Raw genomic sequence first — 102,121 nt, forward strand, 5'->3', positions numbered from 1 at the left:
TGCACCTGGTTAAGCATGCATATGTACTATACACAAGGACCTGGCTTCAAGCCCCCACTCCCCAGTTGTAGAGGGAAGTTTCATAAGGAATGAAGCAGGTATCTGTCTAGCTCTCTCCCTCTCTAACTTGCCTTGCCCTCTCAATTTCTCTGTCCTATCAAATAAAATGAAAAAAAAATGGGAGGAGGTGGGAAATGGTCATTTGGAATGGCAAATTTGTAGTGTCAGCACTGAGTACCCAGCAATAACCCTGGAGGCAGGGGAAAAAAAGAGCAGCAGAGAATTTCCTCTTACCCTTATGTATAAAGAAGATAATATGTTACCTCTAGACTCCAAGTTCAAATGCAAGGCAGAAAGATAATTACATAATTTAAAATGTTGCCCACATCTATTCATGCCAAGGTGATAGTGCAACTTTTATTTTATTGCCACCAGGGTTATCACCTGTGTTAAGTGCCTACTGGAGGAATTCACCACTCCTGGTGGATATTTTTCCTTCTCTCCCCCTCCTTTTTTTCTTATAAGTGATTTAATAATGATCAACAAGATTATGGGATAAGAGGGGTACAATTCCATACAATTCCTGCCTCCAGAGTTCTGTATCCCATCTGCTGCATTGCAATGTTCTCTATTCTTTATCCCTCTGGGAATATGGATCCAGGATCACTGTGGGAAGTAGGAAGTGGATGGTCTGCTTCTATAATTGCTTCTCCACTGGGCATGGGCACTGGCAGATTGATCCATACTCCCAGACTGTTTCTATCTTTCCCTATTGGGGCAGAGTTCTGGGGAGGTGGGGTTCCAGGACATATTGGTGGGGTTGTCTGCCCAGGGAAGTCAGATTGGCATCATGGTAGCATCTGCAACTTGGTGGCTGAAAATCACTAAGCTATAAAGCAGAACAAATTGGGAATTGGGCGGTAGCACTGAGAGTTAAGCGCAGGTGGTGCAAAGCGCGAGGACCAGCTCAAGGATCCCAGTTCAATTCCCTGGATCCCCCCTGCAGGGGCTTCCTTTCACAGGCGTGAAGCAGATACGTAGGTGTCTATCTTTCTCTCCCACTCTCTGTCTTCCCCTCTTCTCTCAATTTCTCTCTGCCCTGTCCAACAAAGACGTCAATAATAAGAACAACAATGACAATAAACAACAAGGGCACCAAAGGGAAAAAAATAAATAAAGTCTTTAAAAGTCTTTAAAATATATATATTCTAGGGAGTCGGGTGGTAGTGCAGCAGGTTAAGCACATGTGGTGCAAAGTGCAAGGACTGCTGTGTTGTGCTAGTTTCGCCGGAGAGAGATGAGGAACTCATGGAGGCGTGGTAATACAATTCTTTATTGATGAAGACTCTCCAGAGTTGGGTGTGAGCACAGCGGGTTTAGGCCATGCAGAGCTGGCAAATGGCCACCTCCAGCTATACACCAGCACTACTCCAGGTCTTCTCCGGGTTGGGATGCAGAAGAGAAAAAAAGAGCGAAACCAGGAACAGCAGCTGGTTTTATCAGGTAAAAAACAGAAGTGGCAAGTCAGGAACAGGATTGGCTAGGAAAGGCGGTGGAGAGAGGCAAAAGGCATGCTGGGAAGGTGGAAGCATCCTTAGCAACTTTTGCGATGGTTTTAACTGAATTAGCAATACCCTGAGGGGATAACGTGGTGGGGATCTTTCAGGCAAAACAATGATTATGTAAATAGACCATAGTGTCAGCAATGGAGCAGAGCGGGGGGGGGGGGGGGGGCTGGCTTTAAGGCCCAACACCTCCATAAGGATCTGGGTTAGAGCCCTGGCTCCCCACCTGCAGGGGAGTCGCTTCACAGGCGGTGAAGCAGGTCTGCAGGTGTCTATCTTTCTCTCCCCCTCTCTGTCTTCCCCTCCTCTCTCCATTTCTCTCTGTCCTATCCAACAGCAATGACATCATTAACTACAATAATAATAACAACAACAACAACAATAAAAAAACAAAGGCAACAAAAGGGAAAATAAATGAATTTAAAAAACGAAAAAATATATATTCTAAGGGGTCCATGGCTTTACTAGTTTTTGCCTGAGTCTGACAGCTAACATGCAGGTGGACCCAAGGTATTGTCTAAAGAAATGATATCATATTTGGATAAAAGGACTAGAAAATTGCATCAGGGAAGAGAACAGCTCCCAAATATGGGAAAAGTTTATAAATAGTGTTAACTGTAAATGCCATCGATTTGATCTGGGGGCCATATTCAGCACAGGAGGCTATATAACCTCTGCATCCCTGTAGGCCTGAGCTCACATTCTGTGGTCATGGCTAGGAACATTCTGAGATGTACTAATTTCAGGACCCATCTTTCTCAAGTGGTAGAGTATGTTGCCCTTCAGAGAGTAGAACAGCCCCTACCATTGTTGATCCACATTGAGGGCAAGGTCCTATAGGGTCCCACAAAGGAGTCCATTATATTGTTCTTGATGGGAGATTATTAGTGACAGTGGAGAGAGAGAGATCTGATAGAGGTTTAGGCCCACCATGTCTGTGTAGGAATCCCAGGACTCCCTGACTAGGGCCCCAGGTGATGGGTGGCCTTGTAGTGACCAAAGAGTCATCATTAAAGTCTGCCAGTCTCTTGCCCTTATCCAGCTTTTGTAATCTTTACTTTGTCTGACATGGTTAGCTTTGGAGTGATTGAGGGAAGTGAAATAGGAAGTAGGTGAGGAGAGTATCTAGGTCTAAGTAGAAACTATTTGATTAGGTCCCTTATGGTATCTTTTTTAGGTCTTTCTACTTGCTTGCTGCATTTATTGACTCACTGAAGACTGTTGTGCACTTTTGCTTTCAGGTATATATTTTCCCCTAGCTTATGGACACATGTGTACATATGCCCTATCTCATGGGACCTGGTCTATATCTAGGTTTTGAAGCTTTGTTATAAAGTGCACCACCTTGCCATCCCAGCATGCTTCACTTCAGACTGTGTCCAGAGACTTCAGGTGTAGAATGATAACCCTTCAGCTTCATTACTAGGGTGAGACCTTTCCTTTCATAGGATTCTCTAGTTTCATTCCAGGTGGTTCACTTCCTAACAAAGTCCCAAAACATAGATATAGACCAGGTCCCATGAGATAGAGCATAGGTTCACACGTATCCATAAAATAGGGCAAAATATATACCTGAAAGCAGAAGTACACAATAGTCTGCAGTGAGTACCCCCCAACACTTCATCTGCACTATTCCAGCCTTCAGATCCATAATAGTTCAACAATTTGTTTGGCTTTGTATATTACTCTCTTTTCAGCCACCAGGTTCCAGATGCCAGCATAATGCCAACCAGACTTCCCTGGACAGACAACCCCACCAATACGTCTCCACTTCCCCAGAGCCCCGCCCCACTAGGGAAAGAGAAAGGCAGGCTGGGAGTATGGATCAACCAGTCAATGTCCATGTTCATCGGGGAAGCAATTACAGAAGCCAGACCTTCCACCTTCTGCATCCCACAATGACCTTGGGTCCATACTCCCAGAAGGTTAAAGAATAGGAAAGCTATCAGGGCTGGGATATAGAGATATGGTGGTGGGAATTGTGTGGAGTTGTACCCTGTTGGTATGCTTCTAATTCTGCTTCTAAAAGCCCCTTCTGTTTCATTGGTTTAATCCCCCCTGCTTAACACTGCATTCTATTTACATAACCACTGTTAATTTAGCACCGCCCTGCCTGCAGGGCACTGGTTTAATCCCCACTGGTTCATGATGTCTTTTTGCTCCGCCCCCTCTCCTTGTCACACCCTGATTTTCACCAATCTCTTTTCGCTCCACCCTCTCTACTTCACATCCTGTTTACACCCTACTTGGCAAGTATATATATAAGGACAGGATTGTGATTATAGTTAGTTTAGATGGCTTAGATTGTGCTGCGTTCCGCATGAATAAAGACTGATCTGCAGTACCACTCAGCCATGAGTCCCTGGTCGTCTGTCTCCCCCCTGCGAAGCTAGCCTGGCAGTACCCCTCCTATCCTACAGTTTTGTTAATATCTCCTTTTTTAAATACATAAATAAAATTAAATTTAAAAAAAAAAAGAGAGAAAAAAGAAAGTACACCACCCAAAATGGAATTAAGGAGTCCTGTGAGCTAGGAAAGATCTCACCAGAGTAATGAAGCTGAAGGGTTGACATTCCACGCCTGACATCTCTGGACACAGTCCAAAGTGAAATATGCTGAAGTGGTACTGGTTGCATTGATTAGGTTGGGATCAGCAGATGCAGTATCAATTGGTATGAATTGAAAGAAGCATGCAGGAAAGTGAGTTCCACCCCAGAGGTTCCAGGACTGAGAGAAATATAGGCTTTGTAGAGCATTGGGAAGGTTCCTGCTATCTTAGTGTTTAAAAAAGTAATAGACAGTTATTATTGTAACCATAACCAAGTAATTTGGGAATTTGGTTTACTTTGAAAATCCCATGGTTAGGATTTACTGTACCATACAAGACCTTACCATGATTTATATCACTTAACATTACTTACAAATAACCATATCTTACATACTGACAAGACCAGATGCTTCTGGTCTCGCTGGTCTAAGATTATAGATGATTTATTATTATTTTTAAATTCATTATTAGGAATGTATTAACAATTTTTTAGTATTTATTTTCAGGGGTTTTTTTTGTTGTTGTTGTTTTTGTTTTTGTATGAGAAAACTAGGAGGAGAGAGAAAGAGCCAGACATCACTCTGGCACATGTGCTACCAGGGATCGAACTCAGGACCTCATGCTTGAAAGTCAAAAACTTTACCACTGCGCCACCTCCCAGACCACATATATTAACAATTTAAGCCCATTTTTAAAAATTCAATCAGTTTGCTAATCTGAAATCTTAAATGCTTAGATTAAAGGAATATATATTCAGAACTGAAGTCTATGCGTTCAAAGCTCAAGATTCAATCTATTTTCCCCTCTCATACTGATTAAATAGTGATTTATAAGGCTATAAATTAATAGGAGTGTATATTAACAACATTCCAACTACCAAAGGTCGAGACCTCATGATTGAGAGTCCAAAGCTTTACCACTGCGCCACCTTCTGGACCACATAAGTCAATGGGGCTTTATAATTGACTCTCAATCCTGAGTTCAATCCCTGGCAGCACATGTGCCAGAGTGATGTCTGGCTCTTTCTCTCTCCTCCCATCTTTCTCATTAATAAAGAAAATCTTTAAAAAAAGAAAGAAAGAAAGAAAGAAAGAAAGAAAGAAAGAAAGAAAGAAAGAAAGAAAGAAAGAAAGAAAAGAAAAAGGAATGGCCAGAGATCTAGAAGAATCAGGAAGAAAGCAGTCTAGAAACCAAAGCAAAAGAAGGAGGTCTAGAGACAGGTGAAGCATGGTGGTTCTCACAGACACCACTGACCTCCTACCTGACCCCCACGTGTTGTTCAAGGACTGACGACCAACATCTGAGCAGCTTTCCTTCCAGAAAGTAGGTCAAGTTCTGGTTCTTCACTGACACAGTATTCCTCTTCAGAGAACATAAATATTAGAAGTCTTTCTGCCCTGTGCCTCTCTATGCTTCCTTTTTAGTCATTCTCCTTGTGCCAAGTCTCTGATTTTGAATTTCATTGCCACATTGAAGGTAATGAATCTGTGTCTTTCTTTTTAGCCCCTGACTGACTGCTGAGTCTTCTCACCTGGAATCTCGAAGGCCCCTTCAAGTTCAGTGTGCCTGAGATTAAACATGTCAGCTTCCAAGCATCACTTTCTTCGGCTGCTTTGACTGTTCATGCACCACCACCAAGCTTCCTTTCACATGGACTTGAGATCCTGTCGTCATCATTTGGGGCTGTTCCCTCTCCTTCCTGCCCCATAAGTGCAAATTCTATCAACTCTACACTCAGAATGTTTCATGAGCAAGCAACTCACCTCTTTCAGTCTCTCCTGCCACTTTCATTCCTTATCTTTCCCCAGCCTTACTGACTGAAACATGTCAGTCTGGAAACAGTGCACCCTGGGCCAGAACTTTCCCTCTTGGCTTGGTTTCCATGGAAATCTGTTGGGGTGAAGTGGCGGGGGCAGAGAAGAGAGATGTATTTGGTAAGGGAGAAGCACTACACTGCACTTCTCTGTTCCAGACTCTTGGAAACAGAGTTGGCAGTCAGCTGAGGTGAAGAACAAACACCTCATCACAGACCCCTGCAAGCATCAACCCGGCTTTGACCTAGCACGTTATGACTGGGCCCTCCTCAATCGCTATCGAACAGGCCATGGCCGGTGCGCCACTATGTTCCATCGCTGGGGACCCAGAGACGACCCGAACTGCCCCTGCGGCTCCAGACAGACTATGACCCACATAGTCAACGACTGCCACCTCTCCAGATTCAAAGGAGGGCTCGAAACTTGACATCAGGCTCAACCTGACGCTGTTGACTGGCTATGGAAGAAGGGCAAACGCTAGAAGAAGAAGGGAGAAGCACAAAAGTGGAGATGGAGGAAGGTACGTGGTCCTACGAAAAGCTAGTGCCTAGGGTGGGGGTAGATAGCATAATGGTTATGCAAAGAGACTCTCATGCCTGAGGCCTTGAATTCTCAGTTTCAATCCCGCGTACCACCATCAGCCAGAACTGAGAGCAGTGCCCGGGTAGAAAAGATAAGTCAGAAACAGAAGGATGAATATGGGATGATCTCACTCTCAGGCCGAAGTTGAAAAACAAGATCAGAAAAGAAAACACAAGTCGAACCTGAAATGGAATTGGAGTATTGCACCAAAGTAAAAGACTCGGGGGTGGGTGGGTGGGTGGGGAGAATCCAGGTCCATGAAAGATGATGAATGACATAGTGGGGGTTGTATTGTTAAATGGGAATCTGGGGAATGTTATGCAGGTACAAACTATTGTATTTACTGTTGAATGTAAAGCATTAATTCCCCAATAAAGACATAAATTATTAAAAAAAAAATAGGAGGAGGGGAAGAGAAGACCTGGGATAAAGCATTGACTTTATTATTGGTGCATTTTTGGTTTGTAGGAATACATGTGTCAGAATAGACCTAAAAAAAAAAAAAAAAAGAAAGAAAGAAAAAGAAAAACTAGTGCATTTCACTTCAGTTCTGCGTCTGCAGCATTTCTTTTGAAAGCCCACTCAAGACAGAAGAAGGCAGCACCAGAACATAGGACTTCCATGCACAAGGTTCCAGGTTCAATCCCTAGCACCAAGTATACTATAGTAATATCTCTCTCTCTCTCTCTCTCTCTCTCCCTCTCTCTTTCTTTCTCTCTCGTTTGTAAAGAATAAACACATGGGAGTTGAGCAGTAGCGCAGTGGGTTAAGTGCACATGGCGCAAAGTGCAAGGACCGGCATAAGATCCCAGTTGGAGTCCCCGGCTCCCCACCTGCAGGGGAGTCGCTTCACAAGCGGTGAAGCAGGTCGGCAGGTGTCTGTCTTTCTCTCCCCCTCTCTGTCTTCCCTTCCTCTTTCCATTTCTCTCTGTCCTATCCAACAAGGACTACAACAATAAAATAACAAGGGTAACAAAAGGGAATAAATAAATGAATATAAAAAAGAAAAGAAACATGTTTTCTTTTTTAATTTATTTATAAAATAAAAAATATCAACAAGACCATAGCATAAGAGGGGTACAATTCCACACAATTCCCACCACCAGAGTCCCGTATCCCATCCACTCCTTTGAAAGCTTTCCTATTCTTTATCCCTCTGGGAGTATGGACCCAGGATCATTATGGGGTGCAGAAGATGGAAAGTCAGGCTTCTGGAATTGCTTTTCCACTGAATATGGGTGTTGGCAGGTTGATCCATATTCCCAGTCTGTCTCTCTCTTTCCCTAGTGGAGCAGGTTCTGGGAAGGTGGGGCTCCAGAGTATGTGGGTGAGGTCATCTGCTCGGGGAAGTCAGGTTGGCACCATGGTAACATCTGCAACTTGGTGTCTGAAAAAGTATTTAGATATAAGGATGAATAATTACAAATTGTTTAATAATCAGGAACCTAAAGGCAAAAATATAACAGATGAAATTTGGGGTCTACATTATAGAAAAAGCTAGTAGGTTTATTTTAGGTATATTCCAAGGGGCCCATGACTTTACTAATTTTTGCCTGCACCTGACAGCTAACATGCAAATGGGCTAAAGGTATTGTCTGGGAAGATGGTGTCAGAGTTGGAAATGGGACTAGAAAGCTGTATCAGAGAAGAGAGTAGCTCCCAAATATGTATATAAATGTAAAAAAAAAGTATATAAATATTGTTAACTGTCAACCCCATCTGGGGCCTATATTCTGTGCAGGAGCCTGTGTAACCTCTGCATCCCTGTAGGTCTGAGCTCACATTCTGTGGTCATAGTGAGGAGCAGTCTAGGCCACACCCATTGCTGGACCCATCTTGCTTGAGTGGTAGAGTATGTGGGCCCAACCTCCCTTCAGGGAATGGGGCTGTTCCTACCACTACTGATCCACATTGAGGGCAAGGTCCTGTAGGGGCCCATAAAGGGATCCATTATGTTGTTCCTGATGGAGATGACCAGTGACCATGGAGAGAAGGATCTGTGAGAGGTCTAAGCCCAAAGACTTAGAAGAAGAGGAACAAAGGATCCCTAAAGCAACCAGAAGGACTGAAATCACTAAAATTAGGGCAGAAATAAACAACAATGAAAACAAGAGAACCTTTCAAAAGATCAATGAAGCCAAATGTTGGTTCTTTGAAAAAATTACACAAAATTCAAAAGCCCTTAGCCAGACTCACTGAAAAGAAAAGGAAGAAGACTCAAACAAATAAAATTGTAAATGACAGAGCAGATCTCACAACAGACACCACAGAAATCCAAAAAATCTTGTGAAGCTTCTATACACTAGCAAGCTAGAGAACCTGGAAGAAATGGACAAATTCCTGGAAACATCTATCCTTCCAGAACTGAACCAGGAAGAGCTACAAAGCCTAAATGGACCAATCACACACAAAGAAATATATATTTTAAAGATAGAAGCAGAGGCTAAATTTTAAATAAATAAATAAATGAAGCAGGGGCTGGATGGTAGTGAACCTCGAAACTACACCCAGAGTGTATTCACACCATAATCAGAGATCAGGGTTCAAGCCCCCACTTGCCAGCTACAAGGGTTTACAAGTAGTTAAGCAATGCCACAGTGCTGCAGATAGGTCTCTTTCTCTCCCTCTTTCTCCTCCCCTCCCCTCCCCTCTCAATTCCTTTCTGTCCTAGCAAACAGAAAGAATAAAAACTATATAATAAAATGAATAAATAAATAAGAAGACAGAAACTAATTAATGAGGTTGGGGCCAGGTGGTGGTGCAACTGATTGAATACACATATTACAATACGCAAGGACCCAGGTTCAAACCTCTAGTCATCTGGAAGCAATGCTGCCGGTCTCTGTCTCTCTCCCTTTGTCATCTTCCCCTTCCCTCCTGATTTTTCTGTGCCTCAATCAAATAAATACATATCTTAAAAAAAAAACAAAACCCGAATGGGATCACCTTGCCACACAGAATCGAGCACACCCGCTTCACAGGCTTCTCTCTCAGAACTTCACTAGTCCTGCAGAAAGCGACAGGGTGTCGTGAGAAGGCAGATGGAGGGGCAGAGGGGCTTTTCAGTGGACAGGAGTGAGCAATGGTCTGTCTCAAAGCCAACTGGCTAAGCGGCTATTAGAACTATTGAAGACTGAGAGATGCAATCCCTAGCCATGCCCACTAGGTGTCACAGAGGCTCTGTGCAAGGTGATTCCCTACGTTTATGTTGGGGGAGGTGGGGAAATAGTGCCTTATAGCTAACTACCCATTTTCACAAACACTAGGAGACTTTCAGAACCCCCAGACATGCTGGTCAATTAAGAAGAAAACTGGGGGCCAGGTGATGGCACACCAGGCTAAGCGCTCATAGTACAAAGTGCAAGGACCCAGTCAAGGATCCCAGTTTGAGTTCCCGGCTCCCCACCTGCAGGGGGAGTCGCTTCACAGGCGGTGAAGCAGGTCTGCAGGTGTCTGTTTTTTCTCTCCCCCCCCCCCCCCTCTATCTTCCCCTCTTCTCTCAATTTCTCTCTGTCCTATCCAGTCAACTGGGAAAAAATGGCCACCAGGAGCAGTGGATTCGTACGTAGTGTAGCCTCTGAGCCCCGTGGTAACCCTGGAGGCAAAAAAGGAGGAAGAAGAGGAGGAGGAGGAAGAGGAAGAGGAGAAGAAAGTGGAAAACTGCAGCACTGAGAACAGAATCCAAGAAAATAGATTTCCTCCTGCCCCAGTTGCAGGGGGAGGGTGGGAAGGGAGACCCAGACGTCTTCCCCACAGAATTTGTTCCTCATGGCTCATGTCCCACAAAGAATTGGAGAGACGCCTAACCAGGGGCATCACTGGCTGGCCCCAGTATAAACCATTGTTGGGTAGTTGCCATCTCCCCCTGGCTTCTGCTTAACCATATGCCTATATAGGGATTTTACTGATCCAAAGCTTTGGTCTATTTACATAAATCACTTTTACATAAAGCACTCCAGGGCATTGGTGGCTCTATGATAGGACTCTCTCCTGCTCCACCCCCTCCTTGTCACACACTGATCCCTTCTTTGTCACACTCTGATTTTCACCAGTCACTTTTCTCTCCACCCTCTCTATATCACATCCTGTTTCCACCCTACTTGGAGAGTATAAAAACAGCTGCTCTTCTGATTAAAGACACTTGGAAATTGCTTTCCAGCTCCAAGAGTTCCAGAGTGTATCTCCTGCGGAAGTTGGTGCAGCACAAGTTCCTGATCCCTCTCCCACACAGCAGCCTAGATCAGCTCCAGTTGAGTTCTCTCCAACCCAGAGAGCACTAGCTCGGGAAGAAGTACCCTCAGGCTATCCCGGCAAACCATCTTAATGCAGAAATACGCTTGATTCGTCTTCAGCCATCTTGTCCGACATTTTGCTCCTGGTACTTGCAGTGGATGGTCTTAGTCAGCATGGTTTCTAGAACCTGCCACTCAGGAACAGAAAGGTGAGAGGGAGCTCAGAGGCATAAAGTGTCATAAAGGGCAGGAAACCTCTCCCCCGGGCTTTCTATGACCATCTCTGGCCCAACACTCACTTCAATCTACCTCAGGGAATCAGGACTTTCATCCAGGCTGCATTCATCTGGGAGGGTGGCAGCAAGAGACCATATCACAAAAGACCCACCCAGCACGACCATCTGTGAGAGACCCATGAAGGGTCAGTCTTCCGCGTTCACTTGCATTGCTGAGCTCCTACTATGGCTCGGCTATGTAAAAAAAAAAAAAAAAAAAAGGGCCAGATATTAATCAAAATTCAATCACTGCCCCCAGGGACCTAGAATCTCATACCCTCTTTCTATTATTCTACTTCCTATAAGGAAACAGTATCTGGACATCAAAATGCCAGCCATTTCTTATCCTCTTAGAAAATAATTATAGGGGAAGTCAGGCAGTAGCGGAGCGGGTTAAGCACACATGGCGCAAAGCGCAAGGACTGGCTTAAGGATCCCGGTTCAAGCAACCGGCTCCCCACCAGCAAGGGAGTCACTTCACAGGCGGTGAAGCAGGTCTGCAGATGTCTTTCTCTCCCCCCTCTGTCTTCCCCTCCTCTCTCCATTTCTCTCTGTCCTATCCAACAACGATGACATCAATAACAACAACAATAACTACAACAGCAATGAAAAACAATAAGGGCAACAAAAGGGAAAATAAATAAATAAATATTTAAAAAAAGAAAAGAAAATGCTTACAGGGCCAGGTGGTGGCACATCTGGTTAAGCACACACATGACAGTGCACAGTGACCCAGGTTTAAGCCCCTTTGCAGGGGAAGAGCTTCACGAGTTAGAAGCAGGTCTACAGGTGTCTGTCTCTCTCACTCCCTCTCTATTTCCCCCACCCTTCTCAATTCCTTTCTATGTCCAATAATAAATTTAATCAGGGGGAGGGATGAAAATACAGGGAACACTACTACAAAGAGCAAAGTCGTACAGGGAATGGAATCTGACAGCTCCAGGTCCCCACGCAGGGTATTAAATGTGCAGAACTGTAATCAAAAGTCTGCTTGGGACCTGGTAGTGGTGTATCAGATAGAGCGCAGTGATACAATGCCCAAGGACCCCCGTTTAAGCCCCAGGTACCCCACCTGCAGGGGAGAAGCTTCATGAGCAGTGAAGCAGTGCTACAAGTCTCTTTCAGTCTCTGTCTCTATCTCTCATATATCTCCGTCTCCCCTCTCAATTTCTCTGTCTTTATTCAAAATAAACTAATAAATTTTTTAAGTCCAGGTTACCTACTCAAGAACAATCAAAAATACTTTTTAAAATATATAAAGAAAGCTTTTGTGATGGGAGGTGCCACCCCAGGGGGCAACAGAGATCACTTTCTGAAACTGTTACTCTTTTGAAGGAGAAGGGTGGGGATGAAGAGTTCCTGGCTCCTTTCTATCCAGTAATCTTACAAGTAATCTTCAGACTTGCTGGTCCTGGAGGCTTTTGTTGGAAATGGTGTTTATTTAACAACAAATGCTTATCTTTTAACTTTGGCTCTAGAATCACCCCCCAGAGGACAAGGGGGGGGTGTTTACTTGCAGCATAAAGCAGAACAAATTGTAGCTTTTAGTCCCCAGCAGGGAATCCGCATACCTAAGGGAGGAGGTCAGGATTCGCTGGAGAGGAAAGTAATTTTCTTTTGAACAGAACCAGAGGCATTTTAAAGACTCCCCTCCCCCCCCCCCCATGCCCAGGAAGACAGCCAGAGAGACAATGAAACAGATCACAGCACCTAGTTTCCTTCAGTGTGGTGGGCTCGAACCTGGTAGTCAGACAAATGATAAAGCAGTAGGTAGGAATGTTTCAGAGACAGTTGTGAAATGCATCTCCGGGGTACTCTTTGTATGACTGTCGTACTTACTAGGCTCTTCAAAGTGAATATTCATCCTTTACAGTGAAGTTTTTTTTTTAATTTTTATTCCCTTTTGTACCCTCGTTTTTTTATTGTTGTAGTTATTATTGTTGTTATTGATGTTGTTGTTGCTGTACAGGACAGAGAGAAATGGAGAGAGGAGGGGAAGACGGGGGAGAGAAAGATAGACACCCGCAGACCTGCTTCACCGCCTGTGAAGCGACTCCCCTGCAGGTGGGGAGCCGGGGGCTCGAGCCAATATCCTTACGCTGGTCCTTGGCTTTGCACCACGTGCACTTAACCCGCTGCGCTACCGCCGGACTCCCTACAGTGAAGATGTTTTTTAAAAAAAAAATAATAAAAATAAAAGCTATTTCTAATTTCAGTCCACAGTAGAGCTTAGAGAATTTCAGGCTCCTTTTGGAAGGGGATGAATGTTTAAAACGTGTTCCCAGTAGAAGACAAAGTACAGCCTTGAAGTTGTATTTACGCTATCGTCACTAGGTGGCAGTCAAGCGACTTCTGTGACCGCTGCTAGCTGGTTTTGGAAGGGAAGAGAGAAGAATGAAACATTTGCTTGGTGCAGACACTAGTGCTTCACCTCTTGGAATCCAATGTGTAAAGTCATGATAACCTCTATCTGTATTGCAAACAAGTCTCCCTAGCATAGAATACAGCATTATTAATCTATAAGCAGGAGAATTCGCTAGATCTCAGATGGAAAAGTAAAAATTGTTTCATTTTCAAAATAAATAAATTCAGGCAAGCTGCAGACAGTACTATAAGTCCATCCTGACTTCCCTGGGAAGACGACCTCAGCGCAGTGTGTCCTGAAGCCTCACCTCCTCAGAGCCCTGCCCCACGAGGGAAAGACAGAAACATGCTGGGCTATGGATCCACTTGCCAACACCCACGTCTAGCTAGAAGCAATTACAGAAGCTAGACCTCCCACCTTCTGCTCCCCATAAATAATTCTGGTCCATACTCCTGAGGGATAAAGAATAGGGAAGCTTCCAGTGGAGGGATGGGACACAGAACTCTGGTAGTGGAGCAGGTCTGCAGTTGTCTATCTTTCTCTCCCCCTCTCTGTCTTCCCCTCCTCTCTCCCTTTCTCTCTGTCCTATCCAGCAACGAAGACATCAATAACAACAATAATAATGACCACAACAATGGTAAAACAATCAAGGTAACAAAAGGCAAAAAATGGCCTCCAGGAGCAGTGGATTCATGGTACAGGCACTGAGCCCAGCAATAACCCTGGAGGCAAAGAAAAAAAAAGACCCGCCAAGCCTTCCCACGCCATGAAAAACATCTCTGGACCAGGACCCTATTACAAGGCCCACCAGCCTGTCCCAGGGCGGGCTTTTAGGCTCCTCCTGGCTGGGTTCTCACTGACCCCCCCCCCACACACACACACACACACAACATTCAGACTTTCCTTTGTCTTCACACCTGACTCTACTTGCCTCATTTGTGTCTAATATTTCTAACAGTCCTGCCTGCATGCCTGCTGATAGTCAGGTCGCCTTGTAAAATAAATCAGCTCAGCTGCTTATCTGAGACCCTCAACTACTAAAGAATCCTGCTGTGACTCCAACGGAATTTGTGGACAATTAGCACACGTATGACTGGCAGCACACTCACAAAGGAATGTGGGTGCGGGGACCCTATAAGCAAGGACTCACAGCCTTGACTGCTTTGCCCTCATCAGGGCACTCTCCTGTTGGTGTGGCTGCAGAAAGACTGTGACCTCTTCACGTGGTGGACCTGGGTAACTTAATTGCAGATTTTGGACTGTTGCCTATTTTCTTTAGCTGGACTTCTCCGCTCACATTCACAGTAATTTTTATGAGTAAACTTCTCTTTGGTTTAACCTTAAATGAAGCATGTGTGGTTTACAACAGAAGAAGGGCACATCAACAACACAGCACATGACCCAAAACAGACCTCTAGGCTAGAAAAGAGTTCTCCAGACACCCCCACCCTATGCAACACCCTGCCTCTCCTCTTTTTCTTTTTTTTTTTTTTTGCCTCCAGGGTTATTGCTGGGGCTCAGTGCCTGCACTATGAATCCACTGCTCCTGGAAGCCACTTTTCCCCCCTTTTGTTGCCCTTGTTGTGGTTATTATTGTTATTGTTGATGTTTGTTGTTGGATAGGACAGAGAGAAATGAAGAGAGGAGGGGAAGAGAAAGACAGACACCTGCAGACCTGCTTCACTGCCTGTGCCTCTTAGCCAATCCTGATAAGACCGTGGATCTGTGTAGCCAAAACAGGGCCACTTCAAACCAGCATTAGGGAATAAATACTTGGCTGTGGTCTCTAGCCAGTGTGCTCCAACATGGTGGACCCGAGTTGGGCCAGTGCCAGACTGAACACAATCGAATAAACTGTCTCACTTCCTGCCTTAATTTTATTATTATCATTATCTTTATTTATTTATGTATTGGATAGAGACAGCCAGAAATCGAGAGGGAAGGGGGAGGTGGAGACGGAGACAGACACCTACGGTCCTGTGAAGCTCTCCCCCTGCAGGTGGGGATGAGGAACTAGAACCCAGGTCCATTGTAACTGTGAAGGAATAAGTCCCCCAAGTTGATTCAATTAGGAATCCTTCATATAGAAAGCTAGTAGTGAATTTCTCCTTTGCACCCAAAACCAGAAAAGCAAGGTCTTATGGTAAAAGATATGTTGAAACTTCCTTTTGTTATCACTAACCCACATTCTCTCTCTGCTTCTGTAAAAAAAAGTTTTCTTCCTGACGTCATGTAACCCTAGCTCCCCGGCGCCACAAATGATTTCTGCAATGCTTACCTTAAAGATAGCTATAGAAATGTTACATAGCCCCCCTAGAAAACCTCCACTCCTACTCTTTAAAGGGAGACAAGTTCCAGACCTCGAGATCTCAGAGCTACGGAGCTATATTGGCACACCGGCCTGGGATCTCCTAGCTGGAATTCGTCTTTTGTCTTTGTCTGTGTAAGTCTGTGTACTGGCCTTATTCTCATTCTTTCAAACTTAAGAATAAATTCCTGATACTTTACTTACATACGGGCCTCGTGTCGGTTTGTGTAGTTTTGGATCAGAAGTGTGCCTTCAATGACTGACGTGTGCGCTCAACCAGGTGTGCTGCCAGCAGGCCCCTGTGGGCTGCCCTTTGCCACTCTCCCGAGTCCACTCTAGGAATGAACAGGTGAAATTCATCTCTGACATCAGGTGCACCTTTTCCCGTTTGTATAACAAGTCCTGGCATTCCGGCATGCATTTCTACCATTTGTCTGTTTTCAGAATGTGGTCTTGTAAAAAAAAAAAAAAAGCTATTTTCTTTTTTATTATTATTATTTTATTTATTTATTGGATACAGACAGCCAGAAATCGAGAGGGAAAGGGGTGATAGGGAGAGACACAGAGATACCTGCAACACCGCTTCACCTCTCGTGAAGCTTTCCTCCAGCAGGTGGGGGCCAGGGGCTTGAACCTGGGTCCTTGAGCATTGTAGCATGTGTGCTCAGCCAGGTGCGCCACCACACGGCCTGTGAATTACTATTTTCACAGTCCTTGTGTCCCAGGCACCCCTAGGCCTGGGCTAGGACTCACCAGTATTCGTTTTTCTCCACTCAGCCAAATATTGTCCTCCAGCTTCCTGACCTGTGTCTCAAAAAGTCTTTCTGAAAAAACAGTGACATAGAGAGAGGCAGACTGGGAGTATGGATCGACCTGTCCACACCCATGTTCAGCAGGGAAGCAATTACAGAAACCAGACCTTCCACCTTCTGCACCCCACAATGACCTTGCGTCCATACTCCCAGAGGGATAAAGAATAGGAAAGCTGGGAGTCGGGCTGTAGCGCAGCGGGTTAAGCACAGGTGGCGCAAAGCACAAGGACCGGCATAAGGATCCCGGTTCGAACCCCGGCTCCCCACCTGCAGGGGAGTCGCTTCACAGGCGGTGAAGCAGGTCTGCAGGTATCTATCTTTCTCTCCTCCTCTCTGTCTTCCCCTCCTCTCTCCATTTCTCTCTGTCCTATCCAACAACGACAACAACAATAATAACTACAACAATAAAACAACAAGGGCAACAAAAGGGAATGAATAAATAAGTAAAATAAATATAAAAATAAAAGAATAGGAAAGCTATCAGGGGAGGGGATGGGATATGGAGATCTGGTGGTGGGAAGTGTGTGGAGTTGTACCCCTCTTATCCTATGGTTTTGTCATTGTTTTATTCTTAGAAATAAAAGTAAATAAAAACAGTGACATAGCATTCTGTTGTTTGTGTCTGACGATGACTGAGTAACCCTCTGCTGGAATGCGATAGAGCTTGGGTCCTAGTTTGGGGTTAGATGACCAGAGTTCAATTAGTACAAACATTTAGCAATGTTGACAATGATCAGTGTTCCTCGACCCCCACTCCACACACCACCACCACCACCATCACACACACACACGCACGCGCGCGCACACACACACACACACACACACACACACACACACACACGTGTTGCTTGGGGCCACACCCCTAAGGGAGGCTCAGTCCTGCCAGCAGCTCCAGCACTGACTGCTGCTGAAATCGTTGCTTCCCTCAGCACCTCTCCATGAACTGAGATTTTGGTTGGCTTTCCTTTTATCAGAAAGGAAATAAATAGGAATTAAATGGTTATGACGAGACGCCAAGGCACAATCACAGATGGTATTAGCCAACTTTATAAAACTTCTAGAAAGTATCGTCTAGAGGCCAGGCAGTGGTGCATCTGGTTGAGCGAACTCATTACAGTGTGCAAGAATGCAGGTTCAAGCCCCCAGTCCCCACCTGCAGGGGGGAAGTTTCACGAGTGGTGAGGCAGGGCTGCAGGTGTCTCTCTTTCTCTCTCACTATCACCACTCCCCTTTTCAATTTCTCTTTGTCTCTATCCAATAACAAATAAATAAAACTTTAAAAAATGCAAATAAATAAATCCCCCTCCTTTTTATCATTCCACTTTTCCTCCATCTATCTCTCTTTTTAATTTTTATCATATATCTATTTATTTATTATTGGATAGAGACAGAGAGAAATTGAGAAGAGAGGATGAGGTAGAGAGAGAAAGACACAGAGAGACACCTGCAGCCCTGCTTCACCACTTGTGAAGCTTCCCCCTGCAGGTGAGGATCAAGTGCTTGAACCTGGCTAAAGATTGTCACGTGTATGCTTAACCAGGTGTACTACCACCTGGCCCCTGTATGTCTATCCCTGTCCCTGTCCCGTCCCTGTCTTTATCTCTACCCATATCTCTATCCCTAACTTATACTTTTTTACCAGAGTACTGCTCAGCTCTGGCTTATGATTTTTTTAAAATAGTTATTTATTCCCTTTTGTTGCCCTTGTTCTTCTGTTGTTGTAGTTATTATTGATGTCATCATTATTGGATAGGCCAGAAAGAAGTGAAGAGAGGATGGGAAGACAGAGGGGGGGAGAGAAAGATAGACACCTGCAGACCTGCTTCACCGCCTGTGAAGCGACTCCCCAGCAGGTGGGGAGCCGGCTCTAACCTGGATACTTAAGTCAGTCTGTGCGCTCTGCACTACCTGCACTTAACCCGCTGCGCTACCACCCAACTCCCAGCTCTGGCTTATGATGATGCTGGAGATTGAACCTGGGATCTTGCCCCGGCCTGCGGGATTATCGACGGAAACCTAGGGTAGGGGGCGAGAGAATGGAGGGGACAAGAGACACGAAGAACGAGAGCAAGACAGGAGGTCTGATCAAGCTCTGAAAATTTTATTTTACAGCCTCAATATAAACACAAACAAGGAGGAAGTTCTGCTAAGGTAGTGGGCGAGGGAGGTGGGTGAGCAACTTTCCAAACAGCTAGATGGTAATCTCAGTTCCAATGGTCGGAATGTCCGTTCTACCTATAAATGTTTTTACCAGCTGCTTTCAGGATGTTTTGTAACTTTCTGTATGAGAGATTTAGCTAAGGCCTTAGCTCCCGGCAGGATCTTGGAGCCTCAGGCTTAAGAGTCTGTTTGCATAACCATTATGTTGTCTCCCTATCCTGAGATTTGTTTATTTGTGAACAAGAAAGAGTGGGGGGTATATACATATTCTATGCTGGGGATCTAACTCAAGGCTTCATGCATGCAAGCTCATCTCTCTCCTCACTGCCCCACCTCCCTGCTCACTGGCATTCTTCCCGTCTTAAGGAGCACTTAAGGGGCAGGCATGCCTCTTGTCTTAACAATCTTGCAATGACATGGCCCTCCTTCCATTGTCACAGATGAATGAACTGCAATGGCAGATGCTAAGACTCTTAGAAAGAGGCTGCCTGGGGGTCGGGCGGTGGTGCAGCAGGTTAAGCGCACGTGGCACAAAGCGCAGGGACCCGCATAAGGATCCCAGTTCGAACCCCGGCTCCCCAACTGCAGGGGAGTCGCCTCACAGGCGGTAAAGCAGGTGTCTATCTTTCTCTCCCCCTCTCTGTCTTCCCCTCCTGTCTCCATTTCTCTGTCCTATCCAACAACGAACATCAACAATGGTAATAATAATAACCACAAGGAGGCTACAACAACAAGGGCAACAAAAGGGGGGGGGCGGAAATGGCCTCCAGGAGCGGTGGATTCATGGTGCAGGCACCAAGCCCAGCAATAACCCTGGAAGAAAAAAAAGAAAAAAGAAATAAAAAAAAGAAAGAGGCTGCCTTTTGTACACAAACACAGAACCGATCACTGAGAAGATAACCTGTTTTATAAATTGCCTTTATTTGCTATTATAATGCATGAGAGATTTATGCTGAAGAATAAGTCAGACCAGTTATAGGTTGGTTTTCCTTTTTACATCTATCCTTGATTTTTTTTTAATAGTGATTGTGACCTTGGAACCGTTTTCTCGATAAAACTAACTCATTATATGTGACACTTAGTCCAACAACCCTGTCTATCCATAACCAGTTAGCCTTGATCCAGAATGGCAAACAATTGGCTGAGTATGACAAAGTGGCAGCAAAGCCTGTAAGCAAAATTAGTTGCAATATTTTAGATGTGCACTGTTTAACTACTGAATTGGATTCTGCTGCTAATCATGTAGTTTTTAAATATTTCATTTATTCATTCATTTATTGGATAATGACAGAGAGAAACCAAGTGGAAGGGATGGGGAGAGAGAGAGCCACGGTATTTGCTTCACCAATTGTGAAGCTTCCCGACCACAGGTGGGAACTGGGGGCTTGAACTCAGGTCTTTGCTCTCTTTAACATGTGCTAAACAAGGTGCACCACCACCCTTCCCCCCTGCTAATAGTGTTTATTATACTGGCAAAATAAAAGAGTTCTAATATTTATTTATTTATGTATTCCTTTTTGTTGCCCTTGTTTCTTTTTATTGTTTTGTTACTGATGTTGTCATTGTTGGATAGGACAGAGAGAAATGGAGAGAGGAGGGGAAGACAGAGAGGGGGTGAGGAAGATAGATACCTATAAACCTGCTTCACCGCCTGTGAAGCGACGCCTTTGCAGGTGGGGAGCTGGGGACTCGAACCATGATCCTTCCGCCAGTCCTTGATCTTTGCGCCACCTGCATTTTACCCGCTGTGCTACCTTAGCCTGACTCCCAAAGAGTTCCTTTTAAAAAGGATTTTATTTATTTATTTATTTATGAGAGAGAGAGAGAGAGAGAGGAGGAGGAGGAGGAGGAGGAGGAGGAGGAGGAGGAGGAGGAGGAGGAGGAGGAAGAGGAGGAAAGTAGAGTGTCATTCCACACATAGAATGCCGGGAATCGAACTTGGGGCCTCAGGACTGGGAGTCCAGCACTTTATGTACTTTGCTGCATTCTAGGCCACAAAATCTCTTCTTATACCAATGAACTTACAAAAAAAAAAAAAACGCAAATCAAGCTGTTATCAGAGGGAAGAGGGGAGAGGAGCACAGGCATTGGTGGCAGGTGTGGTGAGCTCTTCGCATACCAGTGTGGGTGTGAAACTGGATTTCTGGATTCTTTTTTTTTTCCAACCAATGTTGAATCCATGAAACAAGAAAAAGAGTCAAAACTAGAGTCACTTGTGCTTTGTTTGCTAGTTTGGGGCTTGGAAGAGATTTGATTCTATTTTTACCACGATGTGCTTATTCAGTTTGCTTTAAGTAGTCTATTATAACAATAGGATTTTGTTTAGTTTTGTTGTTGTTGTTGTTGTTTGGTCCAGGATTATTGTTGGGGCTCAGTGTTTACACCATAAATCTACCATCAACCCTGGTGACATTTTCCCCCTCTTTTCTTTCTGGAAACAGAGAGAACTTGAGAGGGAGGGGAGAGATAGAGAGGGAGAATGACAGGAAGACACTTGCAGACCTGCTTCACCAGGTGAATCTTCCCCTGCAGGTGAGGACCAAGGACTTGAAGGTAAACACCGCTACCCAACCCACAATAAGGCTTTTAAAGTGACTTTTCCCTTTTTGTCTCTGGGTCTAATTAGAGGCATATAAATGAATGTGACTTCCAACAGTACTTGGGGACATTTGGGATGAGTTTAACGAACGTTACCAGCCTGCAGCTGTTCTGCTGTATTTTGTAGTGTTTTTCCTTTGTTATATTAATTCAATATCTGTGTTTCAAACAATAGTTCATTCATCCTTCCTCAAGAAAAATTCTCGGTTTATTCTTTTTGATAGAAACTCCTTTGAGCAATTCATCATCAAATCCTTGTTGCTCCAGTGTTGTATTTATTGTCCACAACTGCAGAACTGGCAAGAAACCAAGTATGTGTCTAAAAATGTGATGAAAAAGAAATCAAGTCTTTCCCCCAAAATCACAGACATCCAAGCCCACAGCAGCTGCCAAATGCACTGTAAGCGGAAACATGCGCTCATATTTCAAGTGAGCAAAATAGGATCTTTATGAGAGCTTTTTTAAAAAAAAATTTTTTATTACCTTTATTTATTTGTTGGATAGAGATAGCCAGAAACTGACAGAGAAGGGGTGATAGAGAAAGAGAGAGAAATATACACACCTGCAGGCCTGCTTCACCACTTGTGACGCTTTCCCCCTGCAGGTGGGGACCGGGGATTCAAACCTCAGTCCTTGCGCACTGTAACATGTGCACTCAACCAAGTGTGCCACCACCTGGCCCCTTTATAAAAGCTTTTAAAACTTTTCGCCCAGCTCCCTAATAAATTTTTTTTTTTTTAATTATCATAAGTACTAGCTTCCAGTCTCTGGATGGTCTCACAGGTAATCACCACAAAATAAAATGAGTTAAACTTAGTGAACAAATAGTACTTGGGTGCCCGCTATGGGCTAAGCACCTCTACTCTGCTCGGTTACCTCAAAACACAGTTCGAAGTCTCCGTACCTTTGAGAAACTTCTTCCTGTCGCTCTTGGGCACGTTGGGTAAGGGCCACAACCCCTCCGTCCCATCTCCCTCCTCCAGCTACAAGTCCCTGAAGGGCCGGGCACACCTCCATCCTGTGAAGTCTCAGTAAGGACCGCTCAAGAAACAGGTGCTAGGTGCCTGCAGAGTATCACAAGCGAGCACATGAAAGACTGTGTAGGGGACTCAGGCGGTAGCGCAGCGGGTTAAGCGCACGTGGCGCCAAGCTCAAGGAGCCGCAGGATCCCGGTTCAAGCCCCCAACTCCCCATCTGCAGGGGAGTCGCTTCACAGGCGGTGAAGCAGGTCTGCAGGTGTCTTTTTCTCTCCTCTCTGTCTTCCCCTCCTCTCTTCATTTCTCTCTGTCCTATCCAACAGTGACAACATCAATAACAACAACAGTAATAACTACAACAATAAAACAAGAAGGGCGGGAGTCGGGCGGTAGCGCAGCGGGTTAAGCGCACATGGCGCAAAGCGCAAAGACCAGCATCAGGATCCTGGTTCGAGCCCCCGGCTTCCCACCTGCAGGAGGTCGCTTCCCAGGCTATGAAGCAAGTCTACAGGTGTCTGTCTTTTCTCTCCTCCTCTCTGTCTTCCCCTCCTCTCTCCATTTCTCTCTGTCCTATCCAAGAACAGCAACAGCTATGACAACAATAACAACTACAACAAGCACAACAAGGTCAACAAAATGGGGAAAATGGCCTCCAGGAACAGTGGATTCGTGGTGCAGGCACTGAGCCCCAGCAATAACCCTGGAGGCTAAAGAAAAAAAAAAAAAGGGGGGGGGCAACAAAGGGAAAATAAATAAATAAATATTTTTAGAAAGAAAGAATGTGCAGTCAGCAAAGGTTTGAGTGATGGCAAGAACTCGGTCGTACAGGCCAACCTGGACTTCAGCAGGTCCACTGGGCTGTCACCAGCTTATACCTCTCCATCTTCAGAGTCCCTCCCACTTCATCCCTGCCTCCTCTCCTCACCACCTACCTGTTTTGTCTTCTGGCAAAAAGTGGGGAAGGTGGGGGGGGGAGGTGTCAGGCTGTAGAGCTCTGGTTTTAAGCGCACATAGTACCAAGCACAAGGACCTGCTCAAGGAGCCCAGTTCCAACCTCAGGCTCCCCACCTACAGGGGGTCGCCTCACAAGCAGGTCTGCAGGTGTCTATCTTTCTCACTCCCACTCTACCTTCCCCTCCCCTCTCAATTTTTCTCTGTCTTATCCAATAAAATGGAAAAAATGGCCTCCAGGAGCAGTGGATTTGTAGCGCAGGCACTGAGCCACAGCGATAATCCTGGAGTAAAAAAAAAAAAAAATGGTTTCTTAGTAAAAGTTTTAACTTTAAAAAAGAATAGCTTATTTATGTATTTTTAATGAAAGGGAGATACAGAGAGAGAGAGAGAGACCACAGCACCATGCAGCTCTGGTTTACAGTAGTGCTGGGGACTGAACCTGGGACCTCAGAGCCTCAGGCATGAAAGTCTTTTGTAGAACCTTCATACTGGATTCCCAGCCCAAAAGTTTAAAATTTTTTAAAGTTGGGCTTAGGACCCCTGACTTCCATCTCTGGAAAGGGGGGGGGGGAAGGAGGGAAAGGGAGACAGAGAGAGAGAACCAGGAGATGGCACAGTGGGTAAAGTGTTGGACTCTCCGGCTTGGGGTCCTGAGTTGGAGCCCCATGTCACATCAACTGTGCTGGAGTGATGCTCTGATTTCTCAGGGGGAGATAGCATAATGGTTATGCAAGAGATTCTCATGCCTGAGGCTCCAGAGTCGCAGGTTCAATCCCCCACAGGACAATAAACCAGAGCCGAGCAGTGCTCTGGTAAGCAATAATAATAACAACAACTAAGTTAATATTCAAAAGAAAGTATGTGGAGGCTTCTCTGGCAGATCAGAAAACTGCAGGAAGGTAAACACACATGTGGGAAACTTCTACGGAGTAAGCTTTTCTTAGCAGAGGGCTCGGGTCCTTCACACCGCAGGCAGACAGAAAATTGCGAATTTCTGCCTACCAAGCGACCGCCCTGCTGGGGCTAAGAGCGGCCGCCAGGGGGCAGTGGAGTCCGCCACGCAGAGCTCGGCGCGGGAGCGAGCGAGACGCGCGCGCACACAGCTCCCGGGCCAGGCCGCTCGCACCTGCCTTGCGGGGTTGCCAGAGAAGCTTGCAAACCTCTCTGCTGCCCGCACCAGCAAGACTCCGCCCCGCCACTTCCTGGCTCCAGGCTGGACTTAGGGATTCCAGCTAGGTGGCCCTGGGTCCCACCCTCGCCTTCCACCAACAACCACGATTGAAACTTTGGGGGCTACTTGAAATTTTTTGAGCCAACAGACTGCAAAAGCTTTTGTTAATGACACCGTGAAACTTGACCCACAGTGCGAGCGAGTGAGTAAAAATGGTAAGAGAGAGAATGATTTTCCTTTTCGTTTGCTTTACTTATTTATTTATTCATCCATTCATTCACTTTTTAAAAAATGTTTATTTATTAATTTTTAATGTTTTCCCCTTTTGTTGCCCTTGTTGTTTATATTCATTCATTTTTATTTATTTTATTTTATTTTTATTTTATTTTTATTTTATTTTACTTATTTATTCCCTTTTGTTGCCCTTGTTGATTCATTCATTTTTAACTAGAGCACTGCTCAACTTTGGGTTAGGGTGGTGTTGGGGACTGAACCTGGCTGGGACTTTGGAGCCTCAAACATGAGAGTCTCTTTGCATAACCATTAAACTATCGATTAAACACTTGCTTTTTTTTAAAAAAAGTAGTTTGGTGTTTGTTTTTTAATTTTTTAATATTTATTTATTATTGGATAGAGACAGAGAAGTTGAGAGAGGAGGGGAGGTAGAAAGGGAAAGAGACAGAGAGACACCTGCAACCTTGCTTCACCACTTGTGAAGCTTTCCCCCTGCAGGTGGGGACCGGGGGCTTGAAGCTGCGTCCTTGCGCACTGTAATGAGTGCTCTTAACCAGGTGCACCACCGCCTGGCCCCATCCTTGTTTGCTTTTATAAAGAAGCAAATCATGACATTGTGTGGAGCGGGGCACGGTTACCAAGTTGACGGGGCTTCTAGGTGGGAAGAATGAGGGAGAGGCACTCAGGGTGCGTGAGGACCCCTGTCCCGAGGCCCCATCCTCACCCACTGTCCCTGGGCAGATGCCCTTGGGCGGGGAGACAGCCTTGACTACCCCTCCCAGTCACTGCCCGCCACCTGTCGCCCCTTCCCGGGTCAGGTCCAGAGGGAGGTGGAAGGCACAGCTGGGGGAAGCTGTGGTGTGTGCAAAAAGATGACCCCAGAGCAGAGAAGCCCTGGTGACAAATAGCAAAAATATTACACTCTATCTATATGCCCACGGACACTGTAGTTCTGCTGGTGCACAAAGGCGTGATAATTAGGTGATATAATTCATGTTAAGTGCTTATTAGCAAATAACAAATTCTAGGTTGTTTCTCTCAGGGATCTTTAGGCGTTTGTATCCTGAAATCCCAATGCTAACTGATCATTAGAACAGATGAATGAGGCAGGCAGTGGTGCGGCTGGTTGAGTGCACACATTACCATGAACAAGGATGGAGGTTCAATCCCCCAGTCCCCACCTGCAGGATGAAACTTGACAAACGGTGAAGCAATGCTATAGGTGCCTCTCTGTCTCTCCCCTTCTCTACCTCCCCCTTCCTTCTCAATTTCTCTCTGTCTTTAATCAATCAGTAAATAATTAAAATCCTAAAAATAACATAAACATGGAGTCAGAAGTACGTTCACCTTGATATAAACACAGCACTAGTGCCATCTAGAGGCAAACATAAGCGTTGCAACCATAGCGTTGTTGCTATTATTTTTCATGTATAATAGTGAGGACACATTTTACAGATGTAATTAAACGAGCATATTTTAAATTATCGTATAATCACATAGTCTGAGTAAATGGGCCAGAACTTTCCGTCTTGGCTTGGTTTCCATGGAAATCTGTTGGGGTGAAGTGGGGGGGCGGAGAAGAGAGATGTATTTGGTAAGGGAGAAGCACAAAAGTGGAGATGGAGGAAGGTACATGGTCCTACGAAAAGCTAGTGCCTAGGGTGGGGGTAGATAGCATAATGGTTATGCAAAGAGACTCTCATGCCTGAGGCCTTGAATTCTCAGTTTCAATCCTGTGCACCACCATCAGTCAACCCGGCTTTGACCTAGCACGTTATGATCGGGCCCTCCTCAATCGCCATGGCCGGTGCGCCGCTATGTTCCATCGCTGGGGGGCCAGAGACGACCCGAACTGCCCCTGCGGCTCCAGACAGACTATGACCCACATAGTCAACGACTGCCACCTCTCCAGATTCAAAGGAGGTCTCGAAACTTTACATCAGGCTCAACCTGACGCTGTCGACTGGCTACGGAAGAAGGGCAAACGCTAGAAGAAGAAGTGACAAGAGAAATGGCAACATGAGGAGGGGGAGTCCCATAATCATGCTGATGATATGATACTTGACATTTTTATAGCTTTTTTTTTACGGCTTGTTCAAGTAGTTCAGAGCACTCTGTAAACGCTGAAAGAAATTATGTCAGCCTGTGTCTGGTGGGGGGGGTGGGGAGGATGGACAGGGGAGCACGGATTGGGGGTGTGGGATCAGGCAGGCTGTTATTCAATCTGGACAGAAGAGGGGCTTATTGAAGGGTGTTAGAAGTGAGCTGAGGGGCTGATGCAGTGGATAAGGCACTGGACTGACAAATATGAGGTCTCAAGTTCAACCCTCAGCTTCACATATGCCAGAAGTTGCTCTGATTCTCTCTCTCTCTCTCTCTCTCTCTCTCTCTCATAAATAAACCTTCAAAGAAGAAGAAAAGGAAGGAGAAGGCAGAGGAAAAGGAGAAGAAACAGAAGCAGCCACAGTCAGGTGGGAGACACAAGCTGTGGATCCACCTTCCAGAAACCAAGCCCCCTTCACCTACAGAGGGGAGGCTTGATGAGGCAAATCACATCCACAGCCAGGAAACCTGGATGTTCCCAGCACCCAGGATGCTGCCCCTACACGGGGATGCTCCCTCCTCCCACACCCATGGCACTCCCAGCATACAGTAGCCCAGAGAGCGGGGAAGCTTCCAGGACACAGCCTGCTGGGGCCAGGAGATAGCTCAGTGGGTTGAGTACGTGCCTTGTCACACACATGACCTAGGTTCAAGTCCTGGCACCACAGAGGCATGCCCAGCACTGGGGGAAGCTCTAGCACTACAGTCATACCTCTCTCTCTCCCTCTCTCTTATATTTTGTTTATTTATTCTTGGATAGAGACAGAGAAATGAAGAGGAGAGAGGGGGAGACAGCTGCAGGCCCGCTTCACCACTCGTAAAGCTTTCCCCCGAAGGTGGGGACTGGGGGCTTGAACCTGGGTCCTTGTGCACACAGGTATGCTCCTAGCATGTAGGATATTCCCAGGACATAGGACACTCCCACAACACAAATGCTCCCACTGTACAAAAAGGCAAACAGCACATGGGGCGTCTCAGGGCGCAAGGATGCTGCCAGCAGAGGGCTGTTCCCAGGCACAGGAACACTTTGGCGACACTGGGTGGGTGGCCCAGCACACAGGATGCCCCAGCAGGCAGCGGTACCCCAGCTGCTGCTATCCGAACGCACAACTGCCATCTTCACTGATGTCAGGGTCTCTGGCGGGGTGATCTCCAGGGGAAAGGTAATGGACCGGTTCTTTCTCGCTCATAACAGGGGACGACACGAAGTAAAAGACACCACAGAGACCTGCAGCATGCTCAGACCTCAGATCTCAAGTCTCAGGTCTCATTTACTAGCAGGTAGGCAAGGTTTAAGTAGAAAACCAAACAAAGAACATTATTCAAATTTGTCAGAAATTACAGGTTTCTTAAAGGTTGGCTTGCCCCTATGGTAGGGGGCTGGTATGACAAGAATTGATGCAGATACATAAAGGTTGAGATAATTAGTCTCCTGATGCTGGCATTTAATTACCCAAAGGGGTTTGAGGGGAGGAGAGGGGTTGAACCAGTTAAGGCAAGATAGAGAGAAGATAAGCAAGGTTTGATGCAAGTTGAGGACATCAAAGGCCACTGCTAGGAGGGTGTGATAAGGTGTGTTCTCCTCTGTGAACTTTGAGTAAGTGAATCTTAAGGTAGGCGGCCATGTGGCCTGCAGTTAATGGAGGGAAGTATTGGGTTTCTGTGGGCCTGAGAGTCAAGAAGGAAAGAACTAAGTCTGAGTTTCTCCCCTTTTGCTCACCTCGGTTGAGAGAGACTAACCAAGAGGGTATCTTCTCAGACCTCCATCCAAGGATGGGGAGTTCTCCCTAAGCTCTATCAAGCTTACACATAGTCCCAACACACTGACACCAGCCACATCCCAGAGGCTTCACCTTGTAGCCGATGTAGCCTTCGCCCACCCCACCCGCAAGCTGAGGGCCACACAGCTGCCCTCGCTAGCATAATCAGCCCCAAGGCCACCTCTTCACTTGGGGTGCTTTTAAAAAATTAATATTTATTTATTTATTTTACCAGCGCACTACTCAGCTCTGGCTAATGGTGGTGCAGGGGATTGAACCTAGGACTTTGGAGCCTAGAGAATGAATCTGTTTGCATAATCATTATGCTATCTACCCCCGCCCCTTGTTTATTATTATTGTAATCTTTATTTGCAGAGCTTTTGACAGCATTCGAGTCCCAACACCTCCAGCACCCTGGTTGCAAAGGAGATTTGGAAATCCTTTGAATAGGGGACATGGGGGTGAACCGGCTGTCCCTCCATGGTTATAGGTTCGTAGTACTTTAGCTCAACAAAGAATTGAGGTAAAAAGCATGATTTTCATGAATTTTAAACTTTTATTCAGGAAAGGTGAGAGCACACATACCGAAATGTGTGAACCAGAAGAGACAGAAGGATTTACACGGTGAACCACCACGAGCAGGCAAGGCCTTGCCCACAATGTCCACTTTTAAAACTTCTAAGGCCCCGCCTTCACTTCCTTCCTAAGCCACGCCCACACTCCTGAGCAGCGCTGACTTGGTGTCCTAGGACAGAGTGATGGGTGACCTCAGGATACAGACAGGCCTGCACCTCAGTGGGCACTGGGTGCACTGCAGTGCCGCCGCCCCCCCCCCCCCACGTCAAGTCAGACACTCGAGGTGCAGTTAGCTCAGCTGCAAATTAATGTGTTGTCAGAAAAGATGTGACATGTTTTTACATGGAAAAAAAAAAAAGAAGACTGGGGGTCCACCACTTGGCCCCTCTCTTCCCCTCTTTATCTCTCCCTTCTCTCTCAATTTCTCTCTGTCCTTTCAAATGAAAGAAATAAAGGAAGGAAGGAAGGCAGGAAGGGAAAACTAAATGGCCACCCAGGGTTCATCCTGCAGGCACCAAGCCCCAGCAATAATCCTGATGGCAGTAAAAATAGATAAATAAATAAATAAAACAGACCATGGCTTGTGGTAGGAGGCTGGGGTGGTAAGAGGGTGGGCATGAAACCAGGATGAGGGCATATCCGCACAACAGCAATCTCCTTTCTTTTCTGGGACAAGGATCCTGGCCTGAAAGTGGGAGGGTTGAACTCTCTTGGTTCAATCTGCTGTCGTGCCCAGAGGCAGCAGGGAAATTTTGGCTTCACAATTTTAATAAGGTTCAAAGCAACCACAGTTGGGGCTTCAGCAACGGGCAGGGAGAATTAATTCAGGAGAAAATGAATGGGAAGCCCAAGATTTGGGATGGTAATCTTTATTTCCTCCTTGCTGCCAGCTCTCTGGCCCCCAGGGCTTGTTAATGTGGAATTTGCTGCTTAAGGGACAAGCAACTCTCAACTTCATAAACATTTGTAAGAGCAAATTTAATAAATCTGGGAATCACACCATGTAGACATAATTCTTTCATTCTGCATTATAATTTCTTTTCTCTCCATTGCAGAGCATGTGCAATGCAAGGTGTTATTGTTACAGTAACAAAAGGAACCGGCTAAATGGTGAGTTACTGATTAGGCTTGCTGGGGGCGGGGGGTGGGGGGGGAGACAGAACCTGGAGGCAGAAAAAGCCGCAGCCTGGCTTTTCCTTTCTGTTTCCTTTCCCTTTTATTAGGAATGGCAGGCGGCACTGGCATTCTTGTCTCTACAGTCACTTGGATGTCATTGCTTTATTGAATGTGTTTTAATAGGACAGAAGCCATGGTTATGGAATTTGTGTGCAGTTTCCAGAAAACACAAATGCAATTGTATGTGTGTGGGGCAGAGGTAGTTAATCCCATAAAATTGCCCAACTGCTCTCGACCAACTGGGGGTGTTTTCTCTAACCTTTGTCCAAAGTCACTTTATTTATTTATTTATTCCCTTTTGTAGCCCTTGTTTTTTTATTGTTGTAGTTATTATTGTTGTCATTGTTGGATAGAACAAAGAGAAATGGAGGAGGGGAAGACAGAGAGGGGGAGAGAAAGACAGACACCTGCAGACCTGCTTCACCACTTGCTTGTGAAGCGACTCCCCTGCAGGTGGGGAGCCAGGGGGGGTAGGGGTCGAACCAGGATCCTTATGACAGTCCTTGTGCCTTGCGCCACTGCACTTAATCTGCTGTGCCACTGCCCTACTCCCACCAAAGTCACTTTTTAAAACTTCAGATTATCCTTTTTGCATGACAGACTGAGCCTACATTGATCACACACACAGACACACACACACACACACACACACACACACACACACACACACACAGACACATACAGACACACACACTCCACAAGAGAAAACGAGAAACAGGGCCACAGGACTCTGAAATGGACTAGGCCTGGGAATGGGTTGGTGTCAGGCATCTTCTGATTCCCTCATCTTGTTTTGAGGAGGGAGATATATTTGACCTAAGAGTAGGTTCTGTTTCTTATCCATCCAGACTCAAGATACGCACAAATCTTCCTCAACTGACAAGATGGTTATGTCCCAAGAAAGACCATCCTAACTTGACAACATTATTAAGTATTTATGTATTTGTACATGTAAATTTATCTTATGTGCTCAATACATCTAACCTACCAAGCATCCCAGCGTAGCCTTGCTAACCTTAAACATGTTCAGCAGACTAACACCAGCCTCTAGTTTGGGCAAAATCATCTACTGGATTTTTTTTTTTTTTGCTTCCAGGTTTATCACTGGGGCTTGGTGCCTGCACTTCTTCTTCGTCTAGCGTTTGCCCTTCTTCCGTAGCCAGTCGACAGCGTCAGGTTGAGCCTGATGTAAAGTTTCGAGACCTCCTTTGAATCTGGAGAGGTGGCAGTCGTTGACTATGTGGGTCATAGTCTGTCTGGAGCCGCAGGGGCAGTTCGGGTCGTCTCTGGCTCCCCAGCGATGGAACATAGCGGCACACCGGCCATGGCCTGTTCCATAGCGATTGAGGAGGGCCCAATCATAACGTGCCAGGTCAAAGCCGGGTTGACGCTCGCAGGGGTCTGTGATGGTGTTTGTTCTTGACCTTAGCTGACTGCCAACTCTGTTTCCAAGAGTCTGGGACAGAGAAGTTCAGTGTAGGCATAGGGGAACAGATTGGGTGACGAGACGTCAAGCGTTGGACAGGGTGGGTGAAGATATCCGCGTATATTGGCAGGTCCGGTCGAGCGTAGACGTGGGAAATGAACTTAGATGATGCCGCATCCCGACGAATATCTGGCGGGGCGATGTTGCTAAGAACTGGCAGCCATGGAACCGGGGTGGAACGGATGGTTCCAGAAATGATCCTCATGGAGGAATATAATTTGGAATCGACCAAGTGGACATGGGGGCTACGGAACCATACTGGGGCACAGTATTCTGCAGTGGAATAGCATAATGCCAGAGATGATGATCGCAGTGTGCAAGCGCTCGTGCCCCATGAGGAGCTGGCCAGTCTTGCAATGGTGTGATTCCTCGCGCCCACCTTTGCTGCACTTAGTGCCTGCACTAAGAATTCACTGCTCCGGGAGGCCATTCTTTCCATTTTATTGCCCTTATTGTTATTGTTGTTGTTGGATAGGACAGAGAGAAATGGATGGGGGGGGGGAGGAGAAAGACAGACACCTGCATATCTGCTTCACTGCTTGTGAAACGACTCCCCTGCAGGTGGGGAGCTGGGGGCTTGAACTGGGATCCTTAAGCTGATCCTTGTGCTTCATGCCATTTGTGCTTAACTCACTACTGCCTGCCCCCTGTTTTGTTTTGTTTTTTAATTTTTTTTTAAATATTTTTTTGTAATTTTATTTATCTTCCCTTTTGTTGCCCTTGTTGTCTTTTTATTGTTGTTGTAGTTACTGTTGTTGTAGTTGATGTCGTCGTTGTTGGATAGGACAGAGAGAAATGGAGAGAGGAGGGGAAGACAGAGAGGAGGAGAGAAAGATAGACACCTGCAGACCTGCTTCACCGCCTGTGAAGCGACTCCCCTGCAGGTGGGGAGCCGGGGGCTCGAACCAGGATCCTCATGCCGGTCCTTGCGCTCAGCGCCACCTGCGCTTAACCCGCTGCGCTACCGCCCGGCTCTTTGTTTTGTTTTTTTAAATAAAGCTGCCAACTTATAAAAGCCAGAACACCAAGTGCATAGTCTATGAGTTGCCACAGAATGTGAAGGGCTATCTTCCTCACTAAAGTTCACAGAGACAATGGCATTGAGCAGGAAATAACTTCCACCAGGAGTTGTGTGTGCTGGTCAGTGTTTAGAATCAGTGTGCAGATCTTGTGTTAAACTGTGTGGAAATACTGGTGCATTGTCTTGACGGGACCAGATATTAAGAGGAAGATAGACCATTCTCTGGGACCATTCTCCTGTTCCCTCCTAAAGTCAGGACAGAAGAGAAGTAGAAGCCAGGTGGGTGAGAGAGAGGTAAAGGCCCTGAGCTTCCTGGTCTTGGAAGCTTTCTAGTCCCCTCTGGGGAAGGGCAGGGCCCTCAGGGGGTGTTCTTCAGCCTTTGTCTTCAGGTGTTCACATCTGCCCCATCTGCATTTTATGGCCTTTGCAGCCCGGGAGGAAGGGGGCTGGGGCAGGATATGCAGACACACTGGGCTTCTGGCCCTGCCTCTGGGCCTTTTCCTGGTAGTGGTGTGTGTGTGGGGGGTGGGGGTATGCTGCTTTCTCTAAGCTGCTCTCCAACACAGGGAGCCAGCTTTGTCAGGGAAGCATCAGCTGCACAGGTTTCTCTTATCTGTCAGAGGACATTGGGGGGAGAGAAAAGGCACTCTCTAACAGGACCAGGCTAACAGCTCAGTGGTAGATTGTTCATTTGTTGAGCCTCAGGCCCCAGGATTAAATTCTGCCTCCCGTCTGTGATGTGACTCCAGTGGAGGTGGGAGTCACTAAGGACTCCAGTTCTTTGACATCTGCTTCACCCTAAGCCTAGATCTCTGTGTGAACACAGCATCTTTCACACACGAACCTTCCTCAGGTGAGGGGAGAGGAAAGGAGAGAGAGTTGATTGGCCTAGGTCCAGTTATTTCTAGAACCTTGAACTGAACTGGTGGTGGCCAGCAGGGAGTGATATGCCTGCCCACTGATCTCTGAACACACACACACACACACACACACACACACACACATTTCTCAGGACTGGGAAGAATTCTCCACCCCTCTCAGTTCTTCTCAGGCAGGATTAGTCATCGAGACAACATTACATGTGCTTAAAAGGAGAAAATGGACTTAGTGTGCATGGGAGCAGTACAGTGACCATGCAGGGCTCAAATTCTGCAAGAGAAACGGAGCATCAGTCCTTAGTTGGGGGGCCGGAAAAGCTGATGGGGCGCTTTTGCATGACAAAGAGAGGTGTTCTCCACACTGAGAGGTAGAGGGGGCTTAGCTACAGATAAATTTACCTGCTGGTAGCCTCCCAAAGGGCATTGTGGGTCATGATGGGGGGGCAGGGGCAGCATGATTTTTAAAAGATGTTTTTAGTCACTTCTTATTGGACAGAGACAGCGAGAATTGAGAGGGGAGGAGAGAGAGAGAAGGAGAGAGACACCTGTATCACTGATTTACCATTTGTGAAGCTTCCCCCTGCAGGTAGGTACCAGGGGCTTGAACCTGGGTCCTTGTGCACTGTAGTGTGTCTGCTTAACCAGATGTGCCACCATGACTTTGCCTTTACTCTGACAGAAAAAAGATGAATTTCTCAGTTAGAAGGGACACTTTTACAGATAAATTTATATCCAGGTCACACTTCCCAAACTACATTACTTCAGGTCATTAAAAAAAAAAAAAAGGCGGAAGGTAGATAGAATAATGGTTCTGCAAAGAGACTCTCATGTCTGAGTCTCAGGTTCAATCCCCCGCACCACCAGAAGCAGAACTGAACAGTGCACTTAAAAAAAAAAAAAAAAAAAAGGTGATATCCTCTTAGTTGAACTGAGATGGTCAAGAGTTTCCTTCCATTCAGTAAGACCTTGACTACTCCCATAGCAAAAAGCCTACATTCTCTAAATCGTGTTAACACTTTATACCCAGAGGAATGCTGGGACCCTGTAGAGCTTTAGTTAGTTGAGCACTTATGGGATGAGGCTGGCTCTGGGCAGATGGAGAAACTCCTGCCTGACTCTTTTGGGGAGAGTGGGATCTCCTCACATGCGAAGCAGTGAGGACTGGACAGAGGGACACTTGACAGGGGCCAGGCAGGATTCCCTGCTCCCCAGCCACTGGCCAGTGGACACAGAGGGGAAGCCCCAGGGCAGATGGGGAGAGCTCAGCAGAGGCTGAAGCCCTAGAACTGAAATGAGTGAGATGGGCTGGTGGCCATTTTGGGTGTGGGGGGTGGTGCTGGTGGCTGGTGTGTGTGTGTGTGTGTGTGTGTGTGTGTGTGTGTGTGTGTGTGTGTGGAAACACTTGGGTCATTCAGTACAGGAGGAGAGAAAGTGGGGTGGGAGTGATACCCCAAGAGAGTCAGAAGGTACCTGGGGTCAAAGTGAGGGGTTTTCCAACTCTGACACCATCTCCCCAGATAATACCTTGGGTCCACCTACATGTTAACTGTCAGGAGCAGGCAAAAATTAGTAAAGTCAGGGGCCCCTTGGACTATACCTAAAATAGACCTACAAGCTTTTTCTAAAAACGGAGACTCCAAATACTCCTTGGCAATATTCTTGCCTTTAGGTTCATAATTAGTCAACAATTTGTTCTGCATTTTATCTTAACTCTTTTTCAGCCACCAGGTTCCAGATGCTACCATGATGCCAACTTGATTTCCCTGGACAGACGACCCCACCAATGGTCCTGAAGCCCCACCTCCCCCAGATCCTTGCCCACTAGGGAAAGAGAGACAGGCTGGGAGTATGGATCAACCTGCCAAGGACCACGTTCAGCGGGGAAGCAATTACAGAAGCCAGACCTTCCCACCTTCTGCATCCCATAATGACCCTGGGTCCATAATCCCAGAATGATAAAGAATAGGAAAGTTTTCAAGGGAGGAGATGGGATATGGTGGTGGGAATTGTGTGGAAATGTACTGCTATTATCCTATAGTCTTGTCAATGTTGTAAATGACGTCCAATTAAAATTACTTATCAAGGCAAAAAATAAGGAGTTGAAGCAAGGCATTTATTCTTTTACAAAAGGGCGTGCTGCCAACAGTGGCCGTCAGGCAGCAGCGTGCCCCCCTCAGCTTTTTCCCATCTTTTATACCTGTCGCAGAACTGTCTTCTCCATCCCCGGGCTGGGCTTCAGAGCTCACAATCTCCCCGTTGCCTAAGTAAGGAAAGGAGGAAGAGTCTGAGGGTCTCTGCTGGAGGATTAGCAAGCACTGCAAGGAGCTGATCTAAAAAATAAAATAAGTAAAATAAAATAAAAAGTAAATTAAAGTAAGAAAGAAAGAATACAAAACTACTGAGCACAGGTAGTCATAGATAACAATTCATCGAAAGAATTTTTGTACTAAACAGTTGTTCTATTCATATTCTTTTGAAGACCTAACCATCTCTCACATCAATATTTCTATTTTTAAAAAATATTTTATATTTATTTATTCCCCTTATTATTTTATTATTGTAGCCATTGTTGGATAGGACAGAGAGAAATGGAGAACGGAGGGGAAGACAGAGAGGGGGAAAGATAGACACTTTCAGACCTGCTTCACCACCTGTGAAGTGACTCCCCTGCAGGTGGGGAGCTGGGGGCTCGAACTTGGATCCTTACGCCGATCCTTGCACTTTGCGCTACGTGCGCTTAACCCGCTGCGCTACCGCCCGACTCCCTAATATTTCCATTTTATAAGTAAGAATTATAAAGAAAAAAAATGTCAGAGGAGTCAGCTTTGCAAGCCACGCCCACAAGGCGGAGCCATCTCTTCTGGCTCCGCCCCCAGCCCCGCCCCCTGCGGGGACCCCGCCAGCCCCGGGTGTCCAGGCCTCCCGGCCACTCGCCTGGCGGCGGGGTGGGGGGTGGCGGCGGGGTGGGGGGTGGCGGCGGGGTGGGGGGGTGGCGGCGGGGTGGGGGGTGGGGGCGGGACTCCCCGGGAGCCATGTCCGGGGCGGGGCCAGGTGTGCGGTCTGCAGAGCTGTGCTCCCAGGAGGCGCCTGCGGGGGCTTCTCTAGGTGAGACCCCGGGTGGGCGCTAGGGAGTCCCGGTGGGCCGGCGGGGACGTCGCGGGCTCTGAAGGTGGGGACCCACTGCTCGGGTGGACACCGAGGCGGGGCTGGGGCGCCACGTGTGGGCGGAGGGACGCGCCCACCCAGGTCCCCGCGCCACCCTGGGGTCCCTTCCCCACCCACCTCCTTCTCCCCCCACGTCGCTCCCCTGTTTTAGGTAGGTCAGCTCAGCTCAGCCAGACTTGAGCTGTTTCCTCTCTCTCCCCTCATTCGGGGTCTCCCAGCCTCCTTGAGCACCTGACACAGAGGCCTCAGCTCGGGACTCCCCAGCCCTCCAGCCCCCATGCCCCCAACCTGGGAGATCAGGCGCCAGATGCCAAAACCCGGGCAGAGCAGGTGCTGGACGCCTCGGCTCTGGGGTCCCCGGGAGGTAACAGGCTCCAGCCCTGAGATCCTGCGGCTCGTCAGCCTCCGAAGTCGATCAGGAGGGCAGGGCGCCGGGCCGTTACACTTTTCTCAAACCCCCGGCCGGTGGGAAGAAATCCTTGGAGGCACCGTTTGCGCCCTGGCCCGAGGGGCGGGGATTCCCGCAGCTCTGGGAGGTGCATTACGGCTGAGCGCCCAGACCTCCAGGTCCAGCTGAATCCGGAAGAGAAGCCCCCGGGGGTTTTGCTGGGGGTGGGCCGATTCCCCAGATGTGTGCTGGAGGCCCTGTGGGTTCCGAGAGCCTGTGCTGTGCTTCCCTGTCTTCCCAGGCAGTGCTTTACCTGCCCAGCAAGTGGCCTCTGCTTGGCCTGTGTTGGCAGTTGTAGGATCTTGTTTGTGAGCCCTTCCTTGAATAGTAAAACTAACTTGTCCTCAGACTTGGGTGCGAGTGGCACAGTGGGGACACAGGACATCAACTTGAACCCAGTTAGTTTCCGTGGACAGACACCTTACTGCTCCCTGCCCACAGTGGTCCCAGATTCTGGCTTCCTTCTCTCTTAAAAAAATTTTTTTAAAAAATTATCTTCATTTATTGGTTGGATAGACAGTCAGACATTGAGAGGGAAAGGGGTGATACAGAGGGAGAGAGACAGAGAGACATCTGTAGCCCTGCTTCACCTCTTGCGAAGTTTCCCCCCTACAGGTGGGGACCCGGGACTCAAACCCTGGTCTTTGCACACTGTAATGTGTGCACTCAACCAGGTGTGCCGCCGCCCAGCCCCTCTCTTTCTTCCTTCCTTCCTTCCTTCCTTCCTTCCTCTCTACCTCCCTTCCTTCCTCTCCCTTCCTTTCCTTCTTTCCTCCTCCTCCTCTTGGGCCTCACACATGTATGATTTCACCATTCAGCCCCTTTTTTTTCTTTCATTCATATAGAGAAACAGAAAAAGACAAAGAGTGGTAGCCCCTTCCATGCAAAGCTGCAGGTGGATATGGAGTGCTTCCTAGAAGAGGTGATCATTCTTGAGCTGGAAGACAGATGGGACTTTGGCAGGGAAGGGGTGAGGTGGCCGAGGCTGGGTGGGTCAGGAATGCAGGGGGAGGATGTGGCAGCAGAGGTGGGCAGGGATTTACTTGGCTGATGGCATGGACATGGGGCCTCAGAAAGCTGTTTTTTTTTAAAAATTTTTTTATTTATAAAAAGGAAACATTGACAAAACCATAGGATAAGAGGAGTACAACTCCACACAATTCCCACCACCACATCTCCATATCCCATCCCCTACCCTGATAGCTTTCCTATTCTTAAAGTTTTTTTATTTATTTATTTTCCCTTTTGTTGCCCTTGTTGTCTTTTTTGTTGTTGTTGTTGTTATTGATGCGTTGTTGGATAGGACAGAGAGAAATGGAGAGAGGAAGGGAAGACAGAGGGGGAGAGAAAGATAGACACCTGCAGAGCTGCTTCACCACCTGTGAAGTGACTTCCCTGCAGGTGGGGAGCCAGGGGCTCTAACCCGGATCCTTAGGCGGGTCCTTGTGCTTCAAGCCTCGTGCACTTAACTCACTTAGCTACCGCCCGACTCCTAGCTTTCCTATTCTTTATCCCTCTGGGAGTATGGACCCAGGGTCATTGTGGGGTTCAGAAGGTGGAAGGTATGGTTTCTGTAATTGCTTCCCTGCTGAACATGGGTGTTGACAGGTTGGTCCATACTCCCAGCCTGTCTCTGTCTTTCCCTAGTGGGGTGGGGCTCTGAGGAAGCAGGGCTCCAAGACACATTGGTGGGGTCCTCTGTCTGGGGAAATCAGGTTGCCATCATGGTAGCATCTGGAACCTGGTGGCTGAAAAGAGAGTTAACATATAAAGCCAAATAAATTGTTGACCAATCATGGACCTAAGGGCTGGAGTAGTGCAAATGAAGAGTTGGGGGAGGGGGGGGGTCTCCATTCTGTAGATAGCTTGCAGGCATATTTTAGTTATATTCCAAAGGGCCTGTGGCTATATTAGTTTTTTCTTTTCCCTGAATCTGAAATCTGATATGCAGGTGGGTTCAAGTTATTGTCTGGGGAGATGATCTCATGGCTGGAAAAAGGACCAGAAAGCTACATCAGGGAAGAGAGTAGCTCCCAAATATGGGAAAGGTGTATAAATATTGTTGACTGTAAACCCCATTGATTTGATGTGATCAGGGCCCCATATTCAGCTTAGGAGCCTATGTGACCTCTGCATCCCTGTAGATCTGAGCTCACATTCTGTGGCCATAAGTAGGAATGTTCCAAGCTGCCCCAATATCAGGACCCATCTTCCTCAGGTGTAGCATAGAGTTTGTTGTCCAGCCTCCCTTCAGAGGATGGAACAGTCTCTACTGTTGTTGATCCAAGTTGAGGGCAAGGTCCTATAAGGCCTGAGAACTTAATAGACTAGTCTTCCCAGAACTGGTGGCTGACTAGCAAGTGATTTCAGCACAAGGACATTCGGAGATCCTGGGGAGCACAGACACCTTGCTTTGCCTGAGTTTGCACATGTGGCATACTAGTCGTGGACTCTCTAGATATGAAAACCCATCTCAGCCTCTGACTTGACCCTCTTTCACTGACGGATAAACTGAGGCAGCTTGAAAGTGAAAAGAGTCACAAGCAACCTAGTGTTAGAACGAGTCACTTTCTCAGTGGAGGACTCAACCTCCTGACTTGTAAGATGAGCCTGGTGGTCGCCCTTTCCCAGGACGATCAAGATCACGGTTGCTCTTGGCTGTTAAGCCCTAACTGCAGGCCCCATGCCTGGTTCACTCCAGCCTTGGACTGGTCCCATCCCCTTTTACGGATAAGGAAAGGTGGTATGGTGGTAGGGGGTTTTCTTTCTTTTACATATATTTCTTTATTGGGGGATGAATGGTTTACAGTCGACAGTAAAATACATTTCTCAATTTTCCACAATTCAACCCCCTCTAGGTCCTGCTCTGCCATCATGTCCTAGGACCTGAACCCTCCTCCTCACCCACCCCAGAGTCCTTTACTTTGGTGCATTACATCACCTCCAGTCCAAGTTCTGCTTAGTGTTTACCCTTCTGATCTTATTTTTCAACTTCTGTCTATGAGTGAGATCATCCCACATCCATCCTATTTCTGACTAATCTCACTTAACATGATTCCTTCAAACTCCATCCAAGATGGGGTAAAAGAAGTGAAATCACTTTTTTTTTTCACCAGAGCACTGCTTAGCTCTGGCTTATGATGGTACGGGGGATTGAACCTGGGACTTTGGATCCTCATGCATGAGAGTCTCTTTGCATAACTATTATGCTATCTACCCCCGCCTGTGAAATGACTGTTTTAAATAGCTGAGTATATTCCATTGTGTATATAGACTACAACTTGCTCAGCCACTCATCTGTTAGTGGACACCTGGGTTGTTTCCAGGTTTTGGCTATTACAAATTGTGCAGCTATGAACATAGGTTTACACAGATCTTTTTGGATGGGTGTGTTTGTTTTGTTGGGATATATCCCCAGGAGAGGAATTGCAGGGTCATAGGGCAGGTCCACTTCTAGCCTTCTGAGAGTTCTCCAGACTGCTCTCCACAGAGGGTGGGTGGCTTTCTAAGTGAGGGAAGAGCCAAGCTAGACACTGGCCAAGCACCCACGTTAGCATCCTCTCCACCTGACCACACCACCCTGGGCCAGGAGGTCTGCCTTCCCTGTAGTTACAGGCATTTGACCCTGAACATGCCTGTGTTTCTGGTCTTTGGGAAACTGGTGTGTGGATAGAAAATGATGCTTGCTCTCTCTTCTTGATATGGTGCTGGGGAGTGGACGCAGGACCTTGTGCCTGCATCATAGCAGTGCGAGGCCTTTCAGGTCCAATCTTTTCCATTCTAATTTTATTTTAGAGAGGGATTGGGGGCCAGGTGGTGGCACCCCCAGTTAAGTGCATCCAGTACTCAGCGCAACGACCTGTGCAAGGATCCGGGTTCGAGCCCCCAGCTTCCTACCTACAAAAGGGACATTTCACAAGTAGCAAAGCAGGTCTGCAGGTGTCTATCTTGCCCTCTCCCTCTCTGTCTTCCCCTCTTCTCAATTTCTCTCTGCCCTAGCCAATAAAAGAGAAAAAAATGGCTACCAAGAGTGGTGGATTCATAGTGCTGGCACCAAGCCCCAACTATAACCCTGGAGGCAGAGAGAGAGAGGGAGAGAGAGAGAGAGAGAGAAGAGACACTTCAGCACTGCTCCACTGATCATGAAGCCCCCCCTGCAGGTGGGAACAGCGGGCTTGAACCAGATCCTCAAGGTTGACAAAATATATACTCTACAGGTAAACCACCACCCAGTCCCCATCTTCAATCAAAGGCTGAATCAGAAAGTTAAATAATTTATCTGAGAAGTAACTGAAAACACTGGGGATAGTTCATTCAGTGTCTGTTGCTATCTCTCACTTTTATCAATAAAAAAAAGAAGAAGAAAAGGGAAGAAAGAAAAATAAAAGGCAGGGGTTGGGCAGTAGCACAGTGGGTTAAGTGCACGTGGTGCGAAGTGCAAAGACCTGCGTAAGGATCCGGGTTCAAGCCCCCGGCTCCCCACCTGCAGTGGAGTTGCTTCACAGGTGGTGAAGCAGGTCTCAAGGTGTCTGTCTTTCTCTCCCCCTCTGTCTGCCCTTCCTCTCTTCATTTCTCTCTGTTCTATCCAACAATGACGACATCAGTAGCAACAACAATAGCTACTACAACAACAACAAAAAAAGGGCAACAAAAGGGGGGGGAAAGCAAAAAAAAAAAAAAGAAAGAAAAAGCTTCTGTGGGAACAGTGGACCTGTAGAGGCAGTAAGCCCCAGCAATAACCTTAGTGGGGAAATGGCACAGTGGGGTATATGTCGGAAGGGTCGCCTTCTGGGCTCAGAGCTATAGCCATGGGGTGCCTCCCAGGTGCCCTGTGGGGAGCACCTTGCTCCTGAGTCCTGCACCTCTGTGTGGTGGCCTCTGGAACTTCTGGCAGTGACTGTCCCTGGTCAGAGTTTCTGAGTCCCTGGACCACAGAGACCTGGCTGAACACTGCTGCCCTTCACATCAGTTCTAGTGGTGCCACTTTTCCTGTCTCATGTGGGGACATTCTGAGGAAGTGGGTGCCCAGGTCAGGCTACCTTTGTTCTTAGTTATGTCATGTCACGTCACGTTAACGGTGCGTTTTTTTTTTTTTTTGCCTCCAGGGTTATCACTGGGGCTTGGTGCTGGCACTACAAACCCACTGCTCCTGGTGGCCATTTTTTCCCATTTTATTGGACAGGACAGAGAGAAATTGAGAGTGGAGGTGGGAGACCAGGTGATAGTGCACCAGGTTAAGTACACAGTGACCTACACAAGGATCTTGGCTCGAGCCCTCGGCTCCCCACCTGCAGATGGGTCACTTCACAAGCGGTGAAGCAGGTCTTCAGATGTTTATCTCCCACCCCCCATCTTCCTCTCCTCTCTCAGTTTCTCTCTGTTCTATACAACAACAACAAAAAAATGGGAAAAATGGCCTCCAGGAGCAGTGGATTTGTAGTTCATGTGCTGAGCCCCAGCAAAAACCCTGGAGGCAGAGAGAGAGACAGAAGAGGGGGAGATAGAGAGGGAGAGAGAAAGACAGACACCTGCAGACCTGCTTCACTTGTGGAAGTGTCTCCCCTGCAGGTGGGGAGCAGAGCCTTAGACCCAGATCCTAGTCAGGGTCCTTGCGCTTTGTACCTGATGTCTCTCCTCCCCCACCACTGCATTCTGGCATTCTGGCATTTATTGGTAGTTGCACTGTCCCGTCTGTCTGGGAGCCAGGGGTACTGACTCTGGCAGAACCTGTTCTGTACGGCCCCATGCCTGAGCCGTTCTACCTTCCTACCTGCAGTGACCGCGCTCAGAGCAGCACAGCAACAAGTCCCTTTGCAGTTGGTGCTGGTGACTGTCCGTCACAAGGAACTGGTTTGGCAGGTCAGGAGTCCAGAAACTCCTTGGAAGCTGTGCCTCTCCCACCTCCCCCGAGTCATGAAGCAGAACAAGCAGAAGCAGCACTGCTTGGTACTATCTGCAGGAAGGTTTTTTATTTTTAATTAAAATATTTTATTTATTTATTTTTGTGTTTTCTTTTTCTTTTTTTTAATATTTACTTATTAGATAAAGATAGAGAGAAATTGAGATGGGAGGGGGAGATAGAGAGGGAGAGACAGAGAGACTCACCTGCAGACCCGCTTCACCCCTTCTGTAACTTTCACCCTGCAGGTGGCGACTTGCAGAGGGCTTGAACCAGGGTCCTTGTGCACTGTCATGTGTGCACTTAACCAGGTGCGCCACCGCCTGGACCCCTGTTAATGAATTTTTTTGCCTCCAGAGTTATTTCTAGGGCTCGGTGCCGGCACTATGGATCCACTGCTCCTGGAGCCCATTTTTTCCATTTTGTTGCCCTTGTTGTTGTCCTTATTGTTATTGTTGCCATTGATGTTGTTGTTGGACAGGACAGAGAGAAATCAAGAGACATGGGGAAGACAGAGAGGAGGAGAGAAAGATAGACACCTACAGACTTGCTTCACCACTTGCAAAGCGACCCCCCTGCAGGTGGGGAGCCGGGGGCTCGAACCGGGATCCTTACGCTGGTCCCTGCGCTTTGCCACCTGTGCTTAGCCTGCTGCGCTACCACCCAACCCCCCTGTTAATTTATTTTGAATGAGATAGACAACAGTGCACACTGCTCAGCTCTGGCTTTTGGTGGTGCTGGGGATTGAACCTGGCACTGTAGAGCCTCAGACATGAGAGTCTTTTGCAGAGCCATTTTGCTATCTCCCCAGCCACCACCCCCTTTTTTTCTTCATTTTTTTATTTGAGATTAATAGTAAGTTATCAGATTATACTGTCCAGTTCTGTGTCCTCACCCTCCCACCACCCTGAGAAAACCACTGGCGTTCTCATGAGTCTTAGCATCGGTTTGTTTGCTTCTGTATTTTTTTTTCCCCAAGTCCCTGCGATTTTCTAGATTCCACATATGGGGGAAAGCACGTGGCAGTTGTCTTTCATCTCTTATTTTGCTAAGCAAAATCACCTCCAGTTCTAGGCAGGAAAGCTATGTGCTTGGCTGGGAGCCCCAGGGATCGACTGGGGTTGTGGGTGGTGTGTCCAGAAGATGCCTGCTCTCTGCTCTCTAAGGCATGCTCTCTTGTCAGATTCATGTTAGCCTTGAGGCCGCTGCAGTGTGGGGTTCTGTGGAAGGGCTCCAGCAATCAGAAGCAATTCTCTGGGGCTGGGAGACACAGGATGTCCTGCCCCCCCCCCCCCACACACACACGAACAGGCACACATGAACACACCGCCCTGCATCGCCAGTCACATGGAGGGAAAGCCCTTTGCCTGGTCAGAAATCTCTAGGCATCCCAGGATTGGGGGACAAAAGGGGTGGCTGGTGGTCTCTTAGAAAACATTACGTACTTCCTGCAGGAACCTTGTGTTCCTGCTAGGGGGCAGTGTGTGCAGAGGCCCCGAGGCCACTGAAACTTGGAAACTTCTGGCAATGACTCTGGCCCAGGTCTGAGTTTCTGAGTCCCTGGATGGCAGCAGACCTGGCTGAGCACTGCCCTCACCCTGTGGGTTAGAGGGGCATCGGGGGCTGAGGTCTTTGGCTTTCACATCCTTTAGTTAGGAGAGGAGAACCCCACCTGCACCCCCATCTGAGTCTGGATGATGACTGGCAGAATGGGGTGATCGAGGCAGACGGTGAGGGACCCCTGCCTGGGTGTTGGTGAGAAGGAGCCAGGAGGAGGGGCCCTGAATGCTGGGCTCTGTTGCGGACACCCCTTGTCTGTTCTTGGGTAAGAGACACCCCCCAAATAGTTGTTCATGTCCTTGACTCTGGGCTGGACGAGGGCTGGTTCTCAAGAGTTGGATGTGACCCAGCACTCAGAGAGTGCAGCTGCCAGGGCAGACAGTGACAGGGGAGGTGGGGCTGGGGCCTCGCTGGAGCCCAGAGGAAGCCGTCTCCAGTCAGGATGCTTTTGATGGTGACTAACAGAAAAATCCAGCTCTGAACTGGCCCGAGTCCAAAGGGATGTATTGTCGCATGGGGTGTTGAGAGGGTGGGTATGGTTTGACCCGGACTCTGTGATCCCCTGCTTTTTAGGGGAACCTCTGTTTCTTTGCAGAAGGGATTGGGGGATGACTGGGGTGTTAAAGTTAGCTGTAGCCGTTCCTGGCCTTATCTTTACATCCAGAGTCCTTTCTTGAAGCAAAGTGTCTTTTTTAATATTCTTTATTTTTTGATAGAGGGGGAGATACAGGAGAGACCCCTGCAGCTCTGCTTCACCACCATTGAAGCTTCCCTCCCTGCATGTGGGGACCAGGGGCTTGAACCTGGGTCCTCAAGCAAGGCAATGTGTGCACTCTACCAAGTGAACACACCACCCTCCCCTTAAAGTTCTTTTAGAAGAACACCCTGGAGAACTCTGTTATCTCGTGGGCCTGCGTGAATCCTTCCTTGCAGTCAGAGAAATTGTTGTGTGCTGACTGGCTCAGACATGGCTTCCCCCACAAACATCTGAAAAGGGACATGGGGGGGGCAGTGACACACTTAAGGAGTGTGTACATTGCAGTGCTCAAGGACCAGGGTTCAAGCCCCTTGATGCCAACTGTGGGGATGGAGCTTCACAAACAGTGAAAAGTGTTGTAGGTGTTTCTCTTCCTCTCTCTTCTCTCTATCTTCTCCTCCCCTCTCATTTCTCTGTCTAAATAAATAAATTAGGTAAATGTAGCTGCCAGGAGTGGTAGATTCGTTGTACAGGCACCAAGCTTTAGCAGTAATTCTGGTGAGACAGAGAAAGAGGGAGAGGAGGAAAGAGAGAGAGAGAGGACACAGGGTAATCCAGGCCAGCAGAAGCAGGGTGCTGAGAGACAGAGCGGGCTAGCTGCTTGCAGCCGGGGAACTGCAGGTGTGCGCACTGGAAGAGAAGGGGCACCCAGGCTGGGCAGTAGGGGCGCTGGGGAGCGGAGTCTTGACACTGGTGTTAATAAAACCACAGGAAGGCTGGTGGCATTTGTCCATCGGGTGCTGTTGGATCGGGCCTTGTGAACAGGCCTCTGACTAGGTCACCCCCCACCTCCCTTCTGCTCCACTTCCTGAGTGAACAGTCTCATGTGTCTTCAGTCCAGCAGTGAGGACCCCACAGTTTTGGTTACAAGTGGTAGGGGGTAGGGTGGGAGGAGGTTGGCTGGATTAATAAATTTGTGACCAAACTGACAAAAGGGTGACAATTACTTTTTTTTTTTTTTAGTATTCTATTTCTTTTATATAGAGAGATATAGGGCAGGGGGTAGATAACATAATGGTTCTGCAAAAAGACGCTCATGCCTGAGGCTCCAAAGTCCCAGGTTCAATCCCCTGCACCACCATAAGCCAGAGCTGATCAGTGCTCTGGGAAAGAGAGAGAGAGGCTAGAGCACTGTTCAGCCCTGGCTTATGGTGGTGCTGGAGTTTAAACCTGGGGCCTTTGAGCCTTGGTCATGAAAGTGTTTTGCAGAACCATCATGCTGTCTCCCCAGCCCTTGACTTACTTTTAAAAATATTTATTTATTCCCTTTTTGTTGCCCTTGTTTTTTTATTATTGTAGTTATTATTGTTTCTGTTATTTATGTCATTCATTGTTCAATAGGACAGAGAGAAATAGAGAGAGGAGGGGAAGACAGAGAGGAGGAGAGAAAGACACCTGCAGACCTACTTCACCGCCTGGGAAGCAACCTCCCTGCAAGTGGGGAGCTGGGGGCTCAAACCAAGATCCTTACACTGGTCCTTGCGCTTTGTGCCAGCTTTGTGCCACCTGCTCTTAACCCGCTGTGCTACCACCCAACTCCCAGGTATAACTATCTTATTTGCTGATGAGCAAACAACTGCCGGGTAACCACCGTGCAAGCCCCTTTCTCCCTACAAAACACAGGGGTGGGGAGTCGGGGTGTTCAGGTGCCATCAGGACTTCCCCCAAACCCTCCCAGCCACCCAGCCACCCACCCATCCCCAAGCCCCCAGAAGCCTTTTCCAGAACACCCTGCTCCGAGCAGCCCCTCCTTAGCCCCACACCTCCCAGAGCCACTCAGATAAATCTGGTGCTGATTTGCCTGAGGTAAGGAGGTGTTAATTTGTAGCGACAGCATTAAGATAATTGTCGTGAGGGTCTGTTTGTCATGTGTGAATGGATTTTTATAGCAACAAACCATTTTGCTATGAATTATAAATAACTTCTGGGCGATGTGGGGCTCTGTGTGCCCGCTACGGGCTGCAGGAGCATCAGCCCACAGGGGCTCGTGATGGGGTGCAGCCTCTGTGCCTGAACCCCCCTCCATCCCTGCTGAGACGGGGGACGGCTGGGGAGACAAGGACTGGGCAAGAGAGAGAGCGTGGACTCAAGGGCAGGCATAGCAGGCTGGTGACAGGCTTCTGCCTGAAGCCCACTGGTTGTCTCTGGTTTTCGCTCTTGGGGCACCGATGGAGCCTGGATAGTGCGCCTGGCTTGCCATGTGCATGAGCGTGGCAGCCCCCAGTCACTTTGGGGGAAGCGTCAGTGCTGTGGTGTCTTTCCTCTGTCTCTTTGTTTGGGGCTGTCTTGTGGTCACGAGAGCTGTTTTGTGTGTGTGTGTGTGTGTGTGTGTGTGTGTGTGTGTGTGTGTGTGTTTACGTCCTTGTCTTAAATTCAGAAGGAAAAAAAACAAAAACCCTGAGTCAAAAAATGAGAGGTTTTGGCACTCAGGCGGTAGTGCAGCGGGTTAAGCACACATGGCGCAAAGCGCAAGGACCAGAGTAAGATTCCCACTTCGAGCCCCCCGCTCCCCACCTGCAGAGGGGCTGCTTCACTTAACCCACTGTTTCATAATATGATATGGTCTCCTTGGCCTTTTAGAGTCTGCTATGGAGATAGATAGCATAGTGGTTAGACAAGATTTTCATGCCTGAGACTTCGAGGTCCCAGCTTCAAATCCTGTCTATAAGCCAGAGGAGAGTAGTGAGCTGTGCTCCGATTAAAAGAAAGGGAGTCAGCGGGTAGCACAGCAGGTTAAGCACACATGGTGCAAAGTGCAAGGACCGGCATAGAGATCCTGGTTCGAGCCCCCGGCTCCCCACCTGCAGGGGAGTCGTTTCACAGGTGGTGAAGCAGGTCTGCAGGTGTCTGTCTTTCTCTCCTCCTCTCTGTCTTCCCCTCCTCTCTTCATTTCTCTCTGTCCTAACAATGACGACATCAACAACAACAACTACAACAACAATAAAAAAACAAGGGCAACAAAAAGGGAAAATAAATATTTTTAAAAAAGCAAAAAATGAAAAAGCAGGGAGTCGGGCAGTAGCACAACAGGTTAAGCGCAGGTGGCAGAAAGTGCAAGGACCGGCGTAAGGATCCCGGTTCGAGCCCCCGGCTCTTCACCTGCAGGGGAGTCGCTTCACAGGTGGTGAAGCAGGTCTGCAGGTGTCTATCTTTCTCTCCCCCTCTCTGTTTTTCCCTCCTCTCTCCAATCTAACAACAATGACAACAGTAATAACTACAACAATAAAACAAGGGCAACAAAAGGGAAGAAAGAAAGAAAGAAATAAAGAAAGAAAGAAAGAAAGATGTCTGCAGTAAATCCTTCCCTGTGCTAATTCCTGTGTTTCATCCATGTCTAGTGTCTCTGCATCTTCATTTTTTAAAAAAAATATTTATTCCCTTTTGTTGCCCTTGGTTCATTGTTGTAGTTATTGTTGATGTTGTTGTTGGATAGGACAGAGAGAAATGGAGAGAGGAGGGGAAGACAGAGAGGGGGAGAGAAAGAGAGACACCTGCAGACCTGCTTCACCGCCTGTGAAATGACTCCCCTGCAGGTGGGGAGTTGGGGGCTCGAACCGGGATCCTTACACTGGTCCTTGCGCTTTGCGCCACCTGCGCTTAACCCGCCGCGCTACCGCCCGACTCCCGCATCTTCATTTTTTTAAAAGAATTTTTATCACCTCTGTTATGTGGGTGCAGAGGATTGAACTCGGGGCTTCAGAGCTTCAGGCATGAGAGTCTCTTTGCAGCACTATTGTGCTATCTACCCCCGCCGGGCCATTCACCTTTGGGAGGCTGCTTCTTGGAGGCCTTTTAGCCTCCAGGCTGCTGCAGCCATTGTAGATTCCAGAACCTTCTTTCTTTCTCTCTTATCCCAGGTCACTCCTCTGCTCAGTGGCCTGCTGTGTGTACCTACTGCTGCCCTCGAGGCAGACTGCCCCCACCCCCAGGCAGCTGGCCTTGCTCCAACAGGGGAAGCTGTGACATCGAGCTTCTCCAGACCCCAAATATTCATTTCCGGTTTAGAAACATTTTCTCCCATCTGTTGTTATGGCATACCCTGGGGCTATTCCACTTGGAGCAAGTCTTGGCAAATCATCCCCAGCAGCTGAAATCTCCAGATCGGAATGCAGCTGCCCCCCTCACAGGAAGGTTAATTTAGTTAAAAAGAGTGCTTGGAAAAAAAAAAAAAAGTCTGCTTGGCAGAAATCCAGACTTCTGTCCCCAAAGAGGATTGCTCTCTTTGCACTTACATGTTCCTGCTGGGTCTTACTCTTCACTTGACAGATGTCAACCCCACCCCCTAACCCCCACTCCAGACGCTAAAGGGTCCTGTACCTTCTTCCTGTCCAATTTGGTGAAGTTCTTCAAGGGATCCGATTAGAACTAGGTATCCAGTGTGGCCAGGCTCAAGTTTCGGTGCCTGCGGACATGTCAGAGCCCCAGGGAAGTGATAAGCTTGACCTGGATTCCAACTCTCTCCTCCCCTCCCCTCCCCTCTTTCTGACCCACATGGAAGCAGGGTCTGTCCCCTCACGCACACACAAATACACACACCACATTTAAGTGTGAACCTGTACCCCTGAATTCTTACAGTTTTGTCCACTAATGTTAAGTCACTAGTAATATTTTTTATTGTACAGAGAGAAATTGAGGGGGTGGGAAGATAGAGAGGGAGAAAGACACCTGCAGACCTGCTTTACTGCTTGTGAAGCAACCCCCTGCAGGAGGGTACGGGGGTTCAAACCTGGATCCTTGCATGGGTTCTTGTGCTTTATACTATGTGCACTTAACCCAGTGTGCTATCACCACCCCCATCACCCCCTTCCTTCTCGATTTCTGGCTGTGTCTATCCAGTAAATAAATAAAGATAATACAAAAAATTTTTTAAAAAGGTTTAAGTACAGGTAGGTAAATAAGTAATTATAGTACATCTACTCTGTAGAAACCTAAGTGGTGCGGGGTCCCTGTCCCCTTCCAGGACTTGTCTCCTTGGATCTCAGGCTGTTCATGGAAGGAGAAGTGTCCCCTCTGTGACAGAGACGTGTGACAGAAACGTGGTGTCAAAGTGGTTTGCGTTCTCTGTGAATCAGAAGTGGGGACGTGGGGTCAGGGATGTGGCTTAGGGGCCAAGTATTTGCTTTGCGTCTTCCAAGCCCCCCCTGGGCCTGCACCAAGAAATAGTGAAGCAGAAAGGGAGTGTGGGAGGCTGATCGCATGTCGAGGGGAAAAAGGAAGCCAGCCAACGGTCTCCCTTGGAGGGTGTTTCCTTTATCCTCCTGCTTGGTGCAGGAGTCCTTCCCCAGCCTCCAACAGTGACTTCATCTCTCCAGAACTCTTGTGCAGACCTAGTTGATACCTACCCCCACTTTCTTGGGTTATTCTGTTCCTCCCTTCTCGGCGTGTGTTCAGCACCCGTCTGTGTGCTTCTCCCATAGGCTGTCAGAAGGTTCCCACACCTGGACCTGCGAGGGCCTGCCTTCCCTCTGCCCATCAGGAGAGCATGTCCCAGCTGGACCTGGAGGAGCTGGCTAACATAGGTAGCGTGCTCTCCCCTTCCACCCTCTTCTGAGAGAAGGGAGAGTCAGCGCACTCTTGTCTTTTAAACCTAAATAATCTACTCCTGTGACTTGAAATGCTCACCCTATAGAAACGTGCTTGGTGCAGGAGTCCTTCCCCAGCCTCCAACAGTGACTTCATCTCTCCAGAACTCTTGTGCAGACCTAGTTGACACCCACCCCCACTTTCTTGGGTTATTCTGAGGCTCCTATGCAGGACATCCACACTCACTCCTAGGGCTGCTCTCAGTGGGCCAGGTTCGTGACCCACTTTACAGACTAGCAAACTGAGTCTCTGGCTTTGCCCAAGGGCACCCGGACACAGCAGACAAACTGGCAGGAGAGCCCTGCCCCTGGGGATCCAGTCCTTGGTCTCATTTTTCTCTTTCTTTTTGTTTTAAATATTTATTTAATCCCTTTTTTTGTTGCCCTTGTTGCTTTTTATTGTTGTAGTTATTATTGTTACGGATGTTGTCTCTCTTATCCCAGGTCACTCCTCTGCTCAGTGGCCTGCTGTGTGTACCTACTGCTGCCCTCGAGGCAGACTGCCCCCACCCCCAGGCAGCTGGCCTTGCTCCAACAGGGGAAGCTGTGACATCGAGCTTCTCCAGACCCCAAATATTCATTTCCGGTTTAGAAACATTTTCTCCCATCTGTTGTTATGGCATACCCTGGGGCTATTCCACTTGATGTTGTTCGTTTTTGGATAGGACAGAGGGAAATGGAGAGAGGAGGGGAAGACAGAGAGGGGGAGAGAAAGAGAGACACCTGCAGACCTGCTTCACCGCTTGTGATGTGACTCCCCTGCAGGTGGGGAGCCAGGGGCTCGAACTGGGATCCTTACTCTGGTCCTTGCACTTTGCACTATCTGTGCTTAACCTGCTGTGCTACCGCCCGACTCCCTCATTTTTCTCTTTTCACTGAATGGGTACATATGGGTTAGGAGAGGTGGGTATATAGCTACATAACAGGGGCAGGTGCATCGTGGGTATGTGGCAGGGATAGTATGTACAGAGGATGTTTAGGTGGATGCAGGGTGCACACTGAGCAGACACACAGTGGGTGTACAGCTGAGCCTGTGCCTGGTGGGGACACAGCTAAGGAGGGTACACAGTGGGTGCACAGCTGAGCCCGTGCCTGGTGGGGACACAGCTAAGGAGGGCACACAGTGGGTGCACCAGTGCGACCTGGGAACTTCAGTGTGCTACCCCTTCTCCTGGAGCAGACCACTGACCCTCAACCTCTCCGTGTCTCAGAGCTGCAGAGAGATGAGGTAGTGGCAGCCTCGCTAAACACGGGACGAAGGCCCTCAGTGGCACCCACAGCTGGCCAGGACCCTGCGCTGAGCACCAGCCACCCATTCTACGATGTGGCCAGGCATGGCATCCTGCAGGTGGCAGGTAAGTCGCTGGCTGGTGGCCCTGGGACCACTACCGGCGGGCCCTGCGGCGGGGTGGCTCAGCCAGCTGCTCCACTCTGCCTGCAGAATGAAAACCTGCCTGATTTTCAAAAAGCAAATTGGGGGAGGGGGTTAGCTAAAAAGATAGCTTACTGGGTTGGGCGCCTGCTTTGGTCCTTGCACATGGTCACGTGTGCTCTCAGCCAGGTGCGTCACTGCTAGGTCCCAGAATCTGAATCTTATTGACAGTTTCATTTCTTTCCATGCACGAACGTTTCAAAGCCTGACCTGGGCTCTCTGCACTGTGTTTGTGAAGGAACATTTACTGATTCCACTGCCTACTGTCATCACTGTCACTGTGGCTACTTAGGAAGTGGACAGGCTGGGTGCACCAGGAGCTCCTGCTCGTTGGCTCCCTCTGGGTCCCCTCCACCCCCCGCCATTGAGTGACGGAGGTCAGAGCGGCCCCCTGGGAGTCCTGGGGTAGCTCCGAGTGGCGAGTGGCGAGGGCAAAGTGTGCAGAGAGACAAGCAGTAAGCTTTGTTTATTGAGGGAAAAAGGCAAGCAGATACACCGATAGCTCAGGGAGGAGGTTGAGGAAATCATTAGCCCAAACACAGAGCAACACAATGTATAGTCACATATTGACCTGCAAACTGTTTGGTCACAAGTAAAGGGTTACCATACAAGGTTTGATCACTAGCTTTACAATGTATATTTCTCTGGAGGTAAATTCAGGCACTTTAGGGTGGGGTGGGGGGCAAAAGGAGGCAGCTGAGCAATCAGGATGTTTGAGGCGGTTTTTCAAGTTAGCCATACACATTAATTCGTGGCCTTTTTAAAAAAGAGGAAGGAGTGGCATGTGTAGAAAGGTGCCCATGTCCAGGGTTCCAACCGTCGTAAATTCCAGAGGTCAGGGGGGACCATGTTTTCTCAACATGGAGGGGGGAGGGCCAGGGGTCTACCTGCTCAGATTCTCATGGAAACAATGGCCTGTACTTTCCGGATAACGGGCCCACTCCCAACATATCCTCCTTTTTACTTTAATAAAAATGTAGGGGTAGATATGATAGCAGAAATTATCTAGAGCTCGGAGTCAAAATAGAGTTGCTGGGAGTCGGTGGGTAGAGGCTTGTAGGAGTGAACGCGAGCCTGATTAACAGTTACTCTGGTCATATCATGAATGTGAAGCTGAATGAATTTAAGCAGAAAGGGGGCATGGAGAAAGAGCAAACAAATCAAAATCAAGGGGTCCCACAAGGGGGAGGACCCAGGTGTCAATGGGCCTTGCAGCCATGAAGACGAAGATCCAGGAGCGTAGTTTAGTCAGAGTCTGTATATTCTGTTCGACCAGCCCAGATCCATTCACGTGAAAAACAGCACTCCTCCTGCAGGAAGACACAGGTCCCACCTTTTTCTGCCATCAGCAGGTCCAGTGTGCGACATTTCTGGAGGGTCTCTTTGATGAGAGAGGTGATCTGATGTTTTGAGCTGGTATCCACAGAGGCTTTGGTTGGTCCTGTGGAAAAACACAAGCAGACCCTCTGCCCATGGCTAGGAGGGGGTCTGGCCCTTTCCATAGTCCACCACAGGGGTTTAAGTGCAAGTGGCACAAAACTCAAGGATCCCGGTTCGAGCCCCCAGCTCCCCACCTGCAGGGGAGTCACTTCACAGGTGGTGAAGCAGGTCTGCAGGTGTCTGTCTTTCTCTCCCTTCCTCTGTCTTCCCCTCCTCTCTCCATTTCTCTTTGTCCTATCAAACAACGATGACATCAGTGACAACAACAATAACTACAACAAGGGCAACAAAAAGGAAATAGATAAATAAATATTTTTTAAAAAGATAAAAAGAATGTGCAGAGAGCCTAGAATGAAAAGGATGTCATATTTGGAGGCTGAATGGACTCTAGAATTCTGGGCAGCAGAGTGGCTTCCAGGCTCCTGTATCTTGTGAATGAACATCTGTCCTGGACAGGCAGGGTGCTTGTCTGTGTGTGTGTATCAGGCGTGCAGCCTCCAGATCTGACCTTGCACATCTGGAGCAGGATGGGGAAGCTCTCAGGCCAGGCTTCTGTTTCGAGCAAACTTACTGGGAATAGATGTGCATGCTTCCTCACAGAGGGAGTGAGTTTAAAGTGGCATCCATTTCCAGAAATGTTCCCTTGTTTTCTCCTAGTTTTTTAAGTATTTTTTTCTCTTTTGTTGCCCTTGTTGTTTAACATCGTCATTGTTGTTATTATTGTTGTTGTCACTGTCATTGTTGTTGGACAGGACAGAGAAAAATCGAGAAAGGAGGGGAAGACAGAGAGGGGGAGAGAAAGACACCTGCAGACCTGCTTCACCACCTGTGAGGCGACCCCCCCCCCCTGCAGGTGGGGAGCTGGGGGCTTGAACCTGGATCCTGATGCCCATCTGTGCGCTTTCTGCCATGTGCACTTAACCCGCTGCACCAGCACCCGGCTCCCAGTATTTTTTTTTTTATTTAACTTTTTCCTTTCCTTCATTTGATAGGACAGAGAGAAACTGAGATGGGGGTGTGGGGGGATAGGGAAAGGGACAGAAGAGACACGTGCAGTGCGGCTTTGTTATTTATGAAACTTTTTCACCTGCAGGTGGGGACTGGGGGGGCTTGAACCATGTCCTTGCATATGGTAACGTGTGTACTTAAATAGGTGGGTCACTGCCAGGGCCCTTCTCCCAGTTCTTAATATTCTGCTTGTTTGTGGAACCAGAGCCTTATACATGTGTAATTTCACTGTTATAGACCACTTTTTTTTAGAGAAGGAGAGGAGAGGAGAGAAGGAGAGGGAAATAAAGAGGAGGGGGAGAAGGTAAGGGCGAGGGGCTCAAACCTGGGTTGTACACAGGGCAGTGCACGCACCCGAGCTTGTGGACTGTCTCTCCGGGCCTTGCTACTGTGTTCTGTTAATGCTGCCCTGGGGCTGGCGCTGGGGACTCACATCTGCTCTGCTCTGGTCTGCTCTGCAGGGCAGGACCGCTTTGGAAGGCGCGTCGTCACCTTCAGCTGCTGCCGCATGCCCCCCTCCCACGAGCTCAACCACAAGCGCCTGCTGGAGTAAGTCCTGCCCACCCCAGCCCCCGTTTGTGTGCAGACGCACCGTGCTCGTGCGTGCACCCCTTCTCCGTGCGCACGTGTTCCGCCCCTGTCTGCAGAGCATGCTCAGGAGGGCAGAAGTTGGCTGTTGGGTCTCTAGGCTCTTGGCCAACCGACAGACTACCGGGTCACTGCCAGGACTGACCTTGCTCCAGACCTGGGTGACTTCAGACTCACTCTCCTGAACTCAGGCCTTGGGCTCTGGATTCCACTCTTCCTCACCCCCCCTTTTTTTTTTTTGCCCCCTTCTATTTTATTTGATAGGACAGAGAGAAATTGAGAGGAAAGGGAGAGAGAGGGAGAGGAAAAGGGACACCTGCAGAACTGCTTCACCTCTCTGCTGGTGGGGAGTGGGGGCTCAAACCTGGGTCCTTGATCATATGTGCTCAACTGGCTATGCCACTGCCTGGCCTCTACTCTTTTAAAAAATATATTTATTTAAGGCACCAGGCAGTGGTGCACGTGGCATAAAGTGCAGGAACCGGCATAAGGATCCTGGTTCGAGCCCCCAGCTCCCCACCTGCAGAGGGGTCCCTTCACAGGTGGTGAAGCAGGTCTGCAGGTGTCTGTTTTTCTCTCCCCCTCTCTGTTCTTCTCCTCTCTCAATTTCCCTCTGTCCTATCCAACAACAATAATAACAATACTACTAACAACAATAATGATAACAGCAACAATAAACAACAGGGGCAACAAAAGGGAAAAATAGCCTCCAGGAGCAGTGGATTCATGGTGCAGGCACCGTGCTCCATCGATAACCCTGGAGGCAAATAAAAAATATATTTATTTATTGGCTAGAGACATAAAGAAATAGAGAGGGTCAGGGGAGCTAGAGAGGAAGGGGGGACCTTGTAGACCTGCTTTGCCAATTGTGAAGCTTCTTTTTTTTTTTTTTTTGTTATAAGGGTTATGGATGGATGTGGTTTGATACCTACACAATGACTCCACCTCCCCTCATGGTCATTTTTTTCCCTTTTTTTTTATTCACAGAAATAGAGGAATGTGGGTGGAGAGGGAGAGAGACAGAGAGAGACACCTGTAGCATAGCTTTACCCCTTGTGAAGTTTCCCCCTTGAAGTTGGGGACCAGGGGCTTGAACCTAGGCCCTCGAGGAAGAAGAAGATGGTTGTCCTCTCCCTAAGCCAAGCCCCTCATCTCTGGGCATCTGGAATTGGGTGTCCACAGGAGGGGCAGAGCCAGATGCTCTCGTCCACTGCTGGAGAGAGCGGTTCAGCCTTGCCGGTGGAGAGGCTGCCCTGTTGCTCCTCTCAGACCCCTGTCCCCCACTGCCCCCACTGTGAGAGCACATGCACCACAGTTGGATGGCATGCCAGAAGCTGGAGCCCCAGCTTGGAGTGACAAAACAAACTGGTCAGATCATAGAAGCTTCTGGAAATCTTTAGAGATATTTAGTTACTTGTCTATTACCACCAGGCCAATCACTGGGACTCAGTGCCTGCATGACTCCACCACCATTCCCAGTGGCCTCCCCCCCCCCCTTTCTCTTTGATAAAGAGTGAGAGATAAGAGAGGGGGACATGGGTTAAGTGCAGATGGCACAAAGTGCAAGGACCAGCGCAAGGATCCCGGTTCGAGCCCCCATCTCCCCACCTGTAGGAGAGTCGCTTCACAGGCAGTGAAGCAGGTCTGCAGGTGTCTATCTTTCTCTCCTCCCTCTGTCTTCCCCTCCTCTCTCCATTTCCCTCTGTCCTTTCCAAATACGACAATATCAATAGCAACAACAGTAACTACAACAATAAAAAAAAAAAACAAGGGCAACAAAAATGGGATAGGTAAATAAATATTTTAAAAACTTGAGAAAAAGGGGGGAGAGAGGATGAGAGAGACAGCTGCAGCACTGCTTCAGCACTTATGAAGCTTGCCCCTGCAAGTGCAGAGTGGGGACTTGAACCTCCATCCTTGGGCCTGGTGAGGTGTGCCTTCTACAGGGTATGCCAGTGCCTAGCCCCTTCTTCAATGTTAATACAAGAGAAAACGAGAGAGCGAGTGTCATAGAGAGTCAGAGCACTGCTCAGCTGTGGCATGAAGTGGCAGGGATTGAACCTGCAGCTTCTGGAGCCTCAGACATGCAGGTCGATGCTCTTTTAGACTGAGTTGTTTTCCCATCCCTGTGCCTTTGGTCTGATTGCTTCTTCGGAATCCCCCAGCACAAGCCTGGTTTACCTAAAAGTTTTCTGAAGCTGCAGGAATTGCAATGATGGGGGCACAAACCTTGAAGGGCTTTGGAACCAGCCAGATCTGCCAGGGGATGGGAAGGACCTTCAGAGATGGGCAGGCGGGGGCCCCCCGGGGTGGTCCCCCATGGTGAGCTGGCCTCAGGGCACCTCACCCCACTCTGGTTGAGGGGGCCACAGACCAGGAGCCTGTGGGGTGCTAAGAGTGCCCGGGAGCTGGCTGGAGCTGGGGGTTGCATTAGGACGATGTCCTGAGTTCCACTGACTCAGTCACTTGGAAACAGTCACTGTTATGTTATGAATCCCACCTCAGTCTGAGCAAAGTACCAGTTGGTCCGTTAAGCTCTCTCATCCATCTTCAGGCCCAGGGAAGCTTCATGCAGTGATGGGGTAGTGCCGCAGGCGTCTCTCCCTCTCCCTCTCCCTCTCTGTCTGCCTCTCACTCTCAGGTGGGAGTGGTAAGAATGGCCACCATAGACAGCTGCAGAGGTTGCTCACTGCACAAAGACATTGCAGTCAGGGACCACACGCGCCCAGTACTCTTACCCCCACTGCTGGGAGGGGCTGTCCTCAGGACTTACCCAAAGGCACCAGAGTGATTTTGTTTTCTAATGTTTTGTTTTGTTTTTTCCCGTCAAAGCACTGCTCAGTTCCGGCTTCTGGTAGTGTGGAGGAATTGAACCTGGGACTTCTGGTGCCTCAGGTGTGAAAGTCCTTTGTAGAACCATCCCCTACCCTTTTTAAGTTTATTTATTTTTATTTTTATTTTATTTGATAGGACAGAGAGAAACTAAGAAGGGGAAGGTGGGATAGAAAAGGAGAGAGAGGGGGTCGGGCCAGGTGGTGCACCTGATTAAGCGCACGTGGCGCAAAGCACAAGGACCGGCTCAAGGATCCTGGTTTGAGCCCCCGGCTCCCCGCCTGCAGGGAAGTTGCTTCACAGGCGGTGAAGCAGGTCTGCAGGTGTCTTTTTCTCCCCCTCTGTCTTTCCCTCCTCTCTCCATTTCTCTCTGTCCTATCAACAACAAAATAACGGCAACAATAATAACAGCGACAACAACAACAATGGGGAAAAGATGGCCGCCAGGAGCAGTGGATTCGTAGTGCAGGCACCCGCAACAAAACTGGAGGCAAAAAAAGAAAAGGAGAGAGAAAGAGAGACACTAGCTGCACTGCCTCACCACTCATGAAGCTGCCTTTTTGTAGGTAGGGACCAGGGGCTCGAACCCAGGTCCTTGCACTTGATAACATAGGTGCTCAATCAGGAGTGCCGTCACCTGGCTTTAGGCTTCTTGAATTTGGCAGGAAGAGCCCCACGTCTGAACCTTTTCTACAGCCACCAGGAAGCATTGGCAGCATGATGCCACCACCCCCACCACCACCCCCAGTCCAAGGGGGTGACGTTCCTGGGGCCAGATGTGCGCTCCTATTTTTGAGATGGGTGAAGAAATAAGTCCATGTTGGAAACTCAACTAGCAATTTAGCTAATGACTTCCCGTGCCTATCGCACGAGGCAGATGTGTTCAGATAGATGCCTGGCGGAAGTCAGCAGATTTATGGAAAGAGCCGGGGGGTACACTGGGCCTGGGGAGAGGAGCCTGCTTTTATTATAAGTGTGTCCGGTGTGGAGAGATGAGATGAGTAAAGACATTCCCCGCTTGGCTCTCCCTTTCTTGCAAAAAAAAAAAAAAAGTCAAGAAAGGCAGAAGCAGCCGTACTGAACGAAAAGATACAGCATTTTCAAGGCTTCAGGAACTTTGTGTGCGTTAAGATCCGTCTGGGCTCTGTCTGTGAAGGTGACTCAGTGCTCCCTGAATTTCACTACTTTGACTTCACCCAAAGGGCACTGGGTGGAAAAAAAAAGCTACTTCCCAGGCCAGATGGTATGCACCTGGTCCAGTGCACATGTTACAATGTGCCAGGACCCCAGTTCAGGCCCCAGCTCCCCACCTGCAGGGGGTGAAGCTTCAACAAGCAGTGAAGCAGGTCTGCAGGTCTCTCTCTTTCTCTCTCCCTCTCTGTCTCTACCTTCTCTCTTGATTTCTCTCTGTCTCTGTCCAATAAATAAATCATTTTTAAAGGGAAAAAAGGAAGTTCAATAAATTAAAAAAAAAAAAGCTGTTTTCACAGTTGGTGAGTTGAGCTGGGTGCCACGGGATGGGGTCAGCTTCGATTCACGGCTGCCTTTCAGAACGTCACTCACAGCATCGAGTGTGAGGAGCTCTGGATTCAGGACCCTCGGTGCAGGTCCTGGCTCTGCCCTTCATGGTCCTCCTCTGCCAGCCTCCACTAATGACTATGAAGTGGACTAAATGCATCTCCCTTGAAGGGTAGCATGAGTGAATGTTTGAGGAAGCCTGCAGGTCACTGAAATTCCAGCAGCTGACACGAGTCTCTTTGTCAAGCCAGCGCACAAGCTTCTCTTGGGGTTTCATGAAACAGCCAGCCCCAAGACTTGGGTGCATGGCTGGGGAGACAACTCAGCCCACTAGAGCAGCAACTTGCCTCTCTGCGGCCACAGGTTCAATCCCTTGGCAACATTATGCCTGACTGAGCAGATATCTTTCTCTCTCTCCCTCTCTCACACACACTCTGTCTTATTTCTTTATTTATTTTATAGGGACAGAGAGAAATTGAGCGAGATGGCATAAAACAACAGAAATGGGTGAGTCGGGCAGTAGCGCAGCAGGTTAAGCGCACGTGGCACAAAGTGCAAGGACCAGTATAAGAATCCGGGTTGGAGCCCCCCCTCCCCATCTGCAGGGAAGTCGCTTCACAGGTGGTGAAGCAGGTCTGCAGGTGTCTTTCTTTCTCTCCCCCTCTCTGTCTTCTCCTCTCCCCATTTCTCTCTGTCCTATCCAACAATGACAACATCAATAACAACAACAATGAACAACAAGGGCAGCAAAAGGGAAAATAAATAAATTTTTTTGTTTGTTTGTTTTTATTTTTTTTTCCCCCCTCCAGGGTTATTGCTGGGCTCGGTGCCTGCACCATGAATCCACCGCTCCTGGAGGCCATTTTTTTTTCCCCTTTTGTTGCCCTTGTTGTAGCAATAAATAAATTTTTAAAAATAAAATAAATAAAACTGCAGAAATGTATTCTGTCATCAACCTGGGGGCCAAGCCCAAAATCAGGGTGCCAGCAGGACCACACTCCTCCAGGAGAGCCTCTCTCTTCTATTTTATTTATTTGTTTATTTATTTATTTATTACCCTTTGTTGCCCTTGTTTTATTGTTGTAGTTATTATTGTTGTTGTTATTGATGTCAGCGTTGTTGGACAGGACAGAGAGAAATGGAGAGAGGAGGGGAAGGCAGAGAGGGGGAGAGAAAGACAGACACCTGCAGACCTGCTTCACCACCTGTGAAGCGACTTCCCTGCAGGTGGGGAGCGGGGATGTGAACCAGGATCCTTATGCCGGTCCTTGCGCTTTGTGCCATGTGCGCTTAGCCCTCTGTGCTACCGCCTGACTCCCGAGCCTCTCTCTTCTGACCCGTAATGGCTGTTGGTGCCCTTGACCCTGTGGGCTGGTGGCCTCACTGCTCTGCTCTGTCATCTGCATGGTGTCTCCCTGTGTTTCATTAGAGACATGTGACTGCACCTGGATGATCTGTCAATAGATAAATTCCTCTCAGGCTGAGGAAACGGCCCGCTGGGGTGGTACATGTCCAAGTAAACTGCTTTGCCATGTCCACAGCTCAGGTTCAATCCTGGACCCCACTGCACTGAATGAAACTTCACCTCACTTTTGCTCTCTCTCTCTCTCTCTCTCTCTCTCTCAAATAAGTAAGAAAGTCCTCTCAAGAGCTAAGATTTAATCACACCTGCAGGACCCTTTCCCCAAATAGGTCACGCTCATGGCATCTCACATGGATGTCTTTGGGAGCCATTTTCATCCGTCACATCCACTCCCTAGCTGTGCAATCTTAGGTCAGTCACGGAACTCCTCTCATCGTGTCTGCTGTCCCCTAACAAGTGGTGGCTGGTCCCCCTAATGGGGCAATCTCCACGTAGCCTGGGGCAGATCAGTGCTGGTGGCCCTTGGTCCCACAGCTGGTGTCATGGAGAGAGCACTCATGGTCTCCATGACAGAAGCTGGCTTTCCCAACTGGGCTCTCGTGCTCTGTGTGCAGGTATTTGAAATACACCCTGGACCAGCATGTGGAGAAGGACTACGTCATCGTCTACTTCCACTACGGGCTCAACAGCCAGAACAAGCCGTCCCTCAGCTGGCTCCAGAGCACCTACAAGGAGTTTGACAGGAAGTGTGTGGCCCTGTGCTGTGGGGATGGGCGCAGGGTTGACCTGAGGTGGGGGTGAGGGGGTGGGATGGGACACAGCTGACACAAGGGGTCGTGGCTCTGCAGTGCGGTGGATGAGATAGTGGGGGTGGGGCCAGGAAGTGAGGCAGCCTGCAGTGGCTGGTGTCACCTCCCTTCAGGGCCAGCATCAGACTGTCACAGATGGAGGGGGAGGGAAGGGGGACAGGACACACATGTCCTTAAAAGGTCAGACAGTGGGAGTCAGACGGTAGCACACGTGGTGCGAAGTGCAAAGACTGCCATAAGGATCTTGGCTCGAGCCCCGGCTCCCCACCTGCAGGGGAGTCGCTTCACAGCGCATGAAGCAGGTCTGCAGGTGTCTTTCTCTTCCCTTCTCTGTCTTCCCCTCCTCTCTCCATTTCTCTCTGTCCTATCTAACGATGAATGACATCAATAACAACAATAATAACTACAACAATAAAACAAACAAGGGCAACAAAAGGGAAAATAAATAAATATAAATTTTTTTTTAAAAAAAGGTCAAGAGTATTTCTCTGGGGACTGTCTCAGTCAGTGCTACTCAGCGATGCCACATGGATGGGTGGCAGGGGAAACTGAGCCCCGATAAACTCTAAGAGCCTCCAAGAGACAGCTCACCCGGTAGAGTGCACACTTCCGCTCCAGGACAGAGTTCTGAGCTCCCACTCACCGTAAGGGAGCACTGTGTGCAAAGGGGAAACTTCCCGAGTGTCGGAGCCATGATGTGGCGTCTCTCGTTCTTGCTCTGCTTCACTTTCCATCTCTAGCTCCCTTCCCCACTCTGTTTCATTGGATAGGACAGAGAAAAATTGACTGAGAGGGGTGAGGGTCCTAGGGAGGGAGAGAGTCGCCTGCAGACCCACTTCGCACTTGTGATGCATCTCCCCCACCTGCAGGTGGAGACCTGGGACTTGAACCCTGGTCTTTGCACATGGTGATGTGTGCATTTAACCAAGAGCAGCATCACTTGGCCACACTGTTGCTTACTGTCTGTCTGGAAAAAGACAGGAAGGAAGGAAGGAAGGAAGGAAGGAAGGAAGGGAGGGAGGGAGGGAGGGAGGGAGGGAGGGAAGAAGTCTACAATAAAAGTGGTATAAACCAGGCACAAAGCCCCAGTGAAGTCCTCATGGCGAATAATAAGAAAGCAAAAGAGTGACGTGTGGACACTGACGTGGCTTTCCTTAGTCCCTGGCAGAGGAGGGGCTGTGGTCAGACTACTCCAGTGTCCGCCTGCCCCGTGCGACTGAGCACCTCTGAGTGAGGCCGTCGTGGAGCCTCACAGAGTGTGGAGCACTGCATCTGCTTCTTGGCGGTGATGCACTGAGGGGTCCAGACTTTCCTTAGGGTTTCTAGTTTGGGTTCAGGGGCCTTAAATTGACTATGGGGCTCAGGGTGGTGACACACCCGGTTAAGGGCACGTATTACCAAGCACAAGGATCTGGGTTCGAGCCCCCCCCCCCCACTCTCCACCTGCAGGAGGGCTGCTTCACGAGTTTGTGAAGCAGGTCTGCAGCTGTCTATCTTTCTCCCTCTCTATCTCCCCAACCCTTTCTCAATTTATCTCTTTTCTAATGAATAAAATTGAAAGAAGAAAAAAAAAGGAAAAAATCGCCGCCAGAAGCAGTAGGTTCATAGTGCTGGCACTGAGCCCCAGCGACTAGAGGCTCTAATCACTAGTCAAAAAAAAAAAATTTTTTTTTTTTTAACTATGAAGCAACAGAAGGCTCAGGAGACTCACAGCTGGGGTCCCGGCTTTGTGCAGTGGCCTGGTGGGCCTCTGAGTCTCGGGGTCTGTAACCCTCTGCTTCTCCCGTTAGGTACAAGAAGAACCTGAAAGCCCTGTATGTTGTGCACCCCACCAACTTCATCAAGGTCCTGTGGAACATCTTCAAGCCCCTCATCAGGTGTGTGGCATCTGGGAGGCACTCTGCTTGGGGACACAGGGGTCCCTGCTCTTATCCAGACACCTGAGGTCTGGGCTGGGGGGTAATGTGGAGACATCTTGTGCCTGGGGGGTTACCCCCCTGCCCCTTCTGGTGCATGAATGGGAGCCTGGCTGGCTTTCCTGAGGTTGGCACCTGGTGTTTTAACCCTTTTACTTCACCTGAGCACCTGCTTTATGCACCTGTGTGTGGGCTCCTGAGAGTTCGTGGGGCACAGGATCCCTACAGGACTTCCAGAGTAGAGAAACTGTCCTCCCTGAGTGAGCCACAGAGGGAAAAGGTGCCTGGGACCTGGGACTCGGGGGAAGACACTCCACCCACCTCCCCAGAGTGGGATCCTGCAGACACCGCTCAGCTCTTGGGGTGGTTTGCAGCCTCACAGAAGGCCTGCTCCCTGGGGCTGCTCCCTGAGTCTGTAAACGGGGGGGGGTTATGCTGGAGTCGTCTGAGTTACCACAGCCCACGACAGTCTTGCCCTCCCAAGGGGAAGCCCACGCAGAGACCCAACCACTGACCACACAGTTGCTTGACACACAGGTGGGACCTGTGACCTCAGTGCACAGAGCCTCTCTTACCAGGCAAAGCAGCCCACGGCAGACGGGTGTGTCCCAGGAGCCACCCGAGGCCGGTTCTTTCCCAGGAATGTGCAGGGTCTGGGTCACCAAGTTGGCTGGTCCTAATCTGAAGCCCAAAGATGCAAAGCTGTAGCCCAGGAAAGCAACCATTTCAGTCTCTCCTCCACACACTCCTTCTGCACCGCAGCCTTAATCCTGCTCTGCAGGAGGCCCAGGGAGGATAGGAGGCCCAGGTGGGCAGGCCTGGGGGACTCCAGGCAGGGTGGACACATGTGCAGAGAGACTGTCCTCTCCTGGATACCCAGTGGGCATCTCACCGGCCTTTGCTGCCTCCTCTCAGTGCCACCCTCACCTCCTCCACCTGCTGAAACCCAGCCCTGGTGACTCAGGCCTGTTGCTAACCTGCGTCACTTCCTCAGTCCCTCTGCCTTCCTGTCAGGTGGGTGTGTCACTAACCACACACAGGTGAGGCGCCTCACCTAGGTAGAGCCAAGGCTGAGGTGGGATGTGCGGCCGCGACCCAGGTGTTTTCCCTTTGCCCCTGTGGAAAAGAAGCATCTTAGCTTCCATTCTGGATCACAGGACTCATGTTTGCAGTCTGCAGAGCTGACGGGGCATGGGGGAGGGGATCCTTCTCACTTTGGGAATCCAGGAAGAATGTCCCCTGGGTGGAAGAGAGAGAGAACCAACTGGAGGGAGGCCAGCCTCCAGGAGGTGAGGATGAGGCCATCTCATCCACCAGGGGGAGCCAATGCTGACAGCGTGGCATTCTGAAGCTCAAGGCTTGAAAGCAGTCGCCCCTCAGTTTTAAGGGGGAAAGCCTTCAGAGATCTCTGCAGGGCACAGCCCTGTGGCTAAAATTGCAAGCACAGCCTGTGTGACTGCAGTGGTTAAGAGGGTACAGTTTGGGAGTCGGGCGGTAGCACAGTGGGTTAAGCACACGTGGCGCCAAGTGCAAGGACCGGCTAAGGATTCCGGTTCGAGCCCCAGATCCTCACGTGTAGGGGAGTCGCTTCACAGGCGGTGAAGCAGGTCTGCAGGTGTCTGTCTTTCTCTCCCCCTCTCTGTCTTCCCCTCCTCTCTCCATTTCTCTCTGTCCTATCCAACAACAATGACATCAATAAAAAATACAACAATAAAACAACAAGGGCAACAAAAGGGAGTAAATAAATGTTTTTTAAAAAAGAGGTTACAGTTTACTTGGGATGTTTTTGCCACGTCCACTAATGATAAGAGACCCAGGGGGTTCTGGGAGGGGATGCACACAGGTCTAGGCTGCCGGCGGGGGAGGGGGGGAGTGTGCAAATATGGACAGACTTACAGGTTACACTTCAACAAAGCTGTAAGAGCAGCTTAGGCAGCGACCAGTTCTGAGGAGAAGCTTCCTCCACCCCACCCTGTGCTCTGGATACTGTCCCCACATTGCAGCTAAGGAACCAAGACCGTGACAGTCACAAGTAAGGACATCTGCCAGGTGACAGCTAGACCAAAGAGGAGTTCATGGAAAGGGTCTCACTTAGCAGGGGAAACCCCCATTTTCCAGGGGAGACAGGACCTGAAAAGCAGGTGCGTTGTCACTACAGGGGAGCTTGAAGGAGAGAATTGGGGGCGGAGGCAGGGGGCAGGGGCTACATTCAGCTGACTCTGGTCCCCAGAGTGGCCCGTTGTAGTGAGGCACTAGAGAGGGTCTGTCTGGGTGCCCACCCTCTCAGGACCCTTTCCGAATGAGGAGATGGCCAAGTGGGAAGCCTCCACAGGTACCCCGAGCTCTTGTTGATCCCCACGCCACCTCTTCAGAGTGTGCAAAGTCAGACGGGAATAGAGCTCTGTTTCTGTGCAGAAGAGCTTCCAGCAGCTCATGACGGTGACACTTCTGCAGACGTGCTCCCTCCCCTCCTCTTAGATTCCAGCTTTCACTTGTGTCAGCATTTATGCTTCTTGTATGAACAACACCAGCTTTGTTCTTTCAGGCTCCGGCTGTCAACCCCACCCAGGCCCCCAGCCTCTCTGTTGCCACCTGATTGAGTTTTGATTGTTTTTTTTTTCTTTGCTGATTTTGTAGTCACAAGTTTGGGAAGAAAGTCACCTATTTCAGTGACCTGAGGGAACTGCGGGAACACCTCCAGTACAACCAGCTGCTGGTCCCCGCAGAGGTCTTGCGGTGAGTGGCTGGCCAGACCCTGTTCCTGAGCGGGGAGGAGAGGGTGGGGGTGGGGGGTGTCTCCATTACCCACCGTGCACCCTGGCCTTAGCTGGGCTCCTCAGAGCTGCTGGGTGCTGACTCAGAATCAGGGCTTTGAGCTTGATGCACCCTGCCGAGTCAGAGCCCCAGAACTTCTAAGCAGTGAGCCTGGGGACTGTCTCTGTGTGGGGGTCACGTGTGCACAGAGGGGACTGTTGTTAGATACCTCCAGGCACTGGAAAGGCTTTGCGCTGAAGCCTAATTGAAATGTCTACTGTGTTGTTGTATATAACTGTCCCTCCCTCAACAGGGGAGACAACATAACAGTTATGCAAAAAGACTCTAATGCCTGAGGCTCTGAGACCCCAGGTTCAATCCCCCCCACACACACACTACTCTGAGCCAGAGCTAAGCAGTGCTCTGGTAAAAATAAGCAAATAAAAAAATGGTCAGGAGTCCAGCGGTGGCGCAGCGGATTAAGCTCACATGGCGCGAAGTGCAAGACCGGCATAAGGATCCCGGTTCAAGCCCCCGACTCCCCACCTGCAGGGGAGTCGCTTCACAGGCAGTGAAGCAGGTCTGCAGGTGTCTCTTTCTCTACCCCTCTCTGTCTTCCCCTCCTCTATCCATTTCTCTCTGTCCTATCCAACAACGACAGCAATAACAACAACAATAAAATAACAAGGGCAACAAAAAGGGAAAAATAAATAATTTTTCAAAAAAATTAAAAAATATATTTTCATGGTCCACCTCCCCAACACACACTCCTCTCACGGAAGGGTCACTTGGACCCCGGGAGTTGGGAGAGTCTAATCAGGCCTTGCCCTGCAGCCAGAGCAGCACAGAAGGTGCTACCTGTGCCCTCCTCACCTTGCACCTGCCGATGGGGCTTGGTGCTCCTCCAAGGAGCTAAATCCTCCCAAGCTGCCTAAGGTGAGGTCCCGAATTCTGGTGATGTGGGCAAGCGTGCAGAGGGAGTGGAGATGGTGAGTTTCCTTTGGGCACCAGGGGACTGGCCAGCTGTGGGAGTGTAGAGCTGGGGCAGGGGGGTACCTGCTCTTACAGTGCTGCCAGATAGTGAGGACCACAAGCCGGGGCCGCAGGGCACCAGAGCAGTGCTGAGCCAGCTGGAGAGGGGAACTTTCAGGAAAGGCTTCTGGCAGGTGAGTGTTAGGAGCAGTCAGATGGACGGAGAGGTCAGAGAAGAGACTTCCAGGGGGGCAGGCGGTGACGCACATGGTACAAAGCGCAAGGACTTGAGCAAGGATCCAGCTCTCCACCTGGAGGGAAAAGCTTCACAGTAAAGCAGGTCTGCAGGTGTCTATGTTTCTCCCTCGCTGTCTCCCCCTCTCTTCTCACTTTCTCTCTGTCCTACCCAATAAAATGGAAAAAATGGCCACCAAGGAACTGTGGATTCATAGTTCCAATGGCAAGCCCCAGTGATAACCCTGGAGGCAGAGGGGGGCGGGTGGAGAAGGAGGATCTTTCAGCAAAGAGAAGCCCCTGTGTGGACATATTGGCCTGGGGCTGGCAGGAGTGTCTGAGCAGAGACAGGGCTGGGCCCCTTCCTGCCTGTCTGTAGGAGTGTAAGGTAGGGGGTGGGGAGCGTGGGGGGGTGGGAGGTAGGGGTGGTGTGGGGGGGTTTGGTGGTAGGTAGCACAGTGGGTTAAGTGCATGTGGTGCAAAGTGCAAGGACCAGCGTAAGGATCCCGGTTCAAGTCCCTGGCTCCCCACCTGCAGGGGAGTCGCTTCACAGGCGGTGAAGCAGGTCTGCAGGTGTCTGTCTTTCTCTCCCTTCCTGTCTTCCCCTCCTCTCTCCATTTCTCTCTGTCCTAGCCAACAATGCTGACATCAATAACAATAATAACTACAACAATAAAACAACAAGGGCAACAAAAAAGGAAAAAGAAATAAGTAAAATAAATATTTTTTTAAAAAAAGAGAGAGAGGGGTGTGTGGTGTGTTTGGGGGGCGCTGGCCCCTCGAGGCCGAGCCTTGCCCCCGGCAGGTAAGAGTTGGCCATTGCTGTGTTGAAGGTATGACGAGACGCTTGGGAGCCTGCACCAGGGCCGACGGACCCTCCCAGCGAAGACGCCTCCGCCTCGACCCCCTCTGCCCACACAGCAGTTCGGCGTGAGTCTGCAATAGTAAGTGAGCCACCGGGGCCTGCAGGGGCGGCAGGGGTGGGTCTGCATGCAGGGACCTTCCCAGACTTTTGCCTCCGGCAGCCCGGTGCACAGGGGGGCCGGGCCACTGGGCATAATTTCTCATCCTGTGCACATGTGTGGAGAGCCCAGCTCTGGGAGCCCAGGATGTGGCCACAGCTGGACAATCCCACTGCAGGCCTGGCTTCCAGGGGCAGGTGCAGATGGTGGGGTTGGCAGGCCCTTTAAGAGCCTCTGTGGTGAAAGCAGGTTGAGGTGGCCTCGCCATCTGTCTGCCACCCGCCAACATCCACCAAGACAGAATGCAAGAGAGGAGCCACTCAGCACCGGGTGTTGGCACACCTGGTAGAATGTACACATTTTCATGAGTAAGGACCCAGGTTCAAGCCCCCAGTTCTTACCTGCAGGGAGGGAAGAGTCAGGAGCAGTGGGCGGAGCAGTGCTGCAGGTGTCTCTCTTTCTCTGCATCTCACCTCACCCTCTATCAAAAAAAAATAGAGAGACAGAGACAGATACAGGCTGGGGCCAGGCAATGGTGCACCTGGTTGACTGCACATGTTACGTGCCAAGGACCCAGGTTCAAGGCCCTGATTCCCTCCTAAAGAAGAAGAAGAAGAAAAAAAGAGAAGGTTCACCAGTGATGAAATAGTGCTGTCTCTCTATCTCTTTTTCCTCTCTTATTGTCTCTCTGTCCTAGTAAATAAATTAATTAATTAAATTAGAAAAAAAGAGAGAGAGAGAGAGAGAGAGAAGGTCACTAGGAACAGTGGAGTTATGCAGGCACCAAGCCCCTGGTGATGGGGGCGGGTAGGAGAGGAGGAGAGAGAAAAAGAGAGAGAGGGAGGGAGGGAGGGAGGGAGAGAGGGAGGAGAGGAGAGAGGGAGGAAGGGAGGAGAGTTACTTTATGTTGGGCTCAGCTGTGGGGACTTAGCCACCGTCACCACATATCCTGAAACCCAGCACCTCCTCGGCTTATTTTGTTACTTCTGAAGTGAATGAGTTGGGAGATGCAGCCTTTAGTCTTTGTCAGCTCTTTGTAAAGGATTCTGGGCCACCGCTTCTGGCCAATTTCATCATCTTGGAAGACTCTTCTCAAGGACACTTCCTCCAGGAAGCCTTCACTGGTACTCTAAGCTGTTCATGGGCCATCTTTCCCTCACATCACCCATCGGAGTAGACTTGCTCTGGAGAGGGTCTCTACTTCTATGTCTATACTCAGTCATGACTTTCTGTTCATTTCTGTGTGTGTGTTTTGATTTTTATTTATATATTTATTTTCAGCTAGAACATTACTCAACTCTGGCTTATGGTGGTGCTGAGGAACAGACTGTGTGTGTGTGTGTGTGTGTGTGTGTGTGTGTGTGTATTATAATATGGTGCTGGAGATCAAACCTAAGGTCATGTATATGTATTACCACTGAGCCACCTCTCTAGTCCAACCTTTTTCTATTTTTAGAATGAGAGAAAGAGAGAGACTGTGAAGGGGAGAGAGAGAGAGAGACAGAGAGACAGAACCCCACCTTCCCATCCATGGAACTCTCCTAGCTGTGCCCATGCGATGCCTAGGATTGAACCCAAAGCCAGCTCTGCAGGGTACTCTCCCCTCTAGTAGGCCAGGCCCCGGGGCACCAGGAATGACAGGAGATGGAGGAGCTGTGTCCCCTAGCTTTGCTTCCAAGGGAGCACTTGGTGTGACTTTCATCTGGAGATACGGCATGCAGCCCCACTGAATTTCCTGTGGGGAACATGCATATGATCTGTTTTTCTACATAAGAAGTGTACGCTCAGGGGCTGGGCGGTAGTGCAGCAGGTAAAGCGCACGTGGCGCAAAGCTGAAGGGCAGGTGTAAGGACCCCGGTTTGAGCCGCCAGCTCCCCACCTGCAGGGGGCTCACTTCACAAGCGGTGAAGCAGGTCTGCAGGTGTCTTTCTCTTCTCTCTGTTTCCCCTCCCCTCTTGATTTCTCCCTGTCCTATCTAGCAACAACAGCAGATATAACAACAATAACAATAACAACCACAACAAGGGCAACAAAATGGGAAAAATAGCCTCTAGGAGTAGTGAATTCGTAGTGCTGGCACCGAGCCCCAGTGATAACTCTGGAAGCAAAAAAAGAAAAAGTGTAAGCTGTCAGGATCTAGAGTAAAGGCTCGTGAGCACACACGTCATCATGCACAAGGACCCCAGTTCCACCTCACCCCACCCCCTGTTGTATGCTTTACACTGGGTAGTTCTCCCCCGCCAAGAGAATTGGATCAGTCCAGTTAGTTTCGCAGGCCGCTTGGCCCCGCCCCTAGGAACCCCGCCTGAGTTAGAGAGTTCCACAGTTGGAGAGTTGAAGAGTTCCAGAGTTCGAGAGTTGGAGAGTTCGAGAGTAAGAGAGTTACAGAGTTGCAGAGTAAGAGAGAGTGCTTGCGCCGCCGCAAAGAGACAGCAGAGTTCTGTTTGGTGATTAGTTTGGTTTAGTTTATGAATCGTTGTTCTTGAATAAAGAAATACAGTTTCCCTGCCCAGCCGTATGTCTCTGGTCGTCTCTGTTACCCGCCGTGAAGCTAGCCGGGCCAGCTAGAGCCTCCGAAATAATTTTAACAACAACCCCCCACCTGCAGGAGAGAAGATTCATGGACAGTGAAGCAGGGCTGCAGGTGTCTTATCTCTCTCTTGTCTCTCACTTTCTTCCTATCTCTACCCAATAAATAAATAAATAATACAAATTAAAGTTAAAATTTTTTTTAAAAGTTTAGCCAGGGTGGAACATGACACTTTGTGAAAGGTTTTGAGAACTGGGGAGGTTTTCGCCAGTGGAGGAGAGAAGCCCCAGAATTTTCAAGCCATCCTGTGATCATTTTTTTAAATCACAGTTCCAAAGGCTTCTGCTTTGGGTTCTGTTTTACCAGTTCACCCACGGGCCTACTGCACGAGCCTTGTTCTCCATATTCTGACAGAGGCTCTGCTGGGCTAGGCCTGAGGCCTTTCCATCACCAGTCCCTCAACCTGACCACTCCAGATAGCAAAGCCTCTCTTGCAAATCATTACCTGTTGCATCATTCAGAAGTACTTTAGGAATTCGAGCGGTAGCGCAGCGGGCTAAGCGCAGGTGGCGCAAAGCGCAAGGACCAATGGAAGGATCCTGGTTTGAGCCCCCGGCTCCCCACCTGCAGGGGAGTCGCTTCACAGGCGGTGAAGCAGATCTGCAGGTGTCTGTCTTTCTCTTCCCCTTTCTGTCTCCCCCTCCTCTCTCCATTTCTCTCTGTCCTATCCAACAACAAGGACATCAATAATAACTACAACAATAAAACAACAAGGGCAACAAAAGGAATCAAAAAATAAAATAAAGAGATATTGAATCATCTTTAAAAAAAAGGTACTTTGAGAAAAAAAGTTTCCTGTTTATTACTGTATAGAGACAGAGAGAAATTGAGAAGGGAGGGCGGATAGAGAGGGAGAGAGACACCTGCTGCACTGCTTCACCACTCGCAAAGCTTTCCCCTGCAGATGGGGTCCAGGGGCTTGAACCTGGGTCCTTGCGCATTGTACCATTTGCGCTCACCCATGTGCACCACCACCTGGCCCCCATCTTTATTCTTACTGTCTAACAGACCTTTAAGCATGAAAAAACCAAATCACAGCAAACACATCGTTTTCCGGAGATTGTCCATAATTTGTGGAGTTGGTGCCCCAGGCTCTGTGACCCCCACAGAACACCTTTGGGCTTGTGCTAGAGCAGGTGCTTTTCAGAGTATGTTGATGCAGTATTGGAGTGCCTGAGCTGCGAGTGAGCACATTAAAGACGATGGTGATGGTGGCCCAGGGGTAGCCCAATGGGTAGAGCTCAGGACTTGTAGCTGTAAGGTCCTGAGTTCAATTCCCAGCACTGCGTCTGCTTGAATGATGTTCCAGTTCTCTCCTCATTAATAAGTCAATGAGCAAATATTTAAATAGAAAGATTTATTTATTTTTAAATATTTATTTCCTTTTGTTGCCCTTGTTTTATTGTTGTGGTTATTATTGTTGTCATTGTTATTGGATAGGACAGAGAGAAATGGAGAGAGGAGGGGAAGACGGAGAGGGGGAGAGAAAGACAGACACCTGCAGACCTGCTTCACCACCTGTGAAGCGACTCCCCTGCAGGTGGGGAGCTGGCGGCTCAAACCGGGGTCCTTACACTGGTCTTTGCACTTTGCACCACGTGCGCTTAACCCGCTGCGCAACCTCCGACTCCCTAAAGATTTATTTATATTAACAAAGAAAAATGAGCATTCTGAAGACCACAGTCCATTCTCTTTGGGGAACCAGTTACGAATGTAAAACTCAGTTCGTCTTGTGAATGAGTAGCATTGGCCAACCCTGCATGCCATGTGGAGAGCCGATCTCTGTGACTGCCTCTTTAAATTAATATTTTATGCTGTTTCATTGCAAACAACTATAATAAAATGGCAATAAACATATTAAATAAAGTGCCCAAGATGTCATTTGTTTGGAATATGAATGAATGGAAGTCATTAAAATTTATAAGCAAACCCTCTTCACAGATGTTAATTCATTGTGTGCAGTTCAAAGTACACAACGCCGAGCTGTCACCTTAGAACAGGCTAATTAAGTTCAAATAATGAGGGGCAAGTTGGAGGTTCAGGAGGGTCTCTGCTTTCTTGCCATCCCTGGAGTGGGAAGATGGAAGTGTAATGGAAATATCTGGTACAGCCCTAGCTGGAGGGAGTGGAAAGAGAGTGGGGAGGAGGGTGAGGGGGTTGCAGACATTACAACGAGCAAGGGCCCAGGTTCAAACCCCTGGCCCCCACCTGCAGGGGGAAAGCCTCATGAGTGTCGAAGCAGGTGTCTCTCTGTCTCTTTCCCTTTCTATCTCCCCTTCCTCTTTCAATTTCTTTCTGTTTCTATCCAATAGTAAATTTAAAAAATGTTAGAAAAGGGAGATGGCATAATTGTTACGCAAAAAGGCTCATGCCTGGGCCTCTGAGATCGCAGGTCCAATCCTCAGCACCACCATGAACCAGGGCCAGGAGTGCTTTGGTTAAAATATATATGTGTGTGTGTGCGTGCGTGCGTGTGTGTGTGTGTGTGTGTCTATGTTGTGTGTGAGTGTGGTGTGTGTGTGTGTGTGTCTATGTTGTGTGTGAGTGTGGTGTGTGTGTGTGTGTGTGTCTGAATGGCAGGTCCTAGCTCTAATATTCCAAAACATTAGAAATCTGACTGGTGGCTTAGCTCCTCACTCCAGTTTCCTTCCCTGTGATTGGAGATTAGTTCTGCCAGGGCACTGAGAATTGACTACAGGTGTACAGCCAATTCCTGCTCCTCAGCACTTTGCATACTTTCCTGCTCTTATTTCATTGCCCTAGTTTCCTCTTCTAGGAAGCCTTCCATGGTGAGTCTGTACACAATTGACACACAGATGAAAAAGGTTTAGACTTTTTTCTTTTTCTTTTTTTTTTTTGTCAAGGTTCTTGCTAGGGCTCATTGCCTGCATGATTCTACTGCTTTCAGTGGCCATTTTTTCCCTCTTGCTAGAGATAGAAGTCAAGAGGGCAAGAGAAGAGAGATACTGCCGCACCACTCCACTATGAAGCTTTTCCCTGCAGGGGAGAACTGGGGGGCTTGAACTCAGGGCAATGTGTGTGCTTTACTTGGTGCGCCATCACCTGACCCCTAAACTTCATTATTATTATTATTATTATTATTATTATTATATTTATAAAATGGAAACATTGACAAGACCATAGGATAAGAAGGGTACATTTCCACACATTGTCCACCCCCAGAGCTCTGTATCCCCTCCCGTCCCCTGATACCTTTCCTATTCTTTATCCTTCTGGGAGTAGGGACCCAGGGTCTTTATGAGGTGCAGAAGGTGGAAGGTCTGGCTTCTGTAATTGCTTCTCCACTGAACATGGGCATTGACAGGTCGATCCATACTCCCAGCCTGTCTCTCTCTTTCCCTAGTGGGGTAGGGATCTGGGGAAGTGGGGCTCCAGGACACATGTTGGGGTCCTCTGCCCAAGGAAATCAAACACCATCTCCCCAGACAATACCTTGGGTCCACCTGCATGTTAGCTGTCAGACTCAGGCAAAAGCTAGTAAAGTCATGGGCCTTTTGGAATATTCCTAAAATTGACCTACTAGCTTTTTTTCCAAAACGGAGACCCCCATATCTTCATCTGCAGTATTCCAGCCTTTAGGTTCATGATTAGTCAACCATTTGTTCTACTTAATATCTTAACTATGTTTCAGCCACCAGGTTCCAGACGCTACCATGATGCCTAGACTTCCTTTTATTCAATTGCCATGGCAGCCTTGTCAAAGAGTTATTGGACATAACTGCAAGGCTTTGTTTAGTATTTTAGTAATATTAGCCTCATGGAATACTTGAGAAATCTTCCCTCCTCTGCTACTGTTCTTTGTTCTTTGTTTTTGTAAATGTTTAGAGTCAGAGTTAATCCTCAGAACGTTTGGCAGGATTTATCCACGTAGCCATCTGATCTTTGACTTTTTCTTTGTGGGAAGTTTTTACGTGCTGACCTAGTCTCTTCACGTGCCATAGTTACTCAGATGTTGTATTTCTTCATGAGTCGGTTTTGGCCATTTGTGTCTTTCTAGAGGTCCATCCATCCATGTAATCAAGGTCATAAATGAACATACGTAGTTGCTGACATTCTTTATTTGCATGTCACAAATAGAACCCATTCTCTCATTCCCTGCCGAACTGATCTGAATCTTCTTCTTAGTCAGTGTCCTCAAAGCCTGGTCCCTTTTGCTGATTTCTTTCAAGATATTTTTTTGGGGGGGTGACTTTTCTCTGTTGATTGTCTCTATTTTTCTCTTTCTAATCTTGTCGTTTATTGGCTTGTTTGTCTGTACTCTACCACTGATCGCAGCTGCAATTTTATTCTTTCAACCTGTTGGCTTCTACAGTTTAGTTTTTAAATGCTCTTATTTTTATGATTGAGTTTTCATGTTATTCTGGTTGGAGGATTTACCTTGTGTGATTAAACCCTCTCAAATGTATTGAGCTCTGTATGGTCTGACCTGGTCCGTTCTGGAGGATGTCCCATGTTCATCTGAGAAGGAGGTGTGCCTGTGGCTGTAGGGTGGATATTCTGAGATGTCTCATTTTAGTGGTTTCCTAGATCCTGTGTCTTAGTTGATGTTCTGACTGTTTTGCTATTGAAAGTGGGGTGTATGTAAGTCTCCACTTGTTACCATTAAAATCTTTGTTTCTCTCAATTTTCTGTATGTTTTGGGGTCACTGTAGTTAAATGGCTGTTTTTTTTAAAATTTCTTTACTGGGGGATTAATGTTTTACATTCGACAGTAAATACAGTAGTTTGTACATGAATAACATTTCTCAGTTTTCCACATAACAATACAACCCTCGCTAGGTCCTCTGTCATCCTTTTTGGACCTGTATTCTCCCCCACGCCCACCCACCCCAGAGTCTTTTACTTTGGTGCAATACACCATTTCCAGTTCAGGTTCTACTTGTGTTTTCTCTTCTGATCTTGTTTTTCAACTTCTGCCTGAGAGTGAGATCATCCCATATTCATCCTTCTGTTTCTGACTTATTTCACTTAACATGAATCTTTCTTTTTTTTAAAAAAAATATTTTATTTTATTTATTTATTCCCTTTTGTTGCCCTTGTTTTATTGTTGTAGTTATTATTGTTGTTATTGTTGTAGTTATTATTGTTGTTGTCGTCGTTGTTGGACAGGACAGAGAGAAATGGAGAGAGGAGGGGAAGAAAGAGAGGAGGAGAGAAAGATAGACACCTGCAGACTTGCTTCACCTGCAGGTGGGGAGCCGGGGTTCGAACCGGGATCCTTATGCCGGTCCTTGTGCTTTGCGCCACCTGCGCTTAACCCGCTGCGCTACAGCCCAACTCCCAACATGAATTTTTCAAGGTCCATCCAAGATAGGCTGAAAACGGTGAAATCACCATTTTTTACAGCTGAGTAGTATTCCATTATGTATACAGACCACAACTTGCTCAGCCACTCATCTGTTGTTGGACACCTGGGTTGCTTCCAGGTTTTGGCTATTACAAATTGTGCTGCTAAGAACATATATGTACACAGATATTTTTGGATGGGTGTGTTGGGTTCCTTAGGATATATTCTTAGGAGAGGAATTGCAGGATCATAGGCTAGGTCCATTTCTAGCCTTCTGAGAGTTCTCCAGACTGTTCTTTACAGAGGTTGGGCCAATTTACATTGCCCCAGCAGTGTAGGAGGGTTCCTTTGACCCCACAACCTCTCCAGCATTTGCTGCTGCTACCTTTTCTGATTTATGACATTCTCACAGGAGTAAAGTGGTTGCAGTACCAAGCAGTTTTGGTTACAATGGCGCTATAATTTGAAATCTGGGAGTGTGATGCCTACAGTTCTGCTCTTTCTTCTCAAAAATTGTTTTGGTAATTCTAGGTCTTTTCTGGTTCCAGATAAACATTTATAGTATTTGTTCTATTCTCCTAAAAAATGTGACTGGGATATTGATGAGGATAGCATTAAATTTGTGTATGGCTCTGGGTAGTATAATCATTTTTAATGATGTTAATTATTCCAACCCATCAACATGGAATATCTTTCCACTTCTTTGTGTCTTTTTCTTTCTTTTTCCTCCAGGGTTATTGCTGCGCTCGGTGCCTGCACCATGAATCCTCCTGGAGGCCATTTTTCCCCCTTTTTGTTGCCCTAGTTGTTGCAGCCTTGTTGCGGTTATTATTGCCATTGTTGACGTTGCTTTGTTGTTGGATAGGACAGAGAGAAATGGAGAGAGGAGGGGAAGACAGAGGAGGGGGGGAGAAAGATAGACACCTGCAGACCTGCTTCACCGTCCGTGAAGTGACTCCCCTGCAGGTGGGGAGCCGGGGGCTCGAACCGGGATCCTTACGCCGGTCCCTGTGCTTTGCGCCACTTGGGCTTAACCCACTGCGCCACCGCCCGACCCCCCCCCCCTTTGTGTCTTTTTCTATTTCTTTGAGTAGTAACTACTAATTTTCAACTTGTTTATACAAGTTTTTCACTTCTTTGGTTATTTTAGTGTTTTTGTTGCTATAGTAAAAGGAATTGATTTCTGGATTTCATCTTCTTCTAACTTAGAGTTTGCATAGAGGAATGCCACTGACTTTTGAATTTTAATTTTGTAGACTGACACCTTACTGTGTTGTCTGATGATTTCCCAAAACTTCTTGCTGGATTTCTTAGGGTTTTCTATGTATACTATCATGTCATCTGCAAATAGGGAGAGTTTGACCTCTTCTCTTCCAATCTGTATGCCTTTAATTCCTTGCTCCTGCCTGATTGCTATGGCAAGAACTTCCAACACTATGTTGAATAGTAATGGTGATAGTGGGCAGCCCTGTCTAGTACCTGATCAGAGTGGAAATGCTTCCAGTTTTTCACCATTGTGTATGATGTTCGCTGTAGTTTTGCTATATATAGACCCCACTATCTTCAGGAATTTTCCATCTATTCTCATTTTTTGTAGTGTTTTGACCATAAAGGGATGTTATATTTTGTCAAAGCCTTTCTCAGCATCTATTTATATTACCATATGTTCTTTGGTCTTGCTTTTATTGATGTGGTGGGTCATGTTGATTGATTTACATCTAGTAAACCAACCTTGCATCCCTGGGATAAACCCCACTTGGTCATGATGAAAAACCTTTTTAATAGACTGCTGTATCTGGTTGGCTAGAGTTTTGTTCAATATTTTAGCATCTATGTTCATCAGAGACATTGGTCTGTAGTTTTCTTTTTTGTTGTGTCCCTGTCTGCTTTTGGTATCAGAGTTATGCGGCTTCATTGATGCTGGAAGGGAGTATTCCAGTGTCTTCAGTCTTCTGGAAGACTTTTAAAAGTAGAGGAATTAGTTCTTGTTTGAAGATCTTATAGAATTCATTTGTAAAACCATCTGGCTAGGACTTTTATTTTGGGGAAGGTTTTTGATAACTTTTATTTTGGGGAAGGTTTTCAATTTTGTTGTCCATGATGGGCCTGTTCATATTATCTAGGTCCTCTTTATTTAATTTTGGAAGTTCTTAGGTATCTAGGAAATCGTCCATTTCTTCCAGGTTCTCTAGCTTGGTGGCATATAGTTGTTCATATAAGCCTTGCATGGTATGTTGAATTTCTGCAGTGTCTGTTGTGATATCTCCTCTTTCATTTACTATCCGATTTATTTGGGTCTTTTCCCTTTTATCTTTTGTGAATCTGGCTAAAGGTTTGTCAATTTTGTTCACTCTTTCAAAGAACCAACATTTACTTTCATTAATCTTTTGTATGGTTTTCTTATTTTCAATGTTATTTATTTCTGCCCTAACTTTAGTGATTTCTGTCCTTCTGGTTGCTTTGGGGTTCCTTTGTTCTTCTTCTTCTAGGTCTTTAAGGTGTGCAATCAGGTTCTTTATTTGTGCTTTTTCTTGTTTCCTAATGTGTGTTTGTATGGCTAAGAACTTCCCTCTCAGAACTGCCTTAGCTGTGTCCCAAATATTTTGATAGCTTGTGTCTTTATTTTCATTGAAGTCTTGAAACATTTTGATTTCTTCCTTTATTTCCTCTTTGACAACTACAGCAGTAGCTGTTAAGGAGTGTACTGTTGCTTCCACATTTTGGGACTATTACTAATCTTTTGTTGATTGCTAAGTATTAGTTTAATTCCACTGTGGTCTGAGAAGATGCTTGGGATGATTTCAACGCTCTTGAATTTGCTGATGCTGTCTTTGTGGCCTAACATATGGTCTGTCCTTGAGAATGATCCATGTGGATTTGAGTAAAATGTGTATTCCAGTTTCTCGGGATGAATGCTCTGAAAATGTCCAATAGTTCTAGTTTATCTATCTCCTCATTTAGCTCCCTTATGTCTTTATTGATCTTCTGCCTGAATGACCTGTCAAGTTGAGAGAGTAGGGTGTTGAAGTCCCCTACTATGACTGTGTTGCTGTTAATATATTGCTGTAGCTCTTTCAGTAGACGTTTGATGTATTTAGATGGCTTCTCATTGGGTGCATAGATGTTAATAATGGTTAAGTCCTCTTGATTGACTGGTTTTCTGAGCATTAAGTAGTGTCCATCCTTATCTTTTTTAATTTTATTGATTTTAAAGTGCATCATGCCAGACATGAGACTAGCTGTTCCTGCCCTTTTTTGTGGGTCACTGGCCTGTATGATAGTTTTCCATCCTTTCACTTTAAGTCTGTGTTTGTCTTGTTGAGCTAGGTGGGTTTCCTGTAGACAGCATATTGTTGGGTTGTGTTTTCTGATCCATCTTACTCCTCTGTGCATTTTAATAGGTGAATTGAGGCCATTGACATTTATTGATATCAAATATTGAAGATACTTCAACACTATTCTTGTAGAGTTTTAGAGTGTTCTGATAGATGGCATATTTATGGTGGTCTGACTGTTTATAGGAGATCTTTCAGAACTTCTGTCAGGGCAGGCTTGGTGATAGTTGATTCTTTCAACTGTTGATTGTCTGAGAAGGTTTTTATGCCTCCACTCTGTCTTAATGACAGTCTAGCAGGATATAGTATTCTTGGTTGAAAGCCTTTCTCATTGAGCACTCGATTGATATCTTGCCATTCTCTTCTGGCCTGTTGTGTTTGTGTGGAGAAGTCTGCTGCTAATCTATGCGTATTCTTCTGTAGGTGAATCTTTGTTGTTCTCTTGCAGACTTCAGGATCCTTTCCTTTTCCTTCTTTTCATTTTAATATGATGTGTCTTGGTGTCTTTAAGTCTGGGTTAATTCTGTTTGGGACCCTCTGAGCTTCTTGAATCTTTATGTCTTTGATGTTGTCTAGACTAGAGAAGTTCTCAGCTATTATGTCCTGAAGAGTGCTTTCTTCCCCTCCCTCCCCTTCTTCTTCTGGTAAGCCAATAATGCGTATATTATTTCTTTTAAAGTCATCCCATATGTCTTTGTTGTTGTTTTCAGTATCTCTTAATTTCTTTTTGAGATCTCTTACTTCTTTTTTAGTTGTCTCTAATTCGTCCTTGATTTTGCTAATTCTGTCTTCAGCCTCATTTATTCTATTCTCTCTCCCCCCTACTGTTTTCTGGAGTTCATCTATTTTGTTACCCTGTTCTGATACTGTTTTAGCTTGTTCAGCTAGTTGTGTTCTTAGCTCAGCTATTTCAGCTTTCAGCTCTCTAATGACCTTGAGATAATTAGTGTTTTCTTCCAGAGTGTCATTTTTTTGTTTCTGCATTTCTGATGATAATTCTTTCAAACTCTTTACTCACTCCTGTGATTATTTCCTTAACTAGTGTTTGGATGTTGACCTCACTATTTTGTGGTTCAACCTTTTGGGGGGCTTTTAGCTGGACTCGTGTCCTGGTTCATTTCTCCAATTTCTTCTTGTTGGTTTAACCATTCTATATAGTATGTTATTACGTCTTTCTCTCAGTACTTTTCAAATTACTGATCACTCTTGCCTGGATTGACTTGTGTCTCAGTAAGGTACTTAAAGAGTTTACAGTTGTGGAAATTGACAGTTGTTTCACTATGATTTTAATCCCTGAGTTGGAGCATAGTGGCTTAAAAGTCTCTTTTGTTCTTTTTCTTTTCTGTAGGCTATGGGAGCCTGAGGGCTTTTAAACTCTAAGTAGGCTTTTTAGCTTAATCTCTCATTCCTGACCAAGAGATAAAGCAGGGTGGGGCAGAGATAATCCAGTGGTTTCTTCTTCTAGCGTTTGCCCTTCTTCCGTAGCCAGTCAACAGCGTCAGGTTGAGCCTGATGTAAAGTTTCGAGACCTCCTTTGGTTATACAAAGAGACTCTTACATCCCAAGGCTCCAAAGCTCCAGGCAAATTCAGCTTCTCTGTCAAGCCAGGCAGCACTGCCGGGCCCTGTGAGTTTCTAAACAAGTCCTGTTTATAGTCTGTAGGTTCTGAGGCAACTATTTACTATGTTCTAATCAGGAGAACAACATGGAAAGGTTCCCAACATATAGCCCCACCATTAGGCCACCAAGGTTATAGATCTTCTATGTTTCCTGGTCAGTTCTCTGTGTTGTGTTGTGTTGTGTGTGGTGCCCCCCCCCACCCCTGTCAGCACAGGGCCTCCCCCCTGCTGCTCCAGCCTCTGAGGACAGTAGCAATGGAGACTCACAGTTGCATTTGGTGAGTCTTAGGGAGTCCTCTCCTCCCTTCAGCTGTCTTCTTGTTGGTAAAACAGACTGGAGGTTGTTCCTCAACCAGTAAACTGCCAGACTGTTACCAGCCACTTAATCTCTCCCTAGGCTCCTCTCTGTCCACAAGCCACACATATTTGCACTCACCAGTGTTTTGGTGGTTTCCTGAAGTCATTCTAGTCCTGCCTTGTTGCGGTCCCAGGTGGTCTCCTTTGGTATTCCTAGTTGACCTGGGAGAGGAGAGGAGAGAAACACCAGGGCTGCTACTTCGTAGCCCCGCCTCCAGATGAAAATGGTTATGTTTTTATACTACTTTTTTCCATTTTTCTATTTATTTATTCATTATTGGGCAGAGACAGAGAGGAACTGAGAGGGGAGAGGGAAATAGAGAGTGAGAGAGAGACAGAGAGACACCTGCAGCCCGCTTCACTCATGAAGCTTCTCCTCCTGCAGGTGGGGACCAGGGGCTTGAACCTGGATCCTTGTAACTATAATGTGTGTGCTCAGCAGGTGCACCACTGCCTGGCCCGTTTTAATATTTCTTACATTTTCATCTCTGATGTGTTTTATAGGCAGTAGATACATTTCTAGTCCATTTGCATTCATGTGATCACTGCCAAGGTAGGATTTGCCTCTGCCATTTTGCTATGTGCTGACTTTGTTCTCACCCTTTGTTACTACCTACCATCTTTTGTGTTAGAAGTTTTCAAACTCTTTACTCGCTCCTGTGATTATTTCCTTAACTAGTGTTTGGATGTTGACCTCACTATTTTGTGCTTCAACTTTTGGGGGGCTTTTAGCTGGATTCTTGTCCTGGTTCATTTCTCCAGTATTTCTTCTTGTTGGTTTAACCATTTTATATAGTATGTTATGAGGTCCCTCTCTCAGTGCTTTTCTTTTTTAAATTTTTATTCATTTTATTTTCCCTTTTGTTGCCCTTGTTGTCTTTTTTTTTTAATTATCATTGTTGTAGTTATTATTGTTGTTGTAGTTATTGTTGTTGTTATTGATGCCGTCGCTGTTAGATAGGACACAAAGAAATGAAGAGAGGAGGGGAAGATAGAGAGGGGGGAGAGGAAGATAGACACCTGCAGACCTGCTTCACCGCCTGTGAAGGGACTCCCCTGCAGGTGGGGAGCCGGGGGTTCAAACCGGGATCTGGGATTCTTCTGTGGATCCTTGCACTTTGCGCCACGTGCGCTTAACCCGCTACACTACTGCCCCGACTCCCAGTACTTTTCAAATTACTGATCACTCTCACTCTTGCCTGGATTGACTTGTGTCTAAGTAAGGTACTTAGTTCCTTTGTTTTTATTTTTATTTTTTGTATTTATTTTTAGTTCCTTTTTTTTTTCACTGTGCACCTTTGAGCATTTTCTCAGTAAGTGTTCAGGTTAAGTGTTAAGGTTCCAACCATATGCACACATTTTGTCCTCCATTCCTGTCCTCCTCTGTGTTCTCAGTGTCTATACACCTTGGCGCCATGACACAGATTGCCAGGATAGCCTGAGGGTACTTCTTCCCGAGCTAGTGCTCTCTGGGTTGGAGAGAACTCAACTGGAGCTGATCTAGGCTGCTGTGTGGGAGAGGGATCAGGAACTCGTGCTGCACCAACTTCCGCAGGAGATACACTCTGGAACTCTCGGAGCCGGAAAGCAATTTCCAAGTGTCTTTAATCAGAAGAGCAGCTGTTTTTATACTCTCCAAGTAGGGTGGAAACAGGATGTGATATAGAGAGGGTGGAGAGAAAAGTGACTGGTGAAAATCAGAGTGTGACAAAGAAGGGATCAGTGTGTGACAAGGAGGGGGTGGAGCAGGAGAGAATCCTATCATAGAACCACCAATGCCCTGGAGTGCTTTATGTAAAAGTGATTTATGTAAATAGACCAAAGCTTTGGATCAGTAAAATCCCTATATAGGCATATGGTTAAGCAGAAGCCAGGGGGAGGTGGCAACTACCCAACAACAGATGTGTCACAGAACTCTGTGCAGTGGTCTTTCCAACTGGGCAAGAGGGCAGAAGGTCATAAACAATGACACAGGCCCTCCGCCTGGTGGGCTTTCCTCCACCCATGCCCTTTATTTCTTCAAGTAGAGGTGAGTCAAGGCGGCTAGTACCCTGTTTAAAAAAAAATGGGGAGAGGGGCAGGTGGTAGTGCACCGGGTTAAGCGCACATAATGTGAAGCACAAGGATCCAGGTTTGAGCCCCTGCTCCCCACCTGCAGGGAGACACTTCACAAACAGTGAAGGAGTCTGCAGGTATCTATATTTCTCCCTCTCTGACTTCCCCTCTTTTCTCAGTTTCTTTCTGTCCTATCCAATAAAATTGAAAAAATGGTCTCCGGGAGCAGTGGATTTATAGTGCTGGCAGTGCTGGATTTATAGTGCTTAGCGAGGCTGGAGGGAGAATAAAATAAAATAAAATAAATAAAATGGGGAGGGAATGGGATCTGGAGTTCCGGTGGTGGAAATTGTGTGGAATTGTACCCCTCTTTATGCTATGGTCTTGTCAGTGTTTTCATTTTATAAATAAAAACTTTTAAAAACAAAATGGGCATAATGGTGAAGCCAGTGTCTTAGCAGCAGCCTGGGCACACAGTAGGCACACAGTTTGAGGAAGTCCTCCTGACTGACTCTGTGCCTGGCCCTCTCCACAGCGCCCAGCATCTCCAGGCTGGCTTTGCAGCCCATTCCCCCGCCCCAAGTCCATGGTGTGAACTACAGCCTCCCTTCTGCTTCAGAAACTGGGCAGGGACGTGAGTGGCTCAAAGGCAGGACGATTCCCTGTTTTCTCTGCAGCTTCAGCTTCCTCCCGCCCACCTCTCCTGTTTCTGTAGAGGTGTATCCTCTCTTCATTCACACGCTCCTTGCATGCAAAGCCCAGGGGCGAACGTGCTCTGAATTTCTCTAAGCACAGTCACCCTGGGGGAGGTTAGGGAGTGGTGCAAGAATTCTGTGCCAGGCAGCCCCCTGGTAGCCACCCCCAGGAGCAGGCAGTGGTCTTGGAGTGAGACATGATGTACCTACCACGAATCAAATCGTGGAACAGCACATCAGGATGTGAATTTGACACAGTCAGCAGCCATGCAGAGACCCGCCCACGCAGAGACACACAGGGACAGGAGAGACACAGTTTGCCAGGCGTCCCTCCACCCTGGGTGTCACCACCCCACTAGAAAGTGTCCCCACCATATCTTCTGCCCAGATTCCTTGGGGGTCATTGCCATTCCCTGCACTGCCTGCCAGCCCTTAAACAAGCCTCTCCTGGAACCAGCAAGCAGGGGGCCGGGGGACATGGAGGGAGAGATTGCGTTTCTGCTCTGTCAGGAGCACGGGTGGGATGGCAGCCCCACTTCTAGCACAAGGACGTTGCTACCTCATGAATGTGCGGGCAGAGGTCAGCAGGCTTGGCCGGGGAGCCTGAGACTTGGGGCATCTCGTGATATTCCAGGCCCCTGTCCTTTCCGGGAGGTCAGTTTTGAAAAGAGAAAATGGCAGTAAGCTAAGAGGCAAGGAGTCTTCAGGTAGCTCATGGTCATCATCGCCATTGGCGTCTCGGGCAGGCATTCTCCTTAGCAAGGTTGGCTGGTCCAGGGTGTGTCGCCCACAGACCCAGACTGCAGCTGCCCGGCTCTGTCACCACCACACAGTGGACTTTTCGTCTTCCTATATATATATTTTTTTGCTTCTAGGTTTATTGCTGGGGTTCAGTGCTTGCACTACAAATCCATTGTTCCTGGAGGCCAGTTTTCCCGTTGTGTTACCCTTGTTGTTATTGCTGTTGCTATTGTTGTTGTTGTAAGCCAGAGAGGAGGGGAGAGAAAGACAGACACCTGCAGACCTGCTTCACCACTTGTGAAGTGACTCCCCTGCAGGTGGGGAGCTGGGGGCACAAACTGGGATCCTTACGTTGGTCCTTGTGCTTCACAACATGTGCGCAAAACCCGCTGTGCTACTGTCTGGCCCTCGGCTTTTCTTCTGTTTTACCAGAGCAATGCTCAGTTCTGACTTTTGGTGGTGCAGGGGATTGAACCTGGGACTTTAGAACTTCAGGCATGAGCGTCTCTGTGCATAACTAACCATTATGCTATCTTCCCCACCTGGCTTTTCTTCTTCTGTGAAGTGGGCTACTCTTGACTGCTTGCCTTTGGCGTCTGAATGACTTTAATTGTCAGTGCCTGCAACCTAGAGCTCAACAAAGCCTTCCATTTCCTTCTGACTTTACCGTCTGGAGCTCCCTGCAGGGAGGTTGCCAGAAGCTCCACTTTCCAGTTGGGGAAACTGAGGCTGGGAGAAGCTGAGACTGACCAGGGGTCAGCCAGGTCTTAAGGGTCTGGAATGGGAATGGTGGCTTCTAAGAGGAGCAGGAAGAGGGGAAGAGAGCTCAGAATATAACCACCAGGAGGAGCCACCTCCTCTCTCCAGGGCTGTAAAGAGGTGACTGCCAGGCCACCTCCTTCCTCCCAGAGGGGACAGAAGGTGGGGACAGGGAGGACACAATTCTTATATCAGTCTGACTCTGCAAAAGGAGACCCCTTTGCCAACTGGATTCACACACACACACACACACACACACACACACACACACACACTTCTAGAGAGGCAGAGGGAGAGAGCGAAAGAGACTACATTTCCAAAGCTTCCTTCAGTGTGGTAGGGGCCTGACTCAAATCTGGGTCTTGCACGTGACAAAGCAGCACACTATTCAAATGAGCTATTTTGCCATTCCCAACAGCATTGCTGTTTCGTGCCCTGGACACACAGCTTCAGCAGAAGAGAAATTGCAAAGAGACTGACTTTCCATCTGACTGGGATATGGACAGGACATGGGACAGGACATGGGACATGTCCTTGCTGTTGATGCCTTTTCCACCTGATTTGTTTTCTTTTTGTTGATGATGATAGGTTTTTTTTTTTTTTTTGCCTCCAGGATTATTTCTGGGGCTCAGTGCCTGCGCCATGAATCCATGCTTCTGGAAGCCATCCCCCCCCCTTTTTGCCCTTGTTGTTTTATCACTGTTGTGGTTATTATTATTATTGTTATTGATGCCATCATTGTTGGATGGGACAGAGAGAAATGGAGAGAGGAGGGGAAGACAGAGTCGGTGAGAGAAAGATAGACACCTGCAGATCTGCTTCACCACTCGTGAAGCGACCCCCTCCCCCAGCAAGAGAGGAGCTGGGGGCTTGAAACGGGATCCTTACGCTGGTCCTCGTGCTTCATGCTGTGCACTTAACCCGCTGCGCTACCGCCTGACCCCCGATGATGGGTTTTTATTGTTTGCTTTGTTTTTGCCATTTGCTAGGGCTTTCAGATAGAGGCCCAGAGAATGAGAGAGACCACAGCACCAAAGCTTCCTCCAATGAAGTGAGGGGCAGGCTCGAACCTGGGTGTTGCCCACGATAAAGCAGGTACACTATCCAGGTGAGCTGTTGTGCTGGCCCTGATTAAACTGTTGTTCAACTGACACAACTGCTTAGGAATCATCTGCAAATCTTGGGATGAAAAAAGGAGCAAGATGACTTGCATGTGTGTGGGGTCACTTGGTCACCTTGAGCTGGTCCCCTGACCTCTCCTGAAGCCATCTCCCATCTCTGACTTGGCCCGGTGACATCCTAATGGAGTTGAAATAGCGAGCACACACTCAGACTCGTGGATCTCCAGCCTGGCTCTGTCTGTCCGTGACCAAGCCTTCTCGTCACCACCTGTCACAAAACCCCCAGCCCCGGGCAGCTTCCAGTAGCCATTTGTTGGCACCGTCTGATTTCCGTGGGCCCCTGGAGCTTGGGTGGAGTTCTGCAGGTCCACAGGCACTGACTGGCAGAGGTCATGCAGTGGTGTCCAGCTGGGCCCCTGCTGGGTGGGTAGGATCCTGGCACAACCTCGGCTCCTGGTGCCTGGCGGGAACAGCCAAGAGAGTGGAGTTGGGGGCCAGTGGAATAGCTCACTTGGATAGTGCGTTGCTTTGCCACGAGCACATGACCCAGGTTCAAACCTGGTCTCCACCACATTGGAGGAAGCTTTGGTGCTGTAGGCTCTTTCACTCCGCTTCTCTGCCTGAAAAAAAGAATGGGCTTAGGGACTTTGAAAGGATGCTAACATGGCCTTGCTGTACGATGTTCTTATGAAAGTCATACTTTATACAGGGTGAACTATATCAAATCAGCACAGCTAGAGTTTCTTGTTTGTTTTGATTGGATAGGACAGAAAGAAATTAAGGGGAGGGAGAGAGAGAGAGGGAGAGAGAGAGAGACCCCTACAGACTTGTTTCACCACTTATGAAGCTTCTCCCCTGCAGGTGGGGAACCCCAGGTCCTCACACATGGGAATGTGTCTCCTCAACCAGGTGTACCACCCCCCACCCACAGCTAGAGTTTTTACCTGCTGAGACAACAGGGTGCTTGGTTGCTTGGTTGATTTGTTTGTTCTACCAGAGGACTACCCAGCTCTGGCTTTTGGTGGTGCTGGGGATTGAACCTGGGACCTCAGAGCCTCAGGCATGAAAGTCTTTTGCAGATCCATCATGCTGTCTCCTCAGCCCAGCTTGGCGGATATCTAGCAAGGCTGTTTGTTGATCTCTCCACCGCTCTGGGCCTTCCCCTGAGTGTGTCCTTCTCTGTCTGGAAGGCCCGTCCCTCTTTGTCTTCTGTGGGTTCCAAATCAGCTCTTGAAACTGAGCTTAGAAGCTTCCTCCTGCTTGGCCCCAAGTGTCCCCTGTATTAAGTGCTTCCCTCCTTGGGAACCCAGATGCTGCACCATGGCTTTGATGATTTCAGTTCCAGGGAGATGTGTGTGTGTGTGTGTGTGTGTGTGTGTGTGTATTTTGGGGGTGGGGGATGCAGGAGGGCTGGGCTGTAGGCCTGGCCTGTCACCCTCCACACCAGCTGAAAATGGTTCCTTTCTTTTCTCTCCTTTCAGTCTCAAAGACAAAAACCAAGGCGACCTCATCCCCCCAGTGCTGAGGTTCACGGTGACATATCTGAGAGAGAAAGGTGAGTGTCAGACAAATGCAAATAGAGGCAACAATGAGATACCACCTCACTCCTGTGAGAATGGCATACACCAAAAAAAAAAACAAAAAACAGCAGCAACAAATGCTGGGAGGCTGTGGGAACAAAGGAACCCTCCTGCACTGCTGGTGGGAATGTCAGTTGGTCCAACCCCTATGGAGAGCAGTCTGGAGAACTCTCAGAAGGCTAGAAATGGACCTACTCGATAGCCCTTCAATTCCTCTCCTGGAGATATATCCCAACAAAACAAAAACACACCCATCCAAAAAGATGTGTACACCTATATTCATAGCAGCACAATCTGTGATAGCCAAAACCTGGAAGCAACCCAGGTGTCCAACAACAGATGAGTGGCTGAGCAAGTTGTGGTCTATATACACAATGGAATACTCCTCAACTGTTAAAAATAATCAATTCACCTTCTTCACCCCATCTTGGATGGAGCTTGAAGGAATCATATTAAGTGAGATCAGCCAGAAAGAGAAGGATGAATATGGGATGATCTCACTCATACACAGAAGTTGAAAAATAAGATCAGAAGTGAAAACACAAAGCAGAACTTGGACTGGAGTTGGTGTATTGCACCAAAGTAAAAGACTCTGGGGCTGGGGGTGGGGGTGTTCAGGTCCTGGAACACGATGACAGAGGAGGACCTAGTGAAAGTTGAATTGTTATGTGGAAAACTGCGAAATGTTACACATGTACAAACTACTGTATTTTATTTACTATTGATTGTAAATCAGTAATCCCCTCCTAAATAAACAAAAGAAGAGGGGCCATGTGGTGGAGCATCTGGTTGAGGTACACATGTTACAATGCACAAGGACCTGGGTTCAAGTACCCAGTCCCCACCTGCAGGGGGAAAGCTTCACGAGTGGTGAAGCAGGGCTGCAGGTGTCTTTCTGTCTCTCTTCCTCTCTATCCCCCTAGTCCTCTTGATTTCTGGCTCTTTCTATCCAATAAATAAATAAAGATAATAAAAAAAAATTTTAAAGAGATAGAGAGGTATGGGGGGGTGGAAGAGCCCATAGAAGAGGAAAGAAGAGCCGAATTGGAGAGCATTCTTCCCGTGTATACAGCCAGGGAAGTCGTGGAACCTTCCAGAAGCCCACCCTGAGGCTTTCTCCCTGCAGGACTCCACACTGAGGGCCTGTTCCGGAGATCAGCCAGTGTCCAGACTGTCCGTGAGGTCCAGCGGCTCTACAATCAAGGTGAGTCGGGGTCCAGAGACCTCTCCCTGAGCTCACACTGGCTTGACCTGCACAGCCCTCGCAGCCTCAGAGCCCTGGCACCAGATGCAGCTCCCCCCACCCCTGGGCCCCATCCGCACCCCAGAATAGCACAGGGTGAGGGCAGAGAGGACCTACCCAGGCACCCCATGCCCTGACCCCCAGCCTCCTGAGGCAGGTGGCCGCTGGTGTCTTGCAGTGTGGAGAACTATTTGGCAGAACCTTTCTTAGACTGTTCCCCCAGCGGGCTTAGGGTACCTGCAGGAAGGAGGACCACCTCAGAGCTGAGCACCCCAAAAGAATGCTAATAAACAGGCCAGAAGCTTCCTAAGAACCTATCTTACCCACGGTCATACATTCACTTGTCAGACCGCAATCACAGCCCCTCTCAGCCCTGTGTGCTGGGAGCTGAGACCAGGGGCGACCTGGGTCCGACCTCATTGCTAGCATGGGGTGGGGGCCTCTGCAGCACTGAAGTGCTCACCTCGCACTTGGACTTTCCCCCCCCCCTTGTTCTGTGGGCTCAGCAGCATTCCAGAGCTTTGACCCGCAGCAGGAGAAGATCTTGAGAGCACACGTTGACTTAACTTCTGTTACCTAAGTTTGTTTTGAGTTTTAGTGTAGTTGTGGCTGTTCATCTTCTGTTGTGCCCATTTTATAAAATGAATTTTACCAGAGATATGTATGACAGGAAAGCATAGTCTGGGGGTGGGGGTGGGGGTGGCATAGCATAATGGTTATGCAAAGAGACTCTCATGCCTGAGGCTCCAAGGTCCCAGGATCAGTCTCCCACATCACTATAAATCAGAGCTGAGCAGTGCTCTGGTTAAAAAAAGGGGGGGCGGGTGGTAGCGCAGGTGGCACAAAGCGCACGGACCGGCATAAGAATCCTTGTTCGAGCCCCTAGCTCCCCACCTGCAGGGGAGTCGCTTCACAGGCGGTGAAGCAGGTCTGCAGGTGTCTGTCTTTCTCTCCCCCTCTCTGTCTTCCCCTCCTCTCTCCATTTCTTTCTGTCCTATCCAATAACAATGACATCAATCATAACTACAACAATAAAACAATAAGGGCAACAAAAAGGAATAAATAATAAATAAATATTTTTTAAAAAGCTTAAAAGAAAAAAGAAGTTAACACTTTCTCCTCTGCCTCATATAGGCTATGAGACTGTATGGTTTCAGGAATTTTCTGGGGTCCTTGGAATCTGCCCCCCCCCAGGGTCTGCTGTGGCACGCTCCGGCCTCTGAGTGGAGCAGAGGAGTGGGGGTGCAGTGCCCTCTTTTCCTGGAGAGGGTAAACTGTAACTCCAACATCCAGCTGAGCCCCACCGGGCATTTTGAGCCATCTGGGGCAGAGCCTGTTTGAAGGGGGAGCCCCCAGCCCAGATGCAAGAACCACAGATGTCCCCTGTCCTGTGTCTAGGGAAGCCTGTGAATTTTGATGACTATGGGGACATCCACGTCCCTGCCGTGATCCTGAAGACCTTCCTGCGAGAACTCCCCCAGCCGCTACTCACCGTTAAGGCCTACAAGCAAATTCTGGCCATCACAAGTATGTACCTGCCTGGGGTGTAGACTCAGACCCCATGGGGAGGAATGGCCCAACCACAGCCTGCGCTGCATTTGGCCTGTGAGCCAGGAGAAGGAGTTTTGGGGTCCCCTGCAGCCCCCACCACCACCCTGTGCCCCTCTGTGTGGAGCCAGACCACCCCTCCACACAGAGGGGCACAGGGTGGTGGTGGGGGGGTGGGGGTGTCAGGGGTAGCTGGGCTAAAAAGGAGGCGGCAAAGGGCATCTCTGCATTTGGGGCACACCGTCTGGGCACAGTACTCCCTCCCGCTGTCCTGTGCTGATCTGGAGAAGTCCCCGCCTCCAGTGCCTCAGTTTCCTCCTCTAAAAGAAAGGGCTAGCTCCCCTGGTAGAGGACATACTTTGCCCTAACTGAGCCTAATGGAGACCACTTTGCCCATCTAGCTGGCAGTGGGGCTGCTTTGAGGACTAAATGTTCCTGAAATGCCTGGCGTGCTCCCTGTGTGCTGTGTCCACGCGGGCCATGGGCTCCCCGGTGAGCTGCCCGCTCCCCCCCCCCACAGTTAGCATCCGGCTGAGAGCTGACCATGGGGCCCTGTCCCAGTGCCCACTCTGGAGCTGTCATTCTTGGGAGGAGGTGGCTGAGGCTGGAAACACAGAGACACAGGGCGATGAGAGGGTGGCCTTCCAGCACCTGCTTCTTTGGGAATATTACCTCCAAGGACGGTCTAGCTATTCGAATCACCCCCACAGTGTCTGAGTTCATGACATGGTGGTTTTTGTTAGAAAGCCAGTAAGAACCTCCATGTACAGCGCTGTGAGTCTTTCAGCAGCGACTGTGTTCTAAAGAACAGAGGCCACTGCCATGCTGGGAGTTAGAGGGAGGGCAGCATGGTGGAAGATTGGGGTGTGTACGTGTGTGTGTAGCAGTGCATGTGTCAGTATGAGTTTGTCAGTGTGGTTGTGTGTGACATGTGGTTGTGCCATCATGTCTGTGTTTGTGGTGCCATGCCTGTGTGTTTGAGTGTGAGTGTGGGGGTTTATGTGAGTGTCCAGCTACGGGGTGTTGGTGAGCACTTGACTCTGAGCTGTGGTGTGACCTCTGGGCGGTGGTTCTGAGGAGCTAGAACAGAGCCTGCCATAGCCCCTCCAGCTCCTGAGACGCAACAAAAGACTGTTAGTGGGAGTCGGGCGGTAACGCACTGGGTTAAGCGTATGTGGTGCGAAGCTCAAGGACCGGCGTAAGGATCCCAGTTCGAGCCCCCGACTCCCCACCTGCAGAGGAGTCGCTTCACAGGCACTTAAGCAGGTCTGCAGGTGTCTGTCTTTCTCTCCCCCTCTCTGCCTTCCCCTCCTCTCTCCATTTCTCTCTGTCCTATCCAACAACAACGACATCAATAATAACTACAACAATAAAAAAACAAGGGCAACAAAAGGGAAAAATAAGTTTTTTAAAAAGAGAGAGACTGTTAGTCTAGGAGGCCGAGTGGTGGTACACCCAGTTGGATTGCACAAGGACCCGAGTTCAGGCCTCCACTCCCCATCTGCAAGGGGGATTCTTCACAAGCGGTGAAGCAGGTCTGTCAGTGTCTCTCTTTCTCCCTCTCTGTCTCTCCTCCATTCTCAATATCTCTCTGTCCTATCTAAAAATAAAAAGGAAAAAATGGCTACTGAGAGTGGTGGATTCCTAGTGTTGGCACCAAGCCCCAGCAACAACCCTGGTGACAAAAAATAAAACCAACAAAATATAAGGTTGTTAGTCTAGAGGAGGAAAGGAACCTTTTCTGTCAAGAGCTGGTGGTGATGGCTAGCCTGGGCCCTGCGGGCCTGTGAGCCCTGCTCATCTCCCCTTTACGATGCAAAGACCTTGGGAGGTCATGGCCCTGAGCCAATTTAACATGACAGACAAGAGCAGGCCCACTGACCAGAGGGACTGTGCTCTGGCTTTACCATTCCTGGGAGGCAACTGTCACAATGCCTGTGAAAAGAAGGGAAGGAACTAGAAGAAGAGAGGGCTTGCTGAGGACAGCCACCCCAGACCAGCCAACCCATCTCTGAAGCCACCCCCTGCCCTGCCCCGCACTCCCCAGCAGGAAGGACCGCTCTTGTGCATTTTGTTTTTTTAATATTTATTTATTCCCTTTTGTTGCCCTTGTTTTATTGTTGTAGTTATTATTGTTGTTGTTATTGATGTTGTCATTGTTGGATAGGACAGAGAGAAATGGAGAGAGGAAGGGAAGACAGAGAGGGGGAGAGAAAGATAGACACCTGCAGACCTGCTTCACCACCTGTGAAGCGACTCCCCTGCAGGTGGGGAGCTGGGGGCTCGAACCGGGATCCTTACGCCAGTCCTTGCCCTTTGCGCCACCTGTGCTTGACCCGCTGCGCTACCAGCCGACTCCCCTCTCTTGTGCTTTTGCAGGTGTGGAGAGCAGCCTGCGGGTGGCCCATTGCCGCCAAATCGTGCAGAGCCTTCCAGAACACAACTACACCGTCCTCAGCTACCTCATGGGCTTCCTGCACACGGTGAGTGGCAGAATGGGGCCCTCGTGGGGGCCTGGCTCTGTGCCTCCCTGTTGGTGCCCATTCAGACTGGACTTGCCTTGCCCTGGCCCCTGAGGACTTGCATGGCTGAGTGTCTGCAGGCCAGACCCTATCGTCGCCCCCCCCCCCCCCAGGCTGGTGCTGAGTCCGATGCATGTGGACATTACTACACATTAATGGGTGGGCAGGCTGGATCTATGAAGGGGACACGTCCTGGGGTTGCCTTGTAAAGAAATTACACAACCCTGACGTTTGAGACCACAGACAAGGTCTCTTGCCACCCCCAGAGACCAGGATGGAATTACAAGCTTTGAGGGACTCTAGGGCAAGGTCCTTCCTGCCTCCAGCTCCCAGGGGTTCCACTAGCAGCCAAGTCCTCCTCACTGTCTTAGATCTCCCATTCTTCTCTTAGGAGGACAATTATTGTGAGACCCTTATTAACTTTTTTTTTATTGCCACCAGAATTATTGCTGGGGGACTGGTGCCAGCACTGTGAATCCACTGCTCTGGTGGTCATTCCCCCGCCCTTTTTTTCCTTCTATTTTATTGGATAGGACAGAGAGAAATTGAGAAGGGAAGGGGAGACAGAGAAAGAGAGGGAGAGAGAAAGAGAGGCTTACAGACCTGCCTCACCACTTGCGAAGTATCCCCCCTGCAGGTGGGAAGTGGGCTCTCGAACCTAGGTCCTTGTACACGGTATTGTGTGTGATCAAACTGGGCGCACCACCCCCCGGCCTGCTAGACTAATGGTCTTTCGTGAGTCTCAGGAGCTGGAAGGGCCGTGGCAGGCTCTGTTCCAGCTCCTCAGAACCACACCCCAGAGGCCACAGAGTCAAGTGCTCAACAGTAGCCAAGATTGTCAGTGTCGTCTGAGACAAGCATCGAACCTCTTTCTTAGGTCAGTAGGTCAGGGAGGTGGCCGGACTGGTGGACACTTCCGAGCCATGCTTGTCGTGTCAGAGCTCCCCCGAGCCCCTCCCACGCCCAGCAGAGTGTGAGCGGCCCCTCCCTGATGGAGAGATGGTGCTGAGATCCCAGGAGGAAGGAGATGACAGCCTGTCCCTCAGAGCATCCAGGCCGGTCGTTTCCTTTAACAGATGAAGAGACTGAGGCAGGAAGGAAGAGAATCTGAAAACATGGGGAGGGGAGGGGAGGGTCAAATGGTGGTGCGCCTAGCCGAGGGCACACATCACAGTGCACAAGGACCCAGGTTCAAGCCCCCGTCCTCACATGTAGAGGGGGAAGCTTCTCAAGCGGTCAAGCAGGACTGCAGGTGTCCCTCTGTCTCTCTCCCTCTTCATATTCCCTTCCTCTCAGTTTCTCTGTCTCTGTCAGAAATAAACACCTGTATTAAAGAGAGAAATAGAATCTGGAAAACGCCGAAGAAGTCAAGTGCTACTTCTCTTATCTACGAGGCAAGAGGGTAAAGGAAGGCAGTAGTTAGCAGGTGTAGGGATGGCTTAGAAAGGAAACAAAGGCGAGGGGCCAGGTGGGGGCACACCTGGTTGAGCGCACATGTCACAATGCATAAGGACTCAGGTTCAAGCCCTCGGTCCCCACCTGCAGGTGTTGCAGTTGTCTCTCTGTCTCTCGCCTTATCACCCCCTTTCCTCTCGATTTCTGGCTGTCTCTATTCAGTAAGTAAATTAAGATAATAATAATAAAAGATTTAAAGAAAGAAGAAAGGAAGGGGGCCAGGTGGTGGTGCACCTGGTTGAGCACACGTTACAATGCACAAGGATGCGGGTTCGAGCCCCTGCCCCCACCTGCAGGGAGGAAGCTTTGCAAGTGGTGAAGCAGGGCTGCAGGTGTCTCTCTCTCTCAGTACCTCCCCCTTCCTCTTGATTTATGGCCAATCTGGATCCAATCCAATAAACAAAACTAACAACAACATTTTTTTTTATAAAAGAAAATGAAGGTAGGGCCATAGAAGTGAAGAAAGGTGGGGAGGGAAAAAACACACATTTTTATCCCATGTCTGTGACCTTGGGTGAGCCGCTGCAGTTTCTACTGAAGGGTCAAGGAAGGGGGCACAGAGCTGTGGTACTGGGGTGGTATGGAATTAGACCCCTATTATCCTATAGTCTTGTAAGTCACTGTTAAATCACTGTTAATAATAATAATAATAATAATAATAATAATAAATGGAATGGAGGCAGGAAGGTGGCACCGGGAGATGAGAGCCCTGGAGTGACCTGCCTTCCTCATGTGCCCCCTGCAGGTGTCCCAGGAGAGCATCGTCAACAAAATGAACAGCTCCAACCTGGCCTGCGTCTTCGGGCTGAATTTAATCTGGCCGTCCCAGGGGGCATCCTCGCTGAGCGCCCTGGTGCCGCTGAACCTGTTCACGGAGTTGCTTATCGAGTACCATGGGAACATTTTCTGCACCCCGAATGGAGCCAGGGAGCAGGGGGGCCGCGCCAGGGCCAGTGAGCAGGGCGGTGCGAGCAGAGCCTGCGTGAATACTGGTCACCTCTCGGCCCTGGCCGCACCCCCCTTGCGTCCTCCTCATCCCCTGCCAGCGGCCGGGAGACTCCTCTAGTGCCTAGTGCCAGAGTGGCCCCAGCCTGGCCCGTCCTGGTGTGCACTCTAGTGTTTTGTCCACTTGTCAGTTAAGCGCCCTTTCTAGTTCAGTGTCCTGGCTCTCTTTGGCCCCAGCTCAGTTCTCCCTGTGCTGTGGGCCGAGATGAGTCCCCAGTTCCAAATACAGCCATGCTGGGTCTCAGGGCTTCAAACAGGACTTCTGGGGAGGGAAGACGCAGTCAGCCACAGTTCCAAGCTGACAGGAACTAGTGACAGGCCGCCGCCACCCTCCACAGGTCAGCCTCCTGTCAGTGCTGGGCCAAGCACCCCAGTGTTTTGCTGTGGAGGGAAGGAAGGGTTTCTGGGGTCATGGACACGTGCACTGTGGATGCCCTGTCCATCTCTTCGTGCGCAGGATGAGGTGTTGTCTCCCTCAGCTGAGCGCAACCTTGGGTGACTGTGTGAATCTGGGGCCGTTCAGGACTCTCCTCTGGAACATGGGTGGCGGGGGGCAGTCCTGGATCACTTGCTTCTTTCAGTCTATGATCTACGGGGTGTATGGTCCCTGCCACCGCCATCTCCATACCCCTGCATCTGTGTCTTCGCCATCCTTCGGGGAGGGACCATGAGACACGGCCATTCCTGGCACCCACCTGGGAACAGGTGAAAGAAAGTCACACTGAGTTGGAGCCCTCAGCTGGGTGGGTGGGAAGGTCTCCTTTCTCCGACGTGGATCCCATCCCATTGTCAATGCTCTCCAGGTCCTGGCCCTTCATTTAGTGAGGATGTTGTTCTGATTAAAGATCCCAGAGGCCAGGAAGATAGCTCAGTGCATGGGAGCACAGGGTCAGCATACCTGAGGCCCCAAGATCCCCAGGTTCAGTCCCGCACCATAAGTCAGGGCTGAGCAATGTTCTGGTCTGTCTGTCTCTGTCTTTTCCCATAAAAGTAAACACATAAGTCTAAAACAGTGTTTAAAGAAAGAAGAACAAAACATTTTTGGAGCTGGAGTTCTGGGAGGGGAGTCAGCCAGCCACTCTGAGGCTACTACCTCTCTTGTGAGTAACCGTGCTGAGCCCCCACAGTGGTCAAAGGTCAGACACTGCAGGGCCATAAGATGCCTGCCACCCTCGGTGCCTGGGTGGTGGCACAACAAACTAATTCAGCCCAGCAGGCTAAGCATTCATGACTGGACCCAGAGCATAAGTACTGTCCCTCCACCCTGCCGCGACTCCAGCTACTGAGAGAGGCTCATAGGTGCAGGTCAAAGTCTTTCTGTCTCCACCTGTCTTAGGTCTGAGGTCACGGGCGTTCTGCTGACTCCCTGAGGGAAGGTCTGCCCCCCTCCCAGATGTGCCCGTCATTTCATCCTCTCCTGTTCTCCAAGGTGGGGCAGGGTGATGGGGAGGGCTCAGGAGTGCTAATTCCGACTGACCTGGGTCAGAAGGATCCTCTTGAAAAATTATTCTGCGTCATGAAAAGCCATCATTGTTTATCTCACTACTTGTCTGCTACAAAACTTTTTTAAATTTCCAAATCATAAACTTCCAGCTCTCACCTTTCAGAATCAGGCGTGGGGCGGGGGGCTGACCTAAGGGAGCTCCGAGAGAGGCCCCATTTAGTGTTGAGGGAACTCACAGCCGGTTACGCCATGTGGGAAAGCCACTTGAGGGCTCCCCTCTGTCCCAGCGCTTCTCTGACGCTGTCTCTCATTCTCACCCAGTTCAGAAGAAATGTAAAGCAGCCTCAGAGTTCTGTTGTCAGGGAGGGGGAAATAAAATCTGAAATAAAAATGATGGCTCCCTTAAGAGCACACCACTATGAGCACCAGAATTAACAACGACATTAAATCAAACCCCATGCATTATGCAGAAAGGTTTACAGTGCAGTGCACGTTTGGTGAAATAGATGTTTCAAATTTCTGTGAGATGGCCTCCAGACCTCCTTCAACTCCTTTGATCAGAATTGCCCTCACGGATGGTAATGGGCGCGGCAGGGTGTGGGGGAAGGACCGGCAGCTGTCGCATAGCCCTGCCTTGTCACCCTGCCTTGGACCTGCTCCTTGACACAGCCCAGAAAAGCGATTAGGGCCGTAATGTGTCGGAAGCACAAGCTGCTCGTTTCAGCCAAACACAATGAAACTTGGTGCAGAAATGAGGACTCCAGGGGTGTCTCTATTGACAGAACCTGAGGAATGAATTGTCCAGACATTCACTTTTGCAGAAAATGACAGCGATTGTAAGTGACCCTGGAGATTAGGCTGGCTGCCCAGAACTTGTCGCTGATCCACTGTGAGTTACTACATCTTGCCCAGAACATACACTTGTAAAGCAAAAGCCAGAAGTCATTCTGCCCTGAAGGGAGCCAGGCTGACACTTCTGGGGCAGTGAGGCACCCCACTTCTGGTGCCCAAGACTCAGCAGCTTGGTGACCCTGGGGTGTCATTGAGCCTGGTGGTGGTGTGTGTAGGGGGAGGGGTGTTCAAAGTCAGAAGGTTCAGTTTAAGTTTCTGCCCTCAGTGTGTGTAACCTGGCTAGTTTTCAGAGCCCTTTCTCACTTTTATAACAGGCAAGGCAGTATCTACTATGTGCCCCAGGCACCTGCTTTGTGCCAGGCAGTCCCTGGCTCCCAGTCAGGGCTGAGCATCATTTTCTGCCCACAAGGGATTTGCAGAACATTGGGGGGAGGGGAGGAGAAAACAAGGAAGCATGCATGAAACAAGTTGTTTTGTTTTTAAAGAGCTAAAACGGTATGTGCAGGACACAGGCAGATGCCAGGAGGGAGAAGGGAACCAGGGAAAAGAGGCTGTTGGTTTGATGACAACAAGTGTACTGTTTTGTTCTAAGAATAATAACTGCTCAGGGGAACAAAATTCAGTGGTAGTTAAGTGTAAAAAAAAAGAATGTGAAAAGCACTTGAAATGTGACCCCCGTAGATAACTATTGTGGATATTCTGAGGTGGCAGGGGGGGGGGTGCTCTTCTAGACTGCTGGTGGAGATGGAAATTGGTAGTCGCCTCTGAGAGCAATTCAGCAAGCTGGTAAAGTCAAAGTCCATGTAGCGATTGTTTCCAGGTTAAAAACCAAAAAGGCAAGTAGTACAAAAGCATTCCTGCACCATTGTGGGAGAAAATAATCGGATGCAACCAGAATGTCCATCAGTGGGAGAAATGGTGGATGAACTGAAGTTGGATGCACGTGACTGAGCAATGCCCTGCAGTTACAGCGAGTAGCACGGACCTGTTCTGCACACAGACAGGACTGACTCCAAGCACGTCAGAGGTGAGGGAAGTGGTCAGAATGGTAATTGACACTCTGCTGTTATATGTGTCAAGTTGCAGCCCCCCCCCCCGTTTTTTACATAGTTCACTGATTGAACACTATCACAGAACACTATATATAGACAAAGATGTCCCCCCCCATGTTTTTGTTACCCTGGTTGCTTTACCCTTGTTGTGGTTGTTATTATTTAAATATTTATTTATTCCCTTTTGTTGCCCTTGCTGTTCTATTGTTGTAGTCATTATTGATGTTGTTATTGGGTAGGACAGAGAAATGGAGAGAGAAAGAGAAGACAAGAGAGGGGGAGAGAAAGACACCTGCAGACCTGCTTCACCGATTGTGAAGTGACTCTCCTGTAGGTGGGGAGCCAGGGGCTCAAACCGGGATCCTTATGCCAGTCCTTGCTCTTTGTGCCACCTGTGCTTAACCTGCTGCGCTACAGCCCAACTCCCATGTTGTGGTTATTATTATCGTTGTTATTGATGCCGTCATTATTGGATAGGACAGAGAAAAAATGGAGAGAGAAGGGGAAGACAGACAGGGGGAGAGAAAGACAGACACTTGCACTTCACCGCCTGTAAAGCGACTGCCCTGCAGGTTGGGAGCCGGGGCTCGAACCGAGATTCTTCCGCAGGTCCTTGCGCTTTGTGCCACGTGCGCTTAACCCGCTGCGCTACCACCGGACCCCACAAAGATGTTTTTTTAAAGTGAATGGATGGGGCAGGGTGGTGGCAGCACCCTGTAGAGCACATGTGAGAATTAGCAAGGACCCAGGTTTAAGCCCTCAGTCTCCACCTGCAGGGAGAAAGCTTCATGAGCAGTGAAGCAATGCTTCAGGTGTCTTTTTCTAACCCTCTCTAGCCTCCCCCCTTCTCAATTTCTGTTTCCATTTAAAAAAAGGTGAATGGGAAAGAGGACAAATGTTTCTGTAATGTTTCAATATGAAGAAAAAAAAACCTACGTTCCACTTGCCATACATCTGAATAACTCCAACAGAGCTTCAACTTTGCACAGACAATCTCTATGAACTCTGGACTGAGCCGGAAGCCACAAAAATCCAATGACAACTTGAGGGGATTGGAGATTGAAAAAGGACAGAGTCTGGTTGGAGGGGAGTCCTCCTGGGAAAGTGAACAGCTTTTTTTTTTTAATCATTTTTTGGAGAATTGCTGGTTTACAGTACAGTTGTTGGCGCATAGGTCCACTTTCCCACCTCAGGACAAGTGCATGCAAAGCATCCTCACCCTTCTCGTGGGTCTTTTTCCATCAAGCACTAGGATGTGGAGCAGACTGGTGGGGTCTCCAGTCTAAGGGGTCTGAACAGAATGAGGCATCTGGGAAGAGGCCCAGGAGCATAGCTACGGTGAAGCCGACTTGAGGAAGGAGTGTCTTCTGGGGTCTACTGCGTCCCCACAAAGAACCTTAAGTTCTGACTCGCAAACCCAGTGAGTGTGACTTGTGACTGGGAGGGTGGACCCGATTCAGCATAGCTGTGTCCTTAGGGATGGGGGGCAATGTGAGACAGGTGTGCGGGTGTGTGTGTGTGTGTGTGTGTGTGTGTGTGTGTGTGTGTGTGTGGAGGAGGCAGAGGTGAGGTGATGGGTATAAAAGGCAAGGCATGCCAAGATCTCCAGCAAACCACAGTGAGCAGATGCCCAGAGGAGATGGCCCAGGGATGCCCCCAGCCCCCGGGGGGTGGGGTGGGGTGCTGGGAGGAGGCAAGAGCAGACTCCACCTGCAGCCCTCAGGAGCCCCTGGCTGCCACCCTGAAGTCCAAGGCCTTCTTCCAAATCAGGAATTCTCTTCAGGTATTTAGGCCACACAGTCTGTGATGTTTTGTCCTGCCAGCACTTGGAAACAGGCAGAATCTTCTAAGGAGGGAGTGAGCCCTCGTCACCAAGGGGTGACCATCCTAGCAGATTCTTCCAGCCCAAACTTGACCTGGAGATCTGTGACGCTGTAGCACAGGCCAGAACTGGGGGGGTGAGCAGGGAAGTTGGGGTGCTGTGGGTGGCGGCTGCTTGCACTCTG

General features: G+C 48.6%; 1 protein-coding gene and 1 long non-coding RNA gene across 2 annotated transcripts; both read left to right on the forward strand.

Annotated features, from left to right (window-relative positions):
• The first annotated feature begins 24,337 nt into the window (after nt 1–24,337).
• On the forward strand, nt 24,338–35,436 carry LOC132538253 (uncharacterized). Its single transcript, XR_009549655.1, has 4 exons — nt 24,338–24,576; nt 27,006–27,066; nt 27,894–27,979; nt 35,317–35,436. It is a non-coding gene; the product is annotated as an uncharacterized LOC132538253 (long non-coding RNA).
• Nucleotides 35,437–36,606: 1,170 nt separating this feature from the next.
• Nucleotides 36,607–98,771, forward strand: ARHGAP8 (Rho GTPase activating protein 8). Its single transcript, XM_007531917.3, has 13 exons — nt 36,607–36,700; nt 50,842–50,943; nt 52,218–52,361; nt 55,348–55,435; nt 61,802–61,933; nt 63,787–63,873; nt 66,550–66,648; nt 68,706–68,816; nt 88,896–88,969; nt 90,121–90,198; nt 91,636–91,764; nt 94,165–94,268; nt 96,508–98,771. Exons 1-13 carry the CDS (start codon nt 36,628–36,630, stop codon nt 96,826–96,828), a joined length of 1,542 nt encoding a protein of 513 aa, XP_007531979.2. The 5' UTR covers nt 36,607–36,627; the 3' UTR covers nt 96,829–98,771.
• The last annotated feature ends 3,350 nt before the right edge of the window (nt 98,772–102,121 follow it).

Source organism: Erinaceus europaeus, chromosome 4, assembly GCF_950295315.1.
Source record: "Erinaceus europaeus chromosome 4, mEriEur2.1, whole genome shotgun sequence".
In the NCBI taxonomy this organism is placed as follows: Eukaryota; Metazoa; Chordata; class Mammalia; order Eulipotyphla; family Erinaceidae; genus Erinaceus; species Erinaceus europaeus.

Bases quoted from the DNA above. Each gene is read 5' to 3' on its own strand.
- ARHGAP8 (XM_007531917.3), top strand. From the start codon at position 36,628: ATGTCCGGGGCGGGGCCAGGTGTGCGGTCTGCAGAGCTGTGCTCCCAG. The intron at 36,701-50,841 runs GTGAGACCCCGG...CTTCTCCCATAG, and splicing joins GCCTGCGGGGGCTTCTCTAG to GCTGTCAGAAGGTTCCCACA. The intron at 68,817-88,895 runs GTAAGTGAGCCA...CTCTCCTTTCAG, and splicing joins TTCGGCGTGAGTCTGCAATA to TCTCAAAGACAAAAACCAAG.